This window comes from Camelus dromedarius, chromosome 10 (assembly GCF_036321535.1).
Source record: "Camelus dromedarius isolate mCamDro1 chromosome 10, mCamDro1.pat, whole genome shotgun sequence".
Taxonomy (NCBI): Eukaryota; Metazoa; Chordata; class Mammalia; order Artiodactyla; family Camelidae; genus Camelus; species Camelus dromedarius.
Genome location: NC_087445.1, coordinates 59110548 through 59227583, shown reverse-complemented (window position 1 = coordinate 59227583; position 117036 = coordinate 59110548). Strand labels below are relative to the sequence as shown.

At 35.7% G+C, this 117036-nt stretch overlaps 1 protein-coding gene and 1 long non-coding RNA gene across 2 annotated transcripts; one reads left to right on the top strand and one right to left on the bottom strand.

Moving 5' to 3' along the window:
* Nucleotides 1-50944: 50944 nt before the first annotated feature.
* LOC116152711 (uncharacterized) lies at nucleotides 50945-99715 on the bottom strand. The gene is made up of 3 exons (XR_010382772.1): nucleotides 99575-99715; nucleotides 54576-54653; nucleotides 50945-51032 (listed from the first exon to the last, which is right to left on the bottom strand). It is a non-coding gene; the product is annotated as an uncharacterized LOC116152711 (long non-coding RNA).
* On the top strand, nucleotides 57952-116796 carry SHOC1 (shortage in chiasmata 1). The gene is made up of 28 exons (XM_064490396.1): nucleotides 57952-57996; nucleotides 60289-60412; nucleotides 63978-64065; nucleotides 68354-68538; nucleotides 71295-71460; nucleotides 71667-71814; nucleotides 72714-72846; nucleotides 73768-73869; nucleotides 74962-75070; nucleotides 79229-79323; nucleotides 80074-80272; nucleotides 80310-80350; nucleotides 82289-82699; nucleotides 84901-85020; nucleotides 85993-86169; nucleotides 88151-88255; nucleotides 91281-91459; nucleotides 96756-96828; nucleotides 99220-99289; nucleotides 100704-100882; nucleotides 102528-102645; nucleotides 103679-103790; nucleotides 105069-105190; nucleotides 107575-107668; nucleotides 110866-110997; nucleotides 112633-112782; nucleotides 113431-114394; nucleotides 116696-116796. Exons 1-28 carry the CDS (start codon nucleotides 57952-57954, stop codon nucleotides 116794-116796), a joined length of 4542 nt encoding a protein of 1513 aa, XP_064346466.1.
* Nucleotides 116797-117036: the final 240 nt, after the last annotated feature.

The window sequence follows — 117036 nt, the reverse complement described above, 5'->3', positions numbered from 1 at the left end:
TGCTGTGAGGACTAAAGTTAACATACATAAATTATTTAGAACACTTGCAGGCACATGTAAATTCTATGAACGTTTACTACTCCTTAGTAGAGAGCATTCATTCATTCTGATTTCATGTAGATCACCAACTTTTATTTTCTCCATTTCTTCCTTTACTGTTTTTACTTACAAAAAATAAATTTAACTATATTTAAAAGGACTTTTTAAGCAAATAGGTCTCTCTGTGACAGAAGCAGACAGTACTCCACAATTTTTTGCTTATTACACAAACCAGGATATCCCACAAATCTCATCTTTTTGCTAACATAACTAGTTTAGTCAGTCAGAGACAAATGCAATTAGATGATAACTATATGGAATAGAAATAATATCATTAAATAGTTAAGAGCAAACAAAGATACTTTCATTCCATGAGAAAAAAATAAATTTCAGGCCTTGAAATAAAATATTCCATACAAGCAAAGAATAAGATTTAGAAGGAATTTAAATACACGTGAAGTCTTCTGACATGTGAGAAACAACGATATTGAATTAAGTGTTAATATTATTTTTGGTAATAAATACCTTTAAAATACTTAGAGTGAAATGCATCAGGGTATCAGGTTAATAGAAGGCAAAGTTTTCAGACTTTGATATGACATTTTTTTTTTACATGACAACTTTTTTTAAGCTGTGAATTGGCTATACATAAAAAAGTAACATCTGCATGAATGAGACCAAGCTAACAATGAATTTGTGATGAAGATGGCCCTCCCTCCAACCAGTCTGGTAATTTAATGGTTCAGAAATCAAATCAGACTATTTTTAAGCCTTGATTTTATTGTAGGTATAAATTTGAAGCATCATCTCAAATATGAAGAAGAATGAAACAGCCCATTGCACAATTCAAGGAAACAGAAACAGCACTTGGGGGTTTTCAATATTAAACTCATTCCTAAATTCAGTTGTCCATTTTAATTATTTTGAGATGATTTGGGCTTGGGAGCCATTTTTAGTGGTTAGTGGCTATACAGAGAAAAATATTGAGCAAAATTATTTGAACAGACTGTAAATAATAAAGTAAACCAATGAATGGCTTTCCTAATCAGTTATTTCTTTTCCTTTATTCCTCTGCAAATATCAAAAGAAACTATGTTCCAGGAGCATGTCGTTCTCAAGCTTTGAATACAAAGTTAAAAATGATACAATTCCTTTTCAGGAGAAGTTCACAGTTGGCTATGGAAGATAAACACAAAAACAAGATTGTTGTAAAGAAATGTTACAAGTGTTGATAAAGAAGGATGATGAGAATTGCTTAGGAGTTGGGAAAGAATACTTTTATTTAGAAAATTCTAGAAAGGCTTCCTGGAAAAGTCCTGGGTCCTGAAGAAAGAGTAGAGTGACAGGAAAGCAGGCATCTTGTGTGGTTACTTTTTGAATCTGTACAACTGAAGAATCTGGGGGAGTGTGCTGGGAAGCAGCTAGTAAAGTCTGAATGGACACAATTTGAAAAGCAGTTGACCTTGGTTAACTGATGGGTTAATTGATATGTGATTGAAAATCCAGTTACAGGGAGTATGACTGTGTAAATGATTGTCTCAACTAGGACACTTCTAAGAAAGAAAAGGGGCATGATGAGCAATCAGGCTAGAAACACTGGTGCAAACAGAGATTGATGTAGGCAAATTAGTCATATGGTCACACACTGTTTAGACTATTTAAAGGACAGAGGAGTCAGGCAGGTCTTAATCAGGGCTCTTGCTCCATTTTTTTCAGATAGTCTTGGCTCTCTCCTTCTGTATGTGTCACTTTGTCTTCAAGCTGACTTCGCTCATGGTTGTAAGATGGCTACTAATGATCACCTGTACCTCATGGTTTTCCCTTCACATGCAGGGAGAGAAATGTCTTAGTTATTCACCACCACCACCTAACAAAAATCTTGGCTTTTAATTTTTTTCCTAATTGGAATACCCTTAATGCCACTTGTATCCTGCCTTAGGGTATGGCAAGGAAAATTAGAATGGTCAAATCAAGACCCATTGAAGTTGGTAGTAAGGATAATCACACTCGAAGTGCATGACAGCTATGTAATAGATGGAGGAAAATAGAATTGGAGAGATAACCACAATACCCACTACACTGAGTTCTTCCAAAACAATGGGAAATTTCCAGGAAGTCTTAAATATGAAAGATCCCAGTTAACCTTTTTCAACTTGTGTTATTTTTAAAATAACAGCTTTAACAGCTGTCATATCATAAAATTCACTCTTTTAAACTATACAATTTAGTGACTTTTAATATGTTCACAGAGTTGTGCAATCATCACCCCCTAACTTCAGAACATTTTCATCACTGCAAAAAAGAAACCCCATGTCCATTAGCAGTCATTCCCCATTTCCCCTTCCTCCTAGTCCATTGCAAAAACTGAAGTAATTTCTGTCTATAGATTTGCCTATTCTGGATATTTCATAAAAATATAATTATACAATATGTGGCCTTTTGCGACAACCTTCTTTCACAGCATAATGTTTTCAAGTTTCATTCACATCGTAGCATGTATTACTTTTTATAGCTGAACAATATTCCATTTTATGGATATCCATTTGTTTATCCATTCATCAGTTGAGTTCGATCTGGGTTGTTTTTGTTCTTTGGCTATTATGAATAATGCTGTTATGAATATTCATGTACAGATTTTTGTGTAGACATATATTTTTCTTTCTCTTGGGCATAAATCTGTAAGTGCTGAGTTATATCGTAACTTTATTTGAACCTTTGGAGGAACCACCAGACTTTTTTCTAAAGTGGTGGCACCATTTTACAATCCCACCAGCAATACACAGTGTACAGTTCTTACATTTCTTTTTGTAAGTTTATTCCAAGTATTTTATTCTCTTTGATGCTATTATAAATGGAATTCTTTTCTTAATTCTATTTATGGATTGTTCATTGCTAGTGTATGTAAATATAGTTGTTTTTATATATTGATCCTGTATACGGAAGGCTTACTGAACTTGTTAATTACTTCTAGTAGCTTCTTTGGGGATTTATTAAGATTTTTCTGTACATAAGATCATGTAGATAATATTATTTCAATACATGTATTTCCAATAGAAATAATTTCACTTCTTTCTTTTCAATCTGGCTGACTTTTATTCCTTTTCCTAATTGCCCCAGCTAAGACTTCCAGTATAATGGGACTATGAATGTCATATACTTTTTCTGCATCTACTGAGATGATCATGTGGTTTCTCTCCTTTATTTTATCAATACAGTATATTACATTGATTGATTTTCAGATGTTAAACCAACCTCATATTCTTGGAATAAATTCCACCTATTCATGTTGTCTACGTCCTCCCTCATCTTGACCAACTCATCTGGTCCATGGGCCTTAATTTACTCTATGCTTTATATCACTAACTAACCTTGGCTAGGATACATACATTTATCAGTGGAACTGGAATCTTCTCAGAGAATTATAAAATGTATATGCCAGAAAGAGACAGGAAAGAGCCTAATGTTCCAAAGAAAGAATGAAAAGAAAGAAATTGCATTAATGTTTGGCAATTCACAACTCTTCCAAGAGGGGCTATTATTAAATTATTAGGAGAGAATGAATGAAAAGCAGATTCAAAAAGGTTATGTCCTATGACCCAGGAATCCCGCTCCTGGGCATATATCCAGAAGGAATCCTACTTCAAAATGACACCTGCACCCCAATGTTTATAGCAGCACTATTTACAATAGCCAAGAGATGGAAACAGCCTAAATGTCCATCAACAGATGACTGGATGAAGAAGATGTGGTATATTTATACAATGGAATACTATTCAGCCATAAAAACTGACAATATAACGTCATTTGCAGCAACATGGATGTTCCTGGAGAATGTCATTCTAAGTGAAGTAAGCCAGAAAGAGAAAGAAAAATACCATATGAGATTGCTCATATGCGGAATCTAAAAAAAAACAAACAAACAAACATAAATACAAAACAGAAACAGACTCATAGACATAGAATACAAACTTGTGGTTCCCAGGGGGATGGGGGGTGGGAAGGGACAGAACGGGATTTCAAAAAGTAGAATAGATAAACAAGATTGTACTGTGTAGCACAGGGAAATATATACAGGATCTTGTGGTGGCTCACAGCAAAAGAGAATGTGACAATGAATGTATGTATGTTCATATATAACTGAAAAATCGTGCTTTACACTGGAATTTGACACAACATTGTAAAATGACTATAACTCAATAAAAAAAAGTTAAAAAAAAAAAAGATTATGCCTTTCTTGAGTTGAAGCGGAACCTCCTCATTGTTAATATTAGGGATGGTGCTGCTCCACACTGAGCCAAATTACCCCCAAGATTTTAGTGAATGAACATCCTTTCTGGGCTCCCAGAGATCACCCAACTGGCAGACTAATATTTATTTATTCATTAGTTCAACAAGTGTTTAATGAGAACCTATTACATAATAGGCACTGTTTCGAGTGATGGATGGGAAAAGAGCCATGAACAACACTAAGTTCCTGTTCTTAGGGAGCCTATATCCTAATGGAGTAGGCAGGCAATACAAATAAACACTTAGTGTAGGGTGGGAGAGGGGATAAAGAGTAAATATGGGTTCTGTGGCGGGAGAGGGCTTCTCTGAAGAAATGACATTTGAGCAAGACCCAAACAGTGAGAGAGTAAGCCATGCAAATACATATGGTCGGAGAGTTCCGACTAATGGAATTGCAAGTGCAAAGGCCCTGCAGAGGAACACGTTTGGCTTCTTGCAGGAAGAGCAGTTAAACCAGTGGGGCTGGAGTAGAGTGACTGAAGGGAAGAAAGGTAGGAAATTGGTTGTAGTAGTGACCAAAGTCTGGACAATATAAGGCTCTGAGTCATGGTGAGGACTTTGGCTTGTACTTGAGACGTGAAGCCACTGGAACATTATGAACATGTAGGTAAAATGATTGGACTTACGTTTTTAAAAGATTACTCTGGCTGCTGTATAGAGAAGAGTCCCTAAGGACAAGAGTTAATAATCCACTTGGGAGACTATTAAAGTAGTTCAGGAAAAAAATGGCGTGGATTGTATTAGGGTGTGCCTGTTCCATTAGCATATAGGCTCCATGAGAACAGGAAAAATGGAGGTGGAGAGGTTGGGTTCAGGATGTATTTTGAAGGTGATGCCAACAGGATTGGCTAATAAATAGGATAGAGAGTATGAAAAAAAGAGGACAATCATAGCTGGCTCTGAGATATAGAGTCTGAGTAACTGGGTGAATAATGGTCCAATTTCCTAGGATGGTGATCACCAGAAGGAGCAGATTTGGAGAGGAAATTAAAGTTTTGTTTGGATGGGTTACAAGTGAGATATCTATGAGGCATCTGTGGTAGATTAAAAATGGCCATGAATTCTTTGCTTCTCTTCCCTTTGAGAGGTTGAGTCTAACTCCCCTCTTCCTGAATCTAGGCTGCCGTAGAGACTTGCTTGACCCAGAAACAGGTAGTGAAAGTGATATTTTGGAACGCCTTGGTTTAGGCCACGAGAAACCTTGCAATTTCTACTCAGAACTGTCATTACACACTCTAAGGTGCCCGGAGTCTCCATATGAGAAATCTTACTGCTCTCAGACCGGAGACATGCCGGAGAGGCCATAGTGGGTATTACAGTCAATGGTCCCAGATACACAAACACCGCGAGGATGGAGATGTCTTAGACTCTCCAGGCCTGGTCTTCTGCCAGTTGAATGCCAATGAGTGATCTTTGTCAACGTCAAAGTCCTCATCTGCGAAATGAGATATAATAGAACTGCCGTTGTTTTATGCCACAATGCTTTTTGACAACTTGTTACAAAGCAGTAAATAAATGGAATAAAATCCAAGTGTTGAAAATATAAATCTGAGGATCAACTGCATGTAAATAGACTTTAAAGACATGAATGAAATTGTGCAGGTGTTCTTAACCTTTTATATGCCATTGAACCCTTTGGTGACCTAGAGATTTCTATGGATCCCTTCTTAAAACAAATGTTTATACATGCAAAATATAAAATATATAGAATTACAAAGGAAGTCAATTATACTGAAGTATCATTCTATCCACAGACCCAGAAGATTAAAAAGCCACCAGCATTAACGAAGTATTGATAAAGTAGGCTGATAAAGTCATCAGTATTGGTAAAGAAAAGGCCCGAGGGCTGAACTCTGAGCCACTCAGACTCAGATGTTCAGAAATAAGCAAAATGAATTAATCCAACATTGAAAATTGAGACAGAATAATCAGTGCAGTAGGAGGAAAATCAAAAGACTTCAGTGACACAGAAACCAAATTTAAAAAGGGACAAAAGGGAAGAACATGATTAATTATATCAAATTTTTCAGAGGTCCAAAAGACTATGTCCAGAGAATTGACTATCAGATTTGGCAACAAGAAGGCCATTAGTCATCTTAACAAAGTGATTTCACCTTTTCTGGAGAGGATATAGATGACATTTTAAGAGCTATAAGGGTGAGCTGAGAAACAGGGAGCTACGTGAAGGGCACGTGCCATCAAAAAGATTTTGTTTTCTTGTAAGAAATGAGACATTACAGCAAGTTTTTGGACTGATGAAGAGATCCAGTATAGAAGAGTGGAATGACAGGAAAATACTAAATTAGAGGTGAGTGGATGGGATCCAGATGGAAAATGGCAGGACTGAACTTAATCAGTACTTAGGGCTCCAGGAAAAAGGGGCACCAAAAAAATAAGAGCAAGTAACTTTGAAATATTTTATGTTAATATTTCTTTAAAAACTCAATGTGGTCACCATAGGGAAAGCCTAAAGCTTGTTGGACTTCCTTAAATTCTGCAATTCATGATTTGGTATTTCTTATTTTGCATTTCATTTGGTAAGGAGAGGGAAAACATCTTTCTAGCATTTAAGGCTTTGAAATTTCTCTCTCTCTCTTTTTTTTAACTGAAGTATAGTCAAATTTACAATGTTGTATTTGTTTCTGGTGTACAGCATAGTGATTCAGTTATACGTACACACGCATATATTCCTTTTCCTATTCTTTTTCATTATAGGTTATTACAAGGTATTGAATATAGTTCCCTGTGCTCTACAATAGGACTTTGTTGTTTATCTATTTTATATAAAGTAGCTAGTATCTGCAAATCCCAAACTCCTGTTTTATCCCTCCACACCCCCTTTGCCACCTGGTAGCCATAAGTTTCTTTCCTATGTCTGTGAGTCTGCTTCTGTTTTGTAAATAAATTCATTTGTGTCATTTTTTTAAAAAAGATTCCACATGTAAGTGATGTCATACGGTATTTGTCTTTCTCTTTCTGGCTTACTTCACTTAGTATGATAATCTCTTGGTCCATCCATGTTGCTGCAAATGGCATTATTTCATTCTTTTTATGGTTGAGTGGTATTCCACTGTATATATACACCACAACTTCTTTATCCAGTCATCTATCGATGAACATTTAGGTTGTTTCCACGTCTTGGCTATTGTAAATAGTGCTGCTATGAACGTTGGGGTGCAGGTGTCTTTTTGAATTAGAGTTTCCTCCAGATATATGTAGGGCTTCCAAATGTCTTAATCAGATCTTGAGTGCTCCTAAAATACGGGACCAAGTATATTTTCCACCAGGAATTCTTAGAATACCTGTGATACAGACGATCCAGTCTGACCAAGTGCACAACAGGAATGGCGAGGTATGAACGTTAGGAGGCTGATGTTGGATAAGCGTCTTTTAGTTTCATGTCCATGTTTTGAAACTGGAAATAGAACTTTATTTCACTCCTTTGGGAGCAGCTTCTTTGGTTTCACTTTCTAGCAATATACCTTGACTGCCCCATAGCAAAGAAACAATAAATTGTAAAATTTGTCATTTTCTCTCTCGGTTTGAAAAAGACTTTTGGTAAATGTTAATAAAAAGTTAAGCTTGTAGAGGGCTAGTGAATTGAGTTCAAAGATGGAAAGTTTTAAAATTTTGCCACGATTTTGTTTGAGAGAGTGTGCAGTTAAGGAGGGTGCATGATGTTTACTTATGTTTTGAAATAATTCATTTGGATCTTTTTCCTTTTGCGGATGCACATAAGAAATTACACCAGCCAAAATGCTATCTCAAAGATTAAAAAAATCTCAGTTTCTTATAAGCAGAAGCCAAAAAGAAAGTCATCTTGAGAGTGTCTTAAGGTCATTCTGAAGCATATAAACTTTTTAAAGGGCCACCAGATAGAGTTACACTCAAGGTGGTCCAGCATCAATGGCATTAATATTAATATTCCATGCACAGTGAAAACTACTAGTAGTGATTTTTAAACTGAGCTCCAACTCAGTGGTACTGAAAAATCTTTATGCTGGTTCATTGTCAACTTTGTGATGACTTTCTCCCTGAAACGGAAAAGCCTAAATAAATATGCTATTCCAATTGGAGCTTGTTACCAAGACCCCAGGGCTGCTGATATTTTTATCATTCAAGCAGTGTTCGGTGTTATGATAATAATTACTACCTTTGGGCCCCAAAGAGTGTATTTCCAAGGCATTCAGTAAAGGGGAATAAGTATTTATCTCTAGGGTATCACTGATCCTCTGGTAGCTGCTCCTTTGTTTCTGAAGTTCCTAGCAAACTTTCGTTTCATTCTGACAGTGAATAAGTGACAAAGGGTGTTCCAGAATTATAAGCGATCATTTGAAATTAAGTTGCTTCTCACTGAAGCAAGTCTATCTAGTTTCTTCCCCGTGGCTTCTCTGGAGAGGAGAAATGAAAGGGAAAACTTCCCGGAGGGTAAAAGGATGTGCTCCTCTGAAAGGGGAACCGAGTCACACAGTGACCATCTGGGTTACAGACATTAAATCTGGTTATATACACGCTTATACCACCTGCTTTGCACTCATAATTATAAAAGAAAGATATATAGGGCATATTGCTCACTTAGACGCTGACTAAATTAAAAAACCCAAAACTTTCTCATACCCCCATCTGAAAAAGGAATATTTGTATGTACACCAGGGGTTTACTTTCGATATGAGGAAAGAATTACATCATGTGGTCACATGCAGAAAATGTGATCCTTAAGCCAGTGAAAAATTTTTTCTGATTACAAGCAGCAGCATGACTCATAAAGTTACATGTTTCTTCTTTGGCTCCTTTTTAAATTGTTTAGGTCTCAGCTTAAATATTACTTCTTCAGATACTTCTTCAGAGAGGCCTGCTCAGACCATCAAGTCTAAAGTCATTCAGTTTGCATTTTCTGCATTTTCTGCCAAGGACCTATTGTATCTGATTTTTTAAATTTACCAATTTATCTCTTTCCTTTTGGTCTCCCTCACTCCGTAATGAAAGCTCTGATTTATAAATGTAGGAACTTTGTCTGCCTTGTTTACTGCTATAGCCTCAAAACCTAAAATTATGCTTACACACTATAGATTTTTGTTGACTAAGTAAATGAATGAGTTAATGAATGAACATTGAAAAGATTAATTAACTTCCCAATTTATTATGTAAACATGATATAATCCTCATACCAAAACCAGAGTTAACACATACAGAAAGAATACTGGCCAGACCACATTTATTAACGAAGACAGATGTGAAAATCCTAAATAAAACAGTAGAATAACAAATACAACTGCATATTAATAGCACTACCTACCATGACCAAGTAGGATTTCTTTCAAGGTTTTGATACTTAAAAAAAAATTTTTATCAAAGAAATACAGAGATGTATTTAAATTATTTCATAATAGGATAGAAGCATAGAAAATTAAAAGGGAATATCTTTTACAAACTCTTACTACCAAATTTTGCTCCACTTTCTGTATTTGATCCATTACCCCTACCCCTCAACTTCCCAACTTTGGCCAGAGACACTGACATTGCCAAGGTTAATAATATTTTCCCCCTTTGTTTATCATAAATAATACTTCTGTGTTCTGTGGCAGAAGGCAAGACTGGTACAACATGAACTCAGAGTGCTAGACAGTGGTTAGATCATTTAGGGCATAAATAATTTTTAGTCTAAATTTTAACATAGATCTGAAAGTTCTAGTCAATGCTGCAAGATGCAAAATAGAAATAAAAGGTGTAACTCTGGAAAAGGATCAGAGAAATTTAAATTATTTAAAATACATGTTAGGCTGCAAATCACACACTTACTAGTTCAATCATATTTATTTTATCTAAATCTTCTAACCTTATTTATTTTCTGTCTACTTAATGTTACCAATTGGTAGTGTTGAGTTAAAATTCCCATTACACTTTTTGTTTCTTTCCATTTCATTCTGTGTTTGTAATAGTTTTTTATATTTGTATTTTGTACAGTTATATAGGACATGAAGTTCTAATGATCCCATTTGAATACAAAAATAATATATGCCTTACATTTATTATTTAACAGTGGAGGTATTTTGGTCTCATTTGCTTCAATTTTTAATCAGCTGCATAGCGTTCTAGTGCATGAGTGACCCATTCTTTATTTTAACCAGTCACCCATCAATCAAGGGCATATATCAGATCTTTGCACTTATTGTTCTCTTTGTCTGAAATGTTCTTCCCTCATGGTTGACTCACTTCCTTCAAATTTCTGGTCAAATGCCATTTTATCAGAGATGCATTTTTCTGGCCTCTGACCACTGAGATAGTATGCATGTGCACACATATGTGAACACACACACTCACATAAACACACTATTATTCTTTAGTTCCTTTTTCAAACATGCAAACATACACATACACTCAGTAGAAACCCTTCTATTCAATGAAGTTAAGACTATCAGTTGGTTGCTTAATTTAAAAAGTAAAAAAAGAAGATGTGGTATATTTATACAATGGAATACTATTCAGCCACAAAAACTGACAACATAACGCCATTTGCAGCAACATGGATGTTCCTGGAGAATGTCATTCTAAGTGAAGTAAGCCAGAAAGAGAAAGAAAAATACCATATGAGATCACTCATATGTGGAATCTAAAAAAAAAAAAAAAAAAAAAGCCAAAACACAAAAAAACATAAATACAAAACAGAAACAGACTCATAGATATAGAATACAAACTTGTGGTTGCCAGGCGGCAGGGGGTAGGAAGGGACAGACTGGGATTTCAAAATGTAGAATAGATAAACAAGATTATACTGTATAGCACAGGGAAATTTATACAAGATCTTTGGTAGCTCACAGTGAAAAAAAAAGTGACAATGAATATATATATGTTCATGTATAACTGAAAAATTGTGCTTTCCACTGGAATTTGACACAACATTGTAAAATGATTATAACTCAATAAAAAAATGTTAAAAAAAATTATGGGCTTTGGTAAATGACACAATTTCCAAAGTGTGTTCCTTACCCTGAGCATCCACTGGTGAGATCAGGTGTGATATCAAAGAAAGAATTCTGTAACCAGTGGCTCAGCTGGGTTGTGGGTAGCAGGGTCGGCAGTGAGGCAAATTCAGGAGGGGATCACATGGACGAACATGAGGGGCCAGTTCCTGAGCACACGTGAGGCAAAGCCCTGGGTGGGAAATGCTTAGAAATTGTCAAGGAATACATTTCCCTTTACGGAGTGCCCCTGGAGGCAGAATTTGAGATTGAAAATTGATGCAGGTAGTTCATTTGGGAGCTGATCCCAGGAAGCAAGAGGGAGGGAGAAGTGGAGCGAGACAGAGCAGGTTTATGTGTATAGCAGTGTACAACTGGTTTTAAACCATGTGGGGTTTGTGTTTTCCTTTTGCTCAGATTATTTTCCCTGAGCGTTCAAGGGACAGGAAGAGATTTTTATATGCACACCCACACAAAAGGGTCAAATGATTCGGATTTTGCGTACTTGAGTAAGCTTTTATAAATCTATAGTGAAGACAATAATCTTGAAAGTCATGGTTTTTAACTTCATGAGCCTGATGCTTTAGGAATAAAAGAATAAAAATTTGACTTTTTTAAAAAAATAAGAGAAAAGCTGGAAGACTCAGAGCACAGAATTCCTAAAAACTTTTTAGTTGATTTTGGATCAATGAGGGTTAACAAAAAAGCTATTTTCCACCCAAAGAGAATAAAAATTTGACTGACTAGTAGAAAAGGGGAGGGTAAGACTAGACCCTAGATACTGCCTAAGCCCTTGTGGTTCCTAAAACAACACCTGCTGGCAGTGGGATAAGAGGAGGCCCAGGGAAAGAAACCTTTGATGGTGTTCAGAGACTCCAGAATCCAGAAGATGTAAGTCTCATAAAGAAACCAAAGTACAGTGTGGGGCCCAAGAAAAAGCAAAATGGAAAGATGGGTCTGAGGGCTGCCAGCATCATCTTAATCCTACCCTCTCCAGCGTAAACTGGGAAAATTAGGTCAGAGGTGTTGAGTATTCCAGGGTGTGGCACATAGAAGCATGTTTGGGTTGATGTTCCACAAAGGGATTGGAGTTAGCCTAAGAGGCTGTAGTATGTGTGGATGGCCTCATCCAAGATCATGTCCCCTTTCCAGGGCAACCCAAATCCAGGGGCTGATCAATTTGAGGATATAAAGACCCAGTTCTCTCACTCAAACTTGGGACAGTTCTGATGGGTCATTCCAGTTTCAGATGGGGACATACTGGCAGCTGAGGCCTCCGCTGAGACTACTTCATCATTTAACTTCTTTCTGTTTAACCCTGCTTCCCTCCTTTTCCCTTCATATATACGGCACCAAGAAGACTCCTTAATAAACCTCCTGCATGCTAATCTCCATCTGAGTCGGCTTCCTGGAGAAACCAATCTGCAACAGTCTTTCAGCTTGCTTGGGGAATGAAAGGCTTTGTAAATCAGGCGAAGTGTTTAGACATTATTCTGAGGACAAGGAGGAGTCATTGAAGGGCTTTAAAAAGGGATGATGTGGTCAGCTATGGGTATCAAGTCCTCTGGAAAGTGCACCCAAGAGAGCTTGACTGGAGGCAGAAACACCATATATGTGGCTACTGAATCATACAAACAAAAGGTGATAATGCCACAGAATTTGGAGCTGTGACAATGGAGATGAAGATAAGCTGACAAATTGTAGAACTATTTAGGAGGTTCGATCAAAAGGACTAATTGATTATATGTGGGAGTGAGAAGAGTCAGAAATGATGCCCAGGTTTCTGGATTAAGCAACTAGTAATGTCATCACTGGCCACAGGCCAGGATGTAGCTTCTTAAACGGAAGAGGACACTTCCTACTTCCTATTGCATTTAAGCAGCACTGTAATTCGCTAGGCAACCAAACAATCTCCTTGGTCCTGGATATGGCAATTTTCTCCCATTCACTTCTGATAGAATGTATAGCCACCATCTCCCTTCCAGTTCCTCACCACCACCAAAGGAAAGTTGGAGAACTGAGACCAAATATTTGTGCCTGTGAAACATATATGCAAATATTTACACCCAGAAGAGAACATAAATTTAACATAATGAAAACATTGAGAAGAAGTAATACAGTAAAGAGGTTAAAAGCATGCATTTGGACGTTAGACTGCGTTCAAATCCCGGATCAGTTATGACATATCAGTTTGGGTAAATTATTAATGTCTCTGTGCCTGTTTCCTTTACCTACAAAATGCGGATAACAATGGTACCTACCCCAAAGAATTGTTGCAAATGTCAAATAAATGAATGCAAGTAAGATGGTTCAAACTATACCTGTCACATAGAAATCACTGAATAAATGTTATCAATTACTATTCCACTAGAATGCAAGTTCTGTGAAGACAGGAGCTTGTGTTTTTTTCCTGATGATCCCCAATATTTGGAATAGAGCCTGGTGCCTAATAAGTGGAGTCATATGATTGTCGGATAAATGAGGGGAGAGTACTAGTTGCCTATCTCAATACTTACTCTTCCCCCGCCCCCTACTCTTCTTAGCAACAGAATCCAGATTTTTGTGTGGACATGTTACCAACTGGAATTATGTCTTGCAACTTTCCTTTGCGGCTAGTTTTGGTCGATGAAATGCAAACTGAAATGTTTTGTGAAACTTTCATAAAGGCCACATAAAGAAAACTATCCCATTTGGAAGTGACCTTTTGTTGCCCTTATGCCTTTTACCCTCTGGCCTACAACCAGGACAAGACGCCTGAAACTCCTGCTGCCCTCCTGAGTCATAGGTACCCTGAGGATGGAAGCCATGTGCTAAGATGTTGGACAGAAATATAGTAGCTTGAGGCCTTTGTGTTATCAGAGAGCTGCCAAGCTAACCCAGAGATACCTACTTCCAGACTTCTTTTATATGAGAAATAAATTTCTGTATTTTTGAGCCATCATTGTTTTCAGGGCTTTTGGTTAAAAGCTGTCAAACTAATCCTAACTAATACATTTGTCAAACTGATGCTTTTAAACTACACTAATGAAGTCAATTATTCAATCTCTGAATCCTGTTCAACAATCTTAAACAGCAGTATAGTAAGAGAAAGATGGGAGATCAGAGATGGAACAGACAAGAATAAACACACTTCATATAGTGCTCCTTTTTTCCTAATATGCATTACAAGATGAAGGGGATTACCTCACACATTCAGGAAAGGCTGCAGAATAGGATTTTGAAAGAATTTACAGAAGGCACAGTGGTATTTGCTGAAGGAGTCTGAGTAGGCCATTTTACCCTTAAGGACTTTTTTATATGAATTTAATAGAAGATATGTTTTGTCCATAATAAGTGGAAAGAGAAACCTCTATACATCGTATACACATAACGAATTAACGTCATCCACGTACATGGATTTATTTAAATCTCACATCTGGGACAGTGTGTACCATTTGCTAAAAAAGTAACCAAGGCTAAAGATGTTTAACTGGCTTGCCCTCAGCCATGATGAAAGGAAGTAGTAGGGATGGGGTTTGAACCTGTGTCTGGTTCCAGAGCCCTGGCCCCTCTCCTCAATCTTCATCCCACATTCCACGCAAAATATGACTACATAAACTCATTCTCAAAGGCACAAGATCTGTTCATTATATTTCCTTTGGCATAGCCTGCTTTTACTTTTTTATTTTCTGGAATTTTGGAAACTTGAGATCCATTGTTTTAAATTCATCTTTGCTTTCCACAGGCCTTGTTTGTAAACCATAGATTCTATTCACAAGATGACAAGATAATAATATCTCCCTCAGCCACTCTGACTGCCTCAAGCCTGTCCTTCCAGTACCAAAAAAAAAAAAAAAAAAAAATGCAGATGACACAAACTGAGATTATGAACCTCTCATCAGACCAGCTAGAGAGTGGATGGCCTGCTGGGCTACACCCAGCTCTCCTTCCCAGAATTTTTCTCATTCACTAAATATGACCTCAAGTCTGCTCCACCTTCTGTGCTCTCTCTCACCGAATGTCACTGTGCATCCTGTTGCCTAAGCCAGAATCCTCTGAATCATTCTTAACACTTATGTCTTAAGTAACACATGCTTACCACTTAAGACTTACATCTCCCTCATCCACCACACACAGGAAATATCAAGTCCACTTTTCCTTACTGTTTATGTGTAAAATTAATCCATCTCCTATGTCAGGCCACCACTTTTCAGCTGACATTATTGATAAATTTTCTCCTTGTCTCCAGTCTATGCTACAACTTAGGCTGGTCGCTCCAAAAGGCAAATCTTTTTATGTCACTCCTTTTCCAAAATTTTTAGTGAGTATAAGTTAATAAAGGTATTAACCTAGTAAAGTGCCCAAATCTTAAATACATGACTTGATATATTTAAAATACGTATACCAGATCACGACAGAGAACATTCTGGCACTCCAGAGGGTTCTCTCATGCCCCCGTTTGAGTCATACTTCACCGCTAACGTAACTACTATTCTGACTTCTGTCATCACACATTAGAGTTTCCTGCTTTAAAAATTCATATAAATGGAATCATACAACAGGTTCTTTTTTTTTTGCATATGACCTTTTCATTCAATATCTATGGTATTCATCCAGTATGTGGCGTGTATAAGTAGTTCATTCTTCTTTATTGCCATGTAGTATTTTGCCCTATGAATATATCTCAATTTATTGATTACTGTTGATGGCTATTTGGGTCATTTGTAGTTTTTATATGTTTTTAATAAAGCCATTATGAACATTTTTGTATATATCTTTTGGTTGACACAAGCTCTCATCTCTGATGGTACATCCCTAGAGTGGAAACCCAGAGTCATAGAGCATTATTATGTGTTGTATATAAGAATCCCAGTTATCCAACATCCTCATCAACTCCTGGTGCTGTCTATCTTTTTCATTTTTACCACTCTGGTAGCTTTAAAAATCTTTCTATGACACCCCACCTAGATAAAGCCCAAACTGCATAACATGATGGACAGGGTCCTTCATAATCTGACTTTTGCTTCTCTGTTCAGCCTCATCTCTAATTACTGCCCACCTTGAATTTCAAGCTGTAGTCATACTAAACCACTTGTGGATCCTTAAGTGGTCTCTGGTTGGTTGGTTTTGTTCTGGTTTTGTCCTGGCCTTTGCACTTATTCTTCTCCTGTGTCTTCTTTCCATTTGGATAAGTCCTTCTCATCCACTGAGTCTCAGCTTAGATAATGCTCTCAAAAGTTTTCCAACCGCCAAGATTCAGTTAAATGCCCCTCAGTGTGCACTCAGAATTCCATGTGCTTATTCTGTTCTTAATATGTATCAAGTATATTGTAATTGTTGACTTGTCAATTTCTCCTATGGGCAGGAACTGAATCTTATTCTCTTTTTTTTTTTTTTTAACTTTGACAACTGATTATATATTTTTGACAACTGATTATATTTTAAAGAAATTTTAAAATGAGACCAAATATCTTTTATATTTATACACATATTTACCCTCTGGTGTTCCTCATTTTGGGGTTATAGATCCAAATGTCCATTTGGTATCATTTTCCTTTTTGCCTCAAAAGCTTAATTAAACATTTCTTGTGCAGATATGTTGGCAATAAATTCTCTCAGGTTTGGTAAGACTGAAAAAGTCTCTCTTTCATCTTCATTTTTGAAAGACATTTTTTGCTGTGTAAAAAATTCTAGGTTGGCTTTTTCCCCCCTTCTAGTATTTCTAAAGAACTTGTCTTCTGGTTTGCACAAAGTATGATAAATTTGTGTACATTCTTATCTTTGTCCCTTTGTATGTAGTATGCCTTTTTTCCTATGGTTGCTTTTAATATTTCCTCTTTATCATTGGTTTTTAGCAATCTGATTATAATGCTCCTTTCTATGTTTTCTTTGTGATTATTCTGCTTGGGAATTGTTAAATGTATTAGATCTGTGGGTTCATAGTTTTAATCAAATTTGGAAAAATTCTGGCCATTTTTCAAATATTTTTTCTGTTTCTCACCCCTCTGCTTGGAACTCCAATTACAGTTCTACTGGACCACGTGGTACGATCTTACAGGGCACTGAAGCTCTTTTCATGTATTTCAGGGGTTTTCCCCTCTCAGATTTATTCTGGATAGTTGCTATGAACTTCAATGTCACTGATCTTTTCTTCTGCAGTGTCTAATCTGTTGTTAATTCCATGTACACTGCTTTTCATTTCAGGTATATTATTAGTTCTGGGAAAGAAAGTCATTTATTGACAAGAAACAAGTAGACAATTATTCTTATGCTTCTTGAGTGCTATGAAACTAGAGGGTCTGCCATCATTCATATTAAACTATCATTTTCAATTGGAATCCTCCTTTTGATGAGGAAAGAAGATATAACTAGGCAGAAAGTCATATATACAAGGTAATATTGCAAACATCTGTTCTTAAACTGGAACATCTATTCACAAGAAATTTGGCTATCTAGCTGAGCTCTTGAGCTTGATACAGATTCTAACATTTTGAGTATGAGTAACCACTTAAAATAAGTCAAGTAATAAACTTAAGTATGAGCCTTAGAGAACTGGGCCCCAATTATTTGCATTAAGTCTGTTGAAACAATAGTTGGTGTCAATCCAGTCCGTTCTTCCTTCCTCCAATGGCTTCCTCCCTTTTAATTATAAATGGAACATACTGGCAAGATTCTCCCCACTCCTCCATTGGGCCTACGAGGACCCTCCAAACAGGATTTTGCCCTGCTCAACAGATGTAATCTTAATCTGGATCTCAGATGTGGTCTCCCTCATCCTTGAGAGCTAGATTAAACTGACTCAACTCTCCCAATTCCATATGGCCAGCAAGAGTTCAGAGCTCTTTGTAAGGTTTCTCCATAGACTAGGGGGCTTACATCTTATAGTCTCCTCTGTATCTTGGGCTTCTACCTCCATTGTCCCATTTTCTACTCTGAGCAGGTCAACCTATTCAAGAAAATCAGTCCTTCCATTGGTTTCCACACAAACACGTACTCATACATGCAGGTTTTATTTAAGAGCAGGAGTTACAGAGGAGCAATTACATCACATAGAACACATTAAACAACTTTTAAAAGCCACTTTTGATATTCCTGGGTTAAAAAGTCCTTTTGATGGCCTTCTCCATTCCCTGATTCAGGGGACCACCGTCCAGGTCATTCTGCCCATGCAGAACATCTTCCCCACATTCCTTCTTTTTCATTTTCCATCACAGTCAACTGTTCTCTCATGTCCTACTGCAACCCCATCTTCTCCAGATAAACAAATTCCTCTCTTTGACAGAGGTAGCAAAGCTGGTCCCAGTAGCCTGGCCATCACCTGACACACATGCTATTAGGGTCCCATTTTCTACTCCAAACAGTTTTGAGGCATTTTTCCCTCCTTAAGTTTTCTCTCTTAGAAATTTAGGTACCAGTTGTTAGTTGAATATTTTCTCCACCTTTTTACAAACCTTCCCCAGGGTTAGAGGTGGGCCTGAAACAAACAGGATGGACTGCTTTCCTCAGCCCATCCACGTTTAGCTACCAGACTGCTTCCTCCCCTTTCATGCACGCTCCACTGTGCACCATGGAGAAGAGAGAGGAAAAGGGAAGGAACAGATGTGGTAGGGCTGTTAAGAGAGGCACCCAGGAGAAATAAATGCTTGTGACTCGAGAAAGAAAAAATGAAAACTACAAAAAGGAATCAAAAAATATGCTGCTCCTCCTTGCTGCAGGTGGTCCCCTTTCTTTCCCTCTCACACCTTTTTCACAGCAGGATTTGTGGTCCTGAAATCTGGAATCTGGTGCCCTGGGGTTTTGATGGGTTCTAGCCTGATCCTAATTTTCATTAAAATTTTGATACTTTGCTCATCATGGTTTTTTCATATTAATTTTTAAATGACAGCTTGATGGAGGCATACTTTCCATACCTTAAAACTCATCCTTTTAAAGTGGTTTTCCGATATATTTATAATTGTGCAACCATCACCACTCTCTAGTTTTAGAACATGTTCACCACTCAAAGCATTCATTTTAATTTTAAAAATACTATTTTAAATATTATTTATTTTGATTGCTGATTTTTTTTGACACCTCCTGAAGTTTTGTGCCCAAGGGAAGCACCTCCTTCATCTGACCCTAGTCTTGTACCTTCTAGGCTCCAATGACAGATGAAGTCTGGGGTGTTTCCTGCCTTAAGTGACTTGACTGGACAAAGTTATTTGTCAGCATAGCAGGCAAAGGTACAAATATCTGTTGAAGAAGGAAATGGGACTCAAATTAACTGACTGCTTGCTCTGGGCCGTATATTTAGTATATGCACAATATTTAATTTATGTAACTATACACAGTAGTTGTTTTCATACTATTTTACAGATGGAGAAGCTGAGACTCAGAGAGGTTAAGAAACTTGCCCAGGATTACACAGGATGGAGCCGATATTTACAGAGAATACTTGATTCTAAATTAAAACTTCTTTCCCACTGTTCTTCTTCTGATCAGTAAGCAGAATAAACCTGAGATCAAAGGAAGAAGTAGGAAATGACAGATGAGTTTAAGGGGTTCAGAAAATTATTTTCTGTAAGTCCACTAGCTAAATGAAGGCCATGGTCAGAGGTGAAAGTAAACTGGGAAGGTAAAAAGGGTAGGATATTTCCTATTTCTTCAAAGAAATAGGTTCTGAGGCACACAGCTTCATAATTTGGGAAGGCCAGGGTCTCTTCTTAGGACAAACACTGATGCATAAAAATGCTTTCTACACCATCTGATATTTTTAGCCCATTATCCATTATGAATGTGTATTTCAAAAGTCTTGTAAAGGTCATGACTGCTCATCTTTCACTTTTCATTGAAACTCTTGTAGCATGTTTACTATTTCCCCAAGTCCTACCTTATGATGTAGTAGATATTCGTCTTTTTCTAACTGATTTCACAAAGAATGCTTGTTTAGTTCAGATGCTATGTTCAGGGTTGTACAGATGGAGATAAATAAATATAGACCCACCTACAAAATGTTAATGTCTTAAATGGGTGGTTCAGAAAACCTCGTGTTGGCAAAATGCATGCTGATCAGAATGCTGTTTCCCATGAGCAGGGTTCTTACCCTTTCTGGGTCTCACATTCCTCTCCTCTAAAATAAGAGAGGACTGGACCAGAGCAGTACTTCTCAATTATAGGAAGAAAGAATAAGATCCAAATTATCTAAGGAGCACTGAACCACTCTCTCATCCTCAATCTCAATCAAAGTCTAAGATTCCATTAGTTACTATCCCTTCCCCTGTTATCCTGAATAAGAACCACTAGTCAGTGTATCTCTGATCTGACATCTATGGGTCTACAAATTTACAGAACAAAGGTGAATAAAATATTAGCACCATATGTAAACAAAGAGGCTGGTATGTCAGCCTCAGAGATGTGGCTCAGACCCAGGGATGCTACGAGGATGACTACACAAATCCCTCAGGGTAGACACGTCTTGGGTGTACCCTTCTCACCTGGGTTACGGGGAGCACAGTGAAGCCCATGCCCAGGGCATAACTGAGGAAGCAGTGCGTTGGAATCTCACTGCCTACTTGTCTTTTAGGCATGACTAACCCAAAGGGTGGGGACTAAAGGGCTTTTTTATTCAGATTCAGCCTGCTCTGAGCCAGCACTCAGTATTTCTTCCTGGTACCTGGAGACAATGGAAACAGGATAAGCAGGTCAGGCAGAAAAGGTGCATAATGGTGACTCGGTGTTCCCTCTTGTAGGGTCTTACTGTTACCATGAGACCCACAACACACAGATACTAACCCTACATACACACCTGTACAAGTACACACTGTTCATAAACATGTGTGTGTTGATGTACACTTGCCAACATACTAGAGCTCCATCCAGTACACAAGTACTCCGTCCTAACACACACACACACACACACACACACAATTTTTCTCTTACACTTGTCCAAACACAAACATATAGCCTGTCCATACACAAATAACTTTTTCAAAAACATATCCTATTCATAAATAGGCACAGATGCCACAAAGCTAGCGCTCTCTCTCTTTCTCTCTCTCTCACACACACACACACATACCACACCCTATCTACTTCCATACACCCCTACACACTACATCCAATCCTATCCTTCTGTCACGTACATCTACATACTTTGTCTCTTTCACTTTATCCACACTACACACTTGGCTGCCACCAACCATTTCCCCTCCACACACAAAAACACAAACACACTCATAATCAGTCCACTCACACAGAGTTCTTTTCTCTTCCAGTTACATACTTAGGTCCCCATACCATGCTGACCTCCACCCTCATATAAACCTTGATCACAAATACATATACAAACTTTGCCCTACCATTCTACCCACATCATATACTTGGTTTCCACCAACCATCATTTTTCTTGCATACACACACACACACACACACACACACACAGATACACTGCCTCTATTCAGCCTTCACATCTGACACACACATCCTGAGCCATCACATACTCCCTACCCTGCCCCCAGGGAAATCATATTTCTGGCCCCTACTCTCCTATACCTTCTATCTCCCTCTTCCTGTACCCCCTGGCCCACCAACACCACATGCACTGCTCAAATATGCACAGTAACTCTACCCCAAATATCCTGTCCTTTCCCTCATACATTACAGCATTAAAAGAATGGGATAAGCAAAACAAAACGACAACCTACGGAATGGGAGAAAATATTCGCAAATGATGTGACTGGCAAAAGCTTAATGTCCAGAATATATAAATAGCTCATACAACTTAATAACAACAACAACAAAAAAAACCCAATCCAAAAATAGGCAGAAGGCCTAAACAAGCAATTATCCAATGAAGACATACAAATGGCCAATAAGCACATGAAAAAAATGCTCAATATTGCTAATTATCAGAGGAATGCAAATCAAAACTACAATGAGGTGTCACCTCTCTCAAGTCATAATGGCCATCATTCAAAAGTCCACAAATGATAAATGCTAGAAAGGGTGTGGAGAAAAGGGAACCCTCCTACACTGCTGGTGGGAATGTAAACTGGTGCAGCCATTACAGAAAACAGTATGGAGAGTCCTCAAAAACTGAAAACAGACTTACCATATGATCCAACAATCTCACTCCTGGGCATATATCTGGAGGAATATATAATTCAAAAAAAAAAAAAATACGTGTACCTCAATGTTCATAGCAGCACTATATACAATAGCCAAAACATGGAAGCAACCTAAATGTCCACTGACAGATGACTGGATAAAGAAGTTGTGGTGTATTTATACAATGCAATACTACTCAGCCATAAAAAAGAATAAAATAATGCCATTTGCAGCAACATGGATAGACCTAGAGATCATCATTCTAAGTTGAGTAAGCCAGAAAGAGAAAGAAAAATACCACATGATATCATTCATATGTGGAATCTAAAAGAAAAAAAAAAAAGACATTATGAATTCATCTACAAAACAAAAACAGACTCACAGACATAGTAAACAATCTTATGGTTACCAGGGAAAAGGGGTGGGAAGGGATAAATTTGGGAGTTTGAGATTTGCAAATGTTAGCCACTACATATAAAAGTAGATTTAAAAGACAAACAAGTTTCTTCTGTATAGCACAGGGAGTTATATCCAATATCTTGTAACAACCTTTAATGAAAAAGAATATGAAAACAAATATACATGTGTGTATATATGTATATATATATAACTGGGACATTATACTGTACACCAGAAACTGACATATTGTAACTTTGATTAAAAATAAATAAATAAATAAATAAATAAATAAATAAATAAATAAAATTTTAAAAAGGAATGGGGAGATCTAAGGATTCCAGGGTTATTAAGGGGAATGGTTATGCTTACTACACCAATGAACACTTCTTTCTTTCATGTTGAAGGACTGACCTGGGATTCCGTTAGTGACTGTACTTTTGGTTAACATAACACTCCCTCCATGGGCCTGTAGTCAGTTACTACACATTTTCAGTTATTATATCAAGTTCTTTTTGAAAAAGGCCAAGGAAAGTCTGACCACATACAGACACAGAAACACATAAATCAAAGATAAACTGAAAAAATTAAGGGCATTTTACTTTCCATTAATAAGAACTACTTCCTTATCTTCATGCCCTATAAGAGCTGAAACCAAAGGTAACAGGCATAACATTACTATGTGCGTGCAACCGTTATACACCCTAGGTCTTGGAAGAGCAAGATTCAGTAACACAGGCAACTTTCAAGTTGAAAAGCAGAATGTGTGTGGAGAGAGTGCACTAGGAACCTTGAATTTTAAGGTTAGGGTTGGGGAGCTCTTGACTTCTCAATATTACGACTTTGACCTCTGATAGTAGGAAATTTTGGGGGTGTTGAAGCCAAAATGATTTTCCTAAGCATTAATGCTATTGGCCATAGTCCTTCCCTCTGGAATAAAATAGAACACTCTGTTACATATGTCTGTACGGAATTTATTCTTTAATTAATTCATTCAGCCATTATTTATTGAACTCCACTGGGTGCCTTGCACTGTAATAGCTTCTGCGGAAATAATGTTGAGAAAACCAGTTACAAAATCTAGTAACTATGACTTCTCTGGGAGTATTTGGAAATGGAATTGTGAAAGAGAACATGAATAAATGTGAATAATTATTAACGTGAATTGGGAAAGATATATGATTGTTCAACACACTCAGGGTCCGTTAGTCGTTCCTGCTCTCTTGTTGAAATGGGAACTAGAGAGAAGGTAGAAATTGCAGGAGCCAGAATTTGACATTAGAAAGGCCAGGAGACCATTTTGTTTCCAGAAAAAAATGAAACAAAACTGAAGAGATGACAGGGGACTCCAAGAAGATTAGACGGTAGGCATAACTTGGATGGGACAGCCCAAAATCTATGTGTGTCCATGATGCTGGTTCCAAGATAAAATACAGAACATTCAAATAAGTTTCAATTTCAGCTAGGCAACAAATAAATTTTTTAGCATAAGTATATGCCATGCAATATTTGGAACGTATACTAAAAAACAGTCTACTATTTATCTAAAATTCTAATGTTACTGGGTATCCTGTATTTTTATTTGTTAAATCTGGCCACTTTACATGATGCCCCTAATTAGTGAGGAAGACAAGATTCTCCAGTTTGTGTAACTGGCCTTTTCAATTGGCTAGCAAACAGACTGGAAGTAAATGGAGTCAAACTGAAGAAGCCAAGAGCCCCAAAGATCTCCATTGGCTAGAAAGAGGCAGAAGGAGGATTGGCCAGTGACCTAGGGCCATTCCTGGCATGGAGCCTGTGTTACAGACCCTCCCGTTTGGTTTTGTTGCCAAGCCACAACCCATCTCAGGTCACGTGCATATGTTAATTAAACATCTGGGGCAGCTAAAAATGAGGTGGAAAGGAGTCAGAAGCTATAGACTCCTTGAACCGTGTTGACACCATTTTTTGGATGAGTTCCAGTTCACTTTGGGATTAACCTGTAGTCAGAAATTTTATTCATCTCTACCTATCAGTGTAACTGACATTGTTTGCTAGCTCATTTTCACAACAAAACTTCCTTTTAGAAAACTCCAACTGGTCCAAGAAGGAAAGGATGTGTTCTACACCCAGGATTGGCTGCATAATTTGTGAGGCTCAGTGCAGAATAAAAATGCCAGGGAATCTTTGTTCAAAAATTGTTGTGAATTTCAAGGAGACATTAAACCCAGTATGAGATCCTTCAAAGCGCAGGGTCCTGTGCAACAGCACAGATGGTACATTCATCTTTTCCATACCTTAATCATGATAGAGGAAGTCTGTATAATTAGAGTTAGGGACCATAATGGAAAAAGATTGACCCATTTTAGAACTCACAGGGATACAAGGAACTGGGCAGAGACAGGTCAAACAGAGATGCGGATCCACTGAAGCTATTGCTACATTCCCCTTGAGTCATTCTCTCACTCAAACTGACATTGGAATAGGTGAATTCACCCAGGAGGTCTCCTCCTCCTTGTTTCTTTCCAAGTTTTCTTTAGCACTTTCGTCTGACATAGTTTATAGACCCCCTACTAGTTTTGTTACCTCTCATTGTCCTTCCCTCTCCATTTACCTCTGTTCTGCTTCATCATAGAAAATTATGTTCCACACGTGGTCTGACAACACACAGTACAGTAAAAATCCTCCCTTTGATCTGGACCCGACTTTCAATTCACAATCTAATAAATAATACGTTTGCCTTTTCAACAGCTGCTTCATGCTTTGGGCTTATACTAAGCTAATATTCAATTAAAATCCTTCAGCCTAGTCCACATGAGCTAATCTAAGTCAGGACTTGAGCTTCTGAAAATTCCCTTTAAATTTAACACGTCACACTTTTTAATCTGCCTGATTTAAGTTGCAGCTTCTTGGTTTCATATAGCATTCCAGCCAACTGAGATCATTTTGAAAATTGATTCTGTCATCTGTGGTCATCTGTGTCCTGGCTTTGGTTCAGCTGCAGATTTGGTAATTCTGCCATCTATGTTTTCATCCACATCCCTGTTTAAAATGCTGGACAGGACAGGGCCAAGGACAGACAGGATCCTCCACAAGAGACTTGCTCCTGAGTGACAGAGACAATGATACCATTCCTCTAGGTGTGGTTCCACCAAGTGTAGGAGTGTGTGAGGAACCATAAGAAGAACTGATTTGCCATTCCTTGAGAAGTGAGCAGTCTGAAGACTTATTTGAAATAATTTTAAAGGGAAAGTATTAGAAACCCACGTATCACTAACAGAAAAATTTAAATGCCCAAAGAGATACTGGTGGGCATAAGACATAAATTAAGAAGGGGTAAAAAATAGAGAGACAAAAGAAAAAGAAAATGGGCAAAGAGGAAGGATGAGGATCAAAAGGAAAGATGAAGAGAGATCAAGAGGGAGAGATGGAGAGAGACCTCAGTGATATCAGTTCTAAAAGTCATGTGACCTTGTTATAAGATTTATTGTTTCCTGCCTCTGAATGCAAAATGAAGCTGATGGCCAGTTCTTAAATAATCTCTCTGGTGAGTGCAGTAATTGGACTTCAGGGCCACATCAGATAAAAATCAGGATTTCCTGCGACTAATCCAAACTGACTAGGAACTCTTTGAAGTTTGGATTCTACTTGATACAACCGGTCATATTTCTCTAGTATGAAAAATAAAATTAATATCCTTCTACTTTAAATAAAATACTGCCAGGAAAGTCAGCCGAGAATAATTGAGAAATTATTCCCTTGAAGACTCCTATTAATAACCATTGCCCTCAACAAACAGTAACTCTTAAAAGAAAATTGAAGAGGTGAGAAACCTCCTTTGTGTTCCCTTTCCCTGTATTTGGTAGTAATGCACTTCTGATTAAATGATAATTTAATTTAATCATTTTATTCTTGTCAATTTTTTAAGGATTCTACTAAAGAAAAGGATTAAAATTGAGGGCTACTTTTATTTTATTTTTGTTGTAATGCCAATGTGCTGTCACACATTGTTTTTGGTTTGTTTTTTGGTGGTTTGTTTTTAGGCTGATTTATTTTTAATGGAGGTGCTGGGGATTGAATCCAGGAGCTTGTGCATGCTGAGCATACACTCCACCACTGAGCTATACCCTTCTCTGATCTGTTCTATTTGGAATACCTTTTCTCCATTGCCTGCTTGGCTATTTCCTACTCATCCTTTAAAGGATGAGCTCAAGCATGCCTCCCTAGAAATATTTCCCAATCACTCAGTTGAGTTAAGGAATATAGATGTCTCACCTGGGCTCCTGGAGGTGGTAATACAGTCTCTCTTTCCTTTACTAGACAGGGTATTAAAGACAGGAACTGATTATTGTCCATCACTAAATTCTCAATAATTAATATAGGACCTGGTACACTGTGGGTGTTCAGTCAACGTTTGCGTTAAGAGGAGGACACAGAAGAAGAGAGGAAGGAAGAAGGGGAAGGAGATAGGAATGGATTATAAAATCTCATCCTATGAATGGCTTTTATAGTATAGTACCTGAAAAGAGTACCTGGAAAGATTAGGTGACCTTTAAAAGACCATTTTAATCTTACCACTGTAGTCTGTATTTTTATTTATAGGTCTTCATCTATCTGAATTCTGTGTAGTGGCCCATGATTCAAAGAGAAGATAGATGATCATTTGGCAGAGCTGCACGGCAAATAATCAAGTACATTGATGAATGTGATCCTATTAGTTCAAGAAAATCTACAAGTTTCTGATGAATGTTCAAGTGCACTTTGTGATGACATTTATAACCAGTGTGTTATAATGAAAAACGAGTATGTTGATTATGGTAGTTCAAAGCAATATAAGATAAATTTGAAATATGAAATGAGGTAGTTGAGACTGACAGGACAATTATCCAGCAGAGAAATAAAGCTCAGCTGTATCAGAGGGAATTTGGAAAATGATAAACTTCTGAGTAGTTTCAACCAAAGGCCAAAGGCATGCTACCCAACGGTTCATCTCTCTCTACTCTAAATGCAGCATATCTGTTAGGAAGTGGTACTCAAAAGGGGAGGCTGACACATCTGCAGACTAGTGCACTTCGACTCCCAGAGAAACAGTTAAGTCATTTTGTAACAAGAGTTTTGGGAGCCTTTCTTCTAATAAATGTGACTGCACATTTTCCCTAAGTGGTTCCTTAATTATACACAAATATAAACATTTCTCATAAGGACCCAGAGTGAGTCTGTCCTTTCCTGCTCAATCATAATACTAGTCATTTTTTCTGGATTACACATCTGGAGACTGAGATGAAATTCAGAGCTATAGCATCTGGGTTTTCAACACCACTGAAATATTTTAAAATAAATGTATTAATATGCCAAGAACGTAAAGGCCCTTTGGAGGAAAAAAAAAAAAACAAAACACTAGGAAGAGAAGTACTCAGGGACAACTCCCTCATCCAAGTTCATGCATAGTTATATGCCTTTGATGTGTCAGAGTAAGGAGAAAGTTGGATGTCTAGAATTGATCTCTCTCCTAAAGTTAATCTTTTGCATCTCCAAACCTCTCACTTTACATCTGTACTGGAATGGCCCTTAAAAATTGTATATTTAAAAAGCTAGTCTCAATTCCTAATTCTTGTTCCTAAAAAATATTTCCCCTTTTCTGACTTACTTCTAACAATGGTGCCTCTGAAGAAATGCTCGAAGAGGATATTTCCCAAGGTGAGGTAGAGGCCTAGTGAACAGGGACCTACCCGGGGCAGAAGCTTCTGAGATGCAAGTAGAAATGGAAACATAAATGATTCCAGAGAGTCAACTGATGGAGTGAGGCCCATGAAGAGGCAGACAGGGATAAAAATTCAGAGCACAGGTAGCTTTGGCATTAGATTAGCTTTAGATCAGAGGATTAACTTTAGACCAGGGGAAGGGGTAAGGGATATGAACAGATGAAGATAATTTTGCATCCTGGAATGAAGAATAGAGACTTAGGTAATTACCCTTTAATACTTTTTTATTTTCTCTGTGAGGTATTAAATGAGGCCATCTTGTGAGAGTGAAGAGGTAGGGTGGGACACAAAAGCAGTAGAGAGTTTGAAAAGAATGGAAAAGTTTGAGGTAACTGCTATGAGGAAATAGAAGAGAAAGCTGACCAGTGATGTGTCATGGAAGGCTCAGCTGATTTTCTGGGTAAGTTAGATTAAAGGTTAAGGGCACAAAAGAATAGACAATTTTGTCAATACAGTAACTGATCTGAAGAGCCAAGAATTTGGTTTGGATAGGAAAGAGACAAACAGACTGGAAGAAAATGGAAGAATCAAGAACCAAATACTGGGAGGTCTTGCCAGGATCAAAGAGCTGGTCTAGAAGGAGCAAGGAGTGAGAGAAATGGAAGCTTGAAACCAGAGTTTAAGATTCTGGAGGTGGAGTAGTTTGAGAAAATTGACAAGATCCAAGATTATTCTGTGAATGGGGTGACTAAGGTTACATGGAGGTCATGGGGTTGAGAAGATCAAGAGGCTGTTGGATTGGGCATCCATATGGACATTGTGGTCACCTGTGGTGATTGTGGGACTGGAGGCGGATCAAAGGCCAGAGGTTAATGTGGGGAAGGGACCAGAAAGATGGTAGTTTGAGTCATGGAAGGGAGCTGTGGTATAGGGAGACTGAAATTCAACAGAGAAAAATTTTTACTTCATGGCATAGGACTAATGGTCTGTAAATGACATTGGGATGTAAGAATGCTGCTCTCTCTTCCAGGTCTTATGGTAGATGGAGTAGGGAAAGGGCAGTAGGGGAAAGCATGTCCTTAAGGTAGAACCTGTGTCATTTACAACAGGAGGAAAAGGTCAAAGATGTAGAGGACTTTAGTTTTTATGGTCCAGGGGTGGGAGTGAGGGGAAAGAGGGAAACTGGTCTTGGAAGTGGAAGTAGAGTATGTGAACAACATCCTCCAGGGAACTTTTCCCCACCAATCTTGCTCTTCTTTATCCCTCCTTCTTTGCCCTTCTAAAAATTAATGTTTTCAAGTACAGAAACTGAAGGGCATCCCTCATCATTCAGATAGTCTGAGTCACTGTGGAACAATGCCTTCCAAGCATCCTTCTAAATTCTAATGACAACCTCCCTGAGTTCAGACTTTGTGAATATCCCAGCTTTCCTCAGCTGGTCCAGCAAGTTGAGGATGATCAGGAGTTACTGCATGCTCTGACTGCCAAGAAGCCTTAGTAATTCCAACACATCCTGATTCCTGCCTTGTTGTTGTTGTTATGGCAGGGTAAATGGAAAACCAGAGGAAACCTTACCAACGGATTCTCTGCTGTGTCCTTTCTAATGACTCAGGCCTTCAGTACCAAAAGCAAGCATACTCTTGGGATTTAGGCATAAGGTCAGAGCCAGTGGCAGCTCTTTTGCTTTTTCTTCCACAAAATCTTGTCCATCAGGTACACCAAGACCTGGTGGAGCCATTTGGTCACTGACACAAGTTGCATGTACTGTACACAGCAACAGACTGAGAAAGGCCGTGGTCTAGAACTTCCAAGAGATGGTTGGGCCATGACCATCAGACCAAGCAAAGATGGCTGGTGACCAGGAGTTCACAGCCATTCTGACCTGACTGCTCAGATGTCCCACCTGGCAGGCAGGGGGACTTGAGCTCTCTTAGATGATCAGGCAGGAGATCCATAGGCAGAAAACTGCCCTTCATGTTGAGTATCTTCCACCTGCTGCTTATGGTTTTTCTTCCCAGTTACAAGGGTCGGTCTTAAGATAAGGTTTCCAGGACCTGCAGCTGGGTATATCTCTGAACTAGATGGTTCAAGTTCTAGGTACTGGCTCCTACCTGCCTACCCTGTTCTACTGCAATTAACTGGGCCATTTTCAGCTTTGTTCTAGGATATGACAACTTTTACCATGTGGAGAAGAGATCATCATTATCATTAATAATAGACATCTATGAGAACTTATGTACCAGACACACACACACACACACACACACACACACACACATATACATATATAGACTCATTTGATTGACTCAATAACCTTATCAAGTTGGCCTCATTGGCCCCATTTTTTAGAAAAGGAAACTGAGAAGTTAACCATATTCAAGATCACAAAGCTAGTAAGAGTTAGTTTTCAAAATCAAACAGTCTGAATACAGATACCTTGATCTTAACCAGTACATTATACTAACTCACTTATTTTATACAGATACAGACTATACACAGATGGTCAACAGGGTCATGAAAAGATGCTCAACATCCCTAATCATCAGAGAAATGCAAATCAAAACCACAATCATCCTACATCTGTCAGAATGGCTATCATCAAAAAACCACAAATGACAGAAGTTGTAGAAGAAGTGGAGAAAAGGGAACCCTTGCACTGTTGCTGGGAGTGTAAATTGATGCAGCCATTGTGGAAAACAGTATGGAGTTTCCTCAAAAAACTAAAAATAGAACTGCCACATGATCCACCAATTCCACTCCTGGGTATATACCTGAAGAAAATGAAAACACTAATTCGAAAAGATACATGCACCCCAGTGTTCATACATTACTTACAATTGCCAAGATATGAAAGCAACCTAAGTTTTCGTCAACAGATGAACGGATAAAGAAGCTATATATACAATGGAATACTACTCAGCCATAAAAAGAAGGAAATTTTGCCCTTTTGTAACAACCTGGAAGGACTTGAAGAGTATTATGCTTAGTGAAATAAGTCAGACAAAGACAAATACTGTGTTATCACTTTAATGTGGAACCTAAAAAAAAAAAAAAAACCAAACTAGCAAATATATAACAAAAAAGAAACAGACTCACAGATATAGAGAACAAACTAGTGGTTACCAGAGGGGAGAGGGAAGGAGGGAGGGAAAAGAGAGGAGGAGGGGATTAATAGTACAAACCGCTACGTATAAAATAAATAAGCTATAAGGATAGATTGTATTGCACAGAGAATAGCCAATATTTTATAATAACTATAGATGGAGCATAATCATTAAAAATTGTGAATCACTATGTTGTACATCTGAAACTTATGTAATATTGTAAGTCAACTATACCTCAAAAAAACTCCAAAAGATGGGGATAGTGTGTGGTTATTGCAGATTGTACGTTTCACTAAAAGAAAACTCTCCACAGATGGAACGGGCTGCCTAAGTGAGGGGGTAAAATCCTTCAAGCAATGGCTCAGTATCAGGGGTAACATGATGGGGCTCCAAATCATGGATACATGGTAGGAGACAGTCAGCTTGTCAGAGGCCAGTGAGGTTGAAACTTAGGTGAACTTCCCTGTGCCATTTGAGTGGACCCACTGGACGCTAACCTCCCCCATATACACACGGGGTATTATCACACCCAGCATAACTGGGGGCACACACCACTTCAGAGAGAAAAATACGTTTTTTATCATTCTAATGAGACATCTCTTCCAATGAAACTCATAATGAAAAAATGGCAGGGGTGAGATTTCAAGCCACAAATAGCCAAGTACATACCTGTTTCATGCCTGAATTTGCGTCATTAGCCAGTCAATCTACTCCTCCAGGGTGCAAAATTGTAATAGTCTTTACTGACAAGTGCACACTGGTGGGGAGTAGGGAGGGGCTGGAGGGGCAGGAGAGGAAAGGAAGTTATCATGTGTCAGCCAGGTCCTCTGCTACCTGCTTTTCAGACAAAATTTCATTGAATCCTCACAGCAACTCCATCACATAAACATTATTATCTCCACTTTACAGATTAGGAAACTAGGAATCAGTCACATAACTAACAAGGGGGTGGAACTGGGACTTCAAAGCTGCTGGCTTGTCACTGCAGCACCGTGCATACTCACATGCAGGTGGGAGGGACGGCGACTTCCACAACGGCTTCACAAACAAAAGGAGAAGCTGAAGATGAAGTAAGCACAGTAATGTCTGGTATGCCAAGGGCAATTATATCCTTGATTCCCTTGGAATGAGCTGAATAGGGAGAGGAGCACAGGGCTCTGTGCCTTCCAACCACATCTCCCCTCTGTTGTCCTAGATGCAGGCTCCACGGGGCTTGCTGCCAAGTCACTTTTCTGCTTCCAACCTCTGGAAGCCAAACTGGGTATAACCACAGACTGAAAGAACTAAATAAAGACCCAATCCTCATACTGTACAGAACAAGAGACTAAAGCCCAGAGAGGGGGAAGGACTTACTCAAGAGTGGGCAAGAGTTGGATTCAAAGTCACGACTAGAGCCTGGACCTTTTATCCAGATAGGTTTTTTAGGTGGCAACAAGGCTGGCCCTAAAAAATCAGCAGTTCTATGCCACAACTCCTTAAATCCTTAGTATTTAAGTCCAACTGTATCTTTCTGCGGATCCTCTAGAACTTTCTCTTTTGAAAATGTCAGTGAAGACGAAGAGGATGCAAATATGCTCAGGAGATATATTTATTTGGGAGATAAACATCAGTAGGACTAATGTGAGGAGTGACTGGCTAGAAACCAAGGGACCCAGGATGAAGTCTGAATCCGAAGTTAGAAGTATATCAGGATCTTCAAAAAAACCCTGGCCCTAGGCTGTTTCAAAGCAGGGGAACCTGATGTGGATGGCGATGTCCACTCTGTACTTTGGTTTGTAAAGCTTGTGGCCCCCCATACAGCCTGTGTTCCCACCCTGGTTTGTTACTCCCTGACCTTCCCATCAGAGGATTACAATCAGAGAGCACAAATTTGCTTCCTACAACATACAGTGCCTTTGTGAGAATGAGAAAAAGGGGTCCATCCTCTGCACCCCTAGCCTCATGACTTAGCGAGCGTAACGTGGGCTAGATTTCTGCCCTGGCTTACCTTCTCCTGGCCCTCTTTTACACAACCCAACTTGTACAACCATACTGGGCAGGGGCCCTTTCCGTTCCTCCTTCAAAGAGCCCAGGTAAGTCAAGAGAATCTTTCCATCCATGTACTCACAATTGCCCACAGAGTGTTACCAACCAAACGTGGGTGTAGGACAGGGTATTACTCAAGCAGATGTAACTCTAATGGGAATTACTCAGTTTTAATTAGAATTTGTTCCATTTTATTCCTGAGTTAGAGTCGGACAAAAGCTCACTTCAGCTCCAGATGTTGGGGATTTCGAACTTCCCTGAATTTGAAGTCGGCATATGATTCTTAGCACCTTCTTATGGAAGCAGTGTCTGGCACCCATAGTTCAGATGATGTCTGGTGAGTGAAGGAAGAAAAATGGGAAGAAGGAAAACAGGGAGGGAGGGAAGAGCAGGGATGGAGAATCCTCTGTGACAAAGACCGTGCCTATGGGATGAAGAATATAGAATTCCCTGATCAGCCTTGGGTCGTGCTGTATTCAGAGCTGATGCACGACTGACTGGGCTGAATGGTATGTCTAGGTGGCAATGCCCTCCATACCCCCAGTCTGAAGGTCTGCAATTGTCAGACAAAGCTTGAATGGATGTGTTTGGCACCTGAGAGATAAGAATACATCACTTAATAATAGGCTTTCTGGGCATGACGCTTTGCTTGACTAGCCAGTACTCATGGCTTCCTGAAAGGTAGGTTCCTCCCAAACACGTGGGTCGCTCTCAACTGCAGCACCAACTACTGAGTGGGGAGAACTTCCAGAGCCAGGGCTACCAGATCTGATGATGCAATATCTGGAAGACCCATTTTGGGGGAGGAGGGCAGAATGTTTTGCTGAGAGAGTACTGACACGCTGCACAGCAGGTAGAAGCCATGCCAAGGGCAGTGCTCAGCCCCGAGGAAGTGGGCAGAGGCATTGTTGACGTGCCATTCTGGGGAAATCAGGGTGTTGACTCTTCACAAAGCTCCAGTGCTTTGCCTCGTGGGGTGATGAAATGAATCCTTGCCCATCTCATTATTGGCACTATCATAATCATTATCAACAATAACACCGATAAATAGTTACTGGGTGCCTTCTCTGTAAAACTGTCAGCAGGATCTCTGGGCTTAGGTTCTGAAAGGCCTGCTCTTCTTAAAAACCCTTACAGGGAGAGCTCTAAAAAAATTTGGTAATATTGATTCAAGGTTTAGAGATGAAAGCGAATGGGGTTCCATAGACTCTCCGAACAGAAAAAGCAAATTCGTGTCCCAGGTTTGAAGGGTGCCAAAGTGTAGACTGAGAAAAGTAAGCCACCCTCCTACCCCTGTCATGAGCCTCCCAATTCTCCTCAAAGCATTTATTCCTTGTGGAGAAATTTCTATCTGAGGAGAAGAGAAGGCTTCTAGCTGGACAATGAAATCCCGTCAAAATCTCTGCAATGCCACGCACATGTTTTCCAGCCAGGAAAAAATCCTAGTGATTGTTGACTGCTGCCCTCTGCCAGGCAAGGAAAAATTCAGATATGCCACTGAAGACAGGAAGGACTCCAACACTGTTGACCTCAGTGTTAGCTGATGTGAGAATCTGTGCTGGTTACTGACAATGGTAGGACCAAAACCCCAGTGTGAAAGCTGATGCCAAAAAAAAGTCTCCGAAATCCCATGGAGATGTGGCTCCTCTCAAGCCACACACTCAGTGGCTCTAGTTTACACTCCCAATAAGTTGTTCAGGCAGCACAGATTCTTCCTGATGGGAAAATGCAGTGTGGCCCAGGCCCAAAGTGTGAGAAGAGTTCTTTTGTAGTACAGCTCCTGTATTTAAATTTCATTTTGATTTTTACTTTTATTGAAGTAATTGATGGTTATGGTAGCATATCAAATAGTTCTGCTAATGATGAAAAACAATAGTCTCCCCAGTCCTCCATCCCCAGTTCTGTTCTCGGGAGGCAGCCTCTTCTGAGAGTTTAGAACTTTTTATTGGTTATCTCCACTGTGTTATATATACATTCTTACACCTCTGTTTCTTGACTTATCCATTTTAAGCATTGTCTATTGACTCTAACTCTGGAAGTTGAAGATTTGGCTCACTATACCCTTGGATAATTTTATATTATTATTTTTGGTTCTTTTACTGATTATATGTTTAACTTCAAACAATATACTTGAACTTCCATTTCTTATTCCATCACATTTTGACAGCACATTTTGACTCCTGACTTGATATGAGAATGTGAATTCCCAAACACCTTTTCCCCCTTTCATGCACCACTACTGTCAGCACATTTTTATTGTTACTTCATTAAGTTGTTAAGGTATGCAGTCTGTCTGCAACTGTTACCAATATTTCTTTGGTTTTCCCAAGATGAATCTAAAAGATGTAAACCAATCGATGACAGTTGCATTAGTATGACAACGTAAATATTTTCCAATGCTGAGCCAGGTAGCATATTAGGATTACATTTTCTCCTTCAATGTTGTGATCCTTCAGCTGTATAAAACAAATTGTTCCTAACATTGAGGTCAAATCAAGGCGTCTATTTTTTTTTTTAATGAAGTACAGTCAGTTACAATGTGTCAATTTCTGATATACAGCATAATGTCCCAGTCAAGGCATCTATTTTCTTACACTATCAACCAATTACAATTATGCTATATTTTAGTTTCTTATTTGCCTTAATTCATGTCTGATATTAACATTGTTATCCCAGCTTCTACAGGGTTAGTATTTAAATAACCTATTTTCATTCACCTATTTGCATCCTTTTTAGGTAGTTTTGTTTTAGATGTGTCTCCTAGACACATAGAGCTAGATTTTTAAAAACCCAATTTGACAATTTTTATCTTTATTTAGGTGAGTTTAATTTATTTATATGTTTTGTGATCAATGACATACTTTAATTTTATCATCGTAATTTGTGTCTTCTGTTTATTATCATTTTTCTTTTTTTTCTTTTTCTTTTTCTCTACTTCCACGCCCTCATACAATTTCTGGTATTTACTTTTTCCCCTTTATCAACTTCTCCTCTATTAATTAATTAATTATCACTATAGATAGTATTTCTATTCTTAAATTTAAATTTTATTTACATAATAAATTAAAAAATTTTTCTAATAAAGTTTATAATAATTCAGTATTTCTATTATAGTCATAACCCAAACACAAGTCTTAGGAGGTTAGACTCATTAAATACCAGCCCGATAATTTAATCATTATTTGGAGGTATAGTTTTAACTCTATTTAAAAATACAGAAATTAGGATTGTGATTGTTTTAAACAGGAAATAAATTTACTGACATTTTATTCATGGTTTCTCATATCCCATGTCTTCTGTTTATATTTTTCCTTCCTAAATTACATCTTTAATAGTTCTTTTAATGCAGCTCTATGGATGATAAATTCTTTTGGTTTTGTGTAATTGAATGTATCTTTCCCTCTCTCATGAAAGAATCATAGTTTTGTCTAGATAAAAAATTCTGTGTGGATGCTTATTTCTCATCAGCACCATTATTGTTTTCTGGCTCCCATTGTTGCTGATATTAAATTTGCTGTTGATTTGTCACTGCTCTGCAGATAATGATTCATATTTTTCCTGGAAGCTTTTAAGATTATGTCTTTATCCTTGATGCTCTCCAGTTTTATTACAATGTAGTTTAGTATTTTTATTTATCCTGCTTGGTACTGAAAATTCACATCGAATCTGAGTGAGGGCAGAGGTTTTATTTTGTTCACTATTATATTTCTAGTGCTTGGCACAAAATAGGCAACCAAAGAATATTTCTTAAATAAATCAATGTCTTTCTTCAGTTTTTAGAAATTCTTAGTCATTCTTGCTTCAAATATGTCTTCTCTAACCTACTTTCATTCCCCTTTCAGAACTTTTATTAGGTAACTGTTAGAGCCTCAAAAACTCATGTCCTTTGCCTTTTTTTTTTTTAGATTCCATATATGAGTGATATCTTACGGCATTTTTCTTTCTCTTTCTGGCTTATTTCATTTAGAATGACATTCTCCAGGGCCATCCATGCTGCTGCAAACGGCATTACTTTATCCATTTATCCATTTATACAACGGACTGAGCAGTAGTCCGTTGTATAAATATACCACAGCTTCTTTATCCAGCCATCTGTTGATGGATATTTAAGTTGTTTGCATGTCTTGGCTATTGTAAATAGTGCTGCTATGAACACTGGGGTGCCGGTATCTTTTTGGATTAAGGTTCCCTCTGGGTATATGCCCAGGAGTGGGATTGCTGGATCATAGGTTAAGTCTATTTTTAGTCTTTTGAGGAATCTCCATACTGTTTTCCACAGTGGCTATACCAAACTACATTCCCACCAACAGTGTAGGAGGGTTCCCTTTTCTCCACAGCCTCTCCAGCATTTATCATTTGTGGACCTTTGAATGATGGCCATTATGACTGGTGTGAGGTGATACCTCACTGTAGTTTTGATTTGCTCTTTCACAGTTAATTTCTCTGCATGATACACTGAGTGAGATACTCAGCAATGTCTTCATTTCTAACTAAGTTTTCAACTGTGTCCAGTTTTGAAAGTGTAGTTAATTACAATAATTTTTAATTTCAATGATTATATTTTTTAAAAACATCATTGAGGTATAATTGATATGCCATACAATTCACCTATTTTAAGTGTATAGCTTGAAGATTTTTAGTAAATGTGTAGAGTTGTAGATCTCTCACCACAATCCAGTTTTAGAACATTTCCATCACCGCCCAGAATCCCATCTACTCATTTGTAGTCAGTCCTTGTTTCCACTTTCAGCCCTAGGTCATCACTAATCTACTTGATGTCTCTACAGGTTTGCTGCTCCTCCTCCTCCTCTTCCTCCTCCTTCTCCTCCTTCTTCTTCTTTTGACATTTCATATAAATGGAATCATACAGTGTATGGTCTTTTGCATTTGACTTTCACTTAACGTAATGTTTTTGAGGTTCATCCCTATTATTGTATGTGCCAGTTCATAACTTTTCAAAATGATTATTTTTTTGATCTCCAAGATTTTGAATTGGTTCTTTCAGATATCTAATGTTCTAGTTTCATTTCTACCTATTTTATCATCTTATGACTTTTTAAAGGAAAATTATGTCCTAGTTTATATATTTTTTAACATCCTCAACCTACTTATGGTTAAGGCCTTGTCAGACCATTCTATAAAATATTCATCTGGATTGAATGCCTGCTCTAATTGTAGATTTTATTGGCTTACCTTTGTTAGCAATAAATTCATGTCTTGAGATTTTGCTTCATTTTGAGTGAAAATTTGTTTTTTATCTTATGGCTTTCTCTCTCTCTCTCTCTCAACTTCTCACCTCACCTTTCTTTGCCTATCGGTTTTTTAATTCCTCCATTCAGCTCTCTGGATTCCTAATTCAGAACCTGGTCTCATAATAGTGGATCAGAGGTGATGTTAAGGATAGGGCAGGTCTTGTCATATACCATTGGGTGTCTTGGCTTACCTCCTGGTTGCAAGGCTATGACCTTGATCTTGGCCTCCTTAAGCCTGCAGTTCACTAGAAGATACGGTCTCAGGCAACAATTAGCAGTAGTTCATTTTCATTCTCTCTTCACAGTGTTGAGGGTGCCCCTCTACCACTCAGGACTTTGAGCTGTATGTCTGGTTCCAGTCCCCTGTCTCATATGAGCATTTTTAGTCCTTTTCACTTTACAAAAGCCAAACTTCCAGCTGCCTGAGCTTCAATTCTCTTCACTGTTTTGAGTTTCTAGTCCTTTTGGGATTTTGAATGTATTTATCTGGTATTTGAGCCTAGTTATACCTTTTACTTTTTCTTTCCATATATTTTATCTTTTATTATTGTTGTGGATGGAGCAAAGTGGGTGCTCGTGGTATAAACCCACTGCATCTCTGGCCTGGGTTTAACTGACTGTTCCTGGCTAGAACATTTCCCCTGTAAATTCTTCATTTCCTCTGGCCGTCTCTGGATGACTGGCAGTGTAGGGGGTTTGGGGGTGGTCATAATCAGGCTCAGGTGCAGATTACCTATGTGCCTCCTGTACCAGACAGTGCCCAGTCATCACTGGGGCTGGACTGCTAAGAAACCACAGGGCAGAGGTAATGAAGAATACGGAAGTGTTTGTATTTTTATTTCCCTTGTTTGTAAGACTAAGGCATTATCTACCTGCCTGCCCAGTGCCTACAGGGCAGAAATAAAAAGTGGGACCATCTTGCATAAGATGATGTAAGGTCAGTTGTTCTCAGCTCACTCCCTGAGGTTTCGCCTTCATGCTTCTGAGGTAGTCTTTAGAGCCACTGACTCTCACTCCCACATGGGGTAGTTGTGGAAGTCATGGTTATCTGGCTCCTCTATGAATAGGATAATCCTAGACCAATGGGACAGAAGTAAAGCTTCTGACAGTATGGGAGTTGGGATGGCTTGGGATGGTGGGAGCTTTTCGTGGCTTGAAGATGTGGCATGGCATCACACAGCATGTTCTCTCTGATGAGGTGGTTTGGATAGAATTGGGAGATGAACTGCTCCTAAAACTAACAAAGCCAAAGATATGCTAAATACTTTCCATGTTTTGAGAAAGTCCTATTTCAAAACCATTAACTTGCTGGGTATGACGTGGGAGCCTTGTTTGTTTATTTGGACTGGTAACGAACCTGTGAGTCCTCAAATAGACATTAACGCTTTAGCCAGTTCTTACTATGTTGCATCCAGGAATATCCATGTCAGTGACCCCTGTGGAGCTAGAGTTTTGGTGTAGATCAGGACAATATCCCAGTAACAGTAAGCGATGTGGTGTCATAATAAGCACTTGAGCTGTGAAGTCAGGTTCCCAGGATCTTCCTGGCTCTGGTACTTACTGGCTGTGTGATCTGGAACAAGTCACCTGCCTTTACTACTGAAGCTTCCCTTTCTGCAAAATGTGGTTAATAGTAGTACTTACTTCATGGATTTGCTGTGAGGCCTAAATGAGACAACACATAAAGGACTCAGCATAGTGTCAGCATAAAATAAGTACATAACAGATTAGCCATTATTAATAGCTATTCGTTCAAGGGGCCCTTCTGGATCCTTACAATTAGCCACCAGAAGATGATGGTGGGAGGATTTTCCAACAGTCCAAATAGTATAAAGATGCTCTCAAAGGCCGCGGTGTAATATGGTTCCTAGAGAATCATGTTTGTTCGTTGCTTTAATTATAGCCGCCCCAAAGATCCAGCTTCATGAACACTCATGTTCTGAAATTGGTATAAAGGTTGGCCATCAGTGAAACTGTGTGGCCATCACCCAAAGAAGCTGCAGTAATCTCGAGCCAAGCAGAACTCCCTGTTCCTCACAGAAGAGTTCCAGACTTACCATAGACTTGAGGAAAAGGCATATAGCCTTGTAATGGGAACATATTCCAGAGTCATACACATTCACATGTGCAAGATGGACATTACTTCCTTGTAACTCAATTTACTTTAGCTCTGGGGTCCTTATTTCACTGATGATGGAAAACCTAACCCTGTAATCCAAAGTAATCTCAAACTTTTTTGGATAAAGATCAAGTTATTATTTTCTCCCTTCACCTCTTTCGGTCCCTTCTTAGCAGTAGTCTATGTTCTGCACGATCCAAGTCCTGGGTGGTCTATCATCCTGACTTTGAAGGAGAAGAATGTGGTTCATGGTCATCGGCAAACCACATAGGTGCTTTCTGCTGAGAAGAACAGTCCCTGTTCCCCTTGTACAGGTTACCTTTTCCCACTATAACCATGCTGAAATGTCTGTGTCCCCTGGGCTCACCAGCCATTGGGACACCACAACTCACTCTACATCCATCTGATCCTGACCTCTCTAGGCCCACTGGCCTTACTTTCATTTTTGTCTTTCTACTGGGAGCATGGGAACTTTTTCACCTGGACTTTTTAAAATTGTGGTAAAATATACAAAACATGAAAATTTCCATTTCAACCATTTTTAAGTGTACAGTTCAGGGCCATTATTGTTCATAGTCACATCACTGTGCAACTATTATCCCTATCCATCTCCACAACTTTTTCATCATCCCAAACTGAAACCCAGTACCTATTAAATAATAACTCTCCATACTCCCCCTCCCCCAAGCCCCTGATAAACCACTATTCTACTTTCTGTCTATGAATTTGACTATTCTAAATATTTCATATAAGTAGAATCATATAGTATTTGTCCTTTTCATTTGGCTTACTTCACTTAGCATAATGTTTTATAGGTTCATTCCTAGTATAGCAAGTATCAGAATTTCATTCCTTTTTAAGGCTAAATAACACCCCATCGTATGCATATACCACATTTTATTCATCTATTCATTTGCCAATGGATACTTGGGTTGTTTCCACCTTTTGACTATTGTGAATAATGCTGCTATGAACATTGTCATTAAAATGTTTGAGTTCCTGTTTGCAATTATTTTGGGTATATAGCTAGAAGTGAAATTGCTGGATCATAAGGTAATTCTCTGTTTAATTTTTGGAGGAACTATCATACTGTAGCATGGGAACTTTTGAAGGTTCTCCCACACCATGCAGGGGTGTGCAGGACTCCAAGAAGCCGCCTCAGGCCCATTTACTGGTGATATTTAACCACTGCTCCTCCTCAGCTCAGATGCATTCCTAGAGACTAAGGCTTTACCACAAGGTGTGCCATGTCATGGGCCCTGGGGAGCCTGATGATGATTCTCCTGCTCTGAGAGCCCTCTAAATCTCAGCAGAATAACTTACGTGTTTCATCAATATTCCTCTTAGGACTCAGCCTGAAGAGTGTAAAAGACAGAAACTACACCCATGAAGCCAAGTTCCTTTCATGTCCTCTACAATTCTCTTTTCTCCTGCCAAGTCCTGGAAATTTTACTTTCTTTTGGCTAGGAAAACTCCTCTTACATCATCCTATATTGTTCCAAAGTTGATAATTATGGTATAAACTTTATATTTGGATTTTGGCTTTTGATTTTCATAGCCAAGCTTCTGATCTTAAAAATACATTCACTTTCAAACAGCCCAACTATTGCAATTTTAAAAGTCTCTGCTTGCACTTATGATCTTTGCTATCAATTTCAAGAGCCCACTCTATGGAATTCAAAGCCAAGAATTTGACTTTTTGTTCTTGGCAGTAGAGGACCCCCTCCCCTAGGGCAGTACCTTTAGAAGCTATTGCTGCCACCCAACAGATGGGAAGAGGGCAGTTGTTCAAAAGAGCACAAGAGTCAGAAGGAAAACAACTTTCAATACCTTAAAATATTTTACACATTTTAGCTTGACTCTAATATAGATCATGGACACAAAATCTGTTACTTAAGAGTTTCTGGGGGTATGAAATCAGTCAGCCACAGAAAGGCCTAAGATAGTTTCTCAAAACCAGAGTATAACAGAGCATCAGAGAGCTCAGGGAGCTGAGAACTCAGAATAACAGGATTCCCATGCATCCTGGGACCGGGGTCCTAGGCAAATACCAGTGTTGAGGGCTGGTACTGGTGACTGACTTCGGCATACTCTCTGTGGACTGGCTCAATGGAAAGGTCCAGGAACAGGGTAACACACATAGCATGGATGTGATCCACCTTACATCCTAAAGGTTTCTGGTACTCCTGTGCACAGCATCTGAGCCTGTTTAAGAAGTTCCCCCAAAGAGACTCAGCAGGACTGTGTAATTCTGATGTACTTATCCTTTGATTACCTAAAAGTACTTATTAGTAGGTTATTGTTTGGGAAGGAATTTTCTCAATAGATTTGTGTGTGTGTGTGTGTGTGTGTGTGTGTGTGTGTGTGAGAGAGAGAGAGAGAGACAGATTTAAAATTTTTTAAATACAATTTGTTTTGTTTATTACATATACAAGGAACAGAAACAACAAAGCCTACTTCAAAGTCCCACAAGCACAACCACAAAAAAGAACCATAAAATTGCTGGAGGTTAACAAGGGCTGATTGAACAAGGCTTTGTGATTTGAGATTCAGGGTTCGCTGAATTCTAGTTTTTATCCTTGCCCTTGACTAGCTGTGGCTTTGGCTCGGTCATGGTGTCTCTTTTTGTGCTCATGTTCCTTCCTTCACTTGCAAAATGAGGTTAATTATAAGGATCAGCCTCCCTCCCAAAGCAGTCCGTGGTTGTTGACTATTTTAATTAGCAAGTTTTTTTTTAGTACCAAGAATTATCAACATAAGCCATCTTCTACACTCTTTACTGGTAATTGTATGAGTAGAGATGTAAACATCACATTTCAGAAGTTTTGGGGGTGGGGACGGTGGAGATAATTAAGCTTATTATTTATTTATTTAATGGAGGCACTGGGGATTGAACCCAGGACCTCATGCATGCTAAGTATGTGCTCTACCACTGAGCTACAGCCTCCCCTCTAGATTTCAGAAGTTTCTGACAAAAGGAAACCGTGTAAGGGTCACTTTCTTTTAATAACTGTCAGTTCACAAGAAATAAATGTTTCTCATGTTGTATAGACATTTAGATACCTCTCTGTGAATGCCCCTCTGGGAAAATAAAATCTTAAATCTCAGGATGCTGAAAGGAAGTACAAATTAACATCATCACCTCATAATAAATAGTCTTTGCCATTCTTGTAATGTCTCTTCTGGCTTTGGTGAATTCTACGAGGCTCTTTGCTTACAAATTTCTCCATGTTTGCAGAACACAGGTCATGGAAACAGGGATTATCTTTCCCAAGCAGAAAGAGGCACACAATCTTCTTAAAGTTAATAGGCACTCATGTGACTGTCCCATGTCGTGTGCTATCAGAACGGCTTAATTACTCCCTGGCCTCCAGACAATGTTCTCCTAGTGCTAATGTGTGTCATCTGAAGGCTCACAGGGTATCCAACACAGGAGGAACACTCCGTGCCAGCACCCTGCTGGTGCCTGCGCTTCCCTGACCTCACCTTCACCCACAGCAACACTAAGACTACTTTACATTTGAAGAAACAATATTAGAGTTTAAGAACCTTCTTCCTATGAGCACACAGCTATAAGGTGACAGAACCAGGACTCAGACTGAGATCTGTATGATGCCAAGCCCAGGTTTATCCTGTGATATGTGAAAAGTATTCAGAACAGTCCCCAATTCATAGTAAGTTCCATTTAACATTGGCTATCCTTTAAGTCATTATGAGATATTACAGTGTTTCTCAAAAGAGCACCCCCTCTTTCTTCTGAAAGTGATTCCCGTGTGTCCAGGACAAATGTGGAGACATTCACTGAGGATGACTTCCTTCCCAGACCTCATTCCCACCAGGAACTTGAGAACAAGTATTTGTCCAATTTATAAGTAAAGACATCCTATTTCCCGCTCTAAAAGCCAGCTTTTAGAAGTTGCTTGAGATTACATCTTCCTCCCATATTTTGCCCTCCCTCTGACATTTCCATCAGATGTGAAGTTGCTGACATTTTCTTGAAGTCCCCAGGGGGCAGTGGGCCAGCCGTCATAGCTTCACCCCTTTCTTTAACCCTATGAAGACATGATCACGTCTTGTGACTTGCGTGGTGTGTGCCTCTTAAAGCATTTAGTACTAATTTATGAATAAGGTGGACTTGTTCTCTCTTTGCTTGGGGTAGATGTGACAAGCCATGTGAGCCCCACACGGAAAAGACTCAAGAGAACTTTCACCACAAAAAAGACATGATAATTATGGACCATGACAGATGCGTCAGCTGCCTCCAAGGTGATGATCACATTGCAGTGTGTAAGTGTATCAACTCAACATGTCGTACGCCTTAAACATACACAGTGTTATATGTCAATTATATTTCAAGTAGAAAAAGAATCAAGAGAACTTTATTGATCTATAAGCTACTCTGCATGCAACTTCGATTTCTAATGAACATTCTAACACTTGATGTTTTACACACCAGGAAGGGGGCATAAATTTCCTTCTCTAAAGGAAAATATGAAATACAGTCTAATCTTTTACATAAATGGTGGACCTCTCCAGCAGCCATACAGATAGCCATTGAAGTCCAAGTATATGTGAAACTAGTTTTAATGTTTTATTTTTATGTTGAATTCAGCTCACATTCTAGTGGATAAGAATGAGAAAAACTAGCTGGGAATATTGGAGGAGACATTAGGAAACTCTAGGGAAATGAGGAAGGAAAATGAGAACGCAGATACAGAGAGAAAAACTCTCCAGAACTCCTTTTCTTCTACATGTGAAATTCTGAGTATGTTTACACAAAATGTAGTTCATAATTAGGGTGACAATACTCCCCGGTTTGCTTGGGACAGCCTCTGTTTGTTCTTGTTGCCCTGGAATGATGATTAATTTTCTTCTTTTATTCTTCAAAGTATCAGGTTTAGAGAATAAATTATATGGTCATTTTATTTATAACTTAATCTCCACAGTTCTGGTTTCATATCAATGTAGTATTTTTCAACTATCAAGGATTAGATTTCAGCCAGTTAAAATTTTATTTACGTCTAACCTTCCTCACACACAGGTGAGTATAGAAATGTTGGCACCACTGTAAGAAGGTTTGACAAACATCCCAGAGTTAGTTGAATTAACAGAAGTTAAACAGCTATAGCAGAACTTTTGAGATCAGGTACTGTCCTTTCACACAAAGATGCTCTGTTTTCTTAGATTGTCATGTGAGATCCAAAGTCAGATTCTGTAGTGGGTTATTTGTAACTGTCTTCGTTTCTTTTTTGGTCATGCCTCCTGCCTTCACACCTGATTGGTGGAGGTCGGATGGTATAAGAGTTGGGAATAGTCCTATTCTGTAAGGTAGATGTGTCTGCTGGGATAGAGCGGTATTGGATTGAAGCTCAGCCAGACAACATAGCTTACCACCAACAACAAAAAGTAAGTAGTAGACAGACTGCTTCAACATTTATTGGACAAGGCCTACCTGCCTGATGTCAGTCTGTTATTGTTAGGTAGTCCTCACAAGACAGTTAGTTAAAGCTTTCAGCATTCACACTTTAACCTAAGTTACTTTCACCAAAAAGCCAGATCCAATTCCCTTTGGTTAAGAGGAACGTTGGCACATTCAAAACTCATGAGGTGATTAAATTCCCTCAATTCTGGACTTAGTGGAAATCTCTATAATCACAGATAATCAGAAATAGGCCACCTGATGCTTGTAGAAGCATTGTTTTCTTAGGTTTTCCTAACCAGAATTTTTGACTATTAGAAGTTTCTCAAAGGATGATGAATGTGCCCTTCAGAATGTACACCGAATTTTGATATGTGGGTGTTTTTCCCCACACTAAGCAATTTTCTGACACCAGATGGGTGTCCTACAATTCAGTTCAATTCTGACACTAACTACCCAGAAAGCACATCAGATCTCACAGGTTAAGGGCTTGTAGGTTAAGGACTACAAGACTGCCTCCTGTCACCACAACTTCAGATGCCAAACTCAAGTCTAGGTTGTCAGCAGCGCTTCTGACCAGCTGGCTCTACATTGGAGGGAGGTTCCAAAGACCTCCTCTTTGGGTTTGATCAACTGGCTAAATGGACTCACAGAATTCATAGAAACATTTTACTTACTGAATTACCAGTTTATCATAAAAGGATATAACCTAGGAACAGCCAGATGGAAGAGATGCACAGGGCAAGCTACAGGGAAAGGGATGCTAAACTTCCATGCCCTCTCTGAGTGCATCACTCTTCCAGGATCTGTACATGTTCACCAAGGTGGAAGCTCTCCAAACTCTATTCTCTTGGGTTTTTATGGAGGCTTCATTACATAGGCATGGTTGATTAAATCGTTGGCTACTGGTGATTGAACTCAATCTCCAGCCCCTCTCCTCTCCCAGCAAGTGGTAGAGGAGGGGGGATGGTGGGGGTTGGGAGAGTGGGTTAATGGGACTGAAAGTTTCAACCCTCAAGTCACATATTTGGCTCCACTGCTGTGCTTTCCAAAAGTCACCTCATTAACATAACAAAAGATACCTTTATCTCTCTCATCACAGGAAATTCCAAGGGTTTTTGGAGCTCTATGCCAGGAACCAAGACAAAGACTAAATATATATATTTCTCACAATAAATCACAATATCACAGCCACATTGAGGTATTTACCAGAGATATTTGGTGTATATTTCCTTTGGGAAAAGCTGTACTCTTCCCACCTTCCTCTTGTCTCAGTCATCATTATATGTATTGGCAATCCAATTTTTTCATTGCATTTTTCATCACTCTCCCTAGACTCTTAGACATTTGTACCCTGGTACCATAGATAGTTTCCCTGAGACTGTATTTGTCAATATTCTCCCTTTGCTGCTAAAGTTAGAAACAACCCATCATTTGTGTTACATAAATATAGAAAAGAAGAAATGACATGACTATGAGGGGGGAAAGTCAAAAGAAGGAAGATGAGGAATAGTAGCAAAAATTTTTAAATGTTAAGAAAAGGAGGAATAAGATATGAAAACATAGGGGAAAAAAGATGCAAGAAGAGGGGAATTAAGAACCTCAATAAGATTTAAGGGTTTAAGAAAGTTGCTCTCAAAAGCAAAAGTCAAAGCAATTTTGAAGAACAAAACTGGAGGCAACACACTTCCTGATTTCAAACAATATTACAAAGCTGTAATAACCAAAACAGTATGGTGTTGGCATAAAAACAGACACACAGATCAGTGGAACAGAATAGAGAGCCCAGAAATGAACCCACACTTATATGGGCAATTAATCTGTGACAAAGTGGGAATATTAAAAGCAGCAAGGGAAAAGTAACAAGTTACATACAAAGGAACTTCCGTAGGCTATCAGCTGACCTTTCAACAGAAACCCTGCAGGCCAGAATGTATTTAAAGTGATGAAAGGGGAAAACCTACAACCAAGAATACTCTATCCAGCTAAGCTATCATTCAGATTTGAAGGAGAAATCAAGTTTTACAGAAAAGCAAAAGTAAAAGAGTTTGGCACCACCAAGCCAACTTCACAAGAAATGTTAGAGGGATTTCTCTGAGTGGAAAAGAAAAGGTCACAATTAGAAACATGAAAATTACAGAAGGAAAAAATGTCATTGGTAAAGGCAAATATACAGTCAAAAAGGTAATTTAACCACATGGAAAGCTAGAAGGAAGGTTGAAAGAAAAAAAGTAGTAAAATCATCTATATCCACAATAACTAGTTAAAGGATACACAAAACAAAAAGATGAAAATTATGATGTCAAAAAGAGTAAATGTTGGTGGGAGGGAGGTAAAAACGAAGGTTTGTTAAAATGTGTTTGAACTTAGGAGATCAGTAACTTAAAATAATCACACAAATAGCTAGCTAGCTAGCTAGCTATATAAAAACCTCATGGTAACCACAAACCAAAAATCTGTAATAGATACACACACACAAAAGAGAAAGAAATTCAAACATAACACTACTGATAGTCATCAAACCACAAGGGGAGAAAGCATAAGAAGAAGAAAGGAACAAAAAAGAACTACAAAGACAATCCCCCCAAAATGAACAAAATGGCAATAAGTGTGCACCTACAAATAAGTACTTTAAATGTGAACGGACTAAATGCTGCAATCAAAAGGCACAGAGTGACTGAACGGATACAAAACCAAGACCCATACATATGCTGCCTAGAAGAGACTCGCTTCAGATCTAAACAAACACAGCGTAAAAGTGAGGAATGAATAAAAAGTATTTCATGCAAATGGACATTAAAAGAAAGCTGATGTAGCAATACTCGGAGATATATATATAGGTAGATAGGTAGATAGATGATAGATAGATAGATAGATAGATAGATAGATAGATAGATAGATAGATAGGTAATTTCCTGCATAAGGAAATATAATTATTAATGTAATACCCTTCTTCCCAAATTTAGTTCAATGTCTATCTCTATTTTTAAAATATAAAGCATAAATACAATCAAGGAGGCCTCAAACAACATTAAGACTTCTTTTGGAGAGAAAAAGAGAAATAACAGTTTTCTTACCTTTTATTAGGATGATGTTGGCTAGTCTAGATATTTGTGACATTTGCTATAACTAATTACAGTTTGAATTTGCAAGTTAAGACCTTAGAAGGTTACTTATTTCACAGGTTGGTTTATTTTTCATTAGGTACATAGTAGTGCTGTTATGGCTTTTGTGGTTCAATCAGCTAATATCTAAATATCTAAACTAGTTATCTAATCAATTATGCTTCTGTATCTTTACAACTTATTTGTTAAAATAGCAAAGCATTATCTCCTTTTTTGTACTTCCATAATTCTCAGGACATTAATTTCCTCTGGGAATAACTAGATATTTATGTGAATGTCTTATTTTCCCTGCCATATTGACAGAGTAGAATCAATTGCTCTCCCCAACCAGCATAGTTCCTTACACACAACATGCCCTTTAAAATAGTTGATAGTCAGAAATGATTTATAATTTTGAATGTAGTAGTTTTGTAAATCTTTTATTTGATTTATTTCTATGTATTTGATGTTCTTATAAATTTTAATTTTTAAATGTAATTGTCTAATTTTGTGGTTAGTATCTAGAAATCCAATTGATTTTTGTACATTGACCTTAGATTCATTGATTTTCCATATTTACTCATAATTTCAAGTAGATGTGTATAGATTCTTTAAAATTTCTATTACACATTACTACCTGTGAATAAAGAGTTTTATTTCTCACTTTCAAAAGTAAAATAGTTGATAGATAAATCAGTGAATGAACAACTGCAACTCACTGGGTGAAGGTCAGAAGACTTGTGTTCTAGACCTACCTATGTAATTTGGGGCAAATTATTTATCCTCACTGGACCATAAAATATGAAAAGTATTAGGGTAAATGTTACCCAGGAAAATGTTCAAGCGTAGAGTCAGCTTTTTTATTTTTCCCAAGGAAATGGACACTCAAGTATAACTGTCTGCTCCAGACTATGTCTTCTTTAGTGGGGGTACACAGTCAAGTGTAAATATGGATAAAGTTTTCACCCTGGCCAGAAGCTTAGCTTGTGAATTTTCAATGCCTGTAAAAGATCCAATAAACATGTGAGGTATGAGATGGCCCATAATCAGAAAAATGTTGAGGGGCTGAACATGTGGAACAGAGGAAAATGTGAAAAAGTATTGATAGTGTTTATAGAAACAAATGTTGCAAAAATAAGCTTCAATAACATTTGTTTGTTGTTTATTTGGGGGGAAAAAGTAAACTACATGAATATGTAATGTTTCTCTTCTATGCTTGTGAAAATTTCTTTACATGCTGATGCTACCAGCTCTTTTCTAGCACTATTATCTAGTTTAAGTAGATTAAATAAGTTGTGCTAAAATGTTTGCTCTCAGTCTATTTATGTAAAATAGCCCCTTACTGATCAGAAGATTAGTATGTGAGGCTACACCCATAAATTAGCAACCACAAGACAGGCTACTTATGCAACACATTTGTGCAATATTATTTCATTCCATATATCCAGATTTTCTGCATGATCGGGTTGAGACTAACCTGCAATTCTGTTTCAAGCTGATTATCTGCCATATTCATGCCATGTTCACTTTGGTTGATGTGTGTGTGTCTGTGTATGTGGAATATTTCAGACACGTTATTGCTCCTGTAAAAACACCAAAATGGAAAAAAAAATTGTGATAGCTTCTATTTCAAAATGATCTAGTGCCACATTTTAAGAAGTAAATTAAATATTCATTTCAGAGCCTACTCTAGATAAAGCATTGTGCTAGTTACAAAGCATATAATTAAGACATGGTTCATGGTCCACCATCTCAAGAAGATTGTAGTCTGGTGGGGAAGGCAGACAAAACAAAACAATTACAATGCAAAGCACGAAAACTTCCTAAAGTGGGATATTGATAAAAACTGTAAGAGTGCCAAAAAGGTAACAACTAATTCTAAGATTATCAGTAGGAGGAGGGAACATCTGAACTGAACCTTATAGAATAAACAGAGTTTCATCATGTGATCAGAAAACAAAATAAAACAGCAGAAACAAAGACTTGGAAGTGGGAGGATTTGGGATATGGTCAAAGAATGGCCAGTGGTTCAGGGTTCCAAAGTAAGTGGGGTTAAATGAGCAGTTGTCCCATGCTAAAGATTTCAGGTTTTACCCTGTATGTAATAGAAAGATGAAAAAGTCTGCAGCAGAATGATATTCTCACTTAGTTGTTTTAGACATATCATCCTGGAAGCAGTGTACAGAATTGTCTGAAGAGATGAAAAATAAGAGCAACTTCAGACAAGGATTTGTGAGCTTCTTAAAGGCAAAGATTTGTTTTCCTTACGTTGCATCTTCAATGCCTCATATTGAACCTGGCACAAAGTATGTTCTCAATAAACGTTAAACATTATTACTATTGGCTCAATAGCACAGCACATGAATACAACAATGAGGCTTAATATCATCACAAGAGATTTCCACCGATGTGTGGAATTAATCTGGATAGAAGAGGAGTTCCCCTGCCTTCCTATAAACTTAGTTTATATTCAAGTGTAGCTAAAGGTGTTTCCTTTCTACCTAGTTTCAAAATAATAATAGTGCAAACAATGGTGAATTAAAACTTACAGGGAAAAGTAACTGTTCTAAGATACTCTTTATGTGCATAATTTTAGAAATGATGCAGAAACATTAACTACTGAGAAAAAATACAGACGATTTAGGAATGGTCAAATTCACTATAGAGATACAAAGAAAACTTTCAGAAATTTCCAAACATAAGCAGGGAGAAAATTTTTGCAAAACATAAAGCAGACGAAGAACAAATCTTCCGTTAATAAGCACATCACCTGGCTAAAAGCATGGATTCTGAACCAGACTGCCTGATTTTGCAGTTCTGTCTCATACTTTCTAGCTGTTTAATCTTGGGCAGATACTTAAGTTCCCAATGTCCCAGTTTTCTGTAAACTGGGGTTTGTAATATAGTATCTAGTTTATAAGTAATGTTAGAGTATTTATAATAGTGTTTGGCAAATAGTAAGTGTTCAATAAAAATTAGCTATTTTAAAATTATTGTTCTTAATGTGGCAGAGACTACTATGTCCCCAAATTGGTTTTCTTCTTCTTATTTTAATAATAGAATCTCCAAGTTGTAACTGTGGACATGACTGTCCAGAATAAACCTTGAATCTTCTAGGCTTCATTACAGAGAGGACTGACCACGTGACTACAGCCTGGACAATGAGATGTAAGCAGAAGAGTCATGTGGCAGCTTATGGGAACCTTCCTTAAGACACAACTGGATACTCACTAGATTCTCAAAATTGAATAATAGGAAATTACTAAGGGTCAGTGAGGATACAGAGCAACAGGAACTCCCAAACATTGTTGATGGGACCATAAATTGGTATAATCACTTTACAAAGTGGTTTGGTATTACTGAATAAATGTGAAGATACACATATTCAATAATCAAGAAATTGATTCCTAAATTTGTGTTCTAGAGAAAGGTATACGTGTACTAAGATACACGTACAAGGATTTTGATAACAGCATTATTTGTTATTGCCCCAAAGTAAATAATGCAAAGGTTCAACAATGGAATGGATAAACAAATTGAGCTATATTTACATGATGGTATACTATTCAACCATGAAACTGAATTAACGGATGTGCATACAATATCCACTGAATAGAAGAAGCAAGAACAAAACTAACACAAACAGTAAGATTCAAAAATAGGCAAAACCATATCATTTAGAAATGCATACTTGGGTGAAACTTTAAAGAAAAGCAAGGCAATGATTACCATACAGTCAGGATTATAGTAATCTCTAGGTCTAGGAGGGGACTTCCTCTAGGGAGAGTTGTGATTAGAAAAGGAAATAGAGAGCTTCTGAAATTCTTGTAATGTTCTGTTTCTTCACTCGAGTGGAGTTTGCGTGGATGTTTCTTTAAAATAATTTTTAAACTGGACATTATCTAATGCACTTTCCTATCTGAACATTATGTATCATAAGTTTAGTTCCAGATATATAAAGAAACATTGTGCCCTTGGCCTCTCCTTTTTTTTCATTTGTTCCTGCATCCTGTTGCCTGAAACGTAGATGCTGCCACCTGAGACTATGAGAGCAAGGATCACAACATAAGAATACCAGGGTAATGAACTGAAGGTAAGTCCCTGAGGACTTTGTCAGGACAGCTCTCATATCAATTCTGAACCTTTTACCTCTATGCTTCATTTACATGAAAGAGAAATAAATTTTATATTATTTTGAACATTTCTGTTACTTATATAGCCAAATCGATACTGATATTAACTAATATACATATCTACAAGGTCTTCAAAAAGACAACCTACTCAATAAAAAAATTGCTTGATCTCATACACACACACATATATACATGTAAATATAATTATTAGGCAATTAATTCTTGGAAGAAGAAATCCAAAGGGCTCATCAACTTCTAAAAAGTGTTTAATCAGAGTAATGCAAATTAAAGCAAGATAATATCTTTCATGCATCAGATCAGCAAATATTTTTAAAGAGCAATATATTCATTCCTGTTGAATATTCAGGAAAATGGTTCCTCTCAGGCATTGTTAACATAAAATGCTGTAAATTTTTGGAAGGTAATTTGGCAATATCTTTTAAATCTGAAATTCTCTTACTATGTGAGCCAGTGAAACAACACAAATCTATGCTATAGAAATAACAGCAATAATACTCAAGTCCGCATGTCCAAGAATTCTTACTGTGGCATTATTTCCAAGGTAAAAAACTGGAAACAATCTGTTAAATCCATGAGTAGTAGAATGTTTGGATAAATTATAGCACATCCTTACTATGAAATATGCAACTGTTTAAAAATGAGTTAAATCTCTATGTCTTGATCTGAAAGGTTGTTCATGAGGTATTGTTTAGTAAGGAAAATAGGTCACGCGTTTTTATGTAATTGGCTAGCCTATTTTGTGCACGCATTATCTATAAGTTTGTATGAACATGCAGAGAGGTGTGAAAAGATACATCCCAGACTGTTCACATTGGTTACCTGGGAGCTGAGGCGGTAATAGAGACTATTTTTTCTGTATTCATCTTCGCATGGTTTTACTGGTTACAATAACTATGGGTTACTTTTGTAATGTTTGCATAATTACTTGATTTAAAATTGGTTTTAATAAAAGGTATTCAATGCCAAATGTACCTCAATGCCAGATGAACATCTTTACAATGGATTCTTCCCAAACATTAAATTCGTATCACTGTAGCAAACTGCGTAAACCTGTATAAAATAGAATGGGGTAGGTAGCTTAAGAAAATAATGTGACTTATTCACTGACATTTCATAAATAGCATTTTGTTAATAATTAACTTGAAAGAAACCCATGCGTTAGTAAAATAACTAAATGCATGTTACTTCTTGCAATCTTCTGGCAAGGAATTTAATGCCAAGTTATGTCACAGAAAGGAAGACAGGAGTTGAGAAATAGAGACAGTTCTCCTTCCTTCTCCAGTGGGTCTAGGGATTCCCGAGTCTGTTGGTGAAGGGGTGGCTGCCAGTCAAGGCATAAATTTGCACATCCCTGGTTATCTTCCTGGCCCTCCTCAAATGTTCTTCTTCAGCCATCAAGTCATGGCCAACACCTAGCCACACACCTGAGTCATCTTTGCCTCCTCCCTTTTGCTTTTCTCTTTCCCCGAATCTGTTTGGTTGCTACATCCTCTCAGTTTTCCCTCTGGAACACTTCCGCCCTCGCCCTCCATCTGGCCCTGTGGCGCGTGGTGCCAGGATTAGCTAATAGCCTCGAAGCTGCCAATTTCATACTCCTTTGACTGATGGTCGCGACCTTTCACATTGGCTCCTTCGGGCTTCCCGTCATCGTTTCCACGGACACCCTCCACCCTGTGCGCAGAGGCTTTGCTCACCCGTAAGGACCTCGGTGCTGACCACGTCCGTCGTTCAGGCCTTCGCGCCTGGACGCCGGAGGCTGCGAGCCACGGCAGACGGAAACGCCCAGAGACCGGGGGCGGGGGTGAGAGGGCGGGACGGGGGCGGGGCTGGCCTGGCTGGCCAATGGAAGCGCTGAGGCCAGGGTCAGAGGTCACGGGTCCAGTGGGCGGGAATTTTCTCCGGCGAAGACCCGGAGGAGGCGATCTCACCTCAGGTAAAAGCCCTGAGAGGCTGGAGAGACTCGGTAGGAGGCAATGTGTTCTTGAGCCGAGGGGGGAAAAATGATCGGGTTGGCAACTACGAAATCTCTGGAAAACAGCTTTGTGGGGCCCGGCTGATGTGGCCCTGTGGGGACAAGACCCCAGAACCACCTCACGTAATTGGGCGAGAACAGAGTGTGTGAAGGGCACAGAAAAGCCAGTGGGATTTCTAGCCACAAATGAGAGGTTGCGTAGATTAAACAATTTGAGAATATGTGTAAACCTTACCTCCTCTGTGATTTGACGTGGTTAAAGTGTGGTTTTTATGCAAGGGAGGGAGGAAGGGGAGAAATCTCCCGATGCCTGAGGCCGGTGGGAGGAGACAGGAAGCCAGCCCGAAATTCTCACTCGCCTGTCTATGGTTTTAAATAATCTGGGAAAAAATATTCCATTTTATATTTGTACACCTTAAATATACACAATTTTTATTTGTCAATTTTACCTCAGTAAAGCTGGGTGGAAAAAAATCTCGGGAAACTTAACTTTTCTAGCATTGTGCAAAAGAGCCTGACCTAATTATTTATATGCATGACCGTTTTGGCCCAGTAGACTCCTGCCAGGAGGTAACACAGGAGAAATAAAATATTTAGGGACAGGTAAGGACATCTATATCAGAAATTGCTGCAATTCAAAGGTGATTATTTTCTCTCTAACCATGATTTTGCTTGTTTTCCCCCTTGTCTTAGATTTTAGAAGTAAAGGCCATTTTCTTTCTCTTATCCACCCACCACTATAAGATGGATTCAAATATGTGTAATGCAATGAAATACAGTTGACAGATGAAAGACAGTTTATGAATGTATATGATGTACGGTATCTTATTTAAGTACTGTATATTTAACATGAATTTAAACGATTAACTTAAATACAACAGTATTTATTGTTTATGGTAGTTGAGAGTGATGAATCTGAAGCTGATAGAATACTAGGCTTCTCAAGAAAGGAAAATTTAAGATAAATGCTGATAATAAACTGAATGTATAAACTAGGTAGAATTTGTTGGTTTTTAACTTTTTAAAAATGACTTCTAGTATCAGGCACAATCAGATAAGTTTTTCTGAAAGTGAAATATCAAGAGGTGGAAATTTTAGAGTTAATATTTGCTTCGAAGAGCAGTGATACACTGTATGAAAAAGATATGGAAGTACAATGACTGGAAATATTTCCAGATAAGTAATCACTAGTTAGGAATGCTATGTTGGCATTGTTTAAGTAAGAGTGGAAGAGGGCACCAACACTGTGTGTTCCCCACATTCCTTAATGTCACAGAATCTAACAATATTAAAAGTAATTCAGACAACTTATTGGGTTTGTTTTCATTGGAATGCTTATTATAATATCTAAAATGTCTTCTGATTGATTAGTGAAATAAAATAATTGTGCTCTATATTGAGAAGTTTGCCCTTAGTTTTTTGAATTCAGTAGTTGAGTAGTTAAGAATGTTCACTTGATGATAACTAAAGATAGGAATGAATTCATAGCCAATTAAAGTAGATGAGCTCTTCAGTTCTTCATAAACCATTTGAAAAGAGGTAGACCTCAAATTTAAAATGATAATGAAACTAGGGCAAGACCATTTGCATTAAAATGTATATTTCATTTACTGAAAGCATATTGACAAACTACTAGTAGGAAAACTTCTAGCTTACATCTAAATTCCCCAAAACATTTTAAAGACTGATCAAAATGCTAAGAACTTTCTGATAAACTGGGTTGTGTCCTAGAGTAGCTTTTCGAAGCTGCGATTCCTCTGATTCTCACATAAATGAGAACTTTCCTGGATTCATTCAGCATTCTAAGTTTTACTTATTACTTCGTTGAGTGGATTTGTTGATTTACTAATAGTGACCCAATGACCTAAAAACAGTATGCCATAGTTACTTTATTCCAAATAAGCTTGCTATTAGGGAATTCTAACTTCAGGCTTTTTATTTTCTAACAGAGTGGAATTTTCCAAATCCTACTCCACAGCTTTACCCTTGGTTATTCGATTTCAAGACCACTTAAGAAATACGGTTATCCCAAGAATAACACTCTACCAGTCTTATGAACCCCAGCCTCTTTTGCAACAAAATGATCACATTAAATATATTGTAATCCACCATCTAGGAATTGTATGAATAAAACAGTATGAAAAGGATATGAAAAATTTTATACTAATGTATGTTATTTTCATATTAGATTTAAATCATAGCAATAAAACTTATTTTCATTGTTAAATTTTTATCATTCAGAGCCTTTTTAAAAATGAACGAACCAATATTTGTGATTAAGAATAGTTTTCTGCTCCTGGCTTGCTATTTTACTAACATTTACTTTTAATTTTTATATTCCCAGATGCTGAAATTTGTAGTGCTTTCAAAGAAGACATGTTTCCAACATTCAAATATTGTGCAATAGACTATTTACATGAGGTAGAGTATTACCAGATCACTACCTATTTACTAAGAATTATGATATAGAAAGTGTCATCTGCAGTCACTGTATGGTTATGATAATTTTTAGTAGTCCTTAGAGTAATCATTAGTCTAGTTACTTTGAAATTCACTTAAAATTACTTCCCACTTTTAATATAACTTAGAAATGCTACTTTGGGAAGGAAATAATTGACAATTTAACATGAATTTGAAGCTGCCAGCAGAAAAAAATGGAAAAACTGTGGGCAAGTTTGGGCTGCTTGTATGAATAATCTTGAGTGATATTTCTTGAAAGGAGTGGGGGGAAAACAATCCCAGTTATCTTTATTATAAAATGACAGTAACAGCATGTATTGGCCACTTACTGTGGGCCAAATACTTTGCACTTTTAATGGATTATATCATTTGATCACTTGCTCTTTTGATGGATTATGTCATTTTGATGATCACAACTACTCCATGAGGAAGATACTATTATTACACTGGTTTTACCGTTTTACAGGAAATGATGTCTAGAGAAGTTAAGTAGCTTGCACACAGCTGAGATTTAAGACAGGCACATTGTTAAGAAACTAATTAGACTAGTTGTCATACAACAGTTCATTGTTCTTATGATCTTAATTAACAAGTTAAAGTTTTGTTTTCTTTATAACCTTGACCCCCATCTACCAGGGAAAAAAATTACTCCACTATAACTAAAACTGTGTTATATTTTACAGGAAATAAAAAAGACATATAGGCATCTTCAGGTTTTATTATTCCCTCATAATTGATGGAGGCAAATGTGTCATAACATACACATGTAGGGCATCAGAGGTCACTGTTACACAAATATATTTATGAATGTATTGTCCACTTAGGAAATTAGTCTATACTCAAACATCCTCAAATTTTTATCCTTGTCCATGGTATCTTAATTTCTTGCTGGTGTACCACACCCCATGATATAATACAAATATAGTAATCAATGGCAAACCTTGCAAAAGATGCAGGGTTTTGTAAAGTTCATAAAAACAGTGTTGAAGAACCACCCAAATAACAGGCAAAGCTATTATCAGATGAAGAGCCTACAAAATTAGATCAGTTAACAGTTAAAGGGAAAAGAATGTTTTGAATATCAAAGGGATTAAGAGCTGCCTTGGGAAAATTTGATTAAATTTTCAAATATTTTCTAGAAATATCTTCTTTATGATCAAAGGTGAAGTAATGACTGATATGCATATCATATGTTTTGGGGGAAATTATGACAAGAAAGCAGTTATAAGCTAATTATAAACAAAATTTTATTAAATGTAAATTTTAATTTCTATAATTTTATTTCATCTTTTAAGATAAAGTTCCAATCAGGCTTTTTTTTTTTCCTTTTTTACTATGAACCTTTGCTCCTCATTTTATACAAATTACTTTAACTAATCTTTTCTTTATACCATTTATTCTTGGATGATGAGGACCTCTTATTTAATGTAATACCTTCAGCAAACATAAAATTCTTGGGAAATAATGCAACAAACTATCATTTGTCAAATACATAGAATAACAAATTCTGTGGGAAGTTGAGAGTCACCAAGGTAAGACTTCATAGAGGAAATACTGCTTAAGATGGGGCTTAAAAGATGAATAGGATTTTCATAGCTGGAGAAGAATAGCGAGGCATTTTTCAGAGGCACAGCGTAGACCACAGTGTTGAGGAAGTGGCCACTAAATGTTAAGGGTGTAGTGGCTATTCTATTTAAAGAGAACAGTTAGTATTAAAGAGTAATGGAAGATAAAGCTGGAAAGTAAAGGCAGAACCAAAGTATAGAGAACTTTTATTTACAAGCTTAGCTGATTTAACAGCCTTTTAAAGTTTAATTATTAGATTTTTTTTTAAATTAGAAACATATTTGCTGGTTGTCACAAATGAAATAGTGCAAGGATATAGAAAACAAAAGTTAAGACAGCCATATTATACTGTTAAGTGAAAAAAGCATATTGCTAAATGGTATATGATGTGATCCCATTTTTTGGTCAAACACACACACACACGCACGCACACACACGTTAGGCTAACCTAGAAAAGAAAGTATGTAGGAAAATATACCAAATTATAATGATATGATAAGAAAGCTTGATTTTTCTCAGTTATGTAGTTGTGTGTTAGATTCTTTATACTTAGCATGTATTACCTTTCAATAAAAATAACAGAAGTTTGAAAGAATAGAGAATTTTAATATTCTGAATATCGACAGATAAATATTTTAAATCCAATACATATATTAAAAGATTTTATAATCTCACTTTCCTGCATAGAATGTAATTAGAGAGAAGTTTCGCAGAGACGCTTTATTTCTTCGAATCCCTTCATGTTTACATCAAGAAGACAATTATCATGTAAGAGTCACTGATGATAAATTTAGGAGGCCATGGACAAGAGGTATGTTTTAGTTTTATTTTTCAAAAATCTATTTTTAAAAATATTTCAGAGTTTAGCACAATAAATTATTAAGAAAATGCAATGTTTTTCTCATTATTTAAAAAACCTATTCATTTATTCATATCAGAATTCCAAGAAGTTTACAAATTAATATTTTTATGATAGACTTTAGATGATAAGGAATTGGAAAGCTTATACTAGGTATGAATAGAATGAATAAGAGATATGTGGATGATGAAGTCTTAAAAATTCTAACATTGTAACATTTGTTGTACTAGAACAGTATCTTGCTCAATGGTAAGAGGGCTTCTTTAAGTTGTAATGGTACACTGAATATGGAACTATTTTTAAATGTATATGTACAAAGCACCATCTTTTGCTTTTATCATGTCATAAAACTTAAGGAAAAGTAGCCTCCATGGAGGAGTCAAGTCAGTTAACAACATTTATTTATCTTGTATTATGTACTAGGCACTGATACAGGTGCTAAGAACACAGTTACTAATTAAGACATAGAAATAGTCCCTACCCTCAGTGGGTTTTCAGACTGGTAAGGAGAATGCAGCAATAAAACCACTGAGTACATGGACTACTATTTGGTATTGGTAAATGTACAGCAAAGATACACAGTGTAATGTGATACGAAATTTCAGGAGTAGGGAGTGCTATTTCCTAAGATGGTTAGGGTAGGGCTTCTGTGGAGAGGTGAGTATTTGAGTTGAGATCTGAATGGTGAGATGGCAGCAATCATAAAAACATACAGGAGAAAAGCCTTTCAAGCAAATGCAAAGTTCCTGACTCAGGAGTAAACTTGATGTGTGTAAGGACCAGAAAATTGAGCCATTGTGGCCGATTAATGAAAAAAGGGGAGATCTGAGAAGTAGGCAGCTTTCGAAAGATAAAAGGTTTTGCAGGCTATAATATGGAGTTTGTTTGTTTGTTTATATTATGGTTGGTGTGGAAAGTCATTGGACAGTTTTTTGAAAGGCAGTAACATAACCTGATTTATACATTGGAAAAATCATTCTGGTTGTTTGGAAGCTGGAAGGGGTAGGGACTGGGAGGCAAAAATAGAGATAGGAAAATCAGTCAGGAAGCTACTGTAATGGTTCAGGATCTAGACTACTAGGCAAATCCATACATAAAGGATGATAGCTTGGACCAGGCTTATAATAAAGAAGTGAGAAGTGGTTGAAATTGAGATTATTTTAGATTTTAAAGTAATCTAAAGTAATTTAGATTATTTACTTACCCAAAAGTAAGATGGTTAAAAAGCAGAAGAATAAATAATTTCTTCTGGGTTTTTGACCTGAGCAACTAAGTGAATGGCAGTTTTATTTCCTAAGATAAGGAAAGGTTTATGGGGAAGCCAGTTTGTGGCTGGAATCAATAGCTCTGCTTTGGCCAGGTTAAAATGCCTATTAGGCATCTAAGTGGAAACATCAAGAGGGCAATTGGTTATAGTAGTCTTGAGCACAGCTGGAATTTCAAATTGGAAGCCTCAATATATAGCTTGCACATAAATTTCATGGAACTGGATAAAAGCACTGAGAGCATGAGTATAGATAGCTGAGAGCCTAGGACAGGGCCCTAGAACAAGTAAGTGAGTTGACCATTAGCTTAACTAACTGTAGGTCATTGACAACCATGGTAAGGGTGGTTTCACTGGAATATTGTGTACGAAAGCCTGATCAGAGTAAGTTGAGAAGAGAGAAGTGGGATGTAAGATGGTGATTACAGACAACTCTTTTGAAGAATTTTGCTATGAAGGTAAATAGAAAAATAGAGGTGCACTAGCTGAAGGCAGAAGTAGAGTAGAGAGGTTTTTTTAGATGCGCAATTAAAAAAAATATATGTGTGATAAGGAAAGAGACTATAAAGTGTTTATTTGCCAATGGAAATAATCTTGATAAAAAGAGAGAAAATGATGATGCAGGAAAGAAAATGGATAACTTATAAAAGGAGATAGTATCCAAAGCACAGTTGGAGGAGCTGATATTAGAAGCCAGGATGGTTCTTCCACTATGATGGATAGGAAGGCAGGGTTTGTAGGTACTCACGCCTGTGAGATGTTAGAATTAGTGGTGGAAGATGATTCTCTTCTCTGCATATATCGATTTTCTTTGTGGAGGCAAGGACACAGACAGAGAGAGGGTAGGGAAATGAGTATCAATATTTGATGGTTGAAAGTGTCAGATAGTTGTCTTGAAGAATGAGAAAGTCAGTTTTGTTAGGAAGGTATACTATTATCATCTGTCAATGTTAGATGCCCATTTTAAATTTATGGTCATAATTTGAAATGAGTTCATGCAGCATGGCTGGGTGATTTTTTTTTTTTTCCAAATAATTTTCAGCTGTTCTAGGGTACATACACAAAGTGGAGAGTAGCGGTTTTCCTAAGTTAGTATGACGGAAAGAGAAGCAAGGGAATTAAGAGTCTTTGTAAGGGAGTGATTATGGGATGGTTATGGAACTAAACTGTATGAGAAAGGAAGTGAGGACATAAGAAAGGATGAATGTTGTAAAAATGGAAGGGTCAATGGATTGAAGGTCTCACTTAGGTTGGAAATAAGATAAAGAGCAAATTTCATCAAACTGCTTCTCTAAACGTACAGAAGGAAAAAATGAGTTAATAATTTTTCTTATTTCTTTTCCTTTTCTTCTTTTTACAGATAATAATGACAATAACAAGCAAAATTTATTGGGCATTTATACTATGTCAGGCACTGTTCTAAGCAATTTACATGTCTTAACACATTTAACCTTTACAACAACACTATGGAAAGGCCATTATTATTTCTAATTTGTAGATAAGAAAACTGAGGTAGAAAGAGGTTAAGAGATTTACCTAAGATAATACAGTTAATAAGAAGCAGTACAAGTACTAAAATCTAGGTCAGGTGATTCCAGAACTTACATTCTTAACTACTAAACTTTCATATTTTTTTCAGTGAGGCATACACTCAGATGTTAAGGGATTTATTCAAGGTAACAAAACTAGTAAGAGCTAACACTTAGGTAGAACATGGGTCCTTTGACTATTCACCCAGTTGCTTCTTCTGAAGTTAATGTGTGACATGATCCCTCTCCGTAAGGAACCAAGAGTCTCATTTAGGAGCCCCAAGCTATCGATATACATAGAACTTTTAAATATGACTGTGTATGATTAAGTACTGAGTGAGTGCTACTGACAATATTATGACCTTTCAAGGGGAATGTATCAGAGTGAGCTGGAATGGTAAATAAAGGCTTTATGAGGAGTCACATGAGCTGTTGAACAAGATTATCTGGGATGGTAGTGCTGTATAAGCAAAAGAGAGGCTGTAAAATGAGGGTGGTATGTTCAGGTGATATTGTTCTGACTGTAGTTGAGGGTTTTTGCAGGGGACAGGGGTTCATAATAATGAGAATGATGATTTAAATGTTTGGAATGTGGTATAACTTTGGAAAAACTTACAGCTGTGAACAAATAAAGATAACACCATGATGTAAAAGGTGAATGTTTGGCTTCCTTGTATTAAGTGTAAAAGAAAATTCTAGAAGTTAATGTCATTCTCCTTTCTAGTCTCAGCTGTTTCAGTTTCGGGAATGACGGGTATCTCAGTCTCGGACCAATGGAAAGCAAGTCTCTCTGTGGAGGATTTCCTTGAGAAGTATGTGTCCCTAATTGCAAATTTCCCCTTTACGTCTAGAAGATGAACAGTAAGTTCTCCAGACACCTAAAGAGAGAATATCCCACCCTTTATATCCTCACAGGTTTTCTTTCACCTGAAGAAGAAGCCCTAATGTGAACCACAAGGAGAGGTTAATAGAAATGATTTACATCCTCTTTTTTATCTTTTTCCCTCATTTATCACAGATTAACAGTGCTCTATGCATTTGTATCACAAAAGACAGAAATAAAGCAAAGATGCTATTATGCTTTTAACAATAAGTGAACTTTTCTGTAGAGAGTGTCTACAGAAAATTCTTTATATTAAAATCAGTGTCTTTTCCTGTAGTATAAATGCAGTTTTAAGGCTATTTTCTAACATACTTTGTCAGAATGTTGTTTGTTATTAGTTCAGTCATTCATCAAATATTTATTGGATATCATTCTGTGGGCTGGATATGGATAAAAAAATGAGTAAGACACAGTCTCTGCTCTTAAAGAACACAAGAAAATAGGGAATCAAATTTTATAAATAAACAATTACAATAGAACATGGAAAATACAATGACAGAGATAGAAATGCAGAGCGTAATATGAGAAAGAACATCTAAACCATTCTACATTGTTCATGTAGACATAAAGTAGAGATTTCAGTGCAAATATAAATAATTTACTCTGTTGCATCACTTTGTGCAAAGAGTGTTGATCAGACCCAGGAAGGATTTAGTTATTGTTCATATTTTCAAGTTTCAGTGACATAAGTTCTCCTTCGTTGCGCTTGAAATAAACAACCAATTTAAATGTGTGCAGACAGTAAATATAGAGAAGCCCAATATACTATTCCTGGTTTATAGGAATTTAAAAATCAGGCTACGAAGATAATGTATAAACAGAAAAAATTAACAATGTTAAGAATTAAATGATAATATACAATGGCTGTCATAAGGTCTATCACAAGGTATAAGGCCAAAGCAAATTATCTATCACATGACTAAACTGCAGAGCACTAAGGAAACAGAAAAGTATAGTGAAAAGAGCTCTCCAGCCATCTGACCTCCCAGGTGGGGTGAAGGGCTAGAAGTTGAATCAACTGCCAATGACCAATGATATAATGAATCGCCTATGTAATGAAGCCTTCCTTAAGGCTTCCTTAAGCTCTCCAAAAGTCCCTTATTAACATAACCAAAGATAACTTTATCGCTCTCATCTCTTAGGAATTTCCAAGGGCTTTTGGAGCTCTGTGCCAGAAACAGACATGAAGACCAAATCTCTATTTCTTATTATAAATCACATTGTCAACCATATAATATGTGATCTTTTGTGACTGGCTTCTTTTACTTAGCATAATATTTTGAAGGTTCATCTATTTTGTAGCATGTATTAGCACTTCATTTTTTATGACCAGATAATATTCCATTATATGGGTATACCACATTTAATTTATACATTCACCATGTGAATGGGCATTTGGGTTGTTTCCACTTTTTGGCTATTATGAGTAATGCTGCTATAAACGTTTGTGGACAAGTTTTTGTGCAGACACATGATTTCATTTCTTTGGTAATGGAATTGCTGGATCTTATGGTAACTCTGTGTTTAACTGTTTGAGGAATTGCCAGACTATTTTCCAAGCAGCTGTACCATTTTATGTTCCCATAGCTGATAAAAAGGTTACAATTTATGTACATCTTGCCAATACTTGTTATCATCTATCTTTTTTACTATATTCTAGTGTGTGGCTCATTGTATGTCATTGCAGTTTTCATTTGCATTTCTCTGTTGGTTAATGATGTTAAGCATCTTTTCATGTAATTATTGGTCTTTAATTTATCTTCCTTGGAGAAATGTCTTTTCAAATCCTTTGCTGATTTTTAATTGGGTTATGTGTCTTTTTATTATTGAGTTTTAAGAGTTCTTTACATAGTCTAGATACAAGTCCCTTATTAGGTGTGTGATTTAAATACTTTCTCCTGTGGATTCTTTTTATTTCCTTGATGGTATCCTTTGAAGCACAAAATTTTGATGAAGTTCAATTCGTCTACTTTTTCTTTTGTTACGTGTGCTTTTGGTGTCATATTTAAGAAGGCTTTGCCTAAACTAAAGTCACAAGGATTTACTCCTGTATTTTCTTCTAAAAGTTTGCCTTTGATTTGTTTTTAAAGACACAAATCAGATCATGAAATATTTTTGTTATAACCCACGACCAGGTCTTACCAAGTCCTGTAAGATCCAACATGATGGAGTCCTTGCCCACCTATCTAACCTTATTCAGTTCCAGTCACCCTGACCTTTCTGCTTTTCTTAGACTCTGTCAACCTTGCTCCTCTACTTAAAGCCTTTGTATGGCTCACTCCCTACTAATATTCAGGTAGTTGTAGCTCCTCAGAGGGCTGTTCACTAACTACCCTCTCTAAAATATACCTCTTACCAACCTTCCGTCTGTTATTTGATGTCCTAATACCTTACTTTATTTCACTCATAGCAGTTTTTCACCACCTGACATTGTTACTTACTTATGTATTTGTTTGTCTGTTGTCCTGTTAGCAGGTAAGCTTCATAAGGGCAAGAGCTTAGTTTTGTTTGCCTCTCCATTCTCAGTGCCTAAAATGATATCAACACATTGTAGATACTCTGTAAATATTTCTTTTGAGTAAAGGAATTAATGAATGGGAGTGGATGAACTCATCCAAGAAAGAATGATATGGAAAGAAAGCAGAGACAATCTAGATTGGAAACCTGGGAAATATCACTATCTACAGGTCAGGCAGAGGAGGCACCAGTGAAGTAAGAATAGATAATACTGGATGAGAAGGAGGGAGGGGTTCCAGGAAATACTGGCCTTTGTAAATCACTTATACCTAGAGAAAGTGAATTGATGGAGTTTCCTCAAAACTATAGTTATTATAAAATATTGACTCTGTCAGTAACATTTATTTTTTAAAAAACAGCATTATCTAAGCACTAAATTTAGAAGTCTATAAAGATCCACATAGGAATCAATGTTCTCATGAGTATTACGGGCCTGGGTGAGTTGAAATGTTTTTTTTCTTGTACATTGTATTTTCTTAAAGAGTAAATAATAGAGATTTTTCTATATACAGTTTTAAGTATGAAATATTTATTATTTTCTCCAATTACATTGGGGAATTATATTGATTTTGGTTTTTTCAGTCTCTGTAGGGAATTATTAAGTCTAAAATATTTTAGGATATCAGGAAAAAAATAATGTGTACCTGAATTGCCAACAATATATTTATCTGTTGGAAAATTCAGTAGAAAGTTCTCTTGTAAGTCAGAATATCCCAATGGTGTAGACAATGGCTGATATATCTGGATCAATCAGGAAACAGGCAAGTTACAGGCAAGGTCAAGGAAGCCAAAAAAAACAAAACAAAAATCCCAGGACTAGCAACAGCTGGAAGTTGTTACCACCCTAAACTTGAAGGAGCAAGAGGACTGAGCAGTAAACAGCACAGTAAGAACTGCAACTATGGGAGAGGGGCTGATAAAAGATGTAACTGTTGGTGGAACTATGCAGCCACGTCTCCAAACTGTGGCCCAGGAGGAAAGATTCGGGAAGAATAATGTTTCCATCTGTCTCTTTTCCCACCTTGATCTCCTGCAAATGCTTCCTATTGGCTGAACCCATCCGGAAGCCAGGGAAAGGGAGCTTACTTAGTTGGTTCTTAGTAAGCTCAGTCTCCCAGGTTGCAGAAAAGAATATAGAAGGTTGGATAATGATATGGAAAAGCAGACATTGAATATTCAGTGCAAGGGCAATTTGGCAATGCATGGCAAAGTCTCAAAATCCTTATATCTTTAACTTCATTTCCACTCTTAGGAAACTTATTTTGAGAAAATGATTAAACAAACGCACAAAGATATTCCTTGCACTGTTGTTCATAATAGCAAAAAATTACAACAAATTTAAATTTCCAATAATAGGGAACTGATTGAGTAAATATTATTTACCAGTACAATGGGATCTTGTTCATCCACTCAAAAATGAAGTGAATGTACATTGATTGACATGTAAATGTGCTCATGCTTCTTGTTTAGCAGAAAAGAATAGGTTACAGTATACTATGTTCATACACTTTTGTTTAAAAATACTCAAAAATAATTGAGAAAATATGTAATTTTTAAATTCTTCTCTTGAATGGTGGGGCTATGGATAATTTTTCTCTAACTGTTGGAATTTGGTAATTTTCTACAATGAAAAATTTCTGTTTATAAATAAAAATGTTTTAAAATAGGAGATACATAAAATCAATAATTTTATGTCATAGAAAAACAGTTACAGGAATGATGACCCAGTTTAACTGTGAATTTGAGGAAATTGTTCCAAGTTCAAACCCAAACTCCCAAACTGAAGTAGAGGAAGTCAGCTTACATACCCATAAGGACTACAGTGAAGCCTTTACACTTGTCAGCTGCTTAGAAAAGTGTCCAGCGCTTCAAAAACAGGAGCAAGGTAAAACTTTTGTTATTTCCACTGTTACAAAACATTCTTACTATTACACAGATTTTCATTTCAGTGATGTTTTTGTTTTATTAGATTTAAAAAATTTTTTATTGTATTAAAGATACCCACCTGCAAAATTATACTTCTTTAAATTACTGGTGTTCATTTGCGTATTTTTATATTGTGAAGTGATTCTTTTTTGTCTTTTTCTATTCTTATATTTTATTTTTATATATCAAAAATATCAATAACTCCAAATGTATTTAACTTGAACCTAACCAATCCTGTCAGTGTTTCTTTTAGGGTTTCTTTCATTACCTTTATACTTGGAAACTTCTTCCTTGAATTAGATAAATATTATTCATATTTTATTTAATGTTTTCTTTAAGGTTTTGGTGTATGTATAAAAGTAAGAATAAAAATGTTTGTTTCCAAATGTTTTCGCAGTTGTCCCAATACCACTTATGGAATAGTTTTTCCTTTCCCCACTGATTAGAAATGCCGCTTATATCATATGCCATATCTTTAGCCACATTATAGTTTGTTTCTGGATTTCCTATTATGTCGAAATATTATACAGTTTAACTATTTAGTACACAGGTATAACATGTATTAATAGTCTCCTCTTTTTTTTTCCTACTCTCACATTTATATTCTTTCAGATTTACTTTTGTAATCAGTTTTTCAAGTTTCCAACAGAGCTCTTAAGAAATTGAAATGTTACTGGCACCTTTTAAAATTTTTACCTTAGTTAGTCTTTTTAGCTGGGAAAATAGTTTATCTTGCCTTTTCTTCAAGTTTTTTTTTTTAAGTAGTGATCCTCATTAGTGTTTTATGGTTTTCTCCATATACTTTCTGCACATTTTTATTATGTTTATTCCTCAATATTCATAGCTTATGGCTATTATGAATAAGTTTTTCCATTAATTTATGATTAGGGCTTTAGATATATTTGGAAACCACTGATTTTATAATTTTTATCAGACACTTTAATGAAATCCTGTATTTGTTTTCATTTAGTTATCTTGGGTTTTCTAAGTAGACAAAAGTATCTTCTGCAAAGAATAAACCTATTTTCTTTTTTGTCAGTAGACCTCTTTTTTTCTGCTTATTTTCAGAGTTAACTAGCCAAAATTCTGTTTGCTCATGACAATTTAACACTCCTCTACAATAAAAGAAAACAGCCTCCTCATATCTGAGTTGGTACATATACTAGTGGTAATAAAGTAAGAAATTCAGGGCATACTTTATAGCCATAAGAATATACATAGCACCGTTGCTAGAACCACTTTTGTATAGTTTAAAGAACATTGGTTGTGGTGGGATGCTGCCCTCAAGTGGCTTCATTGAAAAGGGGAGGTTGGAAAATGAGACCTCATAACTGATATGAGACGTCCCCATGGACTCCCAGAAATACCAAGATGAGCCTGTAGGAAGGAAAAACTGTTAGATGGTCTATGTTTGAAAGTGGAAGGTGGAGATGGGGTTACAGATGAATGCTGTTTGGGTTTTGCTATAATATGACTTCATTAATATTTACAAAATGACTGTACAAATGAACCATCTTTAAATTGTCTCAGATTAAACCCTGCTTAGACATGGAATTGATTGGCTACCTTTCTCTGGTGTATCATGGGAAGCTCTAGGCCACAAGATTGTCAGGAACTTACAGGTTCTGATAAAGAATCTCTGAGGCTAGTTTACATAACTAGTTCTCTTTTGGCATTTTAAGTTAGCATCAGGCAAAGGAATGGTCCCTGCCTGCCTGCTTTACACCACATAATTATTAAGCACATGCATACCAGTGATGTAGTGGGTCATGGGAGACATCACTTCATGCCATACCGTTCTCATGCCATTCTAAAATTACTTAGCTGAAAGGACGTTGCCCAGAACAGAAGACCGTTGCTTCCCCTTGGAGCTGGCTTTTGCTTTGGGGAGGTTGGTTTTCTGAGTAGTTCTTCATCTGAGCCTACATTTTCCTTTTTCTCTTTCCATTCAGAGATTATTGGAGAATGGGGGTAGGTTTTATATACCCTTCTTTGGCTCAGAAACTGTTAAAGCACTGACACAGTTAGCTAAGATTCTAAAGTAGCCCAAACATGGTAGGTTGGGGATACAGAGAAGAAACCTGTTCCAGCAATTAGCTGTTAGCAATAGTGTTTCCTAATATGTGAGCTATATCACACTTCTCTAGTAGACACTTTGCTGTATAACTTTCAATGTAATTAATTTTATAACAAGCGTATTTGAACAATTTTAGAGTGCTAGAATCAGAGTTGGTCTCATTTGTGGGCTTTATAGATCATCTCCAGTCCCTACATGTCAGTCTCTGGGGATAAACTGGAGACCTAAGAGATAAAATTATGCATAAAGAAAAGACTAAGGTCATCAAAAGTCAAATTTTATTTCTTTACAGTTTTGCTGAGGCTAACCTTGGCTATTTTGAGACATAAGACCACAAGAGATTTTCCTCCACTGATTACATTAATTTTGTTGGAAAAAAGTATGAGCCATTACAACTCTTTCAGGATATTTGGTTACTACTCAGTGTACTAAATAATACTAAACTTTACTGAGCTTTTACCTATGTACCAGTACTATGCAACATGCTTTATTTGCATAATACAGTGAAGAACTAAATAATTTAAAATGTGTTTGCAAACCCCAACTGTATTTAATGGCTGACTACAGTAACTATCTAGATCCTCTTGTATAACCTTTAGAATTTTTCTTATTCCTTTGTATTTCTTATTTATTTTCAGATTTCTTGATTGATGCTGAAGAAATAATTTTTGTAAATAATCTGATGGCCTATAAAAGCCAGCTGCCAACTGTGCGTACTCTGTTGAGTAGGCTAAAGCAATATTTAGTAAAAGATCCTTTGTTAGATTTCAAAGGACAGATCTTCAAAGACACTAATTTTTTCAGGTATTTGATTACCCGATGTTGTAAATATTTTTGAAGAGAAGAAAATATTCTTTGTATGTTCACAAGTCTAGATGTTGTCAGTCATAATATTTTATCATTGCTTTACCTCAACTCTTAATTGTAATTGCTATGCATTTAATTGGCTACATTTAGTACGTCCCTTGCTTTTAGTAAATACTAATTTAATGTTTGATTTTTTTGTCAAGGGAGAGTTTCTCTTTTCAAGGAGATTTGAAAGATTTTGTGAAAGAAGATTTCTGTATGGATAAGGAAAACTTTTTTCCAGAGAAGCTAGAAGACACAGTAGGTTTAAATGAAGCTGTAATGTTTGCTTTCAGTAATTTTAAAATAGAAGTTAGTAAATCACGCTTTTATAAATTGTAGTAATATACATTTACCATCTACTATTGTAAAGTTTAAAAGACTCAATAATGGATTAAACATGTATCAGTTACGGAGTCAAATTTACTTCCAAGATGGTGGTTCTAAACCTTGGCTACACATTAGAATTACTTGGAAAATTTTATTAAAATACTGAAGTCTGGATCATACCCTCATATATTCTGGTTTAATTGGTCTAGTATGCAGTCCAGGTACAGGGAATTTTAAAACCTCTCCCAATTATTTTAATATACCTGGTATAGGACATTAAGTGGCCATGTATGTATTAGTCTTAAGGCATTGAAAGGTTCTTTTTTGACAAATAAAAATTTTAACACACATGGTAAAAATATTAATTCACCTATTAGCCCCTTTTCTCCTGTCCCCCTTCCCCTCCCCCATTAATTTTGAGAATTATGCACATGCATTCTCACTTGTTGAAGAATCCAATTCTGTAGGAATGAAAGAGAAATGTATTCCATGGAATGTAGTAAAGATCCATTCCATCTACTCTTTTTACTTCTCATTCACCGTCTGTCATTTGTTGCAGTGATTGTTTTTAATTTAGAATTTTGAAAATTTGTTATTAGCTCAAAAGAAGATATTTCTGCATCTAGGGGTAGTGTACACCACTAATGTAATTGGTAGCCATGAAGGACATTACTTAGAACATTGCTTGTAATAGATTTGTAGCTGCTACACTTACTTTTTAAATAAAATGTATGTAGATTAAAATTTATAAGTGTGGGTTTAGTTTAAAATTTGGTACATCAATTAAGCAAATATGTCTATTTACAGAAATATTTATTTGGAGTACCTCACTAAAAACTTGTTTTACCAATATATTATTTCAGCCATTAATTATGCCTGAGTGTGAATTCTTAATGCCTACAAGCCTCAAACAAGAAGTTGATATTCCATCACTCTCAGAAATAAAGGAGTCATCAAACTTAATACCAGAAACAATAAATTATGTAGATGAAAATGAAAAGCTTTTTAAAAGAGGTGAGAATTAAATTAAAAATCTATTACTTGTAAAAACTACTTAATAATGTTAGTTATAAAAATTCTTTTTTCATTAAACTTTCTTCTGAACCTCCAGATTTTTAAAAATATCCCACATCAATAAAAATTCTGAGACTCTTTTCTCATTGTCTTCTCTTTATACATTGCAAGCTTAAAACATCTCTGAAATTAATCTAACCATTTCAAAATAATTATACAAATAGAGCTAAAACACCAGCACTATACTAGTTTTTTTGAGTTGTTTTCTTATATACAGTGACAAAACACTAAGAACTTTTATGCTGACTTCAGAGGCTCAGAATAAAGTTATGATTCATGGAATTAGATGACTGGGAGAGTCACAACATAGAATTTAGATGGTTTCTTCCCAGTTAGACTTAGTAAATGTTGTTGAAGTCTTTTAGCATAACTTAAGCCCAGATATTTAACTGTCCTCTCATAAACTCCAATTGAAATGATCAAAGATATATAATATAAAGGAGGAGTGAAAGGGGATTTGTGATTTCCATTGAGTATAGGGATACTTGCCATCAACGGACCATGGACTTGAAGGAAATCTTGCAGACAAGACTAGATCAAGGGGATTACTGATCAGCCTACAAGTCAAGCAAAGTAATGAAAAGCCAACCTGAGTAAATGGATCAAATTCAGACCAGAACTTGAAAATCTAGCAGAGCTCAAAATTGCAGGTGGCCTATGTTAGCAGAACACAAGTGAATGCTAATGGAAAGGACAGGTAACTCTACTGAATGGCTGTAGTGTTACAGTCCTAGCCATCACTTGTCTCTGATGGTGTACTCAATAAAACAGAGTCATTGCTACAGAGGAATGAACAAGATTACAGAAAAACTACTATCATAGTACTTTTGCTGATAGTAGACGTCTTCCTCTTCTTTTTAGATCTTACTACGAAGTATGGAATAGATACTGAGGATATGAAATGCAGCTCCACAGAAAATTTGGCCATTCAAAGCCAATGTGAACCAGAGTGCAGTGAACCAGGTAGAAATTTTGAATAAATCCTTGAGTTTATCAGGGGATACCTATATATGATGTAAAAGTACACTACATTCACTTATAAAATCTACTATGAGACAGTTTTAATGTTTAAAACTTCATTATTGCAATCCAAGTTGTTTTTTCTCACTTATCCCTTTACATTTGTTACTATTATTAACATCCATCTGGCATCAAAACTGAGTAATATATAGAGGATAGTTACAAAGATAGAAGAAGAGGAATGGAGGACATAGCATTAATGGTAAAAATAAAATCTTAGAATTTTATAGCTCAGTAAATAAAATTTTGTTTTATCTCAATATTGGCAATCTTGCTGACCCTTGTTACACTTTTGTAAATTTAACTTTTTAAACCCCAAAGCAATCCTATCATTGTTATTGTGAAGATTACTGTCCTACCAATTTGGAATCTCAGAATCATTTTTTGTTCCAGTGTAATGCCAGATTGTGTTGCTCCCTAACTAGGTTGATGATACTGTTACTTAGTTATATTTGTAACTGGATCATATAAATCGTCTATTTGGAAGTTTACTGCTTTATTTATGAAAGTGATAAAAACACACTGACTACTTATGATAAATGAGGATTAGTTTTTCAAGCCTACCTTATAAAAATATAACTCTCTCTCTAGACCCCAGACTTATTAAGGTGAAGGATTACTCTCTTAATACTATTTGCTCAACATCATCAGTATTCAGTATGAAGACAAAAATAACACTGTCTCCTAAGTACTGACAACATAAGTTGTCAGAATTAAAAACATTGTTACACATAAAGTCTTAGAACTTATATGGTAAACTTAATAAAATTTAGCTGTCCGTGTAGTCTTTAAAAACCACCACTATCATAGTTGAAATACCATGTGATATATGTGTAATCCTTTATAAAGATGGAAATTTAAAGTTTTTATTTTGTATTTCAAATTTAACCCAAATTTCTTTTGATTGAAATTTGTTGTTGTAATAGAATGATCAAACATATCACTTTTATCTATTGCTTACAAAGAGTTATGAATTATACATAGTTTTATTCAACGTTTATGTAACATAATTTGTAAACTTTTTGTGTATTCTAGTAGAGTTAGCAATGCCATTAACTCATCTACACTTAACAAACCAACATGCTTCAGTGAATTCATTATGTACAGAACTTCAGACATTTCCATCTTCTCCTGTTTGTGAAATGTAAGTAAAGCTGTTTGTAAAATGTAAGTAAAGATTGTATCTAGAACTCAAATTGCAATTCAGAACAAGCAATCTTTAATTAAATCTCTCCATATAAAGTCAATTTCCAAGATATCTCCGTGAAGAAAGTAAGAGATAGAACAGAGTCTATAGTAAACAACTGAAAAGAATATATGAATGTATATGTACATAATTGGTTTTATGTGCATAAATAGCTTTCAAAGCGCACAACACAAAAATCAGGTAACGTTGGTTGAGTCCAGAAGGATACTGGGTAACCCAGCAGTATGGGAGCTAGTAAGTGTTAGAGCCAGCTTCTTCTATGCTTTGAGTATTTTGAATGTGAATATATTACCACTAAAAATAAACAACTTGAGCTGCTCTCCCTTCTGAGTAAAATGACCCGCATTCTGCCTATGGAACGTGTATCTCCTAGGCCCCTCTGTTGCTCTCTCTTGCCTTCTAATACAGCTGGCACTCTATTTATGGAGTATGTATCTCCCTGAATAAAAATACCTTCACTCTAAAAAATAAAAATGAAAATAAAAAAAACCAACTTGAAAATTTAAATTTTAAATTTAAACAATTGTTTAGGACATTGCCACTGGGTGCTTGACAATGGCACCGCCTCTGTTGGCACTCACTGCCATGAAATACAGTATAGTGGTATATTGGTTTGCCGGGGCTGCGATAACAAATACCATATACTAGGTGGTTTAAACAACAGAAATTTGTTTCTTCGCAGTCTATGGAGGCTAGAACTCCAAGATAAAGGTATCAGTAGGGTTGGATTCTTTCTGAGGCTCTCTCCTTGGCTTTTAGATAGCTGTCTTCTCCCTTTGTCTTCATATGGTTTTTCCTCCATGCATGTCTATGTCCTAATCTCCTTTTTTTTTAAAAGGACATCAGTTATACTGGATTAGGGCCTACCCTAATCACCCCATTTTAACTCAATTACCTCTTTAAAGGCCCTGTCTCCAAATAGTCGTTCTAAGGTACTAAGAGTTAGGGCTTCAACATATGAATTTTGGACAGGACACAATTCTGCCCATAATAAGTAGTTAAGAGCCCTGAGCTAGAGCCAGATTGCCTATCATTTACCAGTGATGTGACCTTAATTGCCCTGTGCCTCAGTTTCCTTATGTGTGATACTGGGATAATAATAGTACATACCTGGGGTTGTTCTGAGGTCTTCTAAAAAGATTTGTCATAGCCCTTTGACCAGGAATAGTCAAGAATCATAGAGCAGTGTGTTCAGTGGTTGCTTAATAGATTTGACTGTCAACCTACTCTCCTGAGAGTACCGGGGATCACATCCCATCTCTAACAGAGGACATTCACTGACACTGTTTACCTCTGTCAATGTGCTATTGGTGTTGGGGAAACCAGACATGTAGAACCAAATTTTGATCCACAAATCTGTTCAGTACCCTACTGTTACTGCACAGAATGGTCTGTAATCTTCTCAGAATTGATATGGCAAGGTTGGATCATCATATTATCTTTTGAGGCAAAATTGCATAGCATAATAACCCAGCATTTTTGTCCTCTGATAGAGTCTGAGATAGTTTTGGTTGCTATCTTATACCATATGGCATACCTGCAATTTAATGTCTTATGTTAGATTAGTCTGCCATCCTAGAATAAAGTCATCCCATTCCCCTACTTCTTATACTAGTTACACAACTAAGAACACAACCAGAACAGCCCCCTTCTCCCCTACTGTAAACCTGGAACTTAATGTATCCTAAAATAACACATTTTAAGGAAAACTACAAGTCTACAAATACATTATTCCCAGAGTGGACACTGTGGGAGCTGTGTGCGGGGTTTTGAGTTCTTAGCTATGATTGGCTGATCTGCCAGAGGAGAATGCTGTTGGGTCACCAGAAGCAACTGGAGCATCTCATCACTAGCTGCTCAGGCTTCTTTAATGGTCTCAGGAAGGTGTCACAATGTAAGATGGAGGAGCCTGGCATGGAAGGCCCCAGTTAGCTTCATCTTATGGCAAATGGGTATTTCCCTTGAGGGGTAAATTTGTGCTATACAGACATCTACCGTGAACTAGAACTGCCCATATCAGATCATGAGTGCTAAAAAAATAGCATAGAATGAATAAGAAACTATAATTTGTTTAAATATTTTTAGTCCCTTTGCTAAGGTGCAAGATGTTTATTTGCAAGACCTATACTTTTTTGGTGTGCTCTTTTACTCTTATTTTCTCCATATACCCTAATCCATCAGTTAAGGCAGATTGGCAATTAGAAACAGAAACCAGCAGAAATTAGTATAATCTTGAATTTCAATCTGATACTGAAAGTATTTACTTAAACTATATAATAAACTTTTTAATCACACAAGTTATATATCTATTATTATAATTCAAATATCTAATTAGAATTTATTAAAATTTTTATCTGTGAATTGTAATATGCCAAAGTTAGAACAAAAAGGCTTTTAAAATAAGCCAAAAGTTCTAGTGTCATTTGAAACAATTTAAAAGAAATTGTCTCATCACTGGCAAGACGAAAATCATTTCTGTTGGTTAATGAATATAAAAACTTAAAAATCCCTATTTTAAAAACAGATTTACACCTCAACTATGAAAATAAAAACAAAGGGAAAAAGTATTTAAAAAAACAGAAATGGAGGGGAAGGGTATAGTTTAGTGGTGGAGAGTGTGCTTAGCATGCACAAGGTCGTAGGTTCAATCCCCAGTGCCTCCATATAAATCAATCAACCAATCCTAACTACCTACCCCCCCCCCAAAAAGAGGGGAAAAAACTGAAAGGAAAAATAATATGTAATGTTACTGTACTCTTAACTTGCTTCTATGGCCCACATTACTTTTATTTCAGAACACAACGTTTTGGCTGGAAATATACCCAGTTAACAATTATTTTTAGTGCCTACTGCATGTTAAACTGTATGCTAGATTTTATGGTGCTAAAAAGAAACGTCTATGTGGTATAAGTCTTTATTTCCATACTAACTGATTACTGAACTGTGAACATATTTTTATATATAACCGAAGAATGTATCAAATTCAGACATATCTTCAGAGAGCTTCATTAAGAATGAGAGTATTTGTCTATATTGTGGTCTCATGCTGGACGTAGCTTGTCTAAACATTTCCCCTTCCTTTCACTTTAAAACAATTGCCTACAATCTGAGGTGTCTAGGTGTCAAAGAGAGCTTGGTAAGGTTCAAGAATTGTCTAGATTCTCAAATATTGCCACCACATACCAGATTATGTAGGTAAATTGATGATTTAGACATAAAACCTAGCAGTCTACTATTGCCTAGAACTGTCAATTTAGCTAGCAGTACTAATAATTAGCATGTTCATATATGTTCCGTGTGAACAGAGAAACAGGATACTATCAATTCTCACTTAGGAGGATGTGGGAGGTTTGGGGCATAGATTAAAGGGTTTGTGAATTAGTGGTCTCGTCCCTCCCAAAGCTAGTAACTTCATAGCTGGTAATGAGCTGTATTTACTGATTTACACTGATTGTCATGCATATTTCCTCCCTTCTCCCCTCGGCACCCCAGAACACACAGACACACATCACTCACCCACACACACACACCAAGACTGAAGGACCTGAACTAAATTTTAGGACCTGTCACTTCTTGAGAAGGTAGAGCAGACAGAATATTTTCATAGTTCTGATCCTCAGCCAGTAGAAGCTCCAGAAATTCGGTTTAGAATGGACTTGGGACCAGCAGTTTTGTAAAAATTTGTGTTGAAGCTGCCATTTTGTATGGTAAGCACAGTAATTTTATGTAAATTGTACTTCTATTGTGGATGGCTTGTAGGGTTGGTGCTAACACGGATTATGGAAGGAAATACTAAAACCCTCCCAAGTCAGCCCCCTCTGGCTCCAGGTTCTATTGAAGGAAATAGTGTTAGGAGGAAGTTACAGGTAAGCAGGAACAGTTAAGGTGCTGACAAACTGCCAAACCTTCCCAGGAGAGAAGGAAGTAAGCATTTGAAATTTTGTCTATGGAACTCTCTACTTCCGTTTACATATTTATAAGATAAAATTAATTTTTGAGTGTAAAAAATACTTAGAAAAATACTTTTCTTAAATTTGTATTATGCAAAAAGACTCAATATAATTAATGTATTAAACTTTAACTCTTCTTTTTCAGTAGTTTGCCTACTGCTGAAGAATCAGCTAACAAACACCGTATGATGTGGCAATCAGAAAGCTGCAGAAACTCTTTGAATCCATTTTTGCTTAATGGTAAGGATTAATTGATTTTGAATGCTAAGTAGAAAGTATAGATGAAAAGGTACAATTGGTAGAAATGTATTGTCAGTATTATTATTATTATTATTATTATTATTATTATTATTAAAAGCAGTATCTTTATAAAAAGTATAGCTCTAAAATTAGGATTTCAAATTTAGTCTTTATTTTGAGTTGCTACTTATAATGCAGATAATAATATAATGCAGTTGTGCTATTTCAGTTCCTCCATATAATATTCTCTGTCCCTATTTAGACTAAAAAGTAATGAAGCAGAAAGCTCTGCAGCACAGTGTCTAAAATGATAGTTATGATAAAATCTGATCAAATATATCTTCTTGTCTAAGTTCATTATAATGAATTAAAATTTCTGATTGAATAAATCTTACATTCATTCTTCAAAATGTTATGAAATGTATTTAATAATTACTAAAATTGTCAAACAAAATAATAGTTTCATCTCCTACTAAATATTAGAATAGTTTTAACTTCATGATGTTTCAATATGTTCAAATCAATCCTTTATGTGACCTCTGTTACTATAATACTTTGGACTTTTACAAATATTAGCATATTAAAGATGAAATACTAGATAACACATCACTTCACTTTTTCCTCTAATTTGTAAAAAAATCTGTTTTTAAGAAATTTCCAATGTGGTTTTGTTTACTGTGTTTTCTCATCTTTTTTGCCCTGTGGACTGTTTCTCACTATTCGTTTTTTCATTTGTTATGGTTTTTTAAGCACCAAGAACTGAAGATCCCAACAGTCAACATTCGGTTGCAGAGTTGAAACTCTATTCTGTTAGAGAAGAAAATCTTATGGTTAATCCTGAAAGCACGGAGGGATGGAAACAAGCAGAACTAAATCTGACTGTGACAGAAACTTTGGAGCATCTGAATACATGTTTGTATCATAATAATCTATGTTCTGATGATGATGATTGTATCATAATAATCTATGTTCATAATAATCTATGTTCTGGAGATATTTTTGCCTACAAACGCACTTCAGTTAGAATGTAAGTACATAATAGTAAGTATCACTGGTGTAAACATTTTCAGAATGAGAAAATGTTAGATACTGGCTTTCCATTAGGTGACTAGGAAAATATAACCAAATTTCAGCATTCAATATTAGCTCTGGCTCTGCCAGAATTTATTACTTTGACCTTCACTAAGCCCCATTTTCTTCCTTGAAAAAATGAGGTTTGATCAACTAATCCTTAAATCTCCTTCTGTCCTAAAATTCTATAGTCTCAGCTTTAAATTTCTAGCCATTTTCAGTGAGTGACTTTGTTTCCTTTTATAAACGATTAATTTCTAGCCCATTTTCTGTTTACATCAGCCTAAATACAAACCAGCACTGTTATTTTTTGACCTGACAGCTGAGATTTGTGTCTAATATCTAGTAATTGTCTCTTCAACAACAGAAAATCTTACTTTGTTACCAATAAGTTTACTAATTTAACTTTTTTTACTTATACAATGTAAGAAGGCAAAAATGTCTTTTGAGTATCCCTTTTGAGTTAATTTTTTTTCTTTTTCTAGTATTTTATTTAGGAACTTTATATTTATGTTCATAATTTTCACTTTCTTTTTTCTGTCCTCATATGGTTGATTTGTTTTTTCTTTCTTTTTCTTTTTATTGAGATATAATTGATGTTCAGGACTCAGTTTAAGGTGGAGAACATGATGATTTGACTTATATACAGGATGAAATGATTATCACAATAACTTTAGTAACCATCCCTCATCTCACATAGATAACAAGATTAAAGACATAGAAAACAAATATTTTTCCTCATAATAAGAACTCTCAGGATTTACTCTCTTAACAACTTTCATATATAAAATATAGTAGTGTTAATTATATATATCATGCTGTCCATTGCATCCCTGGTACATATTTATCTTACAAATGGAAGTTTGTACCTTCTGACTGCCTTCATCCAATTCCTCCTCCCCCAACTCTTGCCCCTGGTAACCACAAATCTCATCTCTTTTTCTGTAAGTTTGTTTTTGAAGTATGACTGACTTTATAACACCATGTAGGTTCCTGTTACATAACATAGTGATTTGGATACTTCTGTACATTTCAAAATGGCCACGACAATAAGTCTAGTTACTACCTGTCACCATACAAAGTTGTTATTATTGGCTGTGTTCCCCACACTGTACATCTTCCTTATCCATTCATATTTTGCTCATAACATCTCACCTATTTCTTTCCTTCCCCCCACACCACTCCCCTCTGGCAACCACTTGTTTGTTCTCTGTTTCTGTAACTCTTTCTGTTTTGTTGTGTTTGTTCATTTGTTTTATTTTTAGATTCCACATATAATTGAAATCGCACAGTATTTGTCTTTCTCTGACCGACTTATTTTACTTAGCATAATACCCTCTGTATTCATCCATGTTGCTGCAAATGGCAAGATTTCATTTTTTTATGGCTGAGAAATGTTCCTCTGTGTGTGTGTGTGTGTGTGTGTACACACTACATCTTCTTTATCCATTCATATTTTGATGGGCACTAAGTTACTTCTATATCTTGTTTATTGTAATTAATGCTGCAGTGAACATAGGGATGCATTTATCTTTCCAAATTAGTGTTTTTCATTTTCTTTGGATAAATACCCAGGAGTGGAACTGACACTTCGAATAACTATTCCCTCCAAGGCCATGACTTATTGTAAGACTACTGGCAATAGGGATTTTCTGGAATTCTTTCTTTGCCCGGTAACCTAGTTCCAGTAGTAGGAAAAAGAAGTACTGAATTTTTATCCTTTTTAAAAAATTATTTCATTCAGACCAAAAATTGATTTTAAAAGCCATAAACAAAGTACTCCTAAGGATCAAATTATATTAATTGGAACCCATAACTAAAAGTTACCTTAATACCCTGTAGAACATTCATTTAGGCATGAAAGTCATTGGATATTTTTATGTTCTGTTTTCAGCATGTTTAGAGCAAGAAAGTTATTCCTCACCTAGTAAACTTATTAATGAGAAATCTACAAATGATCATTTATCACCTCCACAAAAGACTCCATCTCTGGTAAAAGACGTACCAGACCTGGATTTTTCTGATGAATATGTCTCTGCTAAAAGACCAAGGAAAGAAGAAAAACCAAAGAATGACTTAGAACTAGGTCACAGAGTAATCCAAAATAAAGAAAAGACAGGTTACTTGGACTGCACGGTACCACCTGTTGAATCATCTTTCTCTTCAAAAACTGAAGAAGAAACTTCTCAACGCAGTAAAAAGCTAGAGAGTAATTTGGATCTTTTGAGCGACTTTATTATGCTGCGAAATAAATGTAACACTTACATCTCAAAGACTGAAGTCACAGACGATGATGGAAAAGATGGTAGGTAATTTCATAATATTTTGGTGTAGATAAGGTAGCTTCAAGGACTAAATGTATAATGTAATAGAAGATAAAGAAATAAAGCTCTTCCAGATAGAATACATTATTTTTCAAGGTCAAAGAAAATGCCATTGATTCATGATACTTACTGTGTATGGAGATAGAAACAGATATATAGATACAGGTGTAGATATGTATTTCCCAAAATATTTAGAACTGCATTTGGACTTGTAAGAAAAGCCACTATTTATAAAAACTCACTTTCTACAACTTGGTCATACAGATTCATCATATTTCTAACTTTTTCTGATCTTTCTGCCATTCTTTTTTTCTCTTTTGGCTCACAGTTCTATCTCAGTATTTTAACTTATATTCTAATGTGTACGTAAGAGCACTTTGCCCATTTGATTGCTTATTACTCTTTTTAATTTTATGAAAGTGTTTCTGTTTGAGTTGTAACTGTATTACATTCGGTGTTTATCACCGTATCAAAGGTAGTATAAAGTGTCATAGCATTTTACTTCTGGTAAAAATATATTCTAGAATTCTAGTATTTCAGAATGTGTTTGACATAAGTTACTCAAATGAAGCTTAGTTTGAGAGTCAAATGAGCTTGTTGTTAACTAAACACCAGAACTGGGCAGAGTTACCTACCCAGCCCCAGATTATACTGGACTGGGCCGGGATTCCCCATGATGGAGGTGCTGCTTCAGAAAGATTCATGACATAGAAAAGCAGAAAAGAATGCTTGTTCCTTGTGAGCAGTATGATATGACAGCCTTTTAAAGATCTTATTTAAAGTTATATTACTTTGTCAATCAGTGCATTTTCACAATGAAAAATTCAGTGAAAATGCAGAAAAGTATTTAACGATCTCAGAATTTTGTGATCATCTTTGTATATATATTCACCTTTAAGTTTCTTTTTATGTAATAGTTTGACCATCTTATAATTTGTCTTGCTAGGTGACAATTCTATATGTAACTGAGGTCTTTTTAATCAAATTGCACCATAATTCAGAGCATAATTTCTACATGAAAGAATGAGCAAAATATAAAGAACATCTTATGAATGTGATACATGAATAGGAATTTTAAAATGACTTGTTGTTTTCAGGTTTGCAGATGTTTTCAGATTCTACTCATATTTGGGGTTTAAAAAAAAAGGAAACAATTCCAAAAGTAGCAGTGATATCCTTTTCTGATTGTCATCCTTATTATACTGTTGTGTAATAAGGTATATTGGCAACAGAAAATGAGAGAAAGAAAGAGGGAAGAGATAAAAAGAATTTTTTATCAAAAAAAAAGTTAGCCATTAATTTACCAAACAATTAAAGGAATATCGATGTTGGAAGGGAATGCTTCTGTACTCATGATGTTTCCTCAATGAGTGTTATGCTCCTGGCCTGTTTGCCCTTTAATGAACTCTGAGAGGAGTTGGAGTGAATTATCTGTATTGTAAATATGAAAAATAATAAATTGGTCAGAAGCATGCTGGAATGAACTGCCCACAAGTAACAGGCATTCTCCTCTGCTTTTCTATGTCATGAATCTTTCCGAAGCTTACGGTGTAATAGAATAGGCCAGACATGCAGATAATTTCAATACAACATGGTCAGTGCCAAGAGAGTACGCACAGAGTAGTGAGGAGACAAAAAGGAGAGGCACTTTGCTGGCCTGGAAGTAGAGTGGGCAGTTAGATAAGATTTCTTATAGAAAATGCCTGAGAGTTAAAGGGTAACTAGTAAGAAATGACCTTATTAAGAAAGGATGGAGACAGGGAGGGCTTGGGGCATAGGAAAGGATTTGTAACAGAAGGAAAGGTATGTGGAAAGTCTCAGAGAAATGACGTAGAGCCGTATGAGTCTTTTAGGTGTCAGGAATCATCCCTGGTGTATCATAACACCTTATAACAATATTCAGGGTAGCTGTATTAATTCACATTTTGTATATGAAGAAACTGAGGCTGGTGTCAGAACTGGGATTGAAACACTGATCTGATACCAGAGTTCTTTCCATTATTACCATTCATCTTCCTACACAGCACAGTGTCAAGTCCATTGACCTGAATAGATGTTCAATTTAATACTGATGTGTTTCAAGGAAGAACTTTAACAATTATGATCACATTACAAGAAAGCATTTTAATCAACATTAAGTTTCCCTGAACAATTTAAATTAATTTTTTATTCAAATTTCAAGATAAAGAAGAACGTTCTTTGACTCTTCAAGAAGAAAGTCCTATTGTTTGTACTAACAAAACCCTAGACAAAGTAAATCAGGAAAGGAGAGCAGATAATGTCATTGAAATTCCAGCTTCAGGTATGCAATATGCTTTTTAAATGCATTCAAATTAAGTAAATTTAAAAGCCCTTTCCTGGGTAACTGGAATATACCTTATTTTCCATGTAATTTCTTCACTTGTTTCAGATGTTTCTTCATTCCAGTTCTATTTTCAAGTTATTTCCAAACCTGGAATGCCTTCTTCACTGCCTCTGCCCCTCCCCATTGCCCTTCTCCCGTCCTCTAAGTGTTATTTCTTCTTCATTTAAACTGCTGCTTCCCTGCATTCGTCAGAGAAGAGCAAACTGCAACTCCTCAGACTGAGACTTTTCTGCCCAATCTGGAAAAATGAACTGCTAATGGTCGCTTTATCTCTTCTCTTACCCACTATCAGGGCGGTGCAAATAAGTTTGTATTCATTCCTATACGGATTACAACTATTTGTTCTACTGTAAAGAAAAATATTCTTTGACTCCTAAAGAACAGTCTGCTTAAGACCATCATGCTCATTATTAAAATCAATAAGGAAGTATGACACTAGTTCTTGAATATCTTTTCATTCTTTTGGTTAAATTTTATTTATGACCTTTAGATGATAGTGCCAATCTTTGCCTATTGATATTCTTGTGAAAACTAGACACAATTTGTCATTGTTATAAATATGATCAGCTTAAGGTTGTAAGCTAATGGTGGAGGGACAGGGGGAAAATTATGTGATTCTCTTTACATGGCTCCTCATATTTGCCCTGTAGAATTAGTTACTAAATAAATCCTTTTTAATAAATAAGATAATCATAAAGATGCTACAAAGGGTTTTGTTTTGTTTTATTTTTACTAGTTTATTGAGAATAAATATCTTAAAGTAAGCCTAGTACAATCTCAAGATTTTTAACTCAGAAAAGAATTTGGATAGAGTTCATTTTCCATGAAGTAACATGTATAACTGGTTTGTCAAAAAAAGAGCAGACCACCCTTATAAAAACACTGCCACTACTGCTTTTATTTTTGCAGATAGCCAGTGCCAAGCATACTGTCTCCTAGAAGCAGCAGCTTCTCCTATCTTAAAAAAACTTGTATGCCTCTGTACTCTCCCTGCTGCTAATTGGACTTTTGCCACTGTCATTTTTGACCAGACAAGGTTTCTCTTAAAAGAACAAGAAAAAGTAATAAATGATGCTATTCACCAAGGTGAGTACAAATAAAAGTTATTGTTTAAAAGGATATAAATTTATGGATTATTATATCAAATTACTAAGAATTGAACATGGAAGATGCAGAAATTAATCATGGTTGGAGGCATAACTGTGATTCAGCATATGGCGCCCACAAACCCATGCTGGAGGATCAGCTAAGCAAGGAGGAAAAGATGAGCAGTACAGGTACCCCCTGCTTTTCATGCTTGTTTTACGCCACTTTGCTTTCGTGAAAGACCTACATTAGTGCCTGTTTTCACTAACTCAAAGACTTGAAGAGAATTTTCATTTTTACAAAATAAGGTAGTTGCTTCTTCACTTTACTCCATTTCAGCTTATGAAAAGTTTCATAGGAACACTCTGTTTTCTGATAGTGGGAGAAACCTGTATCATCTGGCACTGCTTCTCAATTAAGTTCTCAGCTGATATATATTACTTGACAGATTGCAGAAACCAAATAAACCCTATTACTGTTAGCGTTTAAACCATTTAGTTCCCTCCCATAAGTGGAGGGGGAGGTGTCAAAAATAAATTAATTAAAGTCAGTCCTGGAGTAACAGGGATTGGATTTATCCTCCTTCCGGAAATAACAACCACCAAACAAAAAGGCAAAGACAAAATAGATGAAACTAATTTTTAAGGCCCTAGACATCATGCAATGAAGCACAACAATGACTGAAAGCCTTCCAAACTTAGTGAAAATTACAAACTCACAAATCCAAGAAACTCATGAACCCTAAGCACAGGAAGCATTAGTGAGCTATTCCAAGGCATATGATAATCAAATTGCTCAAAATCAGTAATAATGAGAAAATTGTAGGAGCAGCCAGAGTAAAAAAAGATATGTTGCATAAGAGAAACAAAGGCTAGGATGGCATCAGATTTCTTGTCAGAAATAGTGCAAGTGAAAAGACAGCAGAATAACATCTTTAAAATACTGAAATAAAAAAACATCAACCTAATTTTCTATACTCAGCAAAAATATATTACAAAGACAAAGGTGAAATAAAGATGTTTTCAGGCATACAAAAGCTGAAAGAATTCATTAGCTGCAGTCCTTCTCTATAAGAAATGTTAAAGAAATGTTCTCCTAAAGACAGAAGAAAAATGATACCAGATCTGGTTTCTCTGCTGGTCATGACTGACTTGCTTCCACAGGGGCTCAGTATGCTACCCATTAACTGGTTCTTCTGTTGCTGCTTGATTGCCAATGACCACTGCATATTTGCCTTGATCTTCATTGATTAAATCAATAGTTTTCAAACTTTTTAGCGGAACTGTTTGTTCAAATAAATATTTCATGGCATACCCTATGTCAAACAGAGAAAAGTGGAGCTTCTCAGGTTAAATTAAAAGAATCCTGTCTTCTCGGTCCCATGCAGTAAAATCCAATCTATTATCTTCAGTTAGCTCTGGAACTACATGGAACGTATTATTTAGACAACTGGCCTGTCCCTGTGAGTACCCGTCTTGTCTGAGTCATATCTTTGGACAAATATTCCCACGTGTCCACCTCCATTTCAAGTTATTGCTTTGTTATGACCCTCCACCTTTATCTTAACCAGTTGGCAAATTATGAGTTTAATTTTCTTCTTGTTTCATAACTGGGAGTCATTGACTTTTTTTCCTCACCAAGAGTAGAAATAATTGAACTTTTTTTTGACAGCAACAAAAGTGTGAACTCTAAGGTTAGCTGTCTGGGTTTGAATAACAGCTCCACCATTTCTTCACAAATTGATCTCGGACAGTTTCTTAACATCATTAAGACTGTTTTCTCATCCATAAAATGAAGATCATAATAAACTTGTCTGATAAGGCTATTATTATAGATTCAATGAGACAACCAGCTTATAAACAGCCTGGCACATAGTAAGCACTTGATAATAAATGTTAGCTATTATTGTTAAGCATTCTGATACATATTCTAAAATTCTAATCTATACCCTATGTTTTTAAATATGTTTTTGCTTACCTAGGTACAAATGATGAAAGAGAAATGACCTTCAAGTATGCTGCTCTCTTGCACCTTTTGGTAACAGTTAGAGATGTCCTTTTAACATGTAGCTTGGACACAGCATTGGGTTGGTGGGAAAGTTTTTTATTTCCTCTTTTCTTATTATTGAAATTTTTCATCTGAAATAACTTTTACTTTTCTGAAAAAGATGCACCTTGTAAGAAATCATATAGCTTCTCTTTCTTCCACCTGAAACATTATATACATTTTGACATAATTATAATGGAATATATATTTTATTTTGCTTATATTCATTAAAAGAAATCTTCTGTAGCAACTATCATCACCTACAAAAATAGGTTTAGGATCTTCTGTTCTAGGCCTGAATTACAGAGTCTGCTTAATCTGCCTTAAGCAGATTTTATTGTGTAATTATTATCGTGCACTACTTTTTAATGTAAGGTGACACTTTGCCATATAGGTCCTTGTTGAATATTTGTGCCTTTGGATTTTTGCTAGATGAAATATAGCTAAATTACTAGCAGTAAGATCTTTTGCAATTTCTTTTTCAGTTGTGCATGTAAATTAGGATGTGAATTAGTTGGGTATTTTGATTATATTGAAAATTTTAAAGATTTTGGAAAATTTTCTAAACTATTAAAATCTTTAAAACATCTGTCTTACTACATTACTGCTTTAGGCTTCTTATTACAGGATTATTTAGACTTGTTTAGTAATGGTATATTTATAGGATTATGTTTTATAATTTAGAGTTTCCAGAACATATTTAAAATATAAAGTGAAAATAATTTTTTTCTGATCAATGACCCAGAAATTTTCTCTTATCTACAACCCAGACAAATATTATTTCTCTCTAATCCAAGGTTTTGATGAGTTACAATTGTACTCCTTCTACAACACTTGGAGTTATAATATTTTGCCAAGTATTATATTAGTATTATCTGGCCAGGTATTGGAACTAAGTTACAGCTACCTTTAGAAATCCCAACATGGTGATTTTTTTTCCGTCTCCAATTAAAACATTTGGGTATTGACGCTCTATCAGATTGTCTTATCTCCATTCCCAGGCAAGTAAGAACTGGGGACTATAGCCCTAGAATACAGCACCTGAAACTAGTGTAATGGTGTAGTGTCACACGTCCTTCTGTTTAGTCACCTGTCTTCATTATACTTTTTGATTTCCATAAACGATTGTCAGCCCTACCAACAGCTAGGCTGACCGTTACAGCATAACAGTAAGGCAGAATATCAAAATCTAGACTATCTGGGCTCCCATGGAGAGTTCAGTTGTGACACTCACTGCTGCTCAGTACTTACCAAAACCTTGAATTAGACAAGTATTTATGGGGGATTGCTTGAAGTATATTCACCTTTAAGTGAATCTACATTTTACTCTAGGATTGAGACCATTGAGAGCTACATACTTGGACTGAATTGTTTTTATTCTTCAAAGAAATGTATTTACTAAATCAAACTTTGGCATTACTATTTGGCTACTTTGAGGAATACTATAAAAGTAAAATCCTTGTTGGAAAACTTAACTTCTTAAACCATAGGTACCAAGCCATAATGAATAACCTTGCTGCCTTGGGCATTTTTAGTAGAAGGCTTTCTCACTCCTCTAAACATCTCAAAATCAAAGAGTACGTTAGGTTGTCCTCCTTTCTTTCTCTGAAAATAGTGGCAGAGGAAGAAAGATCCATGGGGGTCTAGCTGCCTACCCTGGACCCAGAATTCTGTATTTTCTCCCAGCTTCCAGTTTGCTTCCTCTCCCAAGCTAGCAAGGCAATGAGTTTCAAGGTTAAAGGTATAGAATTTCATTTCTGGGCTTTAACCCAGAAATAAATTCAATATTCTGTAATAGGTACTAGAGTAGATATGTGTTGTAATGGCACAAAAGATGGTGACTGTTACCCTTTCAAGCTGAATAATTTTTTTTAAATAATTAGGAGTTTGCCAGGTAAATTCAAGTATAAAAGGGTATTGTAGGCAGAATAAAGAGCCCAGAAGAATGACTCAGTGGGTATGTTGCAAACAGTTCCATGTGGCTGAATTGAAGAGTACAAGATGGAAAGCAGTGAGAGCCAAACCTAAAGAAGTAAGAAAGAGCCAAATCATGAAAAGCTTTTTAAGCTACACAAAAGAGTTCAGTCACTATTCTGTAAACGATAGGGAGCCACTGAAACAGGGAAGCTACTGTGTTAGGTTTGTCTTTCAGAAGGTTAAGTCTAATGAGTATGGAGAGTCAGTGGGACGTTTGGGGATGAGGAGGCAGAAAGAACATAAGTCAGTCTCTAAATTGCCCATCATTTTAGCTGTATTAATATAAAATTAGAATTAGTATGCACATAATATAAAAATATAAACATGAGCATTAAAGTTTTGATTTATTATTGTATTCATTGCCCAAATATTCATTGAATATCCAATCTAAATAAGTTACTATGCCAGGTCCTCTACTTCAGTCATTCACAAAATTCACTGTGCAGTAGAATCACTGGGAGTTTTTAGACATAGGAATCCTTGGGACTCAATCTAGATTTACCGAATCTGAACCTTCAAGTGTAAGTCTCAGGATTTTGTGTTTAAAAATTGCTCTTAGTGAGTCTGCATTTAGGCACTGCTGTTTTAGCAGCTACATAAATTAATTGTGCATAAATATCATGGATTAAAGCCTGAGAACTTATAGACTAGTGAGGTTGTTAAGTCATATATGTAAATAAGCAGAAATCTAGCACAAAAGCTGTATTGATGGAATAACAAGAAAATTTCAGTGAAATGCATTAATACAGAACTTGGTGTAAGTATAGATTCTGGGGTTTAGGAAGAAGGCAATAGCACTTAACAAGCCAGAAGGCAGGAAAGGATGGGAATTGTTCAGAGAATACGTAGAGCATATCGAGTTATGTTGATATTACGTCACTTAAAAAGAGACATTTGGTACATATTTCCCAGCTTCACATAATTTTAAAGTTTTCTTTCATTGACATCTTTGATCAAAATCAGAAAAGGAGTAAAGAAAAACTGAATTGTCTCTGCAATGACTCATTTCCTTTTAGGTTTTTACTGTGGAATTTCCAAAAGAACAGAAAGATGTGCTTCCCCCCCCCCCCCACTTTTATTTTTAACAGGATATTTGTCCAATGCAAAAGATATCTACAAAAGCATTTTAGGCTCCTGTTTGGATGACGTTTGGAGACAACTAGAGATTGTACAGTTTATTCGGGAAAAAAAGCCTGAAACCAACTACAAGATACAAGAATTGAAATCTCAGATACTAAATTGGATGCAAAGTGAACAGCTAATTAAGGTAAGTACTGAAATAAAGCAGATAATAGTAATCAGCTTATGTAAGAATTGGATGTAAGGTACATTTTTGCATTTAACTTTGAAATTATGAAATAGTACATACTATTTGGCCCCTTGACAGTTTTCTCCTTAAGTAACAGAACAGAATCAGACCCAGAGAAAGGATCATTTGCATCATTATTCATATGTCTTGAGTTTTAAAATTCTTCCATTTTTATTGTACACAGTTTTCTATGGATTATTCCTTCAAATCTCAAAAATTTTGTCTGCTACTTATAAGTTTATGAACTTAAACGCAATGATGGAAAGACAACAATTAATTTTTAGATATTGAGCCAGAATGTCACCTTATATAATTCATTAAAAAAGCACTTTGTTTATTCTTTGGATTATATTGGAAAATTTTGCCCACCTTATCCCAAATATTGAATGAATTTTGCATAAGTAAAGATTTAAAAGAAAATACTTTAAAAAATCTTTTCAAGCAGGAACAGATCTTAAATGTTTTAAACTAAATCTGGAAACAAATTTGGCCTTTAGCTTCATTTTCCTCCCTGGCCCTCCTATATTTTTATCTCCAACTCTGTGGTTACTTGGATAACTTGCTTAAGTTTATTTACTAAAATAAATTAAAACAATCAGTAAGAAATTTAAAACTGGGGAGTGATGTCAGCATTATGGAAGCATGAGATACTCTCTTTGTCTCTCCCCTTCAATCTACAACCAGTAAAATATTCACAACTCAACAAAGATGCCTCTACCCAACATACCAGGACATGGGGGAATTCCACATATCTGAACATCTAAAAATGAGTGGAATGGAACACATAGAGGAGTGGAACTGGGGGATCAGCATAGGCAGTGCCTGCAATTCTGGCCCCTGGGCCTTGGCAGGTGAACCCACAGCCCTAGAGAACCCAGTAGCAGCAAGGGTGACAGTGCACATGACTCCAGCCTCCCACCCACAGTGGGGCCTGCAGCCACAAATATCTGGACAGCAGTGGCAGCGAAGCCTGCAGCAGCGAGGCCTGTGACCCTGTCCCTCCAGCTGCAGAAGCACCTGCAAGTCTGGGCCCCCGCCCTCCACCCACAGCGTTGGAGCCCAGCAACCGGACAGCACAGGACAAGGCGGAAACCCACGTGACCCTTCCCGCCTTTCTGCCCCACACTCTCCGCAGTGGCAGAGCCTGTGACTCAGGGGATCCCAGACGAGACCACCGTCCCGGCACCCCACTCGACGACACCAGTGTCACCAGCAGCAGCAAGGGACTAATGACCCCAAAGGCACAAGTAGCAATAAAAAGGGCACTGAGTGACAGCTCTGACAGTGGAGGGCAGAAAAGTGCCAATTCTTAAATATAACCGGAGGCAGCTCAGGTAAAAGAAACCAAAAACTTGTGCAATAGTGCCACCTACTGGAATGCAAAAGAAAGGCCTCTAGTCTCTAACCTGTTGAATCATTAGAATCAAGTTTTTTTAAAGTCTTTACCTAAAGAAAAAAGGTGTTCACTACTTCAAATATGCCAGCTGAGGAACAACCTATTTAGTACCATGAAGGAGCACAGTAACCCTGTATCACAAAAACAAAATGACAACTTACCATCAACCAGACTTAAAGTCATGGAATTTTGCAAAAAGTCAACCTGGAAACAGTGGCCTTAAGTGAAATATTAGACCAGATGTATTTGATAGATTGGCACAGAACATTCCACCCAAATGCAGCAAAAAAAACACATTCTTTTCAAGCGCACAAGGAACTTTCTCAGGGATAAACCATATGCTGGGGCACAGAACAAGTCTCAGTAAATTTAAGAAGATCCAAATCATATCAAGCATCTTTTTGGATCACAGTGCTATGAGACAAAATCAACTACAAGAAAAAAAGCTGAAAAACACATCACAAATATGTGAAGACTGAACAACATGCTACTGAACAACTACTGAGTCAATGAAGATATCAAAGGAGAAATTAAAAATGCCTGAAGATAAATGAAAATATGGTATACCAAAATCTATGGGATGCAGCAAAAGTAGTACTAAGAGGGAATTTTATACAATACAGGCCTATCTCAAGAAACAAGAAGAATCTCTAGAATAAACAATCTAACCTTACACCTAAAGAAACGGAAAAAAGAAGAAGAAATTAAGCCCAAGGTCAGTAGAAGGAAGGAAATAATAATGATCAGAGCAGAAATAAATGAAATAGAGACAAAAAGATAGAAAAGATCAATGAAAGTAAGAACTGGTTCTTTGAAAAGATAAACAAAAATGACAAACCTTTAGTTCGACTTAACTAAGCAAAAAAAGAAGGCTCTGATAAATAAAATCAGAAAAGAGAGGAAAAATAACAATGGCTATCACAAAAATACAAAGATTATAAGAGAATATTATGAACAGCTATTCACCAACAAATTGAAGAAATGAAAAAATTCTTAGAGTCATACATTCATCCAATGCTGAAACATGAAGAAACAGGAAATCTGAATAGACCAATCTCTAGTAAAGAGATTGAAACACTAATCAAAAGCCTCCCAAAAGACAAAATCCAGTACCAGATGGCTTCACAGATGAATTCTACCGAACATTCAAAGAAGAATTAATACCTATCCTTCTCAAACTCTTCCAAAAGATTTAAGAGGAGGGAAAACTTCCTAATCCTTTTACAAAGCCAACAGTACCCTGATACCAAAACCAGACAAAGATGATACAAAAAGATATATATTACAGGTCAATATCTCTGATGAACATAGATGCAAAAATTCTCAACAAAATGTTAGCAAACCAAATATAACAATACATTAAAAGGATCATACAACATTATCAAGTGGGATTTATTCCAGAGATGCAAGGATGGTTCAACATTCCCAAGTCAATCAATGTGATACACCAAGTAAGCAAAATGAAAGATAAAAAAATATATATATTTTTATATATATATATATATGTGTGTATATATATATATACATATATAAATAAAATCATCTCAATAGATGCAGAAAAAGCATTTGACAAGATTCAACACACATTTATGATTTTAAAAAACTCTCAATAAAATGGGTATAGAAGGAATGTACTTCAACATGATAAAGGCCATATATGACCAACTCACAGCTTACATCATATTCAGTAGTGAAAAGCTGAAATCTGTTTCTCTAAAATCAGGAAAGACAAGGATGCCCGCTCTTGCCACTCTTATTCAACATAGTATTGGAAGTTCTAGCCAGAGCAATTAGGCAAGAAAAAGAAATAAAATGCATCCAAGTTGTAAAGGAAGAAGTAAAACTGTAGCTATTTTCAGATTTCTATATGACTTTACATATAGAAAACCCTAAAAGCTCCACCAAAAATCAATCAAAAATAATAAATACAGTAAAGTTGTGGGGTACAAAATTAACATCCAAAAATCTGTTACGTTTCTATATGCTAACAAGGAGCTAACAGAAAGAGAAATTAAGAAAACAAACCCATTTGCAATCACAAGAAAAAGACAAAATACCTAGAAATAAATTTAACCAAGGAAGTGAAAGACCTGTACACTGAAAACTATAAGACATTGTTGAAAGAAATTGAAGAAGACACAAATAAATGGAAAGATAGTCCACACTCATGGATTGGAAGAATTAATACTGTTAAAATGTCCATGTTACCTAAAATAATGTATTCATTCAGTGCAATCCCTATCAAAATTCCAACAATATTTTTAACAGAAATAGAATTTAAAAATTCTCAAATTTGTATGGAACGATAAAAAAAACCCTAGACAGTCAAAGCAATCCTGAGAAAAAAAAACAAACCTGGAAGTACCACATGCCCTGATTTCAAACTATATTACAAAGCTACAGTAATCAAAACAGGATGGTACTGGCAGAAAAACAGATACAAAGATCAATGGAACAGAATTGAGAGCCCAGAAATAAACCCACATATATGTGGACAATTAATTTATAACAAAGGAGCAAAGAATATACATTGGAGAAAGAATAGTGTCTTCAATAAATGGTGTTGGGAAAACTGGACAGCCACATGCAAATAAATAAATAAATAAATAAATAAATAAATAAATAAATAAATAAATAAATAAATAAATAAAGTGGACCACTATCTCACACCATACACAAAAATCAACTCAAAATTAATTAAAGAGTTAAATATAAGCCCTAAGACTATAAAACTACTATAAGAAAATAGACAGTACACTCTTTGACATCAATCTTAGCAATATTTTTCTGGATATGTCGCCTCAAGCAAGGGAAACAAAAGCAAAAATAAACAAATAGAACTACATCAAACTAAAAAGCTTCTGCACAGCAAAGAAAACTATCATCAAAATGAAAAGACAACCGACTAGATGGGGGAAGATATTTGCAAATCATATATCCAGTAAGGGGTTAATATCCAAAATATATAAAGAACTCATACAACTCAACAACAACAACAACAAAAAAACATAAACCCTATTAAAAAATGGACAGAGAAGCTGAATAGACATTTTTGCAAAGAAGACATACAGATGAGATGGCTAACAAGCACATGAAAAGATGTTCAGCACCACTAATTGTTAGGGAAATGCAAATCAAAACCACAATGAGATATCACATCTCACCTTTTAGAATGGCTATTTTCAAAAAGGCAAGAAATGATAAATATGGTGAGGATGTGGAGAAAAGGGAATCATACACTGTTGGTGGCAATGAAATTGGTGTGTATTTGGAAAACAGTATAGAGATTTTTCAAAAACATTAAGAACAGAACTACCATATGATCCAGCTATCCCACTGCTGGGTATTTAACCAAAGAATACAAAAACACTAATTTGAAAAGATATATGCACCCCTATATTCACTGCAGCATTATTTACAACAAGCAAGATACAGAAACAACCAATGGTTGATTTGTTGTCCCCACCCCAACAGCCCCCCACCAAATGTAATGGTAAGTGAGAATAGCAACAAATCACTGGTTTTCCCTAACAAATTCAAACCTGTCTGGGCCAAATTTAACACTAACAACACAGGCAGAGACAGCTTATGTATAGAGTCACCTATATGGGAATACTTGAGGAATGCTAAGAATGCTCTACCCCAAAATATTTACCTCATTGATTTTTGACCTTATCAGAATTTATTCCTTTATGTTTAAGCACTGACATCTTTTACAACACAATATTTACTTTGTCATCTTATTGTCATTAGTTCATGTAACCAATGAAGTTTGTTGTTGTGTCATTGTAGCAAAAGACTATGAAAAAGAATAAACATTCAGATATACATATATATGAAATTCTTATTTTTGATCAGGTGCTGATTATAATAAGAATGGACTCAGATGGTGAAAAACATTCACTTGTAAAAATCCTTAACAAAATAGAAGGTAAGGAGCTCTAAATTGTGCTTAATTTGATAACAAATGCTTAAACATATAAAAATGTGTTGATCTAACCAAGTTTTTAATTAGGATGTGATTAACATACCATAAAATCATGCTTTAAAAGTATATAACTCAGTGGGATCTAATCAGTTTTTAAATCAATCTGGACTATTTGTCTGCAATATTAATAAAATACAATGTACTTATAAGTACATTATTGTTATTATTATCAATTGACACCTTTTGTTGTCTACTTGTCACTAATAATACTAACTACTTAAACAACTCTATGAATAGGTTTTATTAACTAGATTTTTACAAATGAAGAAACTAAACTTCGTAAAAGTTACGTATCATGCCAAAATCACAGATAATAAGTGAGGGAACGAGGACCTGAACCTAGGTCTCTCTTGTTCCAGGGTCATTCTTCAACTCTGTTCCCCTTCCAAAACTTTCTACTTTGTGCAGTGGAACCTGTGGCTTATATATAAACTCTTCTCCTTCTTCACCTCCTTAAGTGAAACCCAACTTTTTCTAGATGGTGATGCTTCAGCTGTATCCCTTTCATATAGAGCTTATACTTTTCTTTCTCTATGTATATATACCTCATAGGGATGAGAAGGCCATTTCTTTCTCTCCATGATTGTTTTCAAAACTTTATTCCTCCATCCTTTGAGGATATGATACTATCATGTCATTCTCTACTATTCCACAGTGCTATCCTCTGGTAACCACCTGAACGTTTCTCATCACCCATGGACAGTTTTGCCCCTGGCTCATGGTACTCTCTTTACTCCTAGTCCTGCCATTATCCTAGGTGTCTTTAAGGTGAATGAGTCATTCAACACCCTGACCTTATAGTTTCATTGGCCTTCACGACAAATATGATATTCATACCCTGGCTTTGCCATCGACTGTGTGATAATGCAGAACTGTCCTACCTCTGAACTTTAAACTCTGATATATTGTTCTGTCTATAGCTACCTCTAGCTCATTCATGATCTTTAGCATTCTGGAGATCTATAAATTGTCTACTCCTTTTTTAATTTCATTTTTCCCTCCAGACTTGATGATGTGACCATCACTTTAATCTGTCATGTCCTTCTGTTGTACCCTCTATTTAAACCTCGACTCTGAATCAATTAAGACATTTAACCTCTCTCTTCCTACACCTGAGTTGCTGAGCACTATTGGAGAAAATAAAATAGATTTGTACCACTACAAAAATCATGTTCTCCGAATTTATCTAGGCTTTATGCTGAATATCCCATGTCTTTCGGCATTCAGGATTATATCATTACTACTCTTACTATTTTATTTCAACAGGGTCTACTGACACAATTTTTGACTCTGTAAACTGAAAAATGTTTTCACTCTCTTTGTAATCAGCAACTATCCTCTGTTATCTAGGAGCTAGGCCTTTTTTTTTTTTTTTTTTTTTTTTTGTCTAGTGGTAGAAAATAACAATGTGGTCCCATCTTTCCATGTGTTTACAAGATCCTAGTAATGTGCTCAGCAAGTAATCTGCTTTGGGATCATAGCTAGTGCAAATCACTTAAGGAAATTAGGTTTTAAATAATATGACCTTATAAATTATAAAAGAGAAATAGTATTCACTCCCTTCTAATTGCTTCCAAAACTGTTGTCATTCAAATCAAGTATACATGAAATTACTAAGTATACTCTGTCATTATTACATTACACCTTTGAGAACTTTACAGTTGACAGAAGTACACTGATAGAGTATAGAAGTTATTTTAACTAGAATTAGCTATTCTTAAATCAATTATATCTACCAAAAATAAACTGCATGTGTGGGTACAGAATTTTTTGAAATTTATTATATCTTGTTAAAAAATTAGTAATGTAAGTAATTTAAATCATAATTAAGGCAGGAATAAATCTACGAAACAGGTGGTGTCCAATAAATCTTTTTCTTATACAGCTAGTGGAAAGGAAAAATAAAAACATTCCTACCACACTGAAATGTAGTCTCTTACTGGTTAGTTAGGTACTTAAATTTTTGGCTACAGAAAAAGGTGAAAATCTATCATGATTTTTAGCAAAATAAAATGAATTGCACAGAATTGGAAAGTGTTTAATTTAGTGACTTTAAAATTAAGTTTTTGATCTATTTTATTATTCTACATAAGAAATTAAGAATTTCCATGCTTATAAACACACAACATCCACACACACCAGAAATAGTGCCCATGGTTCAAACTTTCTGATACTCTAGACTTAGAAAAATAATCTAACAAATTGTATTTTAAGCAGTTTCCTTGTTCACAGATCTTTAATTCATTTTTGTGGCAGTGAAACATACGACACAGTTAAAAATATAAATGAACAAAATACTGAAAAAACTTTTTTGTATTACTTTTTTTTCAACAGGTTTGACACTCACTGTCTTACATTCAAACAAAAGAAAAGATTTTCTGGAATCAGAAGGTGTTTTAAATGGGTAAAATGTATTTATTTGTTCATTTCTGGGGAGTAGACATACTAGTTCCACAGGAAAAGCACAATTTCTCCTAGAACTTAACTCTTCAGAAAGATTTAATAAAATCTGAAATTAATCAATGTCTCTACCCTCTTTCTGAGAAAACGCTTTACGTAGAACATTTTAACTAAGTTCATTGCCTTGTATATTATGTATTGTTATTGTCCAGAATTTTAGTTCAATCTTGTTTTAAAATTATCATTATTATTGTTAGTGTCAGTACAAGAAGTACCTTTTTAGACTTACCTTGTTTTTACCAAGTTTTCTGCTCAGCATTCTTTTTTTTTTTTTTTCAGCATTATTTCTTATATTCTCTTCCTTCTTTTTGAGTTCTCCTTCTTCTGTAGTGCATCCTTTAGAAATTCTTTCACTGAGAGCCTGCTAATAATAAATTTAATGTTGACTGGTCTAAAAATGTTTTTATTTTACCTTATTTTATGTAGACATTGTTTATTTCCAGATAGAAAGCAGAAGTAGAGAATTTTAATTATAGTAAATACTATGTTATATGAAATTTGAAGGTAGGAAAGATAAATATGATATTTAAATATCCATCTTTTTGTTGTTGTCAAATCAATTATGAGCCCACTGAAGGAAAAAAACCCATTCTAGAGTTGTCAGATAATATTCTACTGTATAGAGTTTCGAATATGAAAATCTCACATTTGTGAGAAAATGAGATTGATTCCTCATAGTGATTTATGCATCACTGATAAGACTCAGGTTATAAAAATAGGGCCTCTTGCATTTTTTTTTACTGAAGTACAGTCAGTTACAATGTGTCAATTTCTGGTGTACAACACAATGTCCCAGACATGCATATATATACATATATTTGTTTTCATATTCTTTTTCATTAAATGTTATTACAAGATATTGAATATAGTTCCCTGTGCTATACAGGAGAAATTTGTTTTTTAAAATCTATTTTTATATACAGTGGCTAACATTTGCAAATCTCAAACTCCCGAATTTATCCCTTCCCACACCCTTTCCCCCAGTAAGCCAGAAAGAGAAAGAAAAATACCATATGCTATCACTAGTATGTGGAATCTGAAAAAAAGAAAAAAAGAGGACACTAATGAACTCATGTACAAAACAGAAACAGACCCTTGCATTTGAAGATGTGAAATAGTCCACAGTTTTTTTATATCCTGGTTTTAAAAAAAAAAAGTATGACCATCAGAGAGAAATGTAAAGAAGATTAATTAGCACATCTGGAGAACAAGTAGACAGAAAATATGCCAGTATCTTTCCAAGATAAGCAGGCACAGATTAGAGAAGAATAAAATAGCCAAAATAGTCATCTTTTAGCATTCCAAGTGTATAGTAACACAAGTCTAATTCTATTTTCTTGGCTTTCTTTTGTCTTTAGTACAAGTTTCTGTGTAGTTGTGCACAATCAATATATTGGAGCGGATTTCCCCTGGAGTTATTTCTCATTTGTGGTGGAATATAATTTTGTAGAACACTCCTGTTGGACTGGACACTGTGAAAAACTGAATATTCCTTACATGGCCTTTAAAGTGATTCTTCCAGACACAGTTTTAAAGAGTAAGGATATAAACTAAAATTGTTTTTTTTTTCCTACGAGCATGGAAATTTTGTTTCCTGTTTCTGATCTAGGGAAAGAACAAGCCATAAAATAGAAGACTTGAATTCAAGCTCTAAGTTTACCACCATCTCTGTGCCCTTAATCAAGGACTTTAACTGTCTCTTACCTCACAGTCCTCATTTGTAAAGTAGGCTTTACTGATTTAATTTGTCTTCATCCCTTTTACTTCTGAATTTTACTTACAATAGCACAATTTTATTATGTCTAATCTTAATCTGATACTTTTATGCAAGAGAATTTTTAATTGAATTTTAGGGAAAAGTATGTTGACTGATACAGAAAACTTTTAATATGCAACAAAATTATGCACAAGTGCTTAAAAAAGAGTCTAAAACCACTTTGCATGTAGCCTTTGGTTTCTTTGTATTTCTCAGTAAGGCTTCATATGAATAAGGTTGTGAATTCTCAAATCTATTCAATTTAAAAGCTTGTACATTTTTAGTCCCAGTGCAACTCTCTTTCAAAACTTGCCCTTAAGTTACTTTCTATCCACCTCAAGTATGAGTGGGAAATTTGAATTCTGAGACATTCCAACTCAGTTCTAAAAATAGTCACCATAATTATTACTTTGGAATCTTTGATATATAGAATTAAATGTTAAATTGACTAAATAATTAAAACATGGCCCAAGAAAGGATAGAAGTTAAGCATTACTCTTTGAACTTATTCAACCAATTTCTGAATTGAGGCATTTACAACGCTTCAGTTTTCCACTATGATACCACAAGATTTATAGAACTTTATGTATCTTATGTATCTTTATGTACTTGTTCTAAGAAGTAAAAATTCCAAAGTAAAATGAATTGCTGGGTCAAAGGTATGCACACATTCATATATTGCCAAATATCTTTCCAGAAATGCTATCCCAATTTATATTTATGCAGAAAGTGTGAGAGTATCCTTCCCCTTAATTTTTTACTATGAGTAGGTGCTATTAATCTTCTGAATATCTGAGAGAATTAGAGGCAGAAAATATTTTATAGTTGCGTTAATTTGCATGTCTTTGATTGTCCATATCATTTCATATGTGAATTGAATTTGTATAGCCATTCTTTCATAAATTGCCTGTTTCTGTCCTTTGTCCACTTACCTATTGAAGTATGTGTTCTTTTCCTATTGATCTGTATCATTCCCTATGGATTACTGTGCATAATTTAAAATTTTGATGTAAATCAGTATATATATTTACACAATAACTGTCCAATATATACTAAGTGAATAAAGCAGATACTAATATTCAGGTAGAGTAGGATCTGGTTATTTCCTTTTCCTTATTTTTTCAAGTGCATGTACATGTGTGAGTATAGACAAGAAAATATATAGAAAAAGTCTGGAAGTATGCACTAAACTCTGCTTTTAGTGTATAGTAGTGTTACTACATTCTGTTAAATATTTTATTTCTAGGTAGTTGGATAAATACGGTTTTTATTTTATTCTTCAGACTTTATTCTGAATTCATTTTCTTACCATGAATGTTTTTTTATGTTACTCCTTGAACATACATTGTTATTCTCACGTTCAGTAAAAAAGGGAAAGAACTGAAGGATGAGAAAAAGAAATATTTATAATTCTTTTCTTATTTAGAAAGCACCTTGCCGGATAGTTTTGGTGGTTTTCTTTTGGAAATTCAAATTCCATATGTATTTTTTGCATCTGAAGGACTTCTTAATACTCCAGAAATACTTCAGTTGCTGGAATCCAAGTAAGTTACTGATTTCATAACCTTAGCAAAGGTATATATATATCTCAATTGGCTAAGTATTATGCTGTAAATGTGGCACCATTTCTTTCTGACTGACGCCTGGAATAATACCACATATGAATATTTTTCAACAGGATTTATGTCAATTTATACTTCTTTCCTTATAGTAAACCATCATAGTTATTGAATATTGTCTTTTTGGGGTTTATATCAATTTTGTGGAGAAAAAATATTTCATTATTGTTTCAATTTATATTTTAATTGCATTTCTTTTGTTACCAGCAAATATGAACATTTTATGTGGGGGTTTTTTGTGTGAATTATATGGTCATATCTTTGTGTTGTTGTTATTGCTGAGAATGAGTATTCTTATTTCGAGGACTTTAAATACTGCCTAGGAAACAAGATTATGAAGTTCTAAATGAATTATTAAGGTTTTAGACCTTTAGTTCTAAGGTTATATCAACAGTGAGCATTTTTAAATGATATAAAACACTTTATCATAGCACATAAGTTGTCACGAGAAGGTTAGACCTTGGGCTATATATCAAGGAAGGATAATTATGCTGTGATTTTGGTTAAAATGCAGATCTGTTTTCCCTGGTTCTGTTTTTATATCTTAAGGCTGTGGGGCATTCACAGAAAACTATGAGCTTATAAAAGATAGTTAAAATCTAGGCCACTTTTAAGGAGAAAGAAAATAAAGTTCTGATAAATGTAGAATGTTTTAGTCTCATAACACAATGTTTTAAGTTCATGAATTATTACTTAAGGAGCTAGAACAAATTGGTAGAGACATTTGTAATAGTATTATGTACACTAATATTTACCAAAATACCTAAGGCAATGCATATCTCAATTTATCATACTGAATAATTCATAATTTTATTTCTCAAATCTATAAAGTAGAATAAATTGATGTACAAAATTTGCACAGTAGTTCAAATAACTTAATATACAGGAGGACAATACAACTTTTCTTAGAGAATTTTTCTTAGCCATTTGTCTCACCCCCAAACATTGTATTTTACAGCTATAATATTACACTAGTGGAGAGATCCTGCAGTGAGTCATTGAAACTCTTTGGAGGTACAGAGCATTACGTGGTAGTGACAGTTGATGAGCACACAACCATAATTTTGCAGGTAAAACTACATAGTAAAAAATTGAAATCAAATATGTAAAAATATGTATGTAGTCATGTAATTTATTATTAGCTTTACTACGGAGAGCTTAACTATCATCTATTCATGATTTCTTCCAAAACTTTGCAAACGGGCCGTAAGTGCTAAAATCATCACTGTAGAAAATGACTATTACCAAGCTTCTTTGATGCCTTATAATTTTTAACATACTTTAAGGAGTTAAAGGAAATATAGAATCTTTAATATTATGTATTGACCTATTTTTAACGATGTTTATAAAATACTTGTAGTTGAAAACTTTAAAACTCAAATTTTAGCCACTCCGTTTCTTAAAAGGGGGTGACATATCAACCATAGTTGTTAATATGAGATTTCCTCTAAGATAAGCAGGGATTGCCTGTAAGTGAGTCGGTTTTTAAAAAGAGACAGAAAAATCTCTTAAAAATCCATATAGTTTAGAATTTAAGATGTATAAATTCTTAACTGAATCTCTCTGATATGTTTGCCTGACTGGAATACAGATTACAAAGCAGTTGATTTAATAGGGTAAAATTGAGGAGCGGAAGCCAGGGTTGATGGTATTGAGTATAAATTAATGGCACATATTATGGTAAGGTACAAGTCTGATTTGATGAGCAAATGGAAACATTATAAGAATTGTATGACAGAAATAAAAAGCTCTGTTAGGAAGGTTCTTAACGGATATTGTGTCTTGCATATTTAAGGTTTTTCTAAAGTTCTTTAGGGGGAAATGTTGTTTGGAAAAACAGTTTTAATCCATAGTTACATAAGTTACGGTCAGACTAAAACAATTCTTGAATTATTCACTCTATCAAAAATAAATTTTGTTAAAGGAAAAAGGGGTTTCTAGATCATTAGAGAGATTCCTAGAAGTCCATTAACTGCTACTTTTTCATCTTCCTTAAATAATCATTCAGTGCAGATTATCCCATGGGGTTTTGCCCTTATGAGTAGCCAGATCCCTGTCTGCAAAGGACTTTGCCCAAGGAGGCGCTCTGTAGGCTGCTTTCTTCGTATCTAGGACTTTGGACGGTTCATGAACCCTCCTTGCTGAAGCTATTATTTACTGCTTTATATCTATTGTAACCTTTCACCTACTACTTCCAGTGTGATTTTAATTTTTCCATAAAATGGGAATCCATTCCCATGCTTCTTCTCAAGTTATAACTTATATATCATAGATTCTGGAAATGTGGTAATAATCATTTCATAACAACTGGTCAATTTAGTGAATCTTTTTATTTTCTTTTCTGACAGGACCTAGAAGAATTAAATTGTGAGAAGGCATCAGACAATATCGTTATGAGACTGATGGCATTATCATTCCAGTACAGCTATTGTTGGATGATCTTTTATGCCAAAAAACCATTGAACTCAGAGTAAGTAAACATTCCTTCATCCAAAGTCACATTTATATTTGTTAAGTTATTCAGTCTTTTTCTTTGAATAAAACTAGCTGTGCAAATTTTCCTCTTGCTCATCTAGTTTGCTTTAAGTAAGAGATTCTCAATGTAGAGGCATGCCCATAGGAAAACAAATCAGACTTTCAGAGATGGTATATTTTCCCCAGAAATGTAGTTCAAATCATTTGCTTCTCCTCTACCTCAGTAAGAATTGCTGCTTTAAGTGTTTGAGTTTTCATTAATTTTAAATTCTGGACTCGTCTGTTAAAAGATACTCTTACAGCACTCCTCTCTAAAATCTTTTTAAATATACCAACTAAATAGCATCTTACTCTACCTTATTTCATTGATGTGCTTAACTGAAAAATTAACCAAAACATCCATGCCAAGACACTGGCTCAAGTTATCATTATGTCTCTCCTTTCCCTCATCTCTAAATTTTATGAACCTATTGCTTCTACGTTCTCCTTTTATTCTTTACAATCTGACTTCTCTCCCTACATCTGTACTGATCTCTTTCTTTCAAAGGCCACTTATTTGTGACTTTCTTGTGATCATCTCCAAAAATAATGTTATCTTTCACTGCTCTGAAGTATTTAAGACTGTTCTCAGTGCTTTCTGTCTTGAAACTCTTCATTTCCACAGCACTTCAGTGTTTTGAATCTTCTACCTCCCTAACTACTCCTTCTTTGTCTTTACCTCTTCTTCCTTGTCCCAGTCTCCAAATAGATCTGAATTCTTTTCTTTCTTCTATTCTATCCATAGGAAATCTTATCCACTCTCATAGCTTCAGTCGTCATCTTTGCCTATAATTCGTATATCTATAGCTGCAGTCTCTCTTTGAAATTCCTGACAGGTATCTCTAATTTTCTTTTTAATATTCCCAGCCTGATATTCCACAGGCTCTCAAACTTAACAGAGTATGAATTCATTATATTCTCTATTTCCTCCAAAACCGTGTCTCCTTTTCTCTGCCCTCTAGCTATATATGACCATTGCCTTGCGTTTAGTCACCAAGGCTAGAAAACAAATCCTACAGATTCAACCACTGGACTTTCTCTTTGATCTGTCCCCTCCCTCCATTTGTATTACCAATATCTTAGTTCAGATTCTTATTATTTTCTGTGGACTATTACAACAAATACCAATGGTTTCCCCACCTCCAGATGGCTCTCAGTGTTATTCTCCATAATCTGTCATACACTCAATTAATATTCCTAAAACCCAATGAACACTGAGAAAACACCTTCACTGACTTTCCCATTATTTACTGAATACATACAGACTACTCACCCTAACAAGTCTTTAAAATATAATCCCAACCTGTGTTTTCAGGTTTAATTTTCACTGCTTTCCATTTCAACCAAAAGAACTGCTCCTTGGCTTGCAAACATGCTCCTCACTTTCCTCCTTCCACTTTTGCTCATACAGTTCTCTCTTCCTACGATATTCTCTGCTTCCTCCAACTATTTCGTCTGGTGGAATTGTGCCTATTTCTCAGGACCTATCCTCAAATATTACTTTTTCATTTGACCTTTCCTCAGTACCACCCACCCATGCATACAGACAGTCAGTTGTAACCTTTCAATCCTTTGGACTCCTTAGCTCTCTGCTTTTTCCTCGTCTTTGATATTTATTGTATTTTGTTTTGTATTATCATTTTGGAGCACTTGCCCTATAGTGCTGACCACACTGCTTTCATATGATGGGTGCTTGGTAAATATTCCTCGATTGAATGAATAATCTTTCCTACTAAATTGCAAATTTGTCTTATTCATTTCTTTAATCTCTACAATACTACATAACACCACATCACTCATAGTGGAAATTTCAAAAATATTGTATAGTTTAGTTATTAGATAAGGTACAGATACCTTCTTATTTGACATTTGCTGTGTGATTTTTTTTCTTTATTGACTTTCTGGTTTGACTCCATTGTTGTATCTTGCTGTACCAAGCAGTACAGTATACAATTATTATCACGTGGGGATAACTGTAAGTTAGAGTGTGAGACTCCAGACACCTTGGGTTTTAATCTTTCTTCTATTAATGATAACCTCTAATGATCATTGAATCTAGTTTTTCCTTTCTACTAGAACTGAAAAATAAAAATAATAATTCAGGTCTAAATATTCATTTTGAAGGTTAATAAATGCTGTAAAGCATTTTAAACTTTATAAAGAACTAGGAAGTATTCTGGATAAATAATTGATTTGGAATTTTTTAAATTTGTTTTTGGATTGGTACCTGCCTAGGGGTGCAATTGAAGTACAAGGGAGAATAAGAGGAGATTTACACTTATTTTTAATAAGTACAACCAGACATCAAATGAGTAGAAAATAGTAATATAATTTTTTTAGGTACTATCTTACAGAAAAGGCACTTCATCACCTAGCACTGATATATGCAGCTTTGGTTTCATCTGGGCTAAAATCAGAAGAACTGGATGTAAAGGTATTCTTTTTCTAAATGTTTGTTCCTAAGTATTTTTCATAAACCAAAATTATCCTGAAACTCTACTGCCCAGTGAGGAGAAACATTAAATGGGTAAACTAAAAAACATTTAAAAGCCATATAAAGAATAGTTTTAAAATTAACAAATATTATTTCCACTTAAATTTCTGTTCTAAAAGCCTTTAATGAATTTAAATTCTTACTTAATTTAATGAATTTGAATTATTATATTTTATCATGATTACTTAGATTTTTTGAAACATGGCAGGATATAAATAAAAATAAATATCCCTTGATGAAAAATATTCACTTATGAAAGATATACCATATTTATCTACTATAAAATGAAAATCTTATGACATATTAATAGAGCAATATCTTGGTGATCTCTAATCAGTCTCCTTTCTTGCCTTTTTTCAATGACCCACTCTGAAGTTTATATATTCCCCCCAAATTTAGGGCTCAGTCCTCTATTGTTAACACTTTATATTCCTTCCTTGATAAACTCAGACATTCCCACAAATTTAGCTTTCATTTCTGAGAAAATCCTTAAAATTTTCATAATTTTTCTTAAGGCCTGCACCTATATTCTAGATTCTACCAGAAATATCCACATGAACATTCCAGAGGTATCTCAAACTCTGCACGTCCAAAACACAACTTCTCATCCTTCCCCAAACTTATGTTGACCTAAAACAAATAGACTGCCAGTTATTTCTGCAGCAAAAATGGGTTCGTTCAGAATCAACAAAGAATTGCAGTTCAGGGTCTGCAGCCATGGTGAGCCTATGTGAGTCACAACACAGCTCAAAGAGGTGAACTCTTTTAAAGAAGGGAAAAGGACATTGGGGAGGGCTATAGTAAACAAAGAGTCCATTGGAGGAGTTCAGAGTTCAAAGTATAGTGGCCTTCCATTGAGTTCTCCCATTCTTCCAATAACATTTTATATCTTTATTATAATAAAAGGTATTTATTCACATATCCTCCACCCTGGAGAGTGAGAACTAGGCCCTTTTCTTTATAAAACCTATAGCATCTAGCACAGTGTTTTGTACACAGTAAAAATACTCAACAAACAGCTACAAAATAGAGTTAAATGAAGGCACAACCTGTTAAGAAAATCAACAAATCATCTATTTGAAATAGAATCCAGATCATTTTGATCCTGTGATGCATATTAAACATAGAAATAAAATTCTTGGAAAAGTTATCTAAACAAAATGAATGGCAAATGTAAATTTGTCTCATTTATTCATTCGAGTGAGGTTTCACCACTTAATCAGACTTTTCTTTTCAGCTACTAGTAAGCAATCACATGCAAAAATGTGCTTTAGGAAATCATTTTATTCCTCTATACATGGGGTATCTGACAGTAGTGAGTGACACTGCGTTCAGAAACAGCGACAGGGCCCATAGAGGACATGTTCCAAGGCAGGCATTTGGGGATGAAATAGGAGGTACTGCCCAGGCACGGTCCATTCCAAACAGAAGTCTGCTCCCACCTGGGTCAAACTACTCCAAAAGCGTCTTAAGTTTACATAATCATCTTAAAAGTAGGTCCATTTACCCATGGAATTTGAGAAGCAAGTAGGATCAGTTTGCTCTTACTCTCTTATCAGTATGTCACCAATATTCAAGCCTCCCATTCTCCTAACTTGATGACATTATTACATTAAAGGGGGTTCCCTAAACTCATATCATTTTAGAATATATTTACTAATATGGCTTTTGGCCTTTTAGGCAAAAAAAATTCATCAGTTTGATCTTTTTTTCCCCAATCATCTGAATAGCCTGGCCATAAAGGAAGTACTAGGAAATTTAAGTATATTTTCTTAAACTAAAAGAAAATACTACCAGTAGTGTCATGCCATATTTTACTATAATCTAAAAAAAAAAAAAAAAGTTCTATAAATTTCTTATGAACTCAGCAGAAAAATGCATAGATACACACATATGCAAATTTTTAAAAACAATGTTAGGGAGGGTTCTTGAATCTCCCAAAGTCTAGCCATAAGCTCCAGAATCCTTGCCTTAATAAATTAAGGTAATATTCATTACTATTATAAAATTATGCCCTTTAAATAAAATTTATATTTAAATAAAAGTGTCAAATCTTCTAAAAACTTCCCAAAACTTTTAATAAAATAAATTTGGAATTTAACAGTGTGTTTCTGTGCACTGTATAGATTTAATATAATATAAAGAAAATCCTTCTTTAGCATGCATGTACCCCCAGATATGTGTTAAGAGTTTTGTATCTGTTATTCTTGTGAAAGAAAAAAAATCATAATTACTTTGTACACTCTTTGTTTCTTAAATTTCCACTACAGGACAGAATACAGAATATTTATATTTTTAAGATATGATCGTTTAGGACAGTATTCTCTATCCACATTAAATTGCTAACCCATGAGCCATCTTTCTTTCAACCGAATCTAAAAGATGAAGAAGATAAAAATAGAAATGAAAGGGGAAGGAAAAGGTGGCATTTCAGAAGAGAGAAGGGCATGGAGGAAAACACAGCAAACAGGAAGTAGGGGATATTAAGACATTCTTTTTAGAGTTAAGTTTTGCACACATGCACACACACATCCCTACGTACATCACATCACACATTTTTGGCATGGGTATCTTAACATCAGATAAGCCAAGATTAGATGAACAATTCCAAAAACCTCCAAATCAAAATATATTTTTACTTTTGAATACAGAATCAAATTAATCTGTAAATATCCTGGTTTTTCAACTTTGTTTTTGAAAAATCTTGTACTACATTTTAAAAATTCTTCTTTTCATTTGAGAACTACTAGGTTTAACGTAGAAAAAGCAAAATATTAAATATTACTAGTGACATCCAAGTTGCTTTTTATTCTAATATAGAGGAACTATAAAGCACCAAATATATTTTTTAAACTTTATTAATAAATGCCAAATGGAAGTGAAGAAAAACAATTTAGTCCCCAAAACTGCAAACTACAAGGAAATCATATTTAAAGAAGGAAAGAAAATTGTTTATCCTCACACACACACAAAAATGTCCTGGATTTCACAATACATAAATTAATAAATTATATATAAAATAGTGTTCAAAGATTAGAATCTGCTGGGGGTTTTTTCTTCTAATTATAAACAATTTTTGAATGATACTCTTTGCTTCCTAATATTTCCTATAGTCTAACATATAACATGTATTTTAGCTTGTAATTTCCCCAGGAGTGGAAGAGACTGCATTGATAATTCGACAAATCGCTGACCACAATTTAATGACCTCGAAGAGAGACCCTCATGAATGGTTGGATAAATCCTGGCTTGAAGTTTCACCATCTAAGGTTTATTTCCAAATATATAACTTAGATATTTGCAAAGCAAATATACATACATGTACTTGAATTCTCTTTCTGGTAGCATATTCTTGTTCTGTCACAGTTTTATGAACATGTATAACAATAACCATGATGCACAACATCTATTTAGATAATTTTTCAGAATTATAAGTGTTTTTAAATTTCATAGAACTATTTTAATGGGATCTTTCATAATGAACTTTCAAACCTAACTTATAGAGTGAGCTAATGGCTTCAGTGTCTAATATTCTAAAAACGTAACTATTTTTCTAATTCCTAAATTTAAACATTTAAGAATGTAGATATATCAGAAGAATAGTAAAATACTATCATTTCATGATTTTTTGGTAATTCAATTATATAGTTGAAAGTGAAAGTAGAGTTACAAAATAGTTATAAGATTAAACAGTTAATTTTTAGAAATTCATTTTGTTGAAGCATAAATATTTCGAGGTTCTCATACCAACCTAGTGTTTTTGTTACCTTTATTTTAAAATATATTCAAATCCTGAACCCATGAAAAAAAAGTGATAAAGATCTTTATGTACTAACATGGAATGACCTGTATCTTATATTGTTAAGTGAAACATGAAAGTTGCAGCACAGAGCATGCAGTACACTCCTAAGTGTGTAAAATAAAGGGAAATTAATATTTGTATGTATTCATTTGTAAGTGAACAAAATATCTCTGGAAGGATCCAAGAAATAATAACACTGATTATCTCCAGAAAGATTCTGAGGAAATGGAGTAGAAATGGGACTTCTCGCTGTATAACTTCTAGTGCCTTTTAAATTTTGAACCATGTGACTATTTCAGCTACTCAAAAAATAAAATTATAAAACAAATAAAATAAAATATTCATACATATTAAATCACAGGACTGTTACACGTCTAAACAGAACATAGTACTATCAGCAAGTACGGGTATAATTAATTATGACATGTATGAATGTATTGCAATTTCCTTCCTACTACTTACATATCTTCCTGTCCTTCCTGTCCAAGCTACTCACATGTCTGTCATTTGATAAAATCCAAGAGTGTGCGAAAAGCCAGCATAACCCAGAAAAAATAAAAAAGAGCTTGGCAGTAAAAACGGCTGCTACATTTCTAGACATTTTTGAAATCTCCCAAAAACATGTTTGTCAAGGTCAGTTCTGGTTGACGGAAGTTCTTCCTGTAGTACTCTTCTCAATTTCACAATAAGCCTTTCCTGAAATCATAACATCTGTTAGATCTCATAAACATGGTTCATCTCAATCAAATCATGGTAGTATACGGCCTACAAAGGGAGACCTAAAGAAATCTTGAGGTATGCAACTAAGTCCCCTAAAAGGTTTCTCATTAGAAAGTCTATCATTAGGTAAAACAGTTGTCCTTTGAAGGGAACAAACTGTAATGAATCTTTTTGGATGAGTGATTAGACTGAATTAACTTTAAGATCCTTCCCAATTCTGGGTGTATAAATCTTTACTGCCAAACAATTTTCTTTCTCTCCTGGTCATACTTTTTTCTAGCCATCTCAAATTCAGTGGTAGGAGCAACAACAAAAATTTTAGTCTGCTGGAGTGATAGAATAAAAAGACCACTGGCTGATTATTCTGTACACTCTTTTCTAGGAAGAAATGTACCTACTTGATTTTCCAAGTGTTAATCCATTGGTAGCTCAGCTCATGTTAAATAAAGGACCTTCACTGCACTGGATATTGTCAGCAACTCTTTGTCAACTTCAGGAACTCCTACCTGAAGTTCCAGAAAAAGTGTTAAAGGTTAGTTACTTGAGATCCGTATCCTTATATGAGTTTATTCCCTTTCCATTTGAGTATCTATGTTTACCATAAGGGTTTTCAAAAGGAAGGTATCCAAGTTTGTTTTAGACTTCACAGGGCAAAGAAATCATTTTCTTACACTAATGTTAATATAGAATTCTCATTAGCTGTCAATCACATACGTTTTAAAGCTATCTTACATAGATAATTCAGTACAGATTGTTTATCACACTTTAAATCATTTTGAAGTGTTATAGTGCCCACACATATTCAATTACACACTCTACATCCCTTCCAAACAATCCTGATGCCCTTCATTGTAGTAGTAGCTAAAGAGAACGTTAGCCTTTTTGGTAAGTTTCTTTAATTTTTATGAAGGAAATGGTATTCATGTATAACTTGTGTAACTAAAAATTCTATAATAAGTGATTAGAAAATAGATGCAAATTACCATAAGTTTTTCTTCTAATGGCACCTAATTATGTTATGTTCTTATTACATGGATCAGTAAAATCATACCTTTGAATGAATTACTTATTTATATTTTCCTTCTTTCCATTTAGACAAGCATCATTATTTGTATTTACTTGACTGATGTTTGTATTGTATTTGTATTATATTAATTAATTTTTAAACTTTTTTTTTTAGCATTTTTGTGGCATCACTTCCTTATTCAAGATTAGTCCTTCCATAACAAAATCACCTCAAATTTCATCGCCTCAGGAAAATAGGAATCAGACTAGTACCTTTGCTCCTCAGAGTTCAGCTGCTGGCTCTTCAGATTCTGTCTTTCAAGAACATAATGAACATGACCATTGTTCAGACTTACAAGAGACAGTGCATGAAGACACAAACACTGCTTCAAATTATGGCTCTTCCCTTATGGAACTAAAAGAGATGCCATGCATTTTACCTCCTGTGACTTCCTACAATCAGACCAGCTACTGGGAAGAGTCCAGTTGTAACCCTAACATAGTGCAGAATAATTCCTTCCTGGCTAATACAGAATCAAGGAATGTGTCTGGTAATTCCTTTCTGAATCAGAATGATTCAGAATCAGATGTCTTTTCTTTGGGTATAACACAAATGAATTATGAAACCATAATATCACCAACTGACACTCAGAAGAGAGTTGCCCCTAATTTTATAAATTATCAGAAAAAGGGAACACATGAAGCAAAAGGACCTATAAATAAAGAACTATCTGCCCCTACCCTTCCGCTAGCGGGGTCTCAATCTCCTTTTTGTTGGAACTTTAAGAAAAATGTATGGGAACAACAGAATCAGTCATTCAACTTACAGTATGGTGCAGAGCAGACTCCGTGTGACAAATGGTACTCTCTGAAAGACAGCTTATTCACTAATCAGCAAAAATGTCTATCAGATGAGTTAGAAGGCTTCATCTCTGAAAGTTCAAATGCTGGGACTAAAAAGACCTTCTGGAGAGAATTACCGTCTGTCCCCAGTTTGGATTTATTTTGTGCTTCTGACTCTAATGTAAATGAAAAAGAATTCAACAATCTTTATTCCTACCAGAGAGCTGGAAAATGTTTAGAACAGAAAAGGCACTTTGAATCTTCATCCAACTCAGGAGACAAGAAACCATTAACAGGTAACACTATCCAATAGTTGATAAAACTACTCTCTAATGTAACTTTAAAAGATAAAACCATTTCCAAATCTGAAAAGTTGTTTAATTACTACACTTAAGAATCTTCAAAAACTTTGGGATCAAAGGTATAATCAAAATTCTAATTATAGACTCTTAAGAAAATAAGTGCAAAGAAAATATGTCAAATTCTTGTAGCTTTAGATGAACTAAGCATTCAACCTGAGAAGTTAAAAATAAAAACAGACGACATCTAAGTAAAGCAGAAGACTAAATTAACAAAGACTAGAGAAATGAATGAATTAGAAAATTAGCCTCTTTGTCAAGCAAGGCTATTTAATGAGCTAACATGTAAAAGAGCTTATTATATTCCCTTTATGTGGATTATTTAATTCCGACAATCCTATTAAATGGATACTATTATTAGTTCTCTCTTTTGTAACTGATGTTTTGAACATATTTAATCATATCAGTGTTTTAAGAGGACAATTTTATTTTCTTATTTCTGATAATTATACTTTTTCTTTGTGTCATTTCTTACTATTTTGGCCTGAGGATCTAAAACAAAATCTTAAGTTCTAATGGCCATATAACGATGGCCTTACTATGATTTGGGAGGTGGGGGGGTGGAGAAAGAAAGATGCTGGAAGCTTCAAAACTCCTCTTTTGCATAGGCCATTTTGTGAGTCCTGAGAGGGGACAGAAAATCTTATATTCTTTGTTTTATTAAAAAAGGACTTCCCCCCAAAGTACATAAGTCCCAGGACTCACAGAACTTGGATTTGGTCCCACTTAATGGTCATAATTTGTTTTGCTCCTGATTTTAATGGGAAATATTCTATCCCTAGTTTTATAAGAACTTTTGTGAGGAACAGATGCTGAATTTTATCCAAACTATTTTTGGTCCCCTGTTGGAAAAAATCAAACATGTTTTCTCCATTGACATTAATGTCAATATTTACAGGTTTACTAATAATATATCATTTTTATCATTTCTGTGATAAACCTAATTGGCTTTTGAGGAGTGTTTTTTTTTTAAATATCCTATTTATTATGGTTGCTAATATTTATTTGATTTTCATACCTACATTCATAATGAAATTAACTTATTTTGTTCTTTATTTGGACTCCGTCACATTCTGACATAAAGGTTATTCTAACTTCACAAATGAACTGGGTTAAAATTCCATCTTTTTCCCACTCTGGAGCAAATTAAGCATGTGAATTACTATGTACCTCTTAGCATAAGGCTTCCCAATCTAGGAGATAATCCTCCCATTTTCTCAGTGAGACCCAAGAAATTATTTAATAAATTTTAATATTTAAGCTTTTAGGGATATAGATGGAATAGTCAATGTCCATCTATATTTCGATTTATTAATTTAGTTATAGTTATAAATATAAAAATTATATATAAATAGCATTGGTTTAGAAATATTGGGTTTTGTCCACTTTCCAATTATTTTCATAAAATAATTGCATTCAAACAGTTCACAAGAACCTTTGAGGCTAGTATCTTCACTATCACTATGGCAAATTTTGACTTTTTTACTGTGGTTTTCCATAGCACATCATTACCCCCAAATATGTTGTTTAAGATGTAACAGTTTTTGAATTAATATTGATGCAGCCCTAGGAAATTTGTTTAAAGCCACTGATATAAACTCAAGAAAATTTTCCATTTGTCCTTAATGTATATTTGTGATCTCTGTGATAAAATTATCTACTGCATTGCCTTTTTAATTTGCTTATAATGGCATCCAACTCTTGCAATTATGAGATTTTATCACTGGGAATAATTACTAAAATCATTTAAAATACTTTAGCCTCCCCTTTCCTTAATTCAATCAATCAGCCCCATAAGTATCCAAATCTAGAATATTTCAGACTAATGTGTCACATATAATACAGTCATAAAAGGTGAGTCTAGACATGATCACCACCTACATATATCAGAGCTCAGGATAAACACCACAACAATACAGATATGCATTAAGGAATAGGCTTAATGAGGGGAAATTTAAAAGCAAGAGTCTTAAATGCAAGGAGATTTAATTGTTTTTACAAGACATGAGCAAACAAATATATGTATCTAACACTAATTAGTATTGGGCCATTAGGAACAGGTGCATTTATGCTAGAAAACATAATTTTTAATAGTCATTATTTTATCTTGTTTGGAAATTTTAACACTTTGTATAGATAGATGGTGAAAAGACAGGATCCATTTGAACAACTGGGAAAAAAAATAGCTACACTTATTACTCAGCAATAAAATGGTTTTCCTTTTTCTCCTTTTAACAGATTTCACGTGTTCACCACTACCACAATTCAAAAAACGTCGTCTAGTGTATGAAAAAGTCCCTGGTAGACTTGATGGACAAACTCGTCTAAGATTTTTTTGAAAGAAAGAATATTGTGCTACATGCCACATTCCATTGTTTCTTTTGCTAAACCGGTAACAAAATGATTTAGATGTACTCATATATCGAAGAAAATGCAGTTGTTCTTAGATGTTCGTGGTGATTCTATATTAAACTTTCATAGTATATATTTTGCCCTATAGTTTATATCTTTTTAAGTAAAATATTCTAATTAGCATAATATTGTTAAAAGATCCAGATTTTTCCCAGATTCACCCAGCC

Excerpts from the sequence above, each read along its gene's own strand:
- SHOC1 (XM_064490396.1), top strand. The coding sequence starts at position 57,952 with ATGTTTCCAACATTCAAATATTGTGCAATAGACTATTTACATGAG. Across the intron at positions 82,700-84,900 it reads AGACGATGATGGAAAAGATG|ATAAAGAAGAACGTTCTTTG; the intron begins GTAGGTAATTTC and ends TCAAATTTCAAG. Across the intron at positions 99,290-100,703 it reads TCAGAAGGTGTTTTAAATGG|TACAAGTTTCTGTGTAGTTG; the intron begins GTAAAATGTATT and ends TTTTGTCTTTAG.